A 144,179-nucleotide genomic window follows, 5' to 3' on the forward strand; every position below is an offset into this window, starting at 1 on the left:
AGCTTCTTTATGGAGGTTCAGTTTGCAAAGTTTATAAAGTTTCATGTCTTGGAAACTATCTAGTTTATAAGACCAATACTTGCAGTTCCAAGATGCTTCAATAATGCTGTTTTACAGTTATAGGCAGGTTTGGTTTTTGTGGATGCCAGAGCCTGGTTCTGTCTCCTTGATTTCTGTTGAAGTTGCTTTTCTTATCCTGTGGGTCTGGTTCCAGTGGTGCTCTAAAATTCATTTTAAATCAGCCTGGCTAGCAAAAACTAATAGCAAACTCTAGTCCTCAGGACTCTTTATAACAGTGATGGTGAACCTATGGCATGCGTGCCAGAGGTGGCACTCAGAGCCCTCTCTGTTGGCACGTGCACCGCCACCACCACCAGCAGGTCCATCAGGCCTCCACCGCTGCCCGGAGCAGGAGCCCCGCCCAGCACAAAGGAGTCGTCGAAGTGACCGACTAGCAAGCTTGAGTAGAGATGGTAGAGCAGAGGTCAGCAACCATTGTTGATTGGTGGACTGGAAGAAAAGGGAGGGGGAAGCATTTTACATGCGTGTGCACGCGCACAAGGCCGTGAGCATGCACACGCTGCAAATGGGGCGGGGCTAGTGCCTGCGTGATACTCACTAGCCCTGCCCCGTTCTTGTGTGGTGCAGCGCCTTGCAGCACAGTGGCCCATTTTTGCGCCCCTGGTTTTTGCGTGCCAGAGGTGGCACTGCCATCTGTAGTACAGCTATTATAAATAATGCGTCTTACATACATTGCATTTTATTTTTTTAAAGTTTTATCAATAATTACAGTTTTATGTTTTTTTACTGTTGTGTTCTCTGGCCCAAAGGCCATAACAAAAGTTGGACAGAATCCGGATTCTAGATGGTATGTAGGATAATAATAAAGTTGCCAGTTGACTGGGACTTGGACTATCCCCCTTGATGGTAGGCCTTCCATATACGAGCTGTGCCATCCAGTGAAACTGACACATACTGCAGAAAATCAAAGAAGAAAGTAAGTTGGGAGTAGCAGCGGCAACACTCTACACAAGGCTCCAAGAACTGGATAAAATATACTGATTGCCCAGAGGCCTCGTCTCATGACTGTATTGGTCTCCCATCCAATTGCAGGCCAAAGAGTGGCCTCGGCCTAAATTCCGATCAGCCATACTTCAAGGTGGGCCTCCTACCTGCTTCATTTCTGGGACATGGATGAGACCCTTGATAGAATCTTGATGTCCTGTGTAACTTTGCACTAGTGCTCCAGAGTTTGGGTCATAAATCCTGCAAAAATAAAAAGACAGAGTTACAAACCTATCCAAGGAAAAGCTGTCCTTTTTTGTTTCCGCTTCCCTTACTACCAAATGCCTTACTCTGTGGCTACCTGATAGTATCATGGTCTCCTGCAATGATACATCCATTGATCTGGTCAATGCAAATACAATTGATTCCTCTAGGGGCTTTCATGTCCCGCACACAACATCCGCCATCTTCACTCTAAGTGAACCAGATTAAAAACAAACAACCTTCCACCATCAAGGAAGACACACTGTTCTCCAGCTTCAGCGATATACCTCACTATACAAATATAACTTTTGACTATTCTATTCTGACCTTTGATTCTCTAAGAATCATCATGCAGAACTATTTGTGTTTGGTCAGAAAATCATTATACTGTAGGTCTCTGATGGCTACTCTATTTTCCTATTGTTTACCTATCACTACACTTAACATGAAATAAAGAGTGAAGTTACTTACCCAGAGTTGAATGGTGCCATCTTCAGCACCAGTTACCCATTTGTTTTGTTGTGGGTGCCATGCCAGAGCTAGGACTGTGGTTTTGTGCTCACTGAGTTCAGCCAGGAGCTCCAGATCGGCACAATGAAAGCTGAAAGCGCAGATGAAAACTCCAGTGCTGGTAGAGAAGGCAAATTCTCTCCTTTCAGGAGCAGGGGGGTGTAGGCTGTGAATGGCAGGGATAACAGAACCTTGGCAAACTTAGATTAGTAATAAAGTCTCTCTGGCACGGAGGTGGGCAACGATAGCAACTTTATGGACTTTATGGACTTCCTCCCAGAATTCCTGAGCCAGCCACGCAGCGACTTGTACTGCTTATGTTTGCTACTGTCCATTTTGCCATGAAAGATGCTTTTACAATCCTCTTTTCATGCATCCAAGATGACATTCTTCTCCTTAAGAGCACATTGATGCTGTTTTTTAAAAAAAAATCAAATTAATGCAGAAAGGTTTACCCACCTATCTTGGGAACAGACCACGTCCAGGATAGGCCCGTTATCCCCAGGCAGATTGGAGAAGGTGTTTTGAAAGGAGCGCTTTTGAAGATTCCAGAGGCACAGCCTTCCATCCCATCCCCCACTGAGCTGCAATGAAAACGGGCCAGGTGAGAACTTGCTTCTCAGGGCTCTGCTCCCTTTACTCCTCTCTCTCCCCCCTCCCTCCTTTCATACATTCGTTCCTTGAAGGCTGTCTGTGTTCCCACTCTCTCCCTTCTCACCAAATGAAGAGATTGCTGGAAAGAGTCTTAGAGGGTTATGGGTCCCCCTTTACAGAGAACACAATGCTTGCTTTGTGGGGATTCTTTAAGAAAAGGATAGTGCAGAGCTAGTCTGCCCCCTGTGGTGCACTTTTGGATAGCACGCAAGAGTGAACCGAATAGATTAGCAGTCTTGGGCAGCCAAACAACTACTCTGCATTAACATTCTACTCTCCTGGCTAATGTACCATCACCGTATACTAAATAAATAACGGAAAGGTATTTAGTTCAGGGCCATTTTAAGGTTAAAGAGCCATCAAATGAGAGGAACAATGAAATGTTATAGTTAACACTTGTATCCCAGACACAGTCACCAAAACAGTTTTTCTGATATGGTACACTTAAAGGACGCGGTGGCTCAGTGGGTTAGGCCACTGAGATGGTCGGCAGTTTGGCCGGTCGAATCCCGAGTGCCGCGTAACAGTGAGCGCCTGTTACTCGTCCCAGCTTCTGCCAACCTAGCAGTTCGAAAGCACATAAAAATGCAAGTAGAAAAATAGGGACCACTACGGCGGGAAGGTAACAGCGTTCTGTGCGCCTTTGGCGTCTAGTCAGGCCGGCCACATGACCATGGAGACGTCCTCGGACAAGCGTTGGCTCTTCGACTTTGAAATGGAGATGAGCACCGGCCCCTAGAGTTGGAAATGATTAGCACGCGTGTGCGGGGGAACCTTTACCTTTACCATTACACTTAACAGATACAAAGTATTAATTTCATTTAGTGTGCAAATTGTATATAAGTTTATATAGTATTCTCTTTTCGCGAGTCATATATAAGCACCTACCCTATATAATCTTTCCCCAGCCATTCACTTACCAGATAAGGGACGTGAATGCCGTTCTTCTCATTTGTCACTAGGGTAAGTGCTGTAATCATGCCGGTGTGTCCACACAATACTATTCTGCATGTGAGATCTATTTAAGGTAATGATATGGGAGACAGCAATTGGATGGAAAAAAGAAAGGAGAGATCACCATGATGAAACTGAACTGATATATTATTATAACAGATATTAATTTGATTTATATTCTATTTTTCCACCCACAGGCACTTTTAAAATACAGAAACATTAGCCTGGCAGTGACAACCTGCTAAATTCATTTGCCAAGATAAACATAAGGTAGACACCAAAGGAGAGAAGGGAAGATTTCTCAAAGTTGCAGATAAAAGAAAATTACAGTGCTGTATATTTGTAATATGTTGTACAGTAGTTCTTTTGTCTCATTAGATCCACTGTCATATAATTTAGTCACTAGATCAGTTTTGATCAGTCTAACAAAAAACCCCAACAACAATAAGTTCTTCTAGAGGGGCTGTGTTCTTGGTTTTCTTCATGTCTCCTGGTTTATTCTTCACCCTGTTTCAAAATGGCTCAGAAAATTGATAACAGCCCACTTTTACAAGGCCTCAGTTTCTTCCACTAAAGAAAAATGCCCTTGAACAGCAAATAGATCATTGAGTGCTTCTTTTGGGATGTCTCTGAAATTTCTATCCCATTCTGAATGGGATATTTTTACCTGAGATACAGCTACTTGAAGGTTCGCAGACCATCTCACCTTGGGCACAACCTTTTGCTAGTGTTTTGGACTCTTGATCCAATGCAGACATATTTTGCTATAGCACAGAGAAAAATATGAAATAGTAAAGAAAACGTTTCTGAATCCTGTTTTGCAATAAATCTTCCACCTGGATTTTGTTATTATGCACCCATGAGTTTATTTCAACTTTCACCAACCTTACGATTACTAGATCTGTTGGACTTAAAGTCCTACAGTTCCTTGTTACTATGGCAGCATTTCTATAATAAGTAGGAAGTGTAGGAATTTAAGAATGGAGATTATTAAATTTATCACGTTAGGGAAGGCTTGTCAGTTCCATAAATATTAAACAGCCTGTGGTCCCTGGGAGAGAGTTCAAGGTACTAATTGGGCCACATATTCCTCTGATTGCCGTCCCATTGTTCAGAGTTATTTTTCCCCTAAAGCTATATGTCTTGTCTGTCTAAGAGTAATCTCTATACTTAGACTTCAATTCCTACGCTTCCTAGTTATCATAGAAATGCTGCCATAGTAACTAGCAATTGTAGGACTTTAAATCCAACAGCTTTCCATTGTAGGAAGGTTATTACTCTTTGAAGATGACCTACAAAGTGATTTTGACTGCCTTCCATCCAGTCATAGGAAGAAGAGTTTGCTCTTACCTGGACAGGGGGCTCAGTACCTGGGATGAAGGTCTCAAATTCCCAGAGATAAATATTCCCGTTGGTTGCTGACATCACTAGAATGTCCAGCTGTTCGACAAAGATGACCCTATCAAGGCCCAGGGTTTGGTTATCAAGATTGCTCTAAATCAGCATTCAAGGTCTGATCTGAAAACCCAAGCCCAACATTTCCCTCCTTTTTCTTTTATCCCAGCTAAGAAGGTGTGGATACTTTTTAAAAGTCCTTGGCAAATGTCACCAGGTTTTAAGCTACTTGCTTTTAAGTAGCAAGCAATAACTCTAATGTTCTTAGTTTTGGTATAATGTCCCGGCTACAGTAACATGTATCCAGAGAGACCACATCCTGATATTTACCTAGTGAACTCTATTTTTTCTTTTCCTATGTCTTTGGCTGTGATCAGGGATCTGCTGTAACCACTTCGGCGCCTACTGCAAGTCCTCATTTTTTGTGCAGAATATGGACAGGGTTCCCATTCTTTCTGATGACCTTTCTCTATCTGATCAGCCAAAGGCCCTCGTCGCTCCAAGTGGCCTTTGTCTATATGGAAGGACTCCCTGCTGAATGAAACAGACACACAATCTGTGATTACATCATGTACTTAATCAGATTCTTAAAAATAACCAGCAGATGCGTTTGTAAAACCTGCTAAATTTGATTAGCATTAATGGTAGATGTTTAATGCCTTAGCATGATGTGTGAACCCAGCTATTCAGTTACCTTACATACCAGTCAACAAATTTGCAAACCCACAAAATAGATTAATTCAGTAACAAGTTACTGTGTGAACCCAGCCACAAGAGGAAAAACCAGCTGTGGGGCTGGGTGATAAGTATGAGGCTGAGTTGCTGTATGACTGGAGCAGGTAGGACATGAATAGAGCAGACAGGAAAGAGGATGCATAAGACAAGCAGAGCTAGGTTGTCTGTGAACATATACTTTTTATAAGTACAAATGAATGAGGCAGACTCATCTAAGTGAGAGATGGGAGTGAGATACTTTGCAGATACTTTTCATGAACAAGTGCTCTTGAAGATAATGATCGAATGAAGTAGAATGTTTAGCAATTAAACTACATAAATCTGTAAATCAGCAAAAACACAGATTAATATGCTAAGCATCTAAGCATAAGTATATGTTCATCAGCAAGGACTATGTTTCCTCTTAGCAGCAGCAGCAGCAGCTGCAGGTTTCAGCATATAACTAGTTACATCACTAATTTTCCATTATTGGGCAGTGGAAATCTCTGAACAAATTATATCAGTGCCTGGAGGTATTTCCTACATGTAGCGATAAACCTTTACCTGTAAATGAAGGGAGATATGTAGCTTCTTTCCCATTTTTGCAACATTCCATTGGTGTCCCCACTGAAGAGTAAAATGGGCTCCTTTTTGGCTAATAAAGATAACAATGAGAAGTGGAAACAAAAGTAACTTGGACTTGGTAAACCAGACAAAGAGTTTACTGCTGAACAGATGATATAAAGATGAGCCTAAATACTGACTAGCTAGCTTGACTCATTGGGGAGGTTATTTTGGCTATGAGTGGTTGCATCTGCTAAAGCTTATACTCCCTGATCTATTGCAGGCTGAGGGTGAGCAGAGAGTTATGCGTGCCTACTTACCATAAGCAAGACACTCCAGGGAGTGTTTGCAGGGCAGCAGCGTTAGACATCCCAACTCACTGTAGCGCCATATCACAACTTGCTGTGGTTTTGCTATGCCTCGAAGGAGAAGAGAACAACGTTTTATGTGTTATACCTAAAATAATCTTTTCGGGATTGCTTAAGGTTACTTGGATTGCTCTAAAAGGTCTTACCATCCACCAGGTTATACAATACCTTGAAAAAGAGACAGGATGTGGCTGGAAATGTTCTACTGTACTTAAAAAAAATCAATTGAATTTATATTTCTGCAGAACAGAAACCTCTTATTGAAAAAATATCGAAAGTGGGATTTGTTGATGTGCCAAATGAAACATACAAAACTTTCCTCAATTTTATGCTTTCCACTTTTATTGGGACTACAACTCCCAGAATTATCAGCAAAAGTCCCAGTCAGCTGAAGTGGGTTCATAGGGTGGACAGTGGACAGAGTTTTCCACTCCTGTTCATCCTCCTAGCCATTTTTTATCCCTGCAAAGCAAGTGAATGGAGGGATACTCATTCAGCTGGAACAGAGAAATTAGCCTGGAATTGCAATGCCAACACTTGAATATCATTCCTAAACCGAGACTCAGTTCTTGAATCATGGTTCAACTTAGTTGCCTCGGCTTTTGAGAAAATTCTATCTTCTCCAAGTTAATTTCTGCTAAATTAATTGATGGTGTGACTTTATATTCTGCTTGTCTTTCCTCCATTATAGAAGTATGCATGTTTCTCCTTCATACTATCCTCTCATTAAATCCTATAAAGTAACTATAGAGACTATTAGGCTGAGAAATAGGGACAGATTCAAGATCATCAAACATTATTGCTGAAAGGCTTGAATTAGATCTCCAGCAGTTTTCATACAATACTCTAACAACCTAACTCTGTAACTTGATGCGCACTAGGTCTGATGAGGCTGTAACTCCCAGAGTACCCAGCCAGCTTCTCTGTGTTCACAAGGAACACTGGGCGATGTATTTCTAGCTAGTACATCTGGAGTGTATCAGATTGAGGTGAACTGGTTTTCTCATTGCAAGTCTTCCTTGACTCTTTTACAAATATAATTTTATGTTAAGAACATGAAACAATTGGTTTATAGCAGGGGTCTCCAAACCTGGCAACCTTAAGACTTGTAGACTTCAACTCCCAGAACTGGCTGGCTGAGGAATTCTAGGATTTGAAGTCCACAAGTCTTAAAGTGACTAAATTTGGAGACCCCTGGTTTATAAGATATGAAGATGGAATCCATGGTAAGAGGTTTGGAAGCCCAGATGAGATTTTGACTTGCAAATCTGAGGGAAGAGGTATCAGTGCTTTGCTGGGGTACTCACCAATCACATGCTTTGAGTCTGGCAGGCTGAGGAGCTGCTGGAGAACCAGCTCATCCTTCTGATTGCCCTGGAATGTGGATATGAACTGTGAAACCTGAAAGAGAGATGGCTGTTTAATATGGGTTTTTCCTTCCTTTTACTGTTTATGTGTAGGGCAAACCCTTTTTATTTGTGAGGAAATGAAAAAGATAAATTTGTGGCGCTGCTCTGAAAAGCTCTTGTCAAATGAAGTTGCACAGCTACAGAGAAGAACCCCAGAAAATAAACAATACTCTTGAATGGTAATGGTATTTTAAAAATGTGAGCTTTCAACATGTCTTGGAGCAATTGGAAGATCCCCCAAAACAATGCAAGGAATCCAAGCAGCCTTTGAAACACCAACTCAGTAGAAACAACAAATAAAAAACACTGTCCAAATTAATGGAAAGAAACATAAGCCACAGCTCAGGCAGTTAGAATTTAATTTTAATTATATCTGCTATGTTATTTGAAAGAGCATCATAATGTTTCAGTATAAAATAGTTCTATGCAGTCTTTATGTCTCTTACACGGTACCATTAATCTGGCAATCTGGGTCTAAGCTCTCAAAAGGCAAGGAACACACTTAAAAGAAACATCCTTCACAAGCAGTAAGATGAGGTCATTAATGTGAAGGAATTTGTTGCCTAAGAATGGACAAGGATGAAATTTTGCCCCCTCACAGAAAAATCCTCCCTGGTGAACAACTACTAAGAAAAGAAGAATCTGCTTCATACTGGATCAGAAGTCAAGATTCAGACAGAAGGTCTTTAAAACATCTAATGTTGTTGTTAGCTGCGAAGTCGTGTCCGACCCATCGCGACCCTATGGACAACATTCCTCCAGGCCTTCCTGTCCTCTACCATCTTCTGGAGTCCATTTAAGCTCACGCCTACTGCTTCAGTGACTCCATCCAGCCACCTCATTCTCTGTCGTCCCCTTCTTCTCTCGCCCTCAACCTTTCCCAGCATTAGGCTCTTCTCCAGTGAGTCCTTCCTTCTCATTAGGTGGCCAAAGTATTTGAGTTTTAGCTTCAGGATCTGGCCTTCTAAAGAGCAGTCAGGGTTGATCTCCTCTAGGACTGACCGGTTTGATCGCCTTGCGGTCTAACATCTAATACTCAATATCAATTGGTATGGCCAGAATTTATATTGGGAGTCTCCTGTATGCATACAGGAAATGGCCTCTGCTCTCAGGAGATCCCTTATTGATACTAACCAATAAGTTTAAGAAGGATCTGTAGGTTCCCCCAGCTCAGGATCCTGCAGCCTGACAAATCCAAAGTATTTGTAAATGGGTTCCAGATTGGCAGACAGTTTTTGCCTAATAGATATTTAGATACATCTCATATACTTTCACCCCATGAATTTAAGAAAACATTTGGGAAGCATTTGTACATTCCCCCCAGATTTGGGTGACTATTGTTTGGGGCTATAAATATGAGTTCTGAAAGCAAAACGGCCACTTTTAGTTTACAAAATCTTTCTGTGTGGGAAGATACTGTGGCTGGCCACTTTGACAGTTAGGTTTTGAACTGATTGGAAGGCAGCTCAAGAGTGGTGGGGGTGAGCCCTACTAATTCGTTTCCTGTTTGGTTGCAGCGTAGCTACTAGAATGGCCATTTCTACACAGCAGAGAAGTCTTGCCTCATCTCTCTTACCCGCTCTACAGATTCAAGTCCTCTAAGGAAATGTAAGCTTAAAGGGCTTGGCAATTCTTCTCAAGGGGGCAAGACATGACAAGCAGGGTTGAAATCTCACCAAGAGATTTGTCATTTCCTCTTTTCTTTGCCTGGGAAGGAGCCAGCACGCACACAGCTGGGTGATGGAGGTCCTGTTTTGATTTATAAAGAATCAGGATTTTTGTTGCTCTACTTCAAGCGGGGCAGAGATATTTGCCCTTTGTTCTCACCCCTTCATCTATTGTACATGGCAGCAACTAGCGACTCAAAAAACAGCCACCCTAAAGTGAAATGGTGTGGGAGGTGCCCACAGTTGCCCTTCATTCTTCCCCCCCCCTGCTATCAACTGTAATATCAAGCATTGCCAGTAGAGGGCCCCTTATAATCACAAATCCATTCAACAGAGTCTGCGGATAGGCAAAAAAATTGCATCGAATACTCGTTGTCACTCACTATTTCTCCGGACTGCGGCTCATAAAGGGTGGGCTGGGAAGTGCCATTAGTAATCCAAATGACGCCAATAGGTGCCACATAGCACAGTCCAGTTATGTTACTGATGAAAGGGCCGAGGCGTTGGATCAACTTGCCATCCTGGGACCAGATGCCAACGGTCTGGTCAAAGGAGCCTGAAAGCAGCCTGCAAATGAATCCCCAGGTCAGTGCTTCAAGAAAGCAGGAGATTACAGTGAATGGCAGGTCAGTGGACTTTTCCAGCGGCCACTTAATAGCCCACACTCAACAAATGCTGTCTTTCCAATACGTTGGAAGGAGGGGAGAATCTTTTTCCATCAGCAGTTCTCCGTTTGTATCTTTCAGTTGTTTTCTCCCTGCCAGCAGTTTTATTTAAACCCTGAATTGTCCACTTCCTCTTTGTGGTAAATAACTTCCTTCCCCAAACCTCTACCTCTCTCATTTGTTATATAGTCCAACCATTATGACAACACAATTCAGAGGAAAAGGCACCTCTTTCTGCCTGCACCTTCACAATAAAACAGGGGGAAAGTTCCTATTAAAAGCATGTACACATGTAGAAGGATGGGGGAAAAAAGGCCATATGCAAAACACCAAGTCCTTCGTCTAGCTCAGGGGTGTCAAACTCAATTTCATTGAGGGCTGCATCAGCATCGCGGTTGCCCTCAGGGGGCCGGGTGGGTATGGGCCGGGTGGGCGTGGCCTACTGGGTGGGCGTGGCTAGAGTGCGTATGGCCTACTGGGTGGGCGTGGCCAGCTCTACATCGTTCGCATCAAGGGTGCCTATGGGGGCCTGGGCAGGAGTGGGACTGATCTGAGGGTCTCTGGCAGGAGGAGGGTCTCTGGGCCAGGGCCAAGGCAGTGGGGGTCGTTCCCTCACTGTTTCCAGGATGGCTTCGCGGGCCGCATGAAACCACTTCGCGGGCCGGATCTGCCCCCGGGCCTTATGTTTGACATGTCTGGTCTAGCTTGTACCTTGTGGTTTCTTGCTGGCGCACCAGAATCAAATGGGTGATGGCTGCATTATGGGCACGTGAGATGCACTGCTTCTTCGTCAGGCCTTTTCTGCCTGGGGTCTGGTAAGTGTCAAAGATCAGTAGTTTTTTGTCATACCTGGAATTGGTAGGGAGGAATGATCAACTGAAGATGAACTTGATTTCAGTTGGCTTTGTTTCGATTTTTCAGCAGAGCGCCTCAAATCATACCAGAGAGCCTTATCGGTAAAGGCCAAATAAGGTTTCTGTTTTCAGAAAAGTGTTGTAATTCACATAATTGTCCTTCAGAGCAATCCAGTAGGCACAGGACTGCTCCCCCCCCAGAGCTATTCTGGGCTCCTTTTGATAAGTCTCTTTCTTGTAACATCAGCAATGGGCACAGAATTTCAAATTACAAAGCAGCTACACTGACCTTCTCCAACACATATGGTCCTATGACACACACACACACACCGCCCCCGATTTCCAGCCAATATGATTGTTGAAATGGTCACAGGAGTTTGGGAAGAGTCCTATCTTATAAATGTGGGGTTTTCCAAAATGTAGAAAACAGGTATACCGATGACAGTAAATATTATTGGCATCACCAGATATTTAGGTTCTGAACCTGCCTACGGGGGAAAACTATCCCCGCTTCCAAACTCACCCAGCGGTATAAATATGGTTATCAAGGCAGGTGATGCAGGACACAATGTCTTTGTGGGTCCATTCAGAAAAGCTCTGGGTTACGTTGACTATGTGCCCAGATTCTTTTTTTTCGTCCAAGGGGAAAACCATCAGGCGTCCTTTGCTCCCACAAAGAAGGAGATGCCGAGTCAGGCTGATTGCCAAGGTGAAGATGGGATAGCCCAACTGAAAAGAAAGAAGGGGGAGGTTTACCTAAAGGGCATGAAGAGTAAGAAAGGCATCCCTGCCATAGCACAATCTAAACACAATTAATCTCAGTGGAAGGACCTGGGAGTTTTCAAAAACTGACCAATAGAAAACTTGAGTCCTACAGGCAGACAAGACACGTTTACTCTGTTGAAGGAATAGCTCAGAGACAAAAAAAAAGTTTTTCTAATCCTAATGGTTTCTAAATGCTTCCAAGGCAGATTTCTAAGACAATTTTAGTGCCTCAGAATCCCGAGGGCATCATTCTCAAGGCTGAGATACCCTTGAATGGCAAGTGCCTGACATAATCATTCTATAACCTTATGATGTCATGTTTGCCATCAGCCGAGGATTATGGGAGTTGCAGTGCATGGTGAATGTAAGGTGACTGAATCACTGGTGAGCACGAGGTTGGGGAAAGTTCTTGAACTCATGCAATCAATTCTGTGCAATAGCTTGTAATTTCAGAAAACATATTACTGATCTTACTATGATTGGATTCCTAGTCCTAGGGTCTCATGAGTTGCCACTCTTACCAGAATACGGTCAAGCACTGTACCACCCGGAGCCCAAACCAGCACGGAGCTGTCATTGGAGGCAGAGAAGAGGAGCCGTGCCTGTATCCAGGAAAGGAAGTGGGTGACCCAGCCAGCATGTTCTTTGGCGCACAAGGTCATGTGCCCACTTTCCATGTCCCACCATTTGATCACTCCATCTATAAGAGTAATAAAAGTGACATGCCACTTATGTGGACAGGAGTTCAATTCAGGAAGAACCTGGAATTTTTATTTATATATACATATAAATATATAGTCCATCTATATGCATAGATGGAACAGAAAAGCAGTTTCTTGGTACATACAGAAAGTTAAATTTTCTTCTCTTTGGTGGATAGTAACATCTAATTTCTCTTAGGAAAAGTTAAGACCTACTATACTGATGTTATTATCCACCATTCATATATAATTGGCCAGGGCATGACAAATGCAGGAAGTTGGCACAGGAGTGGAGTTAGATACAAACATTTAAAGTTAGCACCCGAGAAAAAATGTTCCTTCCCAGCATAGACTCACCTTCAAATCCAGTGAGACATTCCCGTCGAGCTGAATGGTAGCCAAGAGCTGTTATTGAACAGCGGTGACGTTCCTTTATTCGCAGGTGCTCTTGCATAGCCATATCTATAGGTGGAATGAAGGATGGTATAAAGAACAGGGATTAGAATGAGGTCACACATGCACATTCACCCTGGGATATTGTTTAATGTATCAGTCTCATGTTTTTCAAATCAACAACCATGCTCCTTCCAAAGGCAGAGTTGAGTTTAATATTGGTAGAGTGAGGGTTGAAAGAGGACTTTATTTTAGAAGGCCTATGAAGGCTGCATGAGGACAACAGTGAGATGAGATTGTGTGTGTGTGTGTGTGTGAGAGAGAGAGATATTTTGCAGTGTTAACAAATGTGAAATAATTTGAAACAACTTTAGGTTGAATGTTGATATGTGCCGTCATACTGCTTTCCTACTGCATTGTATCTAAATCAGTGGGAAAGTGCATATAAATCAGTCTGATACGAAGAGAGGGGAGATAAAGCAAAACAGAGTGCTTCTGGCTGAGCCTTGAATGGCAGAAAAAACAGCAGGTGACAAAAAGATAGATGCAACTGTGCAGTGCAGTCCAAGCAAGGCTAAGATGCCACCCAATCCCTTAAAACCACAGTATATGCAATCATTTATGGAAGGATGGCTCTGCTAATCTGTAGCAGCCAGCAGAGGGAAAGTGGCATCTCTTAAAACTTCAACCCATCTCAATAAATGACCAGGTAATGATTATCCATGTCTTGGAAAAAGGAAGTTCTCTTATCCTCCCAGCCTTTTTTCAACATTCTCTCAACACTGCAACTAACTACTCTATCATGAATGGCAATAAATTCCCCAGGTTTTTTTTTTTTGGAAACATCCAGACATTCAACAATGAACAACGCTGCTGGCACAGGTTTAGCAAAACACAAAAAACCTTCAGCAAACATCTTAACCACTCTTTAGAAAGGGAATGCCAGGAAGCAAAATTTGTCCTCCTGAAAAAAAAGTTGCATTGCCATTTTAAATGTAAATATTAAACTATAAATGTCATTTTTGGTGTACAGCAATGCTTCTCAAGCTTTTTTCTTTCATTCCCCCAAACCGCTGATCAGAAAACCCTCATTTAAATGTCTCTGTTGTGACAGAGTAATGGGTTCGTGTGTCGTTACCCAAAAGGAAACCATTTCTGCCCAAGTTGGGGTAATTTACCCAAGCGTGGGAAGCACTAGTTTATTTACCACACAATTTCCCAGCTTCGCCTAAGATTGCTTGCAGTATGTCCTCCCATCTCGGTTCCCTGAGAATGACAGACGACCGTGATTCAATCGCCCTCCTGTAAGCCCCGCTCCTTTCTCCGAGACTTGCCCAGATATGCCTGGAGGATTTATCGCAGAGTTCCTGGCGTCTCAATCGGTGGCGGCGCCTGGGAACTCGGAGTTAGCTTCAAGTCTCGTTTACTTCCTCCGCCTGTCGCTATGGGAATAAAGTGAAGCGAGGGCGGGAGAAAGCTCATCCCAACACTGGAGTCGTGAGGATGAGATGTGCCTCAACCAGTAGCCGTGGCTTGTCAGAACCGACCCGAATTTCCGCTCATTCTCTACTTTGTTCGAGTGGTGGATGGAAAGAGTTGCATTTGCAGCCCTGTGGCTTGCGAAAGCACGCGTGTTTTTAAAAATTGTATAAGGCCTTTTTTTTCAAGAAGTATAGGTGACTTTCCACGGTTCTCCGATTTTTGTTTCTCACACCAATCCTTGCAAGTTAGGGGAGCTTGTGAGACAGTGATTAGAGAAACTAGGGAAGCTTGTGAGACAGTGATTAGACTGCATTCACCCAGCACTTTTGGGGGATTAGTGGGGATTAACCAATTTGGGTCTCCATATTTTCTCTTCCCAATCTGGGTCATATATGTTGAATTATAATTAAAAATTTTGTCCAGATGTCATAAATTTCTATTGTTTAAAAATCTTGAAAGTTGTGATTCAACATCTATGGGAAATGCAAGGTTGAGGAAGTCACTCCAGTTAGCTCCACTCTTTTCCATTGAATCCTAGAGTTGGAAAGGGCCACTTAGATCACTGAGCCCAAATCACAGCTCAACACAGGGATCCAAAATTAAATCATACTGATGATTTCCTAATATTCAGTTCAGTTGCTAATATTTCCTAATATTCAGTTCTGCCTTCTAGTAATGTAAAACTGTTACGTCAAGTTCTGCTCTCAGGCAAATAAGCTGTAATATTTATTTAATTATTACAATTTTTGGATCCTACCCAGATATGAATGACATCCTTCCAGTGTTGTAGTAGTTCCTTCAGTCCTCCTCTGAGAGCTAAACATCCCCAGTTCCTCCAACTTTCTTTGTAGGACATAATTTCCAGTTCTCTGATCATCTTTGTTATTTTTCTCTGAATGTACGTAGCCTTGAATGTCTTGAAAGATGTGATCAGAACTGGATTTCTGGAAGTTAAGGGATAGTCTGGCTAATGCAGAATATTGTGTAACCATTACTTGCTGTGATTGGGAAACTAACCTTCTAATGATGCAGTTGAAAATTTTGTTTGTCTTTTTAGTGGCGATGACAAACCGCTGACTCCTATTCAGAACAGCATTCACACTTAACTATTATGAAGTCTGATAACTGCATTTATTTTTTTTCTAAATCAACTTTGATTTTATGTGTGTTATTTCAGTTTGTTATTTTTAGCCTGTGCTTTACCCAAAGTATATTTATCTTTTGTTTTTTTGCCAAAAAAGCCAACACAGTGCTAGGCTGCATTAACAGAGGGATAGAATCAAGATCACGTGAAGTACTAATACCACTTTACAATGCCTTGGTAAGGCCACACCTGGAATACTGCATCCAGTTTTGGTCACCATGATGTAAAAAAGATGTTGAGACTCTAGAAAGAGTACAGAGAAGAGCAACAAAGATGATTGGGGGACTGGAGGCTAAAACATATAGGGAACGGTTGCTGGAATTGGGTATGTGTGGTTTAATGAAGAGAAGGACGAGAGGTGACATGATAGCAGTGTTCCAATATCTCAGGGGCTGCCACAAAGAAGAGGGAGCCAAGCTATTCTCCAAAGCACTTGAAAGCAGGACAAGAAGCAATGGATGGAAACTAGTCAAGAGTGAAGCAACCTAGAACTAAGGAGAAACTTCCTGACAAAACAATTAACCAGTGGAACAACCTGCGTCCAGAAGCTGTGAATGCTCCAACACAGGAAGTTTTTAAGAAGAGACTGGACAGCCATTTGTCTGAAATGGTATAGGGTTTCCTGCCTTAGCAGGGGGTTGGACTAGATGACCTCCAAGGTCCCTTCCAACTTCTTCTTCTTCTTCTTCTTCTTCTTCTTCTTCTTCTTCTTCTTCTTCTTCTTCTTCTTCTTCTTCTTCTTATTATTATTATTATTATTATTATTATTATTATTATTATTATTATTATTATCTTCTAGTATTGTTGAAGGAAAAGTCTTTATCAGGGTCCAGTTCAAGCCAGGAATAAACAACATGGTGACTGCTTTAGAAAGAAGGTTGTGGTTTATTGAAGAGGAGAGCCAGACAGAAAGATGGCTCTGGAAGAAAAGAGTGAGCACACGTAGTAAGGAGTGGGTTTTTATACTCTCTTGGGCTTTTGTTTGGAGTTGTTTCCTGTTCCTGTTTGAGGCTTTGTATTTCCTGTGTCATATACAGTACTTTGACCTGAGTCTGAGTGTGCCCCTTTGGCATCTGTGGGTTAATCTTATTATGTCCTGTCTTAGAATTTGGGTGGGGTATGTAGATTTTAGGTGTCTTTGTCTTCCTAAGCTTCTAGCTGGAAGGCTCCAACCTTCCTGAATGGATTATTACATCTGCATTTCTACAGAGCTGGTTTCTGCTTGGTGGCTATTAAGAAAAACTGGGCATGCTTTTCTGCCTCTTTAAGATCCTTTGAGGAAATATAATTGCCCTTTTAATATTTCCTTCTGGGGGGGGACTGACTTCCCACAGTATTATTTTTTCCTATCTCTATATGTGTTGGAAATTTACCTCAAATAGATATGTCATCAGCCCATTTATAATTAAATTGCTAATTGGACGATTATGAACAAATATCAAATATTTAGCTTAGGTCAAATATATATTATGTTCATAGTATTCTGACAAACTACTAAAGAAGACATCCAATTAAAAAATGAGAAGTAAATCTGTTCTTCACAAATCTATGTAGAGTGCTAGTAATCACTGCATTGTTTTCAAAGTACTGACAGTTTATTGTGTTACGAGTTTGCTGCAGAAATTTCTTAAATATGGGTTGCTCAGTAGTTCTTGCGTCCTCTCTTTGACTATGTTTGAAGATACAGGCAACCTTTCCTCTTCTCTATGCATGTGGCAAGGCAACCATTCTCCAGGGTTTTCAAAGATGGTACAGATTTGACCAAATCACCAGTGCATTCAGTATTTTAGGATACAATTTACCAGACTTTGGTGATTTGAATTCATAGATGACCAAGAGGTATTTCCTGACTATGTTTCACTATATTTCAATCAACTTCTGAGTTAAGTAATCTTTGCTTGGTGCGTCATGCATATGGTTTTGTCTCCTTTGTTTTAAAGCTATGTTTTATAATGCCTTAGTAATTTCTAAGAGTAAGAGACTTTTTCTACGGGACATTATGGATGAACTTAGTGTTTTAATATCCATAACTGGAATCTAGACTGTTTTCCTCAGCCTGGGATCTAGGCACAGTGAGGTTATAGAGCAGAGACAGCTCTAGGAATGGAAGCAGCTGTGGGAATGGAAAGAACAACTCAGGCCTCCTAAAACTTCTGTAGGAATGATGATGATGATGATGATGATAATGATAATGATAATGATGATAATAATAATAATAATAATAATAATAATAATAATAGTAGTAGTAGTAGTAGTAGTAGTAGTAGAAAGTAAAATGGGTGTCCTGCTTTACCTTTGTAATTCAATATCCCCTACCCCCACCCCTGTACAAGAAGCTTTTTCCTGGGCAGCATTTTACCGTTTCTTACCCAATAAAGAAAAACAATCAGAAATGAATGGCTGAAGGAAGTGGTGACAACAGCTGTATCTTTACAAAGGTACACATTGAGAAACAAGCAGCATATGGACAGGAAGTTCAATTAGGCTCTCAAGATACCCTCCGCTTGTACGGAGGGGCGGCAGCGATGGTCTCATCGATTTTATCGGCTGGAAACTCTATCGGGAGCTGGGTCTGTTGTCAGCTGGCAGGCGCTGTTTTTAGCGGCACGGAGCCCTCCCTCTCCTTCCGGATGGCGGCGGTGGCTGTTAGGCCCGGACATCGGCCTCAGTTTCTGCCCCGCCGCGGTGAACTTATTGAGGAATGCCTGGATTCTAAATTACTGCAGGGAATGCCTTTTGCTTGCCGCTGGAATATCATCTGGACCAGCGGGCGGTCGCTTGTGAGAGAGGTTGTTTCTGCCCCCTCCTCCAGAATGGTGGCAGTGGCCGGCGGCCTGAAGATCGGCCGCGGCCTGGCTTACTTCCTGTGCTGGCAGGCAGGTACTATGGCCGTTTTAATGCCTGGCTGGAATCAAGACCTCCCCATTGACAGTCCGGTTTGGCCCTGGGACTTGACCGTGGTGGGAGGACGGTCTTGGATTGGTTATCAACCACCCCACTGGTGTGAGAGACCAGTTGGGGTAGGCTTGTCCCGGGACTCTTTGCTCTCTCCACCCCAGGTTGGACTCCTCAGCTGGAGTGAGAGAATGGCTGGGGCTTCCTTTCTGATTGCCAGCTCAGGTGAGAGCTGAGCTGGACTAGTGGACTGAGAGACATACCTACCGGACTCAGTATTATTCCATCTTAATGCCATCATCCCATCAAACCACCCATTGTAATATTTGTAACATCTGCCCTTTGTGGACATTTTATCACTGCATGGTTTGTTTTCCATTACTCTGGAGCTGATCTGTATGCCCTCAGGGGGGTTCCTCCCTCCTGGGCACGACCAGCCGCCTGTTTCCACACTCCCCTTAATGACGAGCCCAATTGTTGGGACTCCGAGAGGTGGCTGGGCTTAGACAGGGGCCTCGAGTTGAGACATGTTAAGAGACCCCTGATACATTTTTTAGCCGGTTATTTTAAAAGGTTAGGGAGGGGGAGGGATAGTAGGGTGGGGAGGGAATTATTAACCGGCACTCAGTCTGGGCCTGTTAGGGGTCCTGACAGGACGAAGTTGGGGGTGGAGGCTGCTGGATGATCTGGGAGGGGGTTCTCCAACCATTGTTCCCCTGTCATGGTCAGATCATCATCTCCTGTGGCTGGTCTTCCGTTACGCCACTCCCCACCGCTGGGCGGCGGAACCGACCAGGTGGTTCCGCCCCAGGCGCCTAATGGACCCGGAACGGTTCCAGATGGCGCTTGGGTCTATACCCATCGCCGTCACCCACAGCCCAGTCGGTGCCTTGGTGGATGCCTGGGAAAGGGCGGCCACCAGGGCACTTGACTGTGTTGTACCCTTGTGACCTCTGACCCGGTGCAGATCCCGTTGGGCTCCATGGTTCTCTGCGGAGCTCCGGGAGATGAAGCGTTGGAGACGGGGTCTAGAGAGTGGTTGGAGGTCCAGCCGATCCGAATCTGACCGATTGCAGTTAAGAACCTTTATAAGGTCTTATCTTGCGGTGATGAGGACAGCGAGGTCTAATTACTTCGCTGCCCTTATCGCGTCCGCAGATAATCGCCCGGCTGCCCTGTTTAGGGTGACTCGCTCCCTCCTTAACTAGGAGGTGAGGGAGGATCCCTTGCAGGGACGAGCCGAGGAGTTTAGTCATCATCTGGTGGACAAAATTGCTCAGATCCGGGCCGGTCTGGTCTCTGACTGGGCAGAGTCTGACATGGAGGAATCGGACGGTCTTGAGCATGTTATCTGGACTGAGTTCGATCCTGTTTCCCCTGATGATGTGGACAGGATCATGGGGAGGCTGAGCACCACCACCTGTTTGTTGGATCCGTGCCCCTCCTGGCTGGTTTATGCGGCCCGGGAGGAGACACAAGGCTGGTTCCAGGCAGTAATAACTGCTTCTTTGAAGGAGGGTGTCTTCCCTGCCACCTTGAAGGAGGCAGTGGTGAGACCCCTCCTCAAAAAGCCTGCCCTGGCTGTTTTAAATAATTATCGTCCAGTCTCCAACCTTCGCTTTTTGGCGAAGGTTGTTGAGAGTGTGGTGGCGCATCAGCTTCCTCTCTTCCTGGAGGAAACTGATTATCTGGACCTGTACCAATCGGGTTTCAGGCCTGGACACAGCACGGAGACGGCATTGGTCGCGCTGGTGAATGATCTCTGGCGGGCTCGGGACAGGGGTTGCTCCTCTGTCCTAGTCCTATTAGATCTCTCAGCGGCTTTTGATACCATCGACCATGGTATCCTACTGCGGCGTCTCAGGGGGTTGGGAGTGAGAGGCACCGTTTTACGGTGGTTCTCCTCCTATCTCCTGGGCCGCTCGCAGTCGGTGTTGACGGGAGGGCAGAGATCCACCCCGAGGCCTTTCATTTGTGGAGTTCCTCAGGGGTCGGTTCTCTCACCTCTCCTGTTCAACATCTATATGAAGCCGCTGGGTGAGATCATTCGCGGTTTCGGGATGGGGTATCATCAGTACACTGATGATACCCAACTTTTCCTTTCCACCCCAAACCAACCCAGCGATGCCCTCGCCGTGATGTCCCGTTGTCTGGAGGTGGTCCAGGTCTGGATGGGGAGAAACAGGCTTCATCTCAACCCTGCCAAGACTGAGTGGCTGTGCATATCGGCATCTCGGGTTAACCAGACCATTCCATCTTTAACGATGGGGGGTGAGGTGTTACCCCCCATTGATAGGGCTCGCAACTTGGGCATCCTCCTTGACTCCCGGCTCAAGTTTGAAGACCATATAGGAGCCGTGACCAGGGGGGCTTTTGCCCAGGTTCACCTGGTGCGCCAGTTGCGACCCTACCTGGACCGAGATGCCCTACGCACAGTCACTCATGCGCTCGTGACCTCCTGTTTAGACTACTGCAATGCTCTCTTCATGGGGCTGCCCTTGAGGACCACTCGGAGGCTTCAGCTGGTGCAGAATGCAGCCGCACGAGTTGTGATGGGGGTTTCCCGATACTCCCATGTAACACCTCTTCTCCGCGAGCTGCATTGGCTTCCGGTTGCCCTCTGGGTGAGATTCAAGGTGCTGGTAATGACCTATAAAGCCCTAAATGGCTTGGGTCCGGGATATCTGAGGGAACACCTGCTGCCAGCATCAAGCTCCCTTCGTCCAGTGCGCTCCCACAGGGAGGGTCTTCTCAGGGTGCCACCGGTAAGAGATTGCCGGCGGATAACACCCAGGGGGAGGGCCTTCTCAGTGGGTGCACCTGCCCTCTGGAACCAGCTGCCCGTGGAGCTGAGGACTGCCCCTGACCTCCGTTCATTCCGCTGGGACCTGAAGACCTGGCTCTTCGAGCTCTCTCACCCAGGCTGAGAATTTTAATTTTAATTTTAATTGGGGGCTTTTACTTTTTCAGGGACTGTTGTAATTTTTTTAATCCTTTTTAACTTTTCTATTTCTTGTTTTAATTACCCTGTAAACCGCCCTGAGTCCTTCGGGAAAGGGCGGTATACAAATCTAATAAAATAAAATAAATAAATAAAATAAATAAGAAGCACTTGTCTCCGGAAGAACAAGAATCTGCTTCCAGCTTCTCTTCTTTCTCTCTCTTTTACTATTAACTGAGAGCAGGAAGGAAGGAAGGAAGGAACGAAGGAAGGGAGGAAGGAAGGAAGGAATTTCCCATTCAGAAAGGTCTAAACTAGCGCTAGCAATGACAGTGCAATTTTCAATCCAGATTCCAATACACTGTTTAGCTAACACTTTTTTTACTTTATAATAATTAAGTAAGCTTTTAAAATTTTTATAGCTACATTAAGAGTAGAGAAAGAAAAACTGATGGATTACCAAACACAGCTTAAATTTCTGATGATTAATTGGGAAGTGTCATGACTCTTTATGGTGACAAAGTTATAATGGTCTGATTTTTGATATTTTTCTGATAAAAATACTGTTTTGCATTAGACATAGAGCAGAATGATAAGAAATACAAATTGAAATTGCAGATCGTACTCTCTTGACTGCATAAAAATCTAGAAAGATGGCTTTCTTTTTCCATTGATGTGACAGAACAATATATGAACAATGGTTAATTGTGCTGTTAACTTTCTGTGAGTAGGAAATGACCCTAGTGTTCCTCATTCTGAAGAAATTGGTCAGGACCTTCAGACTGACAAAAAGAATTATGATGGATTGGAACTGACTTTTAAGGTTTCTGTTAAATAGTAGGTTCTTTGGCGCAGGAATGAAGACGAGGTAGCTGAGTACAGGGAAACTCATATTTTATTTTGTGCAGAATCTGTACTGAGCAAATGGCTGCAGCTAGCCACAATATATAGTCTAGCCTCTAGGCAGCAGCCAATAGGTTTGAAACAACCATTGCTGCCTAGGGATAGCCAATTGTAGCGCTGGAGACTTGTAGTCTGGGTTGCTGGAGAGCCGTTAGCTGCTCCAGCAATCCACGTGATATTACTAATGAGCCCAGTACATAACAGTTTCCATACGTATTTTTGGTTAACTATTCTTGTTCTTGATGCAGATTAATGATTTTATTTATAAAAGGAGATTATTGGAAAATATTATTTTCCCCCCATCTGAAAGGGGGAAGGTGAGGTTGTTATATGTACTGCACACAGAAGATTGCAAGAATTGAATGTGATGGAGAAGAGGATCCCAGGGAAGTGAGCTTTCAGGGATTTCTTTGTTTGAAAATAGAATAAGAGTATGAGAATTGAGATTCAAAACACTGGGATAGCACTGGTTTGGGTAAGACTCTTCCATGGTATGTACTTATGTTTCTACCAACTGTATTTAAAATAGAAAATAATGCTTGCAGTGTATTCAGAGTAATTGCTCTCTATTTAAAAAAATTCCACAAAGTAGCTTTCCATGTTTATAAACCTTGGGGGTGGGGGAGCTCCATGCTAACAGTAACTACCAGGACCGTCTGGTTCTCAGTCAGCCACTAGCATAAACTTTCAATCAGAAAAGACAAACCCTGCCTGAAATTAGAACAACTGTTCTCTTTCTCAGATATGCGTTTTACAGTGTAAAGAAAATAAATATTTGTTGCCCTAAAGAAACGAGAAGGGCTGCCATTTCTTACAAAAGAGCTATTACTTGTAGGCATGATTAAAATAGTAATACAATTTAATGCCCATTAGGTAGGTAAAATGAGGACCCAGATTGTTGGGGGCAATAAGCTGACTTTGTAATAATGCCGCTTGGGGGGGGGGGAAAGCCCTAATAAGCAGGCATATACATAGAATGAAGGCTATTGCTAAGCACATTGGTTTGTGCTTAAATTGTAAGCCGCCCTGAGTCTTCGGAGAAGGGCGGGATATAAATGGGATTAAAATAAATAAAATAAATAAATTTTCAAACAATAGCCATGTTGTCTAATGGCAATGATTCTAAGTAAACCAGTAACTCATGGGTAATCACTGTTAAATCTTCACAAGAAAGGCCGTTTTCCATGCAAAAGACTAATATATCTACAGTAGCTTACTGGAATTTGCAGGCCTTGTATCACATTGCAGGTAATTCACTGTGCACAACAATCACTCCACAAGTCTTCATTCATTTGTCAAGACTTTAACTGGCACACTCTGAAATGTATTGAGAAGGTCACAACCATACAGGCAAACAGACAAATAGGATCTGAAATTCTATGGAAGCCAAGTTAATAGTATCAGAAAGTATAAAGCAACTAAAATATGGGAAACTGAAAAAAGTCCCCTGATTGCTTCAGTTCTAAAAATGAATTCAGTACATAATCTAAACATTTGCTGGAATATCAAGCCTGAATGCTAAGTGCTTGCTGAAGGGCTATATATAGATACAAAACATAGCCAAGTGAGAGAGAACCACCCACAATCATTGTCCAAACCTTTAACAATTCAGACAAATGTGTTAGTGAATTAATTCCTGCTGTTGTTTCTTTCTCTGATTGCTTGGGAATGATTTAGTGTATCCATTTGGGGTCAAGTGGATTCTGTTTGCAGCAGATGTCACAAGAATAGAGGGAAATAAATAAGCTAAGAGCATGAAGAAGAGGGACTCAAGCTATTCTCCAAAGCACCTGAAGGCAGGACAAGAAGCAATGGATGGAAACTAACCAAAGAGAGAGGCAACCTAGAACTAAGGAGAAACTTCCTGACAGTTTAGACCAATTAACCAGTGGAACAACCTGCCTCCAGAAGCTGTGAATGCTCCAACACTGGAAGTTTTTAAGAAGAGACTGGACAGTCATTTGTCTGAAATCTTATAGGGTTTCCTGCCTGAGCAGCGGGTTGGACTAGATGACCTCCAAGGTCCCTTCCAACTTTATTATTATTATTATTATTATTATTATTATTATTATTATTATTATTGTTGTTGTTGTTGTTGTTGTTATTGTTGTTGTTGTTGTTGTTGTTCCACAGATAGGTGGAACCCATCTGTGATGGCAGATATATAAACAGCAACTTCTTGTTTCCTGTTGGATAGTACCTCTTAAAAATGGCCATAAGGAACTAATATGACACTAGTGGATTCTGTTCTATGTTTAAATAGCAGCTACTCACGATCAGTATCATTTTAGAAATTTAATAGCAATAGGAATAGCACTTAGACATATATATTGCTTCACAGTGCTTTACAGCCCTCTCTAAGCGGTTTATAGAGTCAGCTTATTGCCCCCAACAATCTGAGTCCTCATTTTACCGACCTCAGAAGGATGGAAGGCTGAGTCAACCTTGAGCCCAGTGAGACTCAAACTGCTGAACTGCTGTCAGCCGGCAGTCAGCAGAAGTAGCCTGTAGTACTGCATTCTAACCACTAAGCCACCAGGGCTCTTTAACCATTGTAAGCAATGTTTTTCTTTTTAATACACTGCAGTCCATCTAGAATTGTTTACAGTATTTCCTTTGCATGTTCTGTAATGCATTATGACCTGCAGTACAATTTGCATGGGTGTGTACACAGAAGCTCCAAGGAAGACATGGTGTTATGTGCAATGAATGTTGCACAAATACTGTATGTACTTGCACTAGGTATCATGTTATCACTCTATAATTATACCATTTGTGCAACAATGACATGGCATGTGTGTCATCACTCAGATGTGATTGTAACTTTTTAGAGACACCATTTTGAATTACTCCAAATAGGTGAAATGGTGATCAATCTTTGCTGCGCCTGAAGAGTTTGGAGCATATTCAGATATTCTCATTCATTTTACAATCTTGCATTGGATTATGGATGTCCATAAAAGTTGGGAAACAGTTATATGAAGTACCACAAGTAAAACTAAGCAAAGCTTGTTTTCTTTATTTGTTTTCTTAATTAGAATCCTTAATTTTAGGCAGGGAAAATCAGAAAAAGACAGGTAAATTTGTGACTGGTTTCAAACTGGTTTAAAGATTGCCATTTTTTCCAATGAGACCCACTATGGCATGTGATTAGAACATTGGACTAGGACTTTGGGGATCTTGATGCCAATCTTTATTCAACCAGATAAACGTGGTTACTTTTTTGTTTATGTATTTGTATCTCGGCTTTATTATTTTTACAAATAACTCAATGCGACAAACATATCCAACACACCTTCTTTCTTCTATTTTCTTCACAACAACAACCCTGTGAAGTGGGTTGGGCTGAGAGAGAGTTACTGACCCAAAGTCACCCAGCTGACTTTCATGGCTAAGGTGGGACTTGAACTTTCTACCCTGTTGCCTTAACCACTAGACCAGGGGTAGGCAACTTTGGCTCTTTTATGACTCGTGGACTTCAACTCCCAGAATTCCTGAGCCAGCCATGCTGAGGAGAAAGAGTGTTTCTAAGCTGAGCCATTCTGGCTCAGGAATTCTGGGAGTTGAAGTCCATGAGTCATAAAAGAGCCAAGGTTGCCTACTCCTGCACTAGACCAAACTGGCTCTCTCTCTTTTTTCTTTAGTCTAATTAACTTACCAGGTTGTTATAAGGGCAAATTATGCCACTTAAGCCACCCTAAACTTTTTAGAGGAAGAAAAAAAAAGAAAGAAAATGTAATACGTAAAACAACAAAATTCAGCCACTCCTAGGGCCTTAATTTGCTACAGCAGGGTTGTCCTTGCTCTTGATATGATAGCAGTGTTCCAATATTTGTGGGGCTGCCATAAAGAAGAGGGGATGAACCTATTTTCCCAAGCACCAGAAGGCAAGACAAGAAACAATGGCAGAAACTAATCAAGGAGAGAAGCAACCTAGAACTAAGGAGAATTTTCCTGACAGTTAGAGCCATTCATCAGTGGAACGAGTTGCCTCCAGAAGTTGTGGGTGTCCCATCAGTGGAGGCTTTTAAGAAGACTCAGGACAGCCACTTGTCTGGAATAGTATAGGGTCTCCTGCTTGAGCAGGGGGTTGGACTAGACCTCCAAGGTCCTTTCCAACTCTGCTATTTTGTTTTTCTGTCTTGTGTGCATAATAGCCGCAGCTATTGAAGAATGGGAGGAAACGCTCATCTTTAGCTGGATGGCAGTGTGTTGACTTTGGAGAGTGCCACAGTCCCTGTCAGCCGATTGCGTTTGTGCTCATCTGCTGCCTTCGATGTATCTGCTGGAGCTTGCCTTTGTTCGTTGCATCCCCCGAGGGCTGTGTCTGAGGGTGCTAGAAAAATTCTTGGCTCCAGCCACAGATGCTCCGGGTCCCTTATCAGGGCGTGGGTTCCTTTAAGGAGACTTTGGCTGCAGCCTTGGACCATTTTCAAAGCTTTGGGCTGGAGGTGTCAGTGGGGCTGTGCTCATAAGGAAGGAGACTCTCCCTTCCAAACCCCATTTTGAGCTGTGGTTTTGGTTTCCATGGTGACACTTCCTGTGGTAGAGAAAAGAGGTAGTGAATGCTGCACTGTGAGCGTGGCAGGCAGCTCCACTCCTTCTTTCTCTCCCAGCCGGGGATGCTCTGAAGGCCGGCTGCAGCCTCAGGGAGGGGCTGCTCCCAGCCTGATGGTCCTGGGTTTTAAAGTCTACCTGTGACAACCGCACGAGAGGCATGCTGGGAAAACCCAAACATCTGGCTGTCCAAAATGGCCGAATGGTGAGTGAACATACTTCAGCTGCTACCGGGGAAAGGCAAGGCCAGCAGCTGCAACTTGAATTGGAAGGAGCAGCTTGTCTTCCTGATGAAAAGGGCTCCTTCCTAAAATCTGATCTTGGCATCTGGGGGCTCTTTCCTTCAGGGAGAAGCGTAGGCCAGTTGAAAACCTTTCCTGGTTTTCGTACCTCCCCAAGCTGTAGGTAGAATGGTGAGAGGGATTCAGCTCGGCTCTACTACTGCAGTAGTACTGCAGTAGTAGACGGGTAGGGACGGGACAGTAGGGACGGTGGGATGTTCTTTTGTGTGCTGCCTCGTGGTCTTGCCCTCTTCTTTGTAAACCATCTGAGAGAAAAAGGGCTCTTTTCAAGGTGAAAAACAACAGCAGCTGTTGTTTTGCTCTAGCTGGGGCATGTTTTTGCACATTGAAGAGTGGCTGTGAAATCACAGTGCCTTTCAGACTCGCCAGGTTACACTGCACAATCTACTGTGGAAACAGAACGGGCAGGCACGAGTCTGTTATCAGATTGCACAACTGAACATGACTGGCAGACACAGAAAGAAAGGAAAGAATATAATGAGATGATTAGATGGATCGACCTCATGGAATGCAGGAGCCTCTCGCTGTCAGCAAAAGCTGCTGCAGGCTATGGTGACTTGTCTGGGGACCTTTTGCAACAATGCCTCTTTTTACATGGACATTACTGTAAATGAATCTCATGCAATCAGGTTGCTGTTTGGGAAAGGGTATGGTATTGCCTCCGGCTGGGCTAAATAGGAAGAAGCATGAACAATAATGTTTTCATAGTGTTATCTCTACAGAAATCCCTCTGGCATGGCCCGTGCACAGATTTAGTGGACTGAGGTCAAAATAAGAAGTTCCCTCATATAGTTTGCCCATGATCATTTGGTGTTCAGATAGACTCAGACCAGTTTCAGCAAGGACAGCTTTGGGCTTCAATGGAAGTATAACAGTGTTCTAGTTTGGATTCCTTGGCACTGAGAAGGTAACCACTAGGCCTATCTACTGCAGCCTATTTGGGCTGCAGAAATCCAGAAGACCATTAGATGTCAACACAGAGTTAGTATTTTATCAATTTCTTCACTATTATCTAGTGGTAATTCAAACCTTTGCAATCTAGATACTAGTCTTGTCCCATCTATGTAACTTTCATCAATCATTTTTAGAATGATTAATGTGAGCAGAAATGCCTCAACAGAAATCAGACTATTAGGAGTCTTGTGATAACTTTGCAAATTCTGTCAGCAACACTGGAAACAAACCAGAATGTTTTTACCATGGGTCAGGGGTAGGGGAAACCTATGTCTCTAGTCTAGGTTTTGGTAATCCTCTGTGTAATATGGATTCTGTATTCCTTCTATTACTGTTTGCTCATGTGAATACATAGACAGTGACCAGTAAAACAGGATGGCCCAAAAACAAAATAAAAAAACCTGATTGAAATAGTTACATGTTATTGTAAAATACAATAATAATAATAATAATAATAATAATAATAATAATAATAATAATAATAATAATAATAATAATAATAATATGTTATACCAAGAATGATTGAAGCATAACAGTTCACCTTAAAGCAGGAGTTTTAAACTGCAGTAAGCCTTTTCCTACACTGATGCTAACCTTTCTAGTGAGTCAAAAATGAAGATGTAGTATCATGTATGTTATTAAAAATAAACATATTATTTATAAAACGACTTTAACATGAAAGCAATCTGCATGAGAAACAGCCGTACCATAGCACTATTTCCTTTTATCTCTTAACTAGTAGTATTTTTTGTTAATGAGAACGTCTGTATTTGGTTTTAGTGTTCGGGTGATGTACAATCTTTTGTTCAAGATGAGATTACACAGTCTAAGAAAGCCATCCTGGAGCTGCCTCAATCCTGCTCCCCCCCCCGCGCGCCTCAGTCTTTTTCAGCTTGTCTTTTCTTGTCTGGCAGAGCCCTTTGTTCTTCCTTTGCCCGAATGGAGGGATCTTTGTTCATTGTCTTTGTCTGGCAAAGACCCTTAAGGCAGGGCAGTCAGAGACAACACTCCTTCTTAGCTGCCTCTTCTTAGCTGAAGGAGGCGGTGGTGAGGCCCCTCCTCAAGAAGCCTGCCCTGGACCGGGCTATTTTGAACAACTATCGTCCGGTCTCCAACCTTCGCTTTCTTGTGAAGGTGGTTGAGAGTGTGGTGGCACTTCAGCTCCCTCTGTTCCTGGAGGAAACTGATTATCTGGACCCATACCAATCGGGCTTCAAGACCGGGTACAGCACGGAGATGGCATTGGTTGCGCTGGTGAATGATCTCTGCCGGGCTCGGGACAGGGGTTGTTCCTCTGTCCTAGTCCTATTAGACCTCTCAGCGGCTTTTGATACCATCGACCATGGTATCCTACTGCGGCGTCTCAGGGGGTTGGGAGTGGGGGGCACTGTTTTACAGTGGTTCTCCTCCTACCTCCTGGGCCGCTCGCAGTTGGTGTTGATGGGAGGGCAGAGGTCTGCCCCGAGGCCTCTCGTTTGTGGAGTTCCTCAGGGGTCGGTCCTCTCTCCCCTCTTGTTCAACATCTATATGAAGCCGCTGGGTGAGCTCATTTGTGGTTTCAGGGTGGGGTATCATCAGTATGCTGATGATACCCAGCTTTTTCTTTCCACCCCGAACCAACCCAGTGATGCCCTCGACATGATGTCCCGTTGCCTGGAGGCGGTCCGGGTTTGGATGGGGAGAAACAGGCTTCGTCTCAATCCCGCCAAAACTGAGTGGCTGTGGATACCGGCATCTCAGACTAACCAATCTTTTCCATCGTTAACTATGGGGGGGTGAGGTGTTACCCCCCGTTGATAGGGCCCACAACTTGGGCGTCCTCCTGGATTCACGGCTCAGTTTGGAAGATCATATAGGAGCCATGGCCAGGGGGGCTTTTGCCCAGGTTCGCCTGGTGCGCCAGTTACAGCCCTATCTGGACCGAGATGCCCTACGCACAGTCACCCATGCGCTTGTAACCTCCCGGCTAGACTACTGCAATGCTCTCTACATGGGACTGCCCCTGAGGACCACTCGGAGGCTTCAGCTGGTGCAGAATGCAGCCGCGCGAGTTGTGATGGGAGTCTCCCGATACTCCCATGTAACACCTCTTCTCCGTGAGCTGCATTGGCTTCCAGTTGCCCTCCGGGTGAGATTCAAGGTGCTGGTGATGACCTATAAAGCCCTAAATGGCATGGGCCCAGATTATCTAAGGGAGCACCTGCTGCCAGCGTCAATTTCCCATCGTCCTGTGCGCTCCCACAGGGAGGGCCTCCTCAGGGTACCACCGGTCAAGGATTGCCGACGAGCGATCCCCAGGGGGAGGACGTTCTCTGTGGGCGCGCCTGCCCTATGGAATCAACTGCCAACGGAACTCCAGACTGCCCCCGAGCTTCGTTCATTTCGCCGGGACCTAAAAACCTGGCTCTTTGAGCTATCTGGTCTGGACTGAGGGGTTTAATGTTTTTAAATTGTGATTTTAATTTTTGCGGCTAGACTTAATTTAATTTATTTTAATTTTAATTTTATATTGTATTGTTTTTAAATTTTGCCTTGTAAACCACCCTGAGTCCTTTGGGAGTAGGGCGGTATATAAACCGAATAAATAATAAATAAATAAATAAATAAATAAATAAATAAATAAATAAATAAATAATTTAAAGGTAAAGGTAAAGGTTCCCCCACACATACGTGCTAGTCGTTTCCGACTCTAGGGGCCGGTGCTCATCTCCGTTTCATAGCCGAAGAGCCAGCGCTTGTCCGAGGACGTCTCCGTGGTCATGTGGCCGGCATGACTAGACGCCAAAGGCGCACGGAACGCTGTTACCTTCCCACCGTAGTGGTCCCTATTTTTCTACTTGCATTTTTACGTGCTTTCGAACTGCTAGGTGGGCAGAAGCTGGGACGAGTAACAGGCGCTCACTCTGCTACGCGGCACTCGGGATTCGACCCGCCAAACTGCCGACCTTCCGATCGACATGTTCAGCGTCCTAACCCACTGAGCCACCGCGTCCCTTCCAAAATAATTTACAATGAGGCAAATTATAGGGAGAATGCTTACTCATCATCAAAAATAAAACTCACTTTCAAATAGATATTTAAAATCATACTATCAATTTCCCATCAAAGAAAAACTTTCTATGGCAATTTTTCAAGCTCAGAGGAATAAAGGAACACATTTTTCTGCTTTTTTAGTTTCATCTCAATTGTTAAAAACCTGTTCTTCCTCAATTGAATTCGTTTTTAAAATTAAAATTATATTTTAATTTTAATTAAGTGCTACAACATCTTCCCCACCCCCCACCCCCCAAATCCCAGTCTTTATAGATTCGGCAGCTCTTGATGGTATTTTCCTTCAGCTGTCATCTATCTTCCACGAAATATATGCAACTGGGGAAAAAGATGTTCATTAAGATAAATCAGAGTTTCATTTTTGCTTTAATAGGATCTGTTAATCATTCATAATCCACCAGCTCCAAGAAAATGCACCCGGTTTAGTAATCTGTAATATATTCCTTCAGCCTTTGTCAAAACTGATATGTTCTTTCGCTAGCTTCATGCTGAGAAGAAAGCAGAACATTTTGAAAGAAATACATAAAGAAAAATGTAGCGCTGTCTCCCTTCACTTATACACGTATACTTTGTTCCCAAAGGAATACAGTACAGCCATCGACACACAGGGTTTTTTTTATCCTTGGATTAAGCTACGGAATTGTAATCCTGGCCATAGCCTGTCAAATTCTCATGGATTCTCTTTCAAATCTCTAATATAAAAGAAAAAAAATACTGCTTGTAGGAAACTTTTCAAACCATAGATTTCCATATTAGAAATGTGTACCTAGGAGATGGAATGAGGCATATTTAGACTGTTCTTTCAAAGGCCGTCCTATATTTGCATCAGAACAGAACAGAACAGAACAGAACAGAATAGAAGCTGGAAGGCACTTTGGAGGTCTTCTAGCCCAGCCCCCTGTTCAAGCAGGAGAACCTATACCATCACAGACAGGTGAACGTCTAGTCACTTCTTAAAAATCTCCAGTGATGGAGCGCCCACGATTCCTGGAGGCAAGCTGTTCCACTGGTTAATTGTCCTCACTGTTAGGAAGTTTCTCCTTAATTCCAGGTTGCTTCTCAGTTTCCAACCATTGTTTCTTGTCCTGCCCTCAGTTGCTTTGGAGAACAATTTCACCCCCTCTTCTTGGTGGCATCCCCTCAAATACTGGAATACTGTTATCATGTCACCCCCTGTTTCTTCTTTTCTTTAGACTTGTCAAACCCAGGTCCTACACCCGTTCTTCATATATTTTTAGTCTCCAGGCCTTTGATCTTCTTAGTTGCTCTTCTCTGAACTTATTCCCAAGTCTCTGTATCTAGCTAACTAATATGAAAGATATCTGATACTGGAAAAGAAACTATGCATTTTGGATACCACCGTTGGTGCAAAATGTGGCATCCAGACTGTTAATTGAGTTCCTTCAGGAATTGGGCCAGGATTCTGTGAGAGTCAGCATAATATGCTAATATGTGTGAGATTGATATTGACCCCAGCGCTATAGGCCTTTATATGTGTTATTTCTCCCCCCCACCCCCCGTTTTCTGGATTTTTACATTAGCTACTTGGAGTTGCTTAGCAAATAGGCAATCACATAAATGGAATACAATAAATAATAAAGTAATAAAGTAAGAAGGGCAGGATATGATGATGACATAATGCTTACATTGATGGTTCTGCAGCAGGTGCCAATGACCTTCTGGGCAAGTTTAAGATGTTTATTTTCAGTCTTAGATAATTTGGAATCTGATTTAGTGATGGGCCACATCTCTTGCTATGATCCTGTCCATTGACTTAAATCAGCAGGAATGGCCTTTTTGAAGTATCCTTTCTGTGGGATACCTTGACTATCTGGTAGGCAGAAAAGGGCCTTCTCCTTTGAAAGTTGTTTCTGAGGGAGGAGAATAATTTAACCTCTACTGGTTTATTATTTTGGGAAATTTCAAGTTTTAAATTGATTTTGATTGTCTTGATTTTGATTGTGATTTTAATTATATTGTTTTTTGTTCTAATTTATCTTTTGTTGGCATGCTTGTTTAAGCAGAAAGCCTGGGTGTAAATATCATAATAACAATGAGGATAAAGATGATGCCTCTTTTGAGTTAATCTCTCTGTCACTGACAAAGTACTCTGACTGCTCTCATCCTTCTTTTGCAGGGCCTGGCAGTATCCGATGGAGGTACGTGGAGTATGTGACTGGGTAATTTTAAGGGAGTAACATCGAGTACCTAGAATTAAGGAGAAATTTCCTGACAGGGAGAACAATTAATCAGTGGAAAAACTTGCCTCTAGAAGTCATAGGTGTTTCATCACCGGAGATTCTCAAGAAAAGATTGGATAATCATTTGTCTGGGATGGTATAAGGTCTCCTGCCTTGAGCAGGGGGTTGGACTAGAAGACCTCTCAGGTCCCTTCCAGCCCAAAGATTCTATTTCTATTTCTAATGCTATTCGACTTATGAAGACAGGGTGTAATAATGGCCACAGGATTTTGCTGGTTACTTGGAGATATGTTTGATATTGAGGTTGATAAACACAGTAACAGGGAATTGCCAGTTATACTCCCTCATTATAGTTGAATGTTGGCTCTTTGAAAACTACATAAAACAACTTTCAGGGATTAGATGCTAAAACAAATGTTCAGCCAAACTAGGATCCTTGACTGGGGAATAGATCCTTGGTTTTATACTACCATTAGTATATCAAGCTAGAAATTTGTTCTTCACTAATGAGCTGATGAGAATGAACAAATCACCAGTGATAAGAATAAACCAGATCTTTGCACAGTGTCACTGGGAGGGACAGGAATAAGGTTTCCCTTCTCTCTGTTCTGTTCAAAATCCCTGGTTTACCGGTAGAAAATCAGCTATCTTCAAACAGTTTCTGGGAGAAATGGAGCACTTTGTCATGTTTTTCCCCCTTTTCCCTGTGGTTCCTTGAAGATGCTAATTCCTTGCTGATATTAGCAGGAGAAACTGGTGGTTTTTGAGCAGATCCCTGGTAGATGGGAAAGAAGGCACTTTGCCTCTCAGAGATTCTGCTTAAAATCTCTGATTTCCAACCATGGGAAATTAACTATGGGCCTACACAGCACGTCTAGCAAGAGAAATTGCTCATGTTCAAAGATCCCACTCAGGGTCACTAACCCATAACCAATATTGAATTAAGAGCCAGCTAGTAATCTGGTAGGCTTTGTACATGAAGTAGCTGGTGCCATCTTGTTGGTCATTTCAGACAGAAAAATGTTTTGGCTTAGCCTGGTACTTCAATAATTGCCAGTTTAGGCAGGTTCAGATTCATAGCACCATTTCAGATATGAGGCCTCCGAAAGACTTGAAACCTTTCTCTGCTTCACAGAGTTAAACAGCTCTGGCAGCCGGGGTAGTAATAACAGTGTGAACAGTCTGCCGTGCACTCAGAGTGTCCCTCCCTCCCTGGGGCATCCCGTGGCCCGCTGGGCTGAGTCCTTTGAGACACTGCTACAGGACCAGCTTGGTGTTGCATACTTCACTGTGAGTTCCATATCACCTTCCCGTTTCCTTTGATTTCTCACTGCAGATTCTTCCGTTTTTACTGTTGTTTATTTTTATTTCCCTTCTAAGATGGTGTGTATTTGGAGCTACATGATTTCTAGCCGTCTGAAATTGTGCAGCCATATATATATATATCTCCTCTCCAGTCCTTTTAACCTTGAAACAGCTCTTCTCTCTTCTGTGCTGTTTTGCTAGAGAGTAGAGCTGTTTACTGATGGCGATTTTGCTACCCAATACGTATATAGTGATCTTGCACTTTGGGCAAAGATAATAACGATGTTTCACCTGAATTCTTTGATTTCCCCACCTGGCTGTTCTAGAGTTCTGGATTATGATAATGTTGCAATAGATAGAAAATTATCCTTTTCTTTCCAGGAGTTTCTGAAAAAGGAATTTAGTGCTGAGAATGTATATTTCTGGCAAGCCTGTGAACAATTTCAGCAGATACCAGCTAATAGCACCCAAAAGGTAAGAATTCTTCTTCTATAAGAAGACCAAATTTTGCATTATAAGTGGACTTATTCTGTGCTAAGAAAATATATGTAATTTGAATAAGTGTATGAGATATGTTTGACCCTAATTTGAATTCTATAGATGGAATATTCAACCTTTATCTTATTATGAGATTTGGAATATAATTTATAAAATTAAGACTTTGATCCTCATAAAACCAAATTCTGTGTATGATTTATAATTCTCTGATTTCTCAAGAGACAGCAGTGTCAAGGAATAATATAATGCCCCATACCCTCAAACTGTATAGAACAGAATTTTGTATAAACAGCAAGCATAATGAGAAGGAGGAAGACAAGACAAAAGAGGGATGATTATTTAATATGTTATTTAGGGAAGTCATATTCTTTACCCAGGAAAAAAATAATAATTCTGTAAGATATATTCATTATTGAACTCTGTTTGTTTTAGCCACATTTTTCCCTTTTCCTTATCATTGGGGGGATGCAATGCAGAGTATTAATTTTCTGCCATTTGTTATTGGAAATCCTACTTAACCGGTCTTGGATTTAGATATATTATTATTTCCCCCCCCCCCCCTTTCAAATTTATTGACGTATCCACACTGGCACAAATTTTGCTTTTTTTCCTAAAGCATGGGAGAGATGTATGGAGGCAAGAAAGGAAAGAACTCTTGTTGAATTTTTCACCCAAATGAATAGCATTCATATTTCTTTATTTTTGTGTGTGTGTGTTTAGAACCATTGAAAGCACACTAACCTGTGAGATGAATAGAGCACCCAGATGGTTCTCTCTATATATCATGTTTTTAGGGAGAAAATACAAGCAATGTTGATTACTGCAGCTGGCCTGGATATTTCTGTTCTTTGCTATTGTGGTATTGTGATTCTCCCTCCATGTACTTTCTTTCTAGCTGGCTCAGGAAGCTAGGAAGATCTATGATGAGTTTCTGTCAAGTCATTCAGTAAACCCAGTGAACATTGACAAACAGGCCTGGATTGGTGAAGAGGTGTTGTCCACTCCCACTCCTGACATGTTTCATGTCCAGCAACTGCAGGTGAGAACAGTCCACGTCTGCTAGCTGATATCCAACGTAAGAGACACGTTTATAAAAAATAATAAAAGAGGGATATAAATAAATAATAGGTATGAGTAGTAGAGCAGCTATGAATTTGCTCCCCAATTAGTAATTACGTATACTTCTTATTCAGAATATAATGGAATATAAGTCACCTAAGTGCCAAGGGGGTTCTGCTTGAGAGACGCTAATGATACTCAACTTTGCTTCTTTCAGATTTTCAACCTGATGAAATTTGACAGCTACGCACGTTTTGTCAAGTCTGCATTGTACCAAGCATGTGCAAAGGCGGAAAGCCGAGGGCAGGCCTTGCCAGAACTGAGATCCAACTCTCAGACTGGCAGCCCACCCACCGAACATAGTAAGGTGGGAAGCTTTTACTTCCCGCCTAGAAGATGGTGTGATTTGGAGGGATTTGGGAATGCCTCTTAAGCAAGTGCAATAGATCTAAGAGCTCTTAAACTCTCTGGTTTTCTTTTAGAAAACAAAACTAAAGGCAGGGAAATCACTACCTCTAGGAGTGGAGCTAGCTGGCAACCTGGCTGGGAGGAGTCCTCGGAGATCCTTTCGGAAAGGAGACCGGAGGGACCGTCCCTGGGGAGGTGAGTTCAAAGCTGAAAGTAGGGATACTGCTGAAGGAGGTGACAGAACAGGAATGCTTAATAATTGGCCAAGTATTCTCCAAAGTCCTAACTCCTGGCTAACTATCTGTCCTAGAGGAGAGAAATGGTGGTGAGGGACCAACCCCCTGGCGTGAATCCCAAGGCTCTTTGAATTCCTCAGCTAGTCTGGACCTGGGCTTTCTATCTTATGCAACCAGTGGCTTGCAGGCAGAGGTGAGTAGCGTTTAGCTCGATTTTGAGCTGCAGCTTGTGAAAATATTCTCTGCTCTGTTTGTTGCAATGTGGGCGCTTGGCTCTTGCTTAACAGTATACCATGCCTGTTACATCATAGGTTCTACCCAGCCTCCACACTCTGTCTATAATAGGCTATAACTGTGCTGTGTGGAGGAGTTCTCTACAAAGTAGAGATCTCTGCAATTGCTGCTGAGAGCATGCTGGCGTTTTCATGGCTGCAGCCTCTCTCTAAGCCTCGCTCAAGGCTGCCCTATCTTGAAACTGTTGGAAAGTTGTTACTTAGAATGCCAGAGGGTTCTCAGTTGGTGGAAAAACAGCCCTTCTCCTGGACATTATGGCCAATAAAATAAAAGCGGAGAATGAAATTATCCAGAGGAGAATACTGCAGAATTCTAAAAAGCTGGATGATGTATTGGAAACCACTTTGTGCTCTTTGACACAGCAGCTTCCCGCCCTGTTTCCAAACAAATCTATCCACATCATCGGGAAGATGGCCATTAATCGCTAAGCTTGAAATGCTGAGGCAGGCATTGAGATCGCCATAAATCAGCCAGTGTTCCTTCCAGTTGACTATTAGGAGATTGCAGACTGTATGTCATCATTCAGTCAATACTCTGCCCTGAGCTATTGTTGCTTTTCCCATAATCAAATTCCTTTTTTGCACGTACACCCAGACACACCTACAGTACAGCCTCCCATGTTTCTAGAACATGTTTTGTGTATTCTGGTCAGCTGCCCCAAATTCTGTGTTCCAATTATGAGGGGAAACGTTCCTGGCTTCCCTGCCTCCCAAATGAAATGATAGGCTCCCCATTTTTTACGGTCAAGGCCGCAATGAATGAAGGGGGATGGGACCAGTGCTAGGAATTGGGTCAACCTGGGCCGGAATGCTTCTACAGTTATCATGGCCATGCAGCCATCTACAAAGCCATGCTCCAGGCAGGCAAGGAAGAAGACTGAAGCAGTGGTAGAGCTGTCACAATTATGGATGGCAAAAGGTATGAGACCGGGCAGGAAAATATTTGTAAGGTGCAACCTGTATTCCTGCCCCAGGTCCCATTCCATCATTGTTAGCAAAATAATAATAATAATAATTAATAATAATAATATTAATAATACTAATACTAATAATATTATAAGAAGAAGAAGAAGTTGGAAGGGACCTTGGAGGTCATCTAGTCCAACCCCCTGCTCAGACAAATGGCTGTCCAGTCTCTTCTTAAAAACTTCCAGTGTTGGAGCATTCACCACCTCTGGAGGCAGGTTGTTCCACTGGTTAGTTGTTCTAACTGTCAGGAAGTTTCTCCTTAGTTCTAGGTTGCTTCTCTCCTTGACTAGTTTCCATCTGTTGCTTTTTGTCCTGCCTTTGGGCACTCTGGAGAATAGCCTGACTCCCTCTTCTTTGTGGCAGCCCCTGAGATATTGGAACACTGCTATCATGTCACCCCTCACCCTTCTCTATTCTGTCACCCATTCACACTGCTTGTTTCCTCCGACCGCCCCCAAGGGGCAAGTTAAAGAGGCAATTCTATGGTTGCAACTCCTGCTTTTGGCAGTGATTTCTTTGCTACTTGCTCACTCTGTTTCTTCCCCGAGCCCCAGAAGGAATGGCAGGGGGGAAAAAGGCTTTCCATGTACTGTAATTTGAGAAGGAAAAAGAGTGTCAAGTTCTAGCTTTGTTCCACTTTCAAAAAAACAAAAAAGCACAAGCACGTTTTGGTGCAAGAAAGATGCTAATTTTGTTTTCCAAGCATATTAATTTTACGTAGTGAGACAAGTTCAACACTGTCTCTGGAATGGCCAGAGATGCCAGGTAGAGCCTTATACAGTATTGTCAAAGTCTTTTCCAAATAAATTATCCTTGAGAGCAAAAAACAAATACAAAAAAAACCTTGCTTCTTGGTTGTAGGTGGTTATTTCTTCGAGGTATGCCTACCGTGCAAATAAAGAATCAAACATTCTGTTCACATCCCCATCTACCATGGTAAAGGTAAAGGTTCCCCCGCACATGCGTGCTAGTCGTTTCCGACTCTAGGGGCCGGTTCTCATCTCCCTTTCAAAGCCGAAGGGCCAGCGCTTGTCTGAGGATGTCTCCATGGTCATGTGGCCGGCATGACTAGATGCCAAAGGCGCACGGAACGCTGTTACCTTCCCACCGTAGTGGTCCCTATTTTCCTACTTGCATTTTTACGTGCTTTCGAACTGCTAGGTTGGCAGAAGCTGGGACGAGTAATAGGCGCTCACTCTGTTACGCGGCACTCAGGATTCGACCCACCAAAGTGCCGACCATCTGATCGACAAGCTCAGCGTCCTAACCCACTGAGCCACCGCGTCCCTTTCTACCATGGTAGCTGATAGTAATAAGTTTTCCCTCAGAGAGGTAGAGCTCCTAAAGCTGAAAGCAAATGCTTCCCACTGTCTAATAAACAGATTAGCAGACAGTTCTATGGTTTTACAGCAAGTGAGGCAGTAGATTGAGTTGGCAGAATTCTGGCTGAATTACTTCAAACTGTCGGTGGTGGAAAGAAAGGAGCATTTCAATTATGTTCTCAAAATGGGAAAATGTACATATTTGCGTAAAGTGTAATTACCACGAGAATCACTGCCTCACGATTCAGTGCCAGCTGCTGGCTTCCATGGTTTTATAAAGGAATATATATACTGGCTGGTACAAGTGCTCTCAATATTGTTTTCAGCGGTTAGCATTGATGAGGAATAATAGGAAATAGTTTGTGCTTATTGAGTTCCTTCAAGCAATGTTATTGGTCACTATGTACAGTGGGAATATCTGGACTTTTTTTTTGATACGTCAGGCTTTCTATAATACTAGATTTTCTTCTTGATATACAGGTTTTCTTCACTGTGTTGCTTCAAATCACCAAAAATCCATAAGGAATTTTCTTTAAAACTTGTATCTTAATTGTGGCCCGAAGTCCTACTATCATCTCATTCTCTCTCTAAAGAGAGAGCAATTGAGAGAAGAGTTTTGATTCATTACTGTATGTGCCATCAAATCACTGTCAACTCTTAGCAACCATAGAGATAGATTTTTTTTCCTCCACAATGATCTGTCCCTAACTTGGTCTTTCAGGTCTTCCAGGTGAACAGGAAGGGGAAAAAAGCATATGTATTTTTTTTTAATTGCAGGTTTGGATAAAAACCTCACCAAGCTCACACCTACCATAAGTGCATGCATTGATAGATATACAATATTACTGATCTTTGATCTCAAGTAATTGTCGGTTGTGGACACTGAACTTTCAGGTTGAGATTGTCGTAGGTTAGTAAAGGAAATTGAATGTGATAAGTTCTCTTCTCTACAGAACCACAGGAAGAGTCTGACTGGCTCAGAATCTGACAGTCAGAACCATCCCATTAAATATTGTTGCATTTATCTGCCTGATGGGACTGCATCTCTGGCCCCAGTACGTTCTGGCCTCTCTATCCAGGAGATGCTGGCTGGAGTTTGTCAACGTCGTGGCCTCAATTTACCGGATGTAAAGATCTACCTTATGGGAAGTGAAAAGGTAGGTCCAATTTGTTTTAAGCAAAAAGGAAGCATTAAGGGAAGAATAGCACTTTAGAAAACTAAGAGAAAGGGATTTTTCTAGGTAAAATTTAGATTGGAGCATTTGTAATCTCTCTCATTATATACCGAGGTAGCATCATAACTAAAGTTGCGAATTCAGAAATTATAAACAAAAAATATACCGTGGTCTCAAATTCACTTTAAGCCAATTTACTTCTAATCTCCAAATGCAATATTTATTTACTTTATCTAATTTAATTGAGCAGAAATTGGGCTTTGGGTGTAAATTGGGGTAATTCCCTGTTGGATTGAGAGTTCACTGTTATTGGCTGAGCTTTCCCTGAAATTCTATTTCTTAGTCCTATGCAGATAGCCGGGTGTGAGTCCCTCCTCCTGAGATGTGGCCACAGAGCTCAGTTGGGCTTGCTGCTGGTGTACGTTTCACCTAGACACGTGGCAGCAGCCCTGCCTGAGCTTCTCGATATCCTCTCAGGGTTGGTGGTTGAGTTCCCCAAACTTATTGTTTTGGGTGACTTCAACCTACCATCCCTGGGGGGATCATCTGAGTTAGCTCGGGAGTTCATGGCTTCCATGACGGCCATGGACCTGAAGCAGGTTATTCTGGGCCCAACTCACGGGGGGGGGGGGTCACACGCTCGATCTGGTTTTTCTATCCGGACGGTGGTTAGATGATCTTGGGGGGGGGGTTCCCCAATTAATTCACCCCTGTCATGGACCGATCATCATCTCCTGCGGATGGTCTTCCGTTTTGCCACTCCCTGTCGTGGGGTTGCTGAGCCAACAAGATGGTTCCGCCCTAGGTTCCTTATGGACCCTGAGCGGTTCCAAACGGCACTTGGGCCCCCACCTGCCTCCTTTGCTCACAGCTTGGTCTATGCCTTAGTGGAAGCCTGGGAAAGGGCAGCCACAGAGTCACTCGACCAAGTTGTACCCATGCAGCCCTTGACCCGACGCAGATCCCAACGGGCCCCATGGTTCTCCATGGAGCTCCGTGAGATGAAGCGTCGGAGACGGGGCCTAGAGAGCTGTTGGAGGTCCAGCCGATCCGAATCCGACCGGTTACGACTAAGGTCGTTTACGAGAACTTATCTCGCAGCGTTGAGGGTGGCTAGGTCTAACCACTTTGCCACCCTCATCGCGTCCGCAGATAATTGCCCGGCCGCCCTGTTTAGGGTAACTCGCTCTCTTCTTAATCAGAAGGTGAGGGAGGAACCCTTGCAAGGTCGAGCCGAGGAATTTAGCCGATTTCTGTCGGACAAAATCGCTCGGATCCGGACCGGTTTGGACTCCGACTGGGCAGAGTCTGACGAAGAGGATACGGGCGGCCTTGTCGATTTAATCTGGGAAGAGTTCGATCCTGTGACTCCTGAAGAAGTGGACAAGATCATGGGGAAGCTGAGCTCCACCACGTGTTTGTTGGACCCGTGCCCATCCTGGCTGACTTATGCAGCTCGGGATGGGACACGAGGCTGGCTCCAAGCAGTGATTACTGCCTCTTTGAGTCAGGGTAGTTTTCCCTCCGCCTTGAAGGAGGCGGTGGTGAGACCCCTCCTCAAGAAGCCTGCCTTGGACCCAGCAATTTTAAACAACTATCGTCCAGTCTCCAACCTTCGCTTTTTGGCGAAGGTTGTTGAGAGCGTGGTGGCGCAGCAGCTCCCTTTGTTCTTGGATGAAGCTGACTACCTAGACCCGTACCAATCGGGTTTCAGGCTCGGGTACAGCACGGAAACGGCATTGGTCGCGCTGGTGAATGATCTCTGGCGGGCTCGGGACAGGGGTTGCTCCTCTGTCCTAGTCCTTTTAGACCTCTCAGCGGCTTTTGATACCATCGACCATGGTATCCTGCTGCGGCGTCTCAGAGGGTTAGGAGTGGGAGGCACAGTTCTCCAGTGGTTCTCCTCTTACCTTCTGGGACGTTCGCAGTCGGTGTTGGCAGGGGGGCAGAGATCGACCTTGAGACCTCTCATTTGTGGAGTTCCTCAGGGATCGGTTCTCTCGCCTCTCCTGTTCAACCTCTATATGAAGCCGCTGGGTGAGATCATTCGTGGTTTTGGAGTTGGGTATCACCAATATGCTGATGATACCCAACTTTTTATTTCTACTCCAAACCACCCCAGCGATGCCCTCGACGTGATGTCCCGTTGCCTGGAGGCAGTTCGGGTCTGGATGGGGAGGAACAGGCTTCGACTCAACCCTGACAAGACTGAGTGGCTGTTCGTGCCGGCATCCCGGGAAATTCCGATTATCCCATCATTGGCCATGGGGGGTGAGTTATTACCCCCCGTAGATAGGGCCCGCAACTTGGGGGTCCTTCTAGATTCACAGCTCTCTTTGGAAGAGCATATTGGAGCTGTGACTAGGGGGGCCTTTGCCCAGGTTCGCCTGGTGCGCCAGTTGCGGCCCTATCTAGACCGGGATGCCTTGCGCACAGTCACTCATGCGCTCGTGACCTCTCGTCTAGACTACTGTAATGCTCTCTACATGGGGCTGCCCTTGAGGTCCACCCGGAGACTCCAGCTGGTGCAGAATGCGGCCGCGCGAGTTGTCTTGGGAGTTTCCCGATACTCCCATGTTACACATGTTGCTCTCCGGGTGAGGTTCAAGGTGTTAGTGATGACTTACAAAGCCCTTCATGGCATGGGTCCGGATTACCTACAGCAACACCTGCGGCCGGCGTCAACTTCCCTCCGTCCAGTGCGCTCCCACAGAGAGGGCCTCCTCAGGGTGCCACCGATCAAAGAATGCCGATTAGTGACCCCCAGGGGGAGTGCGTTCTCTGTGGGCGCGCCAAACCTTTGGAGCAGCTTACCGGTTGAGCTCCGGATGGCCCCCGACCTTCGCTCCTTCCGGCGTGATCTCAAAACTTTCTTTTTCGAACAAGCTGGCCTGGTCTGATGGGATGGGGTTGGGCTTTTATAAATAGTTTTAATTGTAATATGTATTAATTTTAAGGGCATAATGTTTAATGACTTTTTAATTTTTGTATAATATTTTTATTGTGTATTGCCCTGTTCACCGCCCTGAGTCCTTCGGGAGAAGGGCGGTATAGAAATCAAATTATTAAATTAAATTAAACAGGGCTAAGGAATGTTGGCCCTCAGAGATTGTTCATCACAATTTCCAGTATGCTTCTGTTCTGTACCAGCCTGCTACCGGCCCTGCAGAAAAGGCAGGGACAACCCCTTTTACAAGAAGGCAAGAGGCTGGAATTACGCCTGCCAAATTTATTGCTACAAAAACAAACGGAACAAGACAAACCAAGAAACAGGAGCTTTAAGAAACAGGAACTATCCAAGCAGTTGCCTTCAGCAAACCAGCCCTCCCACACATTCCCCTTATATAGAGTTCAGGGCGTGGCTTCTCTCTGCCTCCTTCCGAGGAGCCCCATTGCCTTCCTCTGTTTACTCCTAATTGACTGCCTCCTGCGTCGGGCGTCCTTGAACAGGGCCAGCTGTGGGTCATCTTCATCCACGCTGTCAGGCTCACACAGCTGGGTCTCCGTGGTGACCAAGTGGGAGGGGCCTGGCTGAGGGCTCTCATCAGCAAGATCTTCAACCCCCTCAGCAAGGTCTTCAACACCCCCCTCCTCCTCTGAGTCGTCTGACCCAACTGCCGAACCCACAGGCTGACCCTGAATCACAACAGCTTCACCATTGGCCATGCCAGTTGGGAGTACTAGGGTTTTAATCAATATATTTTATATAACTTCTATTTCTATGTTCTATATAGCTTCTAATTGCCTAGTTGGCTTATGAAGATAGGTCACTGGAGTCCCTTTTAACTAGAGATAGTAGTTATATTCTCTAGCATCTATTCAAGTAACACATATTGTTAGCAAGCCAGACAAATAAATATTGTTCAAATGAAATTGAATTCATTTCAAGAACTATCTTGGTTTTGTCTAGGCTTAAATTGATATATAGTTTCAGTGTCTTTTAAATTCATACAGCTTTATTGTTTTTCCTCTTTGAAAGGGCTGGAGAAAAAAATATATATATCCAGATATCTATAATTCAGATATCCAACGTGATTGTACATTTTTTCCAAAGCATATTTATATTGGGCAAATGATTTTTAGTTCACAGACGATTATATAACATGCATATATTAGGTGAAATTGACAAGTAATTTCAGTTTTCAAAGAATATTAGTATCAAAATATTCCTGATTAATAATATTTTTATCTTTCTTTTAGTTTAGAAACATTTTTAATCCTACTACAATTTTAAAAATCTCTCCCCAGTATGATTTGCAGATTTTTGAAAAGCTATTTTCCTAGAATTGCATCAATGATCTTAATAGTTTCATACAAACAGTCCTTAGACTTACCGTATAACCACAATTGAGACCAGAATGTGCATTGCTAAGAAATGCAGTTATTAAGTGAGTTTCCACGATTTTACAACCTTTTTTTGCCATGGCTGTTAAATGAATCACATGGTCATTGAGTGAATCTAGCTCTCCTCATCGATTTTGTTGGGAAAGTCATAAATGGCAATCTTGAGACCCTGGGTCACTGCAGCCATGATAAATTCATGCTGATCATTGAGTGACCAAATTTTGAGCGTGTGGCTGTAGGGATGCTGTGACAATTGTAAGTGCAAGAACCAGTTGTCACTTTTTTCAGGACAGTTGTAACTTCAGATGGAGGTTAAATGACCCACATCAAGGACCAGCTGTAACGTATTAGTCTGTGGGCAATGTAGAATCATATCATACATTAACAAGCATTTCTATTCTTACACCACTGTTCTTTCTTTGCACTGTATCGATATTTCAGTATTTCTTTGGCCTTTCGCAGAAGCCGCTGGCATTGAACCAGGAGAGTTTAGTACTGATGGACCAGGAGGTGAAGCTGGATATCAGGGTCAACTTTGAGTGAGTGTGATCTCTGAAGACTCCTTCTGTTCTGGGTTGGCTTTGCTTCATCTTTCTTAAGATGAGGCTCAGAATTCCTGCCCCAGAAGAGTGATCCATTTGTTTTTACAACACGGATTAAACCAACTCTTTTGCTGTTTTGGGGGGGGGGGCTACATGGATGCAGCAGTTCAATAGTACTCATTATGGATTGTATGTGGCTGAACTAAAAGTGAGCTTAAGTTGCCTTTCCTTCATTTTGGTACTGATAGTTGAGAAAGTAGACTTAGAGTCTTCTCTCGTTGCTGAATTAAAGCATTATTCGCTTCAATTTGAGTTGGCAAGCAGCAACAACAGCAATAACCCCACCCTGGCACAACATTTTCTATTTCCTTTGCCAGTCTCTATCACACAGCTGTTATTTCTGTTTTGGCTGACCAACAAATAATGGTCTCCTGATTTCGGGTGTGCAACGCAGGTTAAACAAAGTAGTTGCTTAATCACACCGATTATGGTGCCCTCCCACTCACTGAAGTCAGAGGGAATCCATCCATCAGTCACCACAGGGAATGGGAGGCTGGCATTGGGATGGGGTTTCAGGATAAGGAAAATGCCTTGGCCTGGCTCTCTTGTTTACTGTGCCTGGCAGACCAGGAGGTTACAGGTCTGTTCTCCCAAGTCCACCGAACAGCAAACAGACTTGTTGAGGCATATAGGAATAAACCGGTGTTCACAAGTAAGAAAACGCAGTCCTTTTAAAACTTAAAGCTGCCCAGAGTCCACTGCATTAATGAGACGGGTGGCATAGAAATTAAATAAAAAAATAAATAAAACCAGCCACCTCTCAACAATTTCCACAAGGAAGAGCAGGGAGGAGAATAGTGGTACAGAGGAGTGCTTGGGGTCTGGAGGGAAGGGTTGTGCCCTCACCAACTTCATGTGGCCAATAGACATCTCACCTAAAAATAACTTCAGATGTCTCACGCATGGGTTGAAGATCCACACCAAGAAATGTTTGTGTTTTGTAAGAGCCGTGGCAGTGCAGTGGTTAGAATATACCATTTGCAGACTAATTGTGCCTACACACCAGGAGGTCGATCTTGACCAGCTCAAGGCTGACTCAGCCTCCCATCCTTCCGAGGTCGGTAAAATGAGGACCCAGATTGTTGGGGGGGCCCGCAATATGCTGGCTCTGTTAACTGCTTAGACAGGGCTGTAAAGCACTGTGAAGCGGTATTTAAGTCTAAGTGCTATTGCTATTGCAGTATTTCTGGTTGTGCGCAAACTAGAAAAAGCCTTTAGTGGTTGAAGGTTAACAGCCCCGAAATCCACTATCTGTGCTACTCTGTCTATGACATGCTATTTCCCCCCCGGGTATGTGACCATTTTAGCATCAATGTCTATGCCACTATAAATAATTCAGAGCTCATAATTCATTTCAGTAGATCTACGGCATATGACGGTTTTTCTTCCTGCTGTGTTCATATATACACCTGCAGTTGGAGATGCCATTTCTGCCCCTTTCCTAAGCTGCTTTCTCATTTTCCTTTGTATTTACCATGAATTGTAAATAGGCACATAGAAGTCAGGAAGGATTGAGGCGATGCAAAAGATGGCTGCGATTTGGCTATGACGTATGTAATGTGTTATACCCATTTAAAATATTTATAGTGGGGTTTTTTTTCTTCATTTTGTGCTATCAAGTTGATGTTGACTCTTAGCAACCACTAGATAAACCTTTTTTTCTCCAGTCCTATCTCTCCTCAACCTGATCCTTTCTTTTTACAGTCTGCACATTATACCTATCAATAAGACAGTCCGCATTCTGGCAAAATCGACTAAAACCTTGCAAGAAGCATTGCAGCCCATCTTGGACAAATACAGTCTTGATATTAAACAAGTGTCACTCAAACGGGTGAGAACCATCATGAAATAGGTTAAATGTGTAAATATGGGTAGTCCTAGAATTACAACACAGTCGGCCCGCAGATGTCTGTTGCTAAGCAAGACAAGTGAGTTTTACCCAATTTAATGACCTTTCTTGCCACAGTTATTAAGTGAACCACTGCAGTTGTTAAATTAATAACGCAGTTGTTAAGTGAATCTGGCTTCCCCATTGACTTTGCTTGTCAGAAGGTCACAGAAAGTGATCACATAACTCTGGGACACTGCAAATATGAGTCAGTTGCCAAGCATCTGAATTTTGATCCCATGACCATGGGATTGCTACAATGGTCATTGAGTCACTTTCCCCCCCAATACCATTGTAACTTCAAATGGTCACTAAATGAACTGTTGTAAGTCGAGGACTACCTGTAGTGTTTAACTAAGCTGGGATTTGTCAATATGACATGTCTGCTTGCTTCTGGACCTTCAGCTCGCTCCCAGTTGCATTCTGCAATTCTTGAACTGCATTAGAGACACTGCTTCCACTTTATTTATTTATCAAATTTGTCTGCTGCCCATCTCACCACAAGCTGGTTTACCAGGAATAAGAGCTGTGAAGCTAAAAAGACAGCTACCGAGATTGGAGTTCTTGGTAGGCTTCTGTCTTGTTCTGTGGGTTAGAAGAACGCGCCCAAGTTCTCTGGCTCCATGCTTTTTAATGGACTACCATTTCCAGGTGGCTATTTTTGTAGAGCTTATGTTGAAAAGCCGTGCCCACTCTCTCAGGGTATGTGTACACTACTGTTGGGGTCGACCATTTCCGGGAGGGTCTGTGTTCTTCTCCCTGCCCCTGGGCAATCCTGGCTTTTTTTAAATCTGTTAACTTTGTTCTCTCTCTGCAGTCTGGGGAACTCCAAACTTTGAAGTTGGAAGAGAAGGTTTGTGCAGTGGCTGCTCAGAAGCTTGTTCTAGATTCAGATGCAGGTATGTGATGCTCAAAGGAACATGATTATTTATGTAGGATTGTAACTCCCAAGCCAGATTAATTCTACTGTAGACAGCTGGAGGCAAAACTCTTTTCCCCTGAGGAGAATTACTTGATGGTTCCCAAGAAGAGATTACTACATATTCTTTGTAACTTTTTCTTTCCCATCAGTGCTAGTGAATAGATGTTCTTATTTATTCACTCTAAGCAGTGGTTGAAATCTATTTAAGTAATTAATTTATTAAATTTGTTTGCTGCCCATTTCACTCTGAAAAGTGACTTAGGGTGGCAGTTGTGATGCAAAAGTTGTGCATCCTGCCCTATTAACCTGCTCGGTGTTGGATGCAGTGTATTTCTGGAGAAAATTAGGTATAGACCACTTACCCGTAAGCAGGTCAGCTGCTTTAAGCATATGAAGCATCTTTCCCACGTGTGGCATTCATCTGCTTACATGCTGGGATGTTTGCCCTAAAAAACGTGGAAAGGAAAATTCTTGTCATTTATTTATTTAAGAAAATGTATATGGCTGCCCAACTCACTCTCAATGACTCAGGTCAGCATACGTGCATAAATCCCATTACAAAAATCATACAAAAAACAATGGCCCCCAGCCCCTGGCAACAACAATCAAGCCACTTGATGGTCTCCATATCATTCTCGGTTCCCCAGGCCCATTGGCAGAACCATGTCTTCTGGACCTTGTGAAAGATTGTTCAAGGTGAGGCCCAATCTTATTTTTACAGCAATGATGTTCCCCAGGGAGGGAGCCACCACAGAGAAGGCCCTTCTTCTTGGTCCTGCCCAGTGGCGTAGCGTGGGTTGTCAGCACCCGGGGCAAGGCAAGTAATTTGCGCCCCCTAACCCGTGGATTTTAACACTCGAGTCTCTTCCACTAGATTAGTTAAAGAAACCCTTACCCCCTAAGCACATGTATTGTTTGTTATGAAAATACTGATGTAATTAAAGTAAAATGCATCTAATGCGCCCCTCCAAATGTTGCGCCCGGCCCCCCCTGCACCCCCCCACGCTACACCACTGGCTTAAAGGAATGCCAGGGATGACTATTGCTCCCCTTGTCGTGTGTTCATCAAAACCCTAAATAAAAAAAAATTGGCGTGTGATGCACGCCTCCCTGAATAAAGGTGGGTCGGGGCGAATGAATCTCTGCCCCCCCCCGCTTCCGTTTGGATTGGTGCTTTGAGAGGGCTGCCTTCGGGTCAGCGATTTTCAGAGTTCAGCCGCAAATACTCAAGGCTTTTGATGTGCGCAAAGTAGCTTCAGATTCCCTGGGGAAAAAGAAGCGAGCGGGGTGGGGTGGGGTGGGGTGGAGGGAAATAAAAAAAAGGCGAGTAACTCGTCCCTTGAAAACTTAACCCGCCGTTCCTTTTCCCCCGCCATGGCAGCCGCAGGTGCAGCGGGGATTAACCACGGCGCGGAGCCACGTGGACACTGCGGCGTCCCGCTCCGCCCCTCCCGCGAGTGGGTGGCTGATCTTCCGCGAGGCTCGTAAGCCGAGCCTTTGCCGGCTGCCTCCATCGCCAGCTTGGCTTCGCGCGCGATCGCGGAGACGAAGCGGCAGAGCCCACTCGGGCCTTCCGAAGCGCCGCTGAGCGGGCCCTCCTTGGCGCCTTTGTTTTTTTTTTTTTTGGCCCCGGGTGCGAATTCGGCACGGAAAGGGCGGCAGCGGCGCTGCTCTTCTCTTTGCCCCGTCCCAACGTGCCTTGGCCTGATCCCAACGGGGCGTCGGCGGACGGAGAGGTGCCGGTGCCGGCGGCGGGATCGGACGCGTTGCCGGGCTTGACCGGCTGCCGTCCCCCCACTACCACCGACCCTCGGCGAAGCGGAATCGTCCCCCTCCGGTGAGCTTAATGGGCGCCCCCCCAGATGTTGCGCCCGGTGCGGCCGGCCCCCCCTGCACCCCCCACGCTACGCCACTGGTCCTGCCAGATGGACCTTCTTAGGAGAGAGGACCTGTAGCATTCCCTGCCTCCCCGCCCTAGTTGGTTGAGTTCTCCTCTTCCTCCATCCTCTTCCCTCTTCCATGTTTCCTCTAATTACCGTAATAATCCCCAGTCTCACATGGTAGACCCCAGAGAATGTTACTTGCTTATTTGATAGAAAATGAGATAGTTTATAAAAATGTGTGTTTGTAAAAGCTGAATGGAAGGAAGAGAAAATATGATGGAATATAGTAGACCTGCTGAATAGGTTCATTCAAGGGAGCCATGGCAGCATAAAAATGGTAACTCTGCTTTTCTTTCCTTCTCCCTATTGGTACTCTTAATTCACAATACACAGTATTTCCTTCTGCTGACTGCTGCTGTCCTTCAAGTCATAGATCAACATCTCTCACGCAGCTACCTAAAGCAATTATCTTTCCTCCAGAAATTCTAACAGCCATCTCTTTTATTGCAGAAATAAAACCTGTTGTGGCAGCAGATGCTTCTCGCGAGCAGGTTGAGGTGAGCACTGATCATGAAAGCAATAAAACTTTTAATAAATAATAAATATGACTCTTCCATAACTTTTAAAATGCATCACTGCATATAAGCAATCTATTCCTACTCTAGCATTCTTCCTGATAATGATAATGATGAATGTGCAGATAACTGCTTTATTTTTTCCCCCCATAATGTGGATGCCATACATTTACTGGGAATGGTCACAGGCCAGGAATGATGTTTCTAATCCCTTGTTGACACACTATGCCGAGGTTGTAGTTGTGACCTACGTACAAATGGATCGTTTTCTGAGGCTGGCTTTCTCCCACTATGGTTCTAGGATGACAGTACTGTGGAGACAGAATCTGAAAGTGACCCGGCGATGTCCTATCCTTTTACCAAACCCATCAAGAGTAACCAGAACCAACACACATATGACATGGAAGGTAAAGCAACTTGGTTTCTGCTTGCAACCTAATAAAGTTGAGGAGGTCAGGGGGATGCTTATAAATTAGTGTGTGTGTGTGTGTGTGTGTCTGTGTCTACATACCTTTTGAGTCAGTGTTAACTCTTGGGGGTGGCCTTGACTAGTCTCTGCAGTTTTCTTGGTAAGGTTTTCAGAGGTGGCTTGCCATTGCTTGTTTCCCAAGGCTGAGGGAGAATGACTGGCCTAAGGTCACCCAGCTGGCTTCAAGTCTACGGCAGGACTAGAACTCAGAGTCTGCCATTTTCTAGCCTGGTGTCTTAACCACTACAGCAGACTGGCTCTCTAGAAAGTTAGTAACTCTCAGAAATTAAGCAGAACCAAGTCATGCTAATTTGGGTATATTTTTTTATAAATTACACTTTCTAGCAGCGAATAACCAAGTGTAGAGCTGTGGAGCACTTGGTTTGGAAAGCAAGAAGAGAGGGACCTGTTTATAGAAGCTTGGGAATTTAAATTGGAATTTAAACCTGCATCTCCCTGATTTAAGTTCAACACTAACCACTATATCACATTGCCTACTGAGATATAGATGGGCAGAAAGGCAGGGAAGAAATGGAAAGAAAACTGGAGGTGTCATAGGGATTAAATTGCATTGAAACCAAGTTTGTCATTTCCTGTCCCAAAGGTACTGTTGGCATACAGGTTAGCACTCCCCCATTTTTTAATATTCAACATTTATTAAAAATGATTAATTATGTGCCATAAACTCAGTGTCAACTCTTAACAACTATATAGATAGCTTTTGTCTGTGACAACCTGGTTCTTCAGGCCTTCCAATGGTGGACATCACCAGTATATATTTATATTTATTAAATTTTTATACCGCCCTTCTCCTGAAGGACTCAGGGCGGTGTACAGGGCAATAAATATTAAAATGCGAAATACAAAAGTTAAAAAACATTAAATAATTATGCCCGATATAATACATTAGTTAAAATCCATGTAAAAACCCCAAACCCCAAACCCATCAGACCAGGCCGGCTTGTTCAAATAAATAAGTTTTTAGATCACGTCGGAAGGAGCGCAGGTCGGGGGTCATCCGGAGCTCAACTGGCAAGCGGTTCCAGAGGTCTGCCGCGCCCACAGAGAACGCCCTCCCCCTGGGGGCCACCAGTCGGCATTCTCTGACCGGTGGCACCCTGAGGAGGCCCTCTCTGTGGGAGCACACTGGACGGAGGCAGGTTGACGCCGGCCGCAGGTGCTCCCTTAGGTACTCCGGACCCATGCCATGTAGTATAACTGAGTCTATCCACTGTGCTGTTGGTTGTGCTCTTCTCTTTCTCTTTCCCAGCATTAGAGTCTTCTCCAGAGAGTTGGGTCTTTGCACAATGTGTCCAAAATAAGATAATTTAAGCCTGGTTATTGTACTTCAAGTGAAAACTCTGGATTGATTTTATTTTTGATAGTCCATTTATTTGTTTTCTTGGCTGCCCGTGGTACAGTATTCTCAGGAGTTTTCTCCAGCATCAAATTTCGGAACAATATTCTTTCTATCCTGTATTTTTCAAAGTCCAACTTTTCTTGCCATAAAGTACCATGGGGAATACCATAACCATTGTAGCAATCCAAACAGTTAACAATTGAAAAAGAACAAAGATGTAGTCTATTTGATTTCCATATTGTCCATCTGGTGATGTTTGTGTGTAGACGTGTCATTTTGGTCGTTTGAGGGCAGGGTAGCCAATGAGGAAATCATGGAAGTGGCAGCAATTGATAGGTTACTCCCGTTTCTTTTCAGTTTGCTAAGCCATGCACTCGAACATTTTCCTCCATAATTATTTCCAGATTTGGCGTTCCGCTTTCCAATCCCAAGCAGCACATCTTCCTTGCATGTTCTATTGTTCTCAGACTGACCTTGATCATAAAATTCATCAATCTCATCTTCATCTGCGTCAGTGGTTGGAAAGTAAACATGAATAATCGTCCCACTAAAGGGCTGCTTAGAAAGTCTAACTGATATTATTCAGTTGTTGATTGCATAACAGACAAGTACAGGTCATCTTGGCTAACAATCACTCATTCAACAACAATCTGAACTTGTCATTCAGCACAGAATGAGTGGTATTTAACAACCGATCTTTGGAGTTCCAGCTATCACAGCATCCCACAGACATGAGGTTGCCATTTGAAACTTTCTTTGTTGGCTTCTACAAGCAAAATCAGTGGGGAGGCTGGCAGGAGGTCTCAAATGGTGACCACATGACATCCTGGGCGCGCCAGACCTTTGGAACCGTTTACCAGTGGAGCTCCAGATGGCTCCCGACCTTCGCTCCTTCCGACGTGACCTAAAAACATATTTATTTTAACAAGCCGGCCTGGTCTGATGGGTTTAGGGGTATTTTAATGTTATTGTATTAACGTATTGAATTGGGCTGTAATATTTAATATTTTTTAACTTTTATATGTTATATTTTATTGTATTGCCCTGTACACCGCCCTGAGTCCTTCGGGAGAAGGGTGGTATAGAAATTAAATTATTATTATTATTATTATTATTATTATTATCCTTGCTGGACAACTTGTGGTGATTCACTTAACAAGGAATCAACTGCCAACGGAACTCCAGACTGCCCCCGACCTTCATTCATTTCACCGGGACCTAAAAACCTGGGTCTTTGAGCTATCTGGTCTGGACTGAGGGGTTTAATGTTTTTAAATTGTGATTTAATTTTTGTGGCTAGACTTAATTTAATTTATTTTAATTTTATATTGGATTGTTTTTAAATTTTGCCTTGTAAACCGCCCTGAGTCCTTTGGGAATAGGGTGGTATATAAACCGAATAAATAAATAAATAAATAAAATAAGGGCAACTGGGAGTGCCGGAATTACCATTGCTAAGCAAAGCAGTTAGATGATGTCATATTTTATGTTCATGTCATTAAGCAACAGCAAATTCTGATTCCAACTGCCATCCGTAATGGAAGACTACCTGTACTATTCTTGCTGTATCTTTACTAGCTATAAAAAATGTGGTTCCTTCTTCGTTTTTTCATTCTGTATAGTAAGCTGTATAATCTTCTGACTGAAAGTATCCATCGCCACATATGAATTTGCTGATTCCATATATATCAATTTGTAGTTGTTTCATCTTTCACTGTGTTGAGCTTTCACAGGTTCATGCTTCTTATGTGCCATGTTCCCACTAATTCTGCCTTTGCAGCTTTGGATTTTCATACCTATATGGCAAAGCCAACAACAAGATGTCCCAAAGGGTTTTAGTCTAGCCACATCATAAACACAATTAGTCTTCTGAAAGATTAGCAGCTTTTCCACAGTAAAATGTTCAGTTCCAGCTGACCTGAGGGGCCATCATCCAGCACTTTATCTTCAATTTTATATGTTCTACCAATGGGTTCTTGGTAAAATACAGTAATGATTTACTATTGTATTCTCTGACATAATATGAATGGATGTCTACTAAAGTGATCATCAGCATCTTTCTATATTGCCACCCCCCCAAATATAGGTGCCTGCTAGTTTTACCTGGGATGACCTTCATGCCATGGGTGGCCCTGCTGGGAGTTTATACTCCATACGCTCCCAGTAGTCTTTGCTCATCCTTCCCAGGAATGCTTCCTTGCCATAGTGAGGCAGTACAGCAGGACGTGGGTGGATTAAATATAATTACATAACAAAAATTATGCAAGGGCCTGCTGGATCATGAATATAGTCTCTATTACTGGTCTCAGTGGCTGGGCACACACGCGTGAAGTTGCAAGCCTCTGTTCTTGGCATTGCATCTCCTGCGTCTCTTTCCTGATGCCCCTTTTCATGTGGAGCGCTTGCCAGGTGCACAATTTGCAAACTAAATTGCAATAGCTATGCCAAGGGATCTGGGGTTTGTAGTATCTTCTTTAGGAATCTAAGAACTCTGTGAGAGTTTTAGCATCCTCTTCAAGATTCCTTTAGGATTCCTAGGGAAACCAAGACGATTAAAGGCATATATAATTAATATAAGCAAGTTGAAAGAGTTAAATACTGCTGTTTGTAGAGTGACAGTATGAAGAATGGCTGGGTCTCACGTGGCTCTCCAGATGTTGTTCAATTCCAGGTCCCCTCAGCCTGGTTCATGAGGAATGATTTAAGTTGCAGACCAACACATCCTGACTCAGCCCCCAACCATGGTATTATGATTTTAGATACACAGTGAAGTACTTCTTCTCCCCTAGGACTAATGGAACTACTGAATCGTGCACAGAACTCCAGGGCCAATGACCAGCGTGGGCTGCTGTCCAAGGAGCATCTAATACTGCCTGATTTCCTTCAGGTGCCTGAACAAGTTGGTGTCACCTGCACAAGCCATTCCCCATCCAGCTCTGCCACTGAGAATTGCACCCTCAAGGCAGCCGATGCTAACACCTCTCAGCGTCAATCCCGGGGGCAGTCGCAACCCCAGGTTTCTCCCTCTTTACCGTTGCAAATACCAACTTCATCATCGTCGGCTGCTGCTGGGAAATCTGACCTGTGATCTACTCCATGAGAACCCCAACCCACCCTAGGCCCTCAATTGTATGCTTTTTTTTTTGCCGTGAAGCCAGGCCTTTCCTGTTTGATATCTGTTCTAGTATCATGATCTGCCTCTCACAGACTTGTCCCCCTGGTCTAGGTGGAGGCCTGGCTAGACCCCATCTAGCTCTTGGGACTCTCAGGCTGTCTTCAGGAATGGACATGTGTACTCCTAATGTTCTGGCTGACGTCCACTAACTGCCCATGCTGGCTGGGCAGCAGGGTGCCAGTATTACTTACTTGCTGTACCAAACTATTGTACGGTGTTGCTCTATGTCGTAAAACAACTGCCAATGGCTGTTCCAGTGGCAACTCCAACCCTGTGGCTAGTGGTGATGCTGCCTGTATATAGTTTGTAATTTTCGGTTTCTGTAAAATGTAAGATACACTACTGATTAAGTCCTCAGTTTTTGTTTTGGGGTACATGGGTTTCAGTTGGTGGTGTAGGGTGTGGCATGGTTTGGCATGAACATACAAGCCCACAAGGCAGACACACATTTCTTGTTCAGATGTGAGGACAAAGGCTTTGAGGAATCCATGCTTCCTCTTGAAGCAATAGAGTGAGCCCCAATTAGCATTAGCATTTGCTTCCAAATTCATATATGTTAACACATATGAGTAGGGATCCACATCTACCAAGTTTAAGATGGCCTAGGCAAGCTTTGCTTTGTAGAACTTGCAAATTATTCTTCCTGAGACATATACAAGGACCTCTGTTAAATCTTGTTTTGGGGTATGGAAAGAACTATGACTAATAATTTAAAAATTGTTTTCAATATTGTGAGCTCTTGGCACAACGTTTGTGGTTGGCTGCACTCCCCCACACTGGATCCTTTACGCTATCCCTAAACCAGGGGATGGATGTTCTTTATGCCCTGCATTGCCATGTTGAACTTGAAATACTGTACAGGTAGTGCTCGATTTACAACAGTTCATTTAGTGACTGTTCGAAATTACAATGGCACTGCAAAAAGTGACTTATAGCCATTTTTCAAACTTATGACCGTTGCAGCATCCGCACGGTCACGCGATCAAAATCCAGATGTTTGGCAACTGATTCATACTTCGGACAATTGCACTGTCCTGGGTTCACATGATCCCCTTTTGAGATCTGACAAGCAAAGTCTAGGGGGGGGGGGAGAAAGCCAGATTCACTTAACAGTTGTGTTGCCAAGTAACAACCGCAGTGATTCATTGTGGCAAGAAAGATTGTAAAATGGGGCACAATTCACTTAACAAATATCTCACCTAGCAACATAAATTTGGGGCTCAATTGTGGTCGTAAGCCGAGGACTACCAGTACAGGAAAAAAGGAGCGGGATCCGATCAGAAAGAGCCTTCTTCCCCTTTGCCCCTTAAAGACGGAACTGCTGGTGGAGACGCCGATTCTCAGGCTAAGAACGGCGGCGGAAGCCGTTGTTTCCCCATTGACTGCCCCTAACCCAGCGTTTCCCAACCTTAGGAACTTGAAGATGCGTGGACTTCAACTCCCAGAATTCCCCAGCCAGCATAGCTGGCTGGGGAATTCTGGGAGTTGAAGTCCACGCATCTTCAAGTTCCTAAGGTTGGGAAACGCTGCCCTAACCGCATATGTCGGCTCCTCAACATCTGAATGAGAGGAGTTGGGGAGGAGGCAGCGAAGGAAGGAAGGAAGGAAGGAAGGAAGGAAGGAAGGAAGGAAGGAAGGAAGGAAGGAAGGAAGGAAGGAAGGAAGGAAGGAAGGAAGGAAGGAAGGAAGGAAGGGTGAAAGAAATCACTGCAGATTCCGTCCTGGGCGGTGGGATCTGTTGAAAGCCGCCGCAGGCATTCAAGGCAGGTAAGCGAAGATAAGCTGATTCGGAGTTGGGGTGACTGCCGCGGGCTTCACGTATGCTTGTTAAGGGGGAGAGCCGTTCATTCGTGCCACGGACGTCTGGCGGTTAACATTGCGCTGATCCTCGCAGGCCAAGCGCAACGAGATATAAGAGGGCGCTGGGTTTGGCATTTACAATCGCTCCAGCGCGCTGACGTTTCCGCAGTTCAGCGCCAGGGGGCGCCGTGGCACCAAACGGCGGAGAATTCCGCTTGGGGACTGGTGATGAGTCCACGAAGGGGTTTTGTTACCCAGAGGGTCGCCGCCTGCTGCTGGGCTGGTTGACTGGATCTCTGTTCTGTTTCCTGGAGTCCTGTGCTCTGCTGTCGTTAGCCCGACGCCTTAATTCAGGGGTCTTCAAACTTGGCCCTTTTATGACTTGTGGACTTCAACTCCCAGAATTCCTCAGCCAGCGTGTCTGGCTGAGGAATTCTGGGAGTTGAAGTCCACAAGTCATAAAAGGGCCATGTTTGAAGACCCCTGCCTTAATTACTGGATTGTTTTTGCACCGGGCTACTTGACAGTCTCGGGACAGCCCCAGATTATCGGTAGGATTTTGCTTTCCGACTAAGGCAGGGGTCGGCAACCTCGGCTCTTTTATGACTCGTGGACTTCAACTCCCAGAATTCCTGAGCCAGCTATGCTGGCTCAGGAATTCTGGGAGTTGAAGTCCACGAGTCATAAAAGAGCCGAGGTTGCCGACCCCTGGACTAAGGTCTTCCTGCCCGGTCACGTTCGATCGCGATTATTCCTCGTTCTGACGAGAAAAGGAAGAAACGTCAAACGTTTCCTTCAGTTGCAGCTTTGCCAAGTGGGGGTTCTTCAGATATTGGGGTACAATTACTGTACCACCATCCCCAGCACAAACAGCACTGACCGAAGGAAGCTGCTGCAGGAGAGATTTGCATATAGGAAGAAAACAAATAGGGAAGAGGAAGAAAAGAGCAGCAAGCAAGCTTCTGGGTGGGGCCCCCGACAGATGCATTGGGGCCAGGGGTAGGCAACCTCGGCTCTTTTATGACTTATGGACTTCAACTCCATGAGCTGACTCAGGAATTCTGGGAGTTGAAGTCCACAAGTCATAAAAGAGCCGAGGTTGCCTACCCCTGCATGGGGGGCTTTGATGTCATTGTGACGTCCCTCCGAAAGACAACATTTTTGAACGACTTGGTACCTGAGTTGAAAACATATTCCCAGACAAGGAATTTAATGAGTGGCTAAGTAACCTGTTTGATTTCCTGCTCACCTCTGAATAGCTAAAGATAGGAAAGACAGGTTCTCCCTCTCTTTATTTTTTATTTAATTCCATTTATATATCCCGCCCTTCTCCGAAGACTCAGGGCGGCTTACAAGCTTAGCAGTAGCCTTCATTCTATGTATATGCCTGCTTATTAGGGCTTTCATACACCCCCCAAGCGGCATTATTACAAAGTCAGCTTAATTGCCCCCAGCAATCTGGGTCCTCATTTTACCTACCTCGGAAGGATGGAAGGCTGAGTCAACCTTGAGCCTGGTGGGATGCGAACCTGCACTAATTGCAGGCAGCTGGTGTTACTTAAGGAGGCATTAGCCCACTGCTCCACCAAGGCATTCCCTCCACCCGACATTTTCCTGTTGAGGACTTCATTTCAATACGTTTTCCTCCCTCCCATTCTGTCAGTCAGAATTTAAAACTTCCTTTTTTAAATTAAAAGACTCATGGATAGAGAAGGCTGCAGCTTTGCCCACAGAATTTACAGCGGTAGAAATTTTAACCAAAATTATGCCACCATCTTCCAATGAATGCACAGGGAGCTAACTCTGTGTTTAGCGTTTCCATGAAAATTAATGTGGCACGTATGTTTAAATTACAAGTCAGTGGGACATAGATGACTTATTCCAGGCTGGGTTACATACAGCATTCGGCTTTTTAAAGCTCAACCTTATTACTTGGCAAGCAATCAGTTCATTCTTCAAAAAATGAAAATATATGTTCAGATGAATGATTCATACAGATATACGGTAAAGGTCTCCTCTTATGTCTTCCTCATCACCCAGTTCTGAATGTAAGGCAAATCTCACTCTTCAAGAGGTGACAGATAAGATGTCTTAGTCACAGCACATCTAATTTGTGACGTGTTAAACTCTGCATTGAGGTGTTATGAGTGAGCTTACTTAAAAATGGCACTTCTGTTATAAGGAATTGGCATTCTCCAGACTCACGATGCATAGAAGCTGGCTGAGAAAATAGGCAGTTTAATTTACATTTTTTTCTTTTCTTTTCTTTCTATTCTACAAAATTCCTTTCCCCTCCTAGGTGCATTATGCTTCTCCCCAAAAGCAAAATGGATCGTGGAAAATGATGCTTTCTCCAATGGTTTGTCTCTTCTTTACAGATTTTTTTTTGTCTGATCAGAGAAAGTTCTTAAAATATCCACCAGGGAAGAGCCATGGAACCGAACTCAAAGGTATTTCAGGAAACATATAATACTTGGGAGGTCCAAAATTATGTTTCAGGATAAATCTTCCCAGAAAGGCTATTCCTCACACACTGCTCCTAAACTGCCACTGTTGTAGATACTCATCAGGTCTCATTGATGTCACAAGCCATATGTAAAAAGATAGATCCCTAGTTGTCTATTCCAAAGATGGTGTACTATCATTAGGTGTGTAAATTCTTCTACTCAGTGTAATCTACTAGGAAGCTAATGTGTTCTTCAAAAATTGTTATAATTGGATCAGTTCCATGTTTCAGTGTATTTAGGAAGCAATTGAACTCAGAGAAAAAATAAATATGATTAGCACGCCAAGGTTCTTAGATTAAATCTTAGATATCTATAATAAATTGTGATCTCAAACACGGGGATTGGCATAGATCATTTGCTTGTGGTCTAAAGATCCACTGTGAACCTGTGTAAAATTAGACCTACAACATTTTTATGTTAATGGAATTGCGCACATTTCTATCTACCATTGCAGCTGACCCAACAACCAAAGTAGAGGCTTAGGCTTTTAACTAGTTTTCTGCTCCCAACCCCCATTTCATAAGAAGGAAATGTTGAATTTGGCCAAGTAACTTGGCCAAAGAAATGGAGTATAAGGCTGAGGCGGCCAAATCACACAATTGATTCACAGAAAGCAAACTGGTGATTCTAAGGAAAACCACACACCCATAAAATAAACCAGCTGATATAAAAATGTAACAAGCAAATCAATTAAACAAATAAGACAGAACACAAATACACATTTCACCAAAGGTAACACACAAAAACCACTTCTTTGCTTTCCATCTCTTTTCCAGAATGCTGTTTGCTGTCCCCAGTGTTTTTTGAGTATGCTTCTAAATGTCATAGAAGGCAACAGCCATATCTAAATGCAGCCACCTCCAAAATTACAGTAATTCAGTGGTGGTTTTTTTGGAAATAAAAGTGCTCTGCACCACAGGATACTAATATTTACATTTATGTAATTAATAAATTATAATAATTAAAAAATAAAGAGGGTGGGGAGCCTCTTTCATGTTGGAGCTACTTGAGCTCCATATCAAACAGAAATGAGGTTAATTTATTGGGGCTACAGGAAACTAGGAAACTGCAGGTGGATGTCACAGGAAGCTCACATTACTAAATTTTGATCAGCTAAGTAAAGGAGCAAGGATGTTGACAAGGACTAATGGGGTGTTTAGTTCTACTTGTTGGACTTTCTGTCAAGCCATCCACAGTTCTTCAGCCTTCACTTCCTATCTACTAGATGATACAATTGTTTCCATCCAGAGGCTCCCTCAGATACCTCCAAAACATGAATTATTGGTCATATCCAAATTTGTTTATATAATGATCAGGGTTGCTAGGATTCAGTTTACAGTTTGGATATAATGTCCATCAGTTAACTATTGTGCAAGCTGAGAGTTGTGCTCCAGTGTTCTCTGTAATGTTGTATTTGTCCAGGTCATCTTAGATATTACATGCACCTAACTGCTGCTGTCATTCACACTGTGCTAAAGACCTGCTTGTCAGGAGCTACATTGCAGCACATTATTGTTTTATATAGCAGTTCATGAGAGAACATGCCAACCCAAGCTTTTATGAAAAATGCTAATGCAGGAAAGCCAACGCTGTCATTCCTAGCCACTTCTGCTGTGTGTGGCTTAGGAGATGACTCCATGTGGTAGGATTTTATGTTACTATGGTATTCATCTGAACCCTGGAATTACGTGGGCACAGTGTGAATCTCTCTCATTAATTAAAGAGGGTAGACCTGTAAACACAGCCCTTCCTAATACGATTCCTATGCAGTGATGCAGAGACAGGCTGTATAGAAGTGGCTTCACGAAAGAGATTCCATGATGATATCCTCAACCTTTTCAGAAGTGCTGTATCAAATCAGGCATTATGCAGGTTTCAATGCAGGAGAATAACATAATAATACAGTACATTTCCCCCCTTGGGTGTGCCCTAGGAGCAGCCCAGCTCCCCTCAGAAGGAAGGATTGAAAGCTCGGTCCAAATCCACAGAGGAGATGAAGACTGCCAAGAAGGTAACTGTACCAGTCAAAGTCCACTTAGATCAAGATCCCACCATGCCTGGTGAGATTCACAGGTAGTCTGTTGGCTGTCTGGAAGCAGGCAGGGGGAGCTAGTAAATCAAGTAGAAGCAAAACATCAGGTGAGGTTTTCTGAATTCAAGGGATGTGCAGAGTCCACTGATTCAGTTGCAAGGATGATACTCATTAACAAGCCCAGCAACTGGATTAACTGAGGCTGTTAGATTGGTGGTCTTGCACACTATATTTAAGGTCTGCCATCAGCCATTTTGCTTTCCGTCAGTGATCCTGAATTCACTATCCCTTGATCCTGGGTGACTAGGCCCAGTTTTCCAGGTCAATGGGTTGGTCAGCCCCTTTGGACTACCCCTTTGTTTTTGCAGTACTGTTCTATGAGGTGATTGGGGAACTTCAGGGCCAAAAGGGAGTCAGAAATCTCTGTGGCCACTGACATCAGAGGCTGAAGTCTTTGTTACTTGAAGTCCCAAACCTTTCTTCTTTGGAGAGGAGAATGGAAAGGATCCAAAGCTTTGAATTTAATTTAATACCTTAAGCCTTTTGTGCCAGTGGGATCCTTTGGAAATTTTAGAGCCATTTTCAAAAGCAGATGCCATGGGAAAATTTTTCTCATTTATAAAATGGCTGCCAAAGTGGGCTGGGCCAGTGAAAACAACCCATCCATTTAGCAAAAAGCCAACTATTCAGGCTTCTTTCCACAAATCCAATTTACAATTGTGGTCTTTCCACGCAGGTAGAATCACAGTTTCAAGCCTCAGAATGAGCTTCAATTGCTCACCATTTGCTTGTGGGTCAGGAGACACACACAGAAATAAATATGGCGCTTGAAAATAAGGCTTTGCTTTGCAGCATGGTTGCCTTCTTTTGCTTCCTTCTCCAGTTAAAAGTCATTTTAAAAATTAAGTCAGGTAGGATAGATAGCTGCTGCTAAGGGAGATGCCTGTGAGCACATTGATGTCCACAAGCACCTGCTTTGCCCACCCAAATTCAGAGTATTTTAAGATCAGTAGCAGATGATGAATCTGCTTGTGCTTGCTTGTTTATTAATTTGTTCATTTCAAACAGGGGTCTCCAAAGCTGGCAACTTTAAGGCTTATGGACTTCAACTCCCAGAATTCCTTAACCAGCCATGCTGAGTCTTAAAGATGCCAAGTTTGAAGACCCCTAATTTAATACATGCCTCTTTCCATACAATCGCATCTCATATAGATTTACAAAATCTGGCCATGTCATACAATGCAGCTGAAAGCAATTGGATGTTCAAAAATGCAGTCCAGAACATATTTTTAGAACAAAAGTTCAATAGAAACTTCTCCAACTTCTCCCTCAATAGCATCCAGAAACCTTAAACCTTCGAGAGTTGCAATCCCAGCCCATTTGGAGAACACCAGGTCGGGGCTGGCAGGCAAAAGAACCCCCCCCCCATCCCAATTAGCCTGTATGGTTGGATGGGAAGGTCTTACACTTATTCAAATAGTCTCTGTCAAGGTTACTTGATTCAACTCAGAGTTGACTCTCTTTACAGGCCTTCCACACTCCACAGAAGTCATTACCCAATCAGATGGATGAAGATGAGTCCATGGTATGTTAGTCATCAAATAATTAGAATCTGCTCATCTCCACCCTGATACAAGTCCATGTACCAAGGTTAATTTCTTTGCCTCTTCTAGAATTCTCACACATCGATTCTATAATTTGGCATGATTCTGACAAAAATGCACATGTTTCAGCTTGGTTTTCAGCAGCTAGATGAGCAACATATTCAGCATTTGGGATAGTCCTTAAGAAGGAAGAATGTAGGAGGAGGAATCTAATAGGTGGTAGGAGAGTTATTTTTCAGGTTTCCATGCTAGTAGACATTTGTGAAACCTACATAACAAAAAGCAGTACAAACAGTTAAAAATAACGAATCAATTATTCATTAATGTTTAAATTTTTTAAAATAAAAATACATATAAATTAAATAAACAAACAAGCAGACTTCTAGGATCCTTTCCATAGGAAGGTGGGAATAATACTCTTATGGGGAGGATGGAAGAATCTAGATCGGGGTGTCAAACTCACGCCAACACGTGACGTGTCACGACGTATTGCAACTTTTTTTCCATTGCCGGCAATGGGGTGGGCGCGGTTTTGGCATGATGCATCCAGCCTGTGGGCCGACAGTTTGACACCCCTGATCTAGATGAACAACCTTCTGAGATGGTCTCAGGGGACCTGCCTCCTTCCCTTTCCCTTCAGAGATCCTTCCCACTCAATACACTTCTGGGCGGTAATGCCCAGGGAAGGAGTTGGGTAGAACAATCCACCTAAACAAGTTTATAGATGGTCTTCACTCTCCTTCCTATGATATGCAAATTCTCATATCAAGAAAAAATGTCCGAGATGATCATAAATGAAGGTACCTTAGCAATTGACATGTTTTGCTGTCACTTAAGATTTTATTCAAAATATTCACATTGTCAGGTGCTATGAGAGAGTGATGGTGGAGATTTCTGAATTGTTTTTCCTGCCTCTGAACCTGTCCCATTCTGCTGTGCTCCTCAGGGCTCCTGTTCTGTCCCACCACCCAATGCCTCTCAGCAGAAGCAGACCTGAGGAGCAGGAACTGTTTGAGTGCCTGTAAAAAAATACGTAGTTGTGCTGCTCTTAGGCTTTGCATTATTGCTCCAACTTCATGTGGATGTCATTGTGGGTCTATCCAGCTATCAATGTTTAATTGTTCTATCAGTGGACTGAGATCTAGGTAAATAAAGTGTGAACTTCTCTATTTTCAGCTGTTGCAGATATGCAGGTGCTGCTTGCATGATGACAGCCTCTTGAGGTGTAAGAGCAGAAATAGAGTCTAAATTTGGTCAAGGACTTTGCCTTTCATATATTATATGCTGATGGACATCAAGAGCGTCTCTGCAAAGATGGCTGCAGAATGACCAAATAGTGATTACAAGTGTATCTGAGGTTCATTTGGAGAGAAGGACCTTTCTGTTCCTTATAGTTAATGAATAATGTCTCATGACTTATTATTTCTAAGTTAGTTTCATTGAGAGAGATTCGATACCTGGAGACTGCATGATCCCGTCGTTTCCTTTTCCTTCTCTCAGCCTTGTCAAGTATAGTTGTTTTTCTACTCCGCCCTTGCTCTCATTTCAAGCTCATATTATGTGAATTGCTTCTCATTAATCATCACATCAAGGGATCTTTATTACATTCAGGACCCATTGATTGGTTCTTCTTAGCATCCACATTAACATCTACAAATCTCTCATTTGGAGGCGTCTCTCTTCCTTCTCTTAGTTGCATCCACAGAGCTGCTTTGATAGGTTCCTCTCCTGTCTAAGCCAGAATAAAAAGACGTTGCCCTTGCTGTGTACACAACACCCTTAGTGTTGGGTTGTCTCCTTATACCTTTAACACGCATCTCTCTTCTTTCTCTTGGGTCATATCTATATTTTTAAATTTTCTTTTTGGTTATTCTCTCAACCAAGTAAACTTTTAAAAAAATCTTTGAAACCATGAATTAGCCGTTCAATTAGATGGCAGCAAAGAGATAATATCTTGGCTTGCCATCAAGTGGTCCTTTGTGCAGTTGCTCAGTATGTGCTACTGAAGAATTAGACTTTTAAAAAACAGAGCTAGCCATGGGGATAGAGACAGAGACAGTGGCTTTTGGACAAGATAAGTGGGCAAGAAGGCTGTGTCGATTTACCCTTTCTCAGTGCACAGATCTTTTCTTACTCTCATTGTACTGAAATACCATTAACACTTTTGGTATTATTGCTTTATTTCCTAGCATGAATTCTGTCTTTACTTTTACAGTACCCTGTCCATCTTAATGGATTCTTGAACCTAAAAAGCAAAATTAATCTATTGCCATGACTTCTTCATTTAATCTGTAAATTCCCTAAGCCTCCAGTCTTTAATTTTTTTAATATTTAATTTAACCCATGCTTACTTTTATGATGCGCCTTTCCGAATCTTATTTACTTTCAGGCTAACTAAGTGGCATTGGCAGAATATCTCAAGTTATTTCTGGTTTGCCCTCCATGTTGATTCCAGCTGTCATCTTTGTCAATTCTGGTCTTCTTTCAAGATATGCATTTTACAAGTTAAATAGATATTACCTACCAACCACCAGGGGGCATTGGTACATCATATTTAATTGGCCCAAAAATGGCCCTAAAATGACCAGGATATCATCCGTTTTTGATTTCAACCATGAAGGAGACAAAATGGCATCTTAAGGAAAGTCCACAACAAACTCTGCAAGCTCACCAAATGATTGGACACTTCATGGTATCTTGGGAGTCCCAGGCCTAATTTGGAGACTATAAACCACACCAGACTGCACTGCCCATCATTGGTAAAGGCCAGAAATCCATCATGTTGCTGTTGCCATTTCCTGTGTCACCCCTTGTGCTGCCAAAGCTACAAATGCCAACATATATCCACCAAACAATCTCTTCTTTAGGGAAGAAATGTAAATCAAGTTGTCTTTAGATCAGACTTGTTCTGTTTGTTGACACACAGCTGTTAGCACTTCAATTGTCTCTTTTCTTGTAGATTTAAGCAGTTCAGTGAGCATTTTATCTAAACCTGGTGTTTTTCTCTTTAACAGTTGTTCTGCTGTCTCTCATACTGCCCTTTCTAGAAGAGAATATATTCTCGTTCTTCATTTTTAAAAGTTGTATCATTCTGTTTGTAAAGGGCTTCAGTGTAGACTTTCCATCCTTTTTGGCTAAATTTTATTTACTTTTCTGTTTGCTTTATTAACCTTTCTGTTTGCTTAATACAAATATTCCTCTAATTAAAGTTCCTCCTTTTCTTCCTCATTCCAATGACCTATTAATAGATGTATTTTTTTAGATGTTGCATTTAAATGTTGCATTTAGAATCTCTTTCGGTTTGCCAGAGGATTTCTTGACTTCTTCTATAAATAGACACTTAGAGTTATTTAACATGAATGTTCATTAATTCTAATAAATATCCTGTTGTTTATCAGATTATAGCTGAACATATATTGTGAAATCTTTTGATTTAAAAGTGTCCATTTATGGTGCATCAGTGTGCTTTTGCAGTATTTAAAACATCCAATTTAGCGCACTAATCTTCTCCTTAAGAACTTCCAAGTGTTTCTTGATTCGTGCTTAACAAATTCCATGCCCCAGTTACATGTGTGCCTGAGAAATGAGAAATTCCTCCTTAAATATTGGAACCATCAGGGACCCAGCTGCCTTGTGGCTTTGATCTGGTCACTTCACCTCGAGCTTTACTCAGGAAAGTTCACTCACTGTTCTTCTCCAATAACTAGAAGAATGCCTTACAATATGGGCGGTCTGAAGAGTGAGTATCCAAACTTACCTAAACCATTTAGTCATATCTATACAGTTTTCTTGGCAAGAGTGCAGGAGTGAGTTGCCATTACTTTCTTTTTCTCTTGGGTAGAATTCCTTCTCTATCCTCACCACTTTGTGGATTAACCTTAGTTTCACTCATCCCTCGGCAGTGTTTGCTTGTGAAAACTGATAGAAAATCCTGAACCCTGAGACCCTTGCATCAACCCCTTCCAGAACTAAGTGCAGACACAGACGGACACTTCATGAATATGCGCCAGCTCCAGATACATGTAAAGCATCACCCCTCAAAGCCTGGAAGCCTTTCTTCTTGGAGAAACCAGAGCTGTGCAACTTCCTACCTGCATTTGGAAGTGATAATGTCTTACATAAGGGCTACCACATCACTATGCAGGTAGTCCTCGGCTTACAACCGTTCGTTTAGTGACTGTTCAAATAATGGCACTGAAAAAAGTGACACGACCATTTTTCATACTTAACGACCATTGCAGTATCCCTGTGGTCACGTGATCAACATTCAGCCGCTTGGCAACTGGCATGTATTTAGGATGGTTGCAATTACCTGGTGGTCTTGTGACCACCTTCTGCAACCTTCTGACAAGCGAAGTCCATGGGGAAGCCAAATTCATTTAACAACTGTGTTACTAACTTAAAAACTGCAGTGATTCACTTAATAACAGTGGCAAGAAAGGTGGTAAAATGGGGCAAGGCTCACTTACCAACTGTCTTGTTTAGTAATCGAAATGTTCAACCCAATTGTGGTCGTAAGCCAAGGATCATCTGTATACGTACCTTAGTTTTCAAGCACCCATATTTGTGCCAAGACCAATGCAAACAAAGTATTTGGTAGTTGAATGCCATATATAGCCTAAAAGACACGGAGCCTTTATGCAGCAAAGCTGGCATGGTTGTCCCCTCAGAGCCCCTTGACTCAGCATGCTGGGGGGCAGGTCTGTGCAACCTTCCCTTCCAGGAGAGGACTTTAGTCTGGCCCAGTCAATGAGTGATGGGCTCAAGTGAGGTTGATTAATTAATGATTGTGACATGTTGCTGGCAGAGAAGCATCACATATAGCTCTTTGCCCAGACTCTCTCCTAGTTTATAAAGTGCTTCAAATACCACCACATGCCAGTGTCTTGAAACCTCTACAGAAATAAATGACTATACTCTATAATTATTGAGCCTTGGTGGAGCAGTGGGCTAATGCCTCCTTAAGTAACACCAGCTGCCTGCAATTAGTGCAGGTTCGCATCCCACCAGGCTCAAGGTTGACTCAGCCTTCCATCCTTCCGAGGTAGGTAAAATGAGGACCCAGATTGTTGGGGGCAATAAGCTGACTTTGTAATAATGCCGCTTGGGGGCTGTATGAAAGCCCTAATAAGCAGGCATATACATAGAATGAAGGCTACTGCTAAGCTTGTAAGCCGCCCTGAGTCTTCGGAGAAGGGCGGGATATAAATGGAATTAAAATAAAAATAAAATAAAATTCTTGTGATGGTCACAGCAATTTGAAGAATCTCACCTATGTATCGATATGGAATCTAAAACTTTGATTCATAGCTCTGTAGTGGGTAGTGCATTTATACTCATTGTTCAAAACCTCTACATGGGATAAGCCTGAATATTTCTAAGCACTACTGTACTTCCCTAGAGATTGAGTCAGTATTTGTCAAAATAATAAAAGCAGCATTGCACTCCTTTTTAGTGTACATCAGAATCACAATGTGTGGACCAAAGAAGTGGGGCTTCCACTGAGAAAGTGTGACATCACTTTTGTCAGACTGATTGGATTGAACACACACACACATACACACACCCTGTGCCATTGGATCCAGTCTTTCTTATTAGCCATAGTAGCGATCACCAATGGCTAGAATAATTTAGGTAAGAAAAGATAGGTTTATGTACCCCATGGGGTGGACTGTATCCACTGAATAGATATAAAAGTGCTTCTTTCCTCTCTGAGTTCAAATATCACATTAAGCCATAGCTGATTTTGAACATGGTTTTGTTGAATAAAGCATAATGATTCAATTCACACATTCTGTCTTTATGCCTACATATTTACCAGATGCTTTTTCCTGAAATCTTGTTTATTTTTAATTTTGCACACAGCCACTTATTTCACACTCAGCATATCATTTGAAGACAGTTTTTGTATATTTTTTTCAGATGCTGCTGATTCCTGCAAAGAAAGCTGTGAATTAAATAGACATGTGTCTGGTTAGGTAACTGCATCTGAGAACAAATCAAAGCCTAAAATTGCCTCAAAAATCTAACGAACAATCCAACTATGGAATAATAAAGCATATGTAATATAAACCAGATAAAGAACAAGATATATCCAAAATCATACAAACAAATTACATAAGCCATGGAATAATGTAATAAAAAGGAGTTTTAACATATGTGCAGATGCACATGTATATCTAATTTAGTGTGTTTTAGCTGTATTTTTAGCCACTGCTCACCAAGTCAAGGCTGCTAAATCTAAACTGCATATATTCTAATGACCAATAGATGGCAGCAAAGAAAGTAATAGTAACAACAACAATAATAATAATGTTGGAAGGGACCTTGAAGGTCATCTAGTCCAGGGTGTCAAACTCAATTTCATTGAGGGCCGCATCAGCATTGCGGTTGCCCTCAGGGGGCCAGGTGGGTATGGCCAGGGTGGGCGTGGCCTACTGGGTGGGCGTGGCTAGAGTGCGTATGGCCTACTGGGTGGGCGTGGCCAGCTCTACATCCTTTGCATCAAGGGTGCCTATGGGGGCCTGGGCAGGAGTGGGACAGATCTGAGGGTCTCTGGCAGGAGGAGGGTCTCTGGGCCAGGGCCAAGGCAGTGGGGTCGTTCCCTCCCTGTTTCCAGGATGGCTTCGCGGGCCACATGAAACCACTTCGCGGGCCGGATCTGCCCCCCGGGCCTTGTGTTTAACATGTCTGATCTAGTCCAACCCCCTGCTCAGGCAGGAAAACCTAAACCATTTCAGACAAATGGCTCTCCAGTCTCTTCTTAAAAACTTCCAGTGTTGGAGCATTCACAGCTTCTGGAGGCAGGTTGTTCCACTGATTAATTGTTCTAACTTTCAGGAAATTTCTCCTTAGTTCTAGGTTGCTTCTCTCTTTGATTAGTTTCCATCCATTGCTTCTTGTCCTGCCTTCAGGTGCTTTGGAGAATAGCTTGACTCCCTCTTCTTTGTGGCAGCCCCTGAGATATTGGAACACTGCTATCATATCACCCCTGATCCTTCCCTTCATTAAACTAGACATTCCTAATTCTAGCAACCGTTCCTTATAAGTTTTAGCCTCCAGTCCCTTGATGTTGTGACTCTAGAAAGAGTACAGAGAAGAGCAACATCTTTGTTGCTCTTCTCTGTAATCTTTCTAGAGTCTCAACATCTTTTTTATTTATTTATTTATTTATTTATTTTATTACATTTATATACCACCCTTTCCCGAAGGACTCAGGGCGGTTTACAGGGTGATTAAAAAACCAAAATACAAAAGTCAAAAACAATTTTTTTAAAAAATATATGTGTCCCTGCCTAAATAAAACCCCAGTTAAAATAAGATTAATCCTCAGCCTGGGCCAGAGAGCTCGAAGAGCCAGGTCTTCAGGCCCCGGCGGAATGAATGGAGGTCGGGGGCAGTCCTCAGCTCCACTGGCAGCTGGTTCCAAAGGGCAGGCGCCCCCACTGAGAAGGCCCTATCCCTGGCTGTTACCCGCCGGCAATCTCTTACCGGTTGCACCCTGAGAAGACCCTCCCTGTGGGAGCGCACTGGACGAAGGGAACTTGATGCCGGCAGCAGGTGTTCCCTCAGATATCCCGGACCCAAGCCATTTAGGACTTTATAGGTCATCACCAGCACCTTTTACATCGTGGTGACCAAAACTGGATGCAGTATTCCAAGTGTGGCCTTACCAAGGCATTGTAAAGTGGTAATAACACTTCGTGTGATCTTTATTCTATCGAAATCCTAGCACTATGTTGGTTTTTTTGGCAGCTGCAGCACACTGCTGACTCATATTTAAGTGATTGTCCACTAGGACTTCAAGATCCCTCTCACAGTTGATACTATCGAGCAAGGTAACACCTATACTATACCTGTGCATTTGGTTTTTCTTGCCTAAATGTTGAACCTTACTTTTTTCACCATTGAATTTCATTTTATTAGATAGCGCCCAATGTTGAAGTCTGTCAAGATCCTTCTGTATCTTAAGCCTATCTTCTGGAGTGTTGGCTATTCCTGCCACCTTAGTGTCATCTGCAAATTTGAGGAGTTCCCCATCTATCCCCTCGTCGAAATCATTGATGAAGATATTGAAGAACACTGGGCCTAGCCCTGGGGCACCCCACTACACACTTCCCTCCATGTAGATGCAGTTCCATTGAGGACCACACACTGAGCATGGCCGGTCAGCCTGCTTATGAATCCATCTGGTGGTGATGCTGTCTAATCCACGTTTTTCTATCTTATCAAGTAGTAGGTTGTGGTCTCCTTTATCAAATGCCTTACTGAAGTCCAAGTAAGTTATATCCACAGCATTCCTCTGGTCTGCTAATTTTGCCACCTGTTCAAAGAATGCAATAAGATTTGTCTGGCATGATCTGTTTTTGACAAACCCATGTTGGCTTGTAGTAATGACTTTGTTTGCCTCTAGGTGCTCGCTGATTTGTTTCTTGATTATCTTTTCCAGAATCTTCCCAGGTATTGAGGTCAGCCTGATAGGTCTGTAATTTCCTGGATCCATTTTTTTTCCTTTTTTGAAGTTGGGAACTACATCAGCTCTTTTCCAGTCCTCTGATAGTTCCCCAGTGCTCCAGGATCTTTGAAAAATATAGTTCAGTAGTTCCGAGATCACATCTGCCAGTTCCTTCAGAACCTTGGGGTATAGCCCATCTGGTCCTGGTGATTTGAACTCATCTAGGGTGGACAGGTGCTCACTTACCATTTTCTTGCCTTTTTGTTTCTAATTTGTTTTTTACAGTACTGTTTTTGATAGGTTGGACTGTTTTTCCCCTTTGTGTAAATACTAATGCAAAAAACTAGTTGAGTAGTTCTGCTTTCTCCCTGTTGCTTGTCACTTTCTCCCACTAGTGGACCAATCGTTTCCTTAACTTTTTTCTTGTTTTTTACATGATGAAAGAAGCTTTTATTATTATTATTATTATTATTATTGACTTTTCTTGAAAGCCTTAGTATACTTTCTTTCTTTGATACTAGTGGTCATGTAGGTTTATGAATCCCAGATCTAGCAGCCCTAACTAAAAGATCTTTAAAAAGGAAGAAGACCAGTTTGGTGTAGTGTTTAATGCATTAGGACATGGGTGTTCAAACTATCAATGTCACGTGATGTGTTGCAACCTATCGCGACTTTTTTCCATTGCGGGCAATGGGGTGGGCGTGGTTTCAGCATGACGCATTTGGCTCGCGGGCCAGCAGTTTGACACCCCTGCATTGGGATGAAAACCTGAGGATTGTGAGTTCTATTTCTTTCACTATAATTTTTACTATAAACAAGAAGGTAAAAGCTAATACAAACTACCATAGTAGACAGTAAGAAAGGAAAAAGCATAAAGAGAAAGGAAAAAGTGCAAGAGAAGAAAAAAATGAAAGTAAAATAGAAAAGAAAAAAGTATAAAGTTTTCTGATTTCTGAAAAAAAAAGTATAAAGGTTTCTGATATTCACAGCAGTTATAAGTACAGATATATTTTGACATCTCTCTCTAAAGTTACTTCATATTACTCTTCTTTCTATAATCTAGAGACTGGCCAGCCACTGGTCTGAAATGGTATAGGGTTTCCTGCCTGAGCAGGGGGTTGGACTAGATGACCTCCAAGGTCCCTTCCAACTTTTATTATTATTATTATTATTATTATTATTATTATTATTATTATTATTATTATTATTATTATTATTATTATTATTATTATCCTGTCTAATCTTCAACACTGAGATTGTTAGTTCTAATGCAGCTTTAGACATGACTATGCAGATTCTCAGTCATCCAGATCGTGGTTGTCCCAAAGATGCTTTTTCAAAAGCAACTGGACTTTCTTTGTTTTTCCTTGAAGACATTTTGCTTCTCATCCAAGAAGCTTCTTCAATTCAGAACTTTAGACATGACTTTCTCAGCCTTAGGAAGGAGGCAAAAGCAAACTACTTCTGAAAAGCCTTGCCAAGAAAACTTCAAGGACTCATCTGGGAAGTCGCCAGGAGTCAAGACAAATTCTATGGTGCAAAAACAAAACAACCAAAAAAGAAGAAAATTTTTGAAAAATAATAACATATAATGAAATATTTACGGTATCTAAAGACTTGGCTAACTTAGGAATTTTGTCATGTGTTCCAAATGCTAGCTTTCCTTGTTTTATGTGCTCCCTCACCCAAATATTTTTAATTTAGCTGAAGCTTTTAGCACAATTTGACCCAAATCTCCTTTTAGAAATATTTTCATGTATACAAAAATATGGGGTATGTGCCTTTTTTGTGGCAAAAGAGATTGTTTGAAAGCATTCAAACACATACAATATGACTGCATAGAACATCTATGTCATTGGCTGTCAGCTTTGGCAGTCAGTGGTCGGTTTCAGAGTTTCTTGTGTGGATGAGAAATCTGTGTCAGAATACCCATGTTTCCCCAAAAATAAGACCTGGTCTTATATTTTTTTGCCTCCAAAAGAGGCACCAGGTCTTATTTTCGGGGGATGTCTTACATGCTCACCTTAGGAATGTCTCAGCCAGGCCTCCCGTGCCCCGACATCTGTTGCACCACTGCCCGAGTTCGTCTGCAGCTGCTTGTAGCCGCCAATCACACCGCTGCTGCCACTCGCAACAGGAAGCCATGTGGCTTGTGCCAATTGGATTGCTGCTGCCACTTGTGGTAGGAAGCCATGAGGCTCATCGTGCCAATCACGCTGTTGCCGCTGCTCATGGCAGGAGGCCTCAAGGCTCATCATGCCGCTGCCATCACTTGTGGCAGGAAGCCGTGACGCTCATCGCACTGATTGTGCTACTGTTGCGAGTGGCAGCAGCGGCGCGAGCAGCCCAGTGAGCCTCATGGCCTTGTGCTGTGAGCGGCGGCAGCGGATCGATGCGCCACAGTGTGCCGCTGCAAGCAGCCGCATAAGAACTCGGGGAACAGCACAACAGGGGTTGGGATGTGGGAGGCCTGGCTGCAGTGGTCCTAAGGTAAGCAGGTGTGGGGCACATGGGGCAGCTACTCCCCATCCCTGCTCTAGTTTGATTTTTACACGTGCGCTTCACCCCAAAACTAGGGCTTATTTTTGGGGTAGGGCTTATATTGGATGCACGTGTAAAAATCAAGCTAGGGCTTATTTTTGGGATAAGACTTATTTTTGGGGAAACACAGTAGAGATTGAAGATAATGATAAATTAAAGAGAGGTGTTTTCAAAGCCCAGGCTTGGTGGAAGTTTGGGTGGTTTAACATTTTCACCACTGAAGACATTCTCCAGATGGGTTACCATTGTGAGCTAAGTAATAGGAGGGTGAGGAGTCCAGTGCACAAAAGCCTGACGGTTTGTTTCTATATATACCTTTGTTTCTGATTTTTGCTTTAAGATTATTTGTTAAAAAAAGTGGCACTTTCATTTCCCCCTCCCTCCTCTTTTTAGAGGGCTAACAGATCTTAACTGCAAAAATATGGACATTTGTTTTATAGTTTTCTGTGTCCTTCTCTGCCTATTTAATGTTCTAGATTTTTGCATTGCCCTGTGTTGGCTTCTGTTTCTGAATCTTCCAAAAACCACTGGATTAAGCCAGAGAAAGGAAATCCTCCAGAAAACATATTTGGGATTTATCTTTATTTTTAGTTGACATAAACAAGATTATTAGCTGATTTTTATGAGACAATATCTTCTGGAGAATCCTCTCACTTTATATCTGCTGGAATTTGCTTTTTGATCAAATAAAATTGATTATATTCTACCCGTATACCTGTAAAATGATGGGTTGATGGGCTCCTTCTCTATAGACAAATCACCCTGCTTTTAGTACACAAGAATGGAGATTGTGATAAAGATGAAAACTACAAAATCTCCACTGAATCAGGTCAAGAATCAAAGTTAGTTTTCCTCAGCTGGGCCTGTGCATCAGTCCTAGTCAGCATGACCAGACTGTGACTGGATAATCTAGATCAGTAGTTCCCAACCAGGGGTGCTCGCACCCCCTGGAGGTGCAAGACGATATTCCAGGGGGTGCAAAAACTTAGGTTCTCAAAATTATAGTGTATATGCATAATTCGTTGCCGTTATTTTGAACTTTTGTAAGGGGTGTGAGAATATATCAGAAGTGTTTTAGGGGTGTGGGGTATAGAAAAGGTTGGGGACCACTGATCTAGATGTAATGATTGCTATTCATCGGGAAGGCACCAGGTTGGGGATATCTGTTTTCTGCTCCTGCAGGAACCAAAACACTGATCTCCAAACCTTTTCAGCACTTGAAGGCCAACACCCCCATGCTTGATATTCATATATAGAGTATCTTTGAATGTGGATGTTCTGTTTGCTTTGCAAGCCTGTGCTTGTTTAGCATTCTTTAAATAAATCTTGCTGAAGTCACTCTCTACACCAGGGGTGTCAAACTCAATTTCATTGAGGGCCACATTAGCATTGCGGTTGCCCTTAAGGGGCCGGATGGGTGTGGCCTGGGTCGGTGTGGCCTACTGGGTCGGTGTGGCTAGAGTGCGTATGGCCTACTGGGTGGGTGTGGCCAGTTCTACATCATTCGCATCAAGGGTGCCTATGGGAGCCTGGGCAGGAGTGGGACAGATCTGGGGGTCTCTGGCAGAAGGAGGGTCTCTGGGCCGGGGCCAAGGCAGTGGGGGCCGTTCCCTCCCTGTTTCCAGGATGGCTTCGCAGGCCACATGAAACCACTTCGCGGGCTGGATCCGGCCCTCGGGCCTTGTGTTTGACATGTCTGCTCTACACCATGTTTTGCAGTAGGGAATTTCATAATTGTGAACTCTTTGAAATACTTTCTTTTGCCTGTCCTAAATCCAAGGAAGGAAGAAAAGGGCAGGCACTGATCACAAAAAATAATGGCAACATCTACTCCCAGTTACTCAATAAATAATTATACATTCTAGTTCTTGTATGGAAAAGGGGAAAATATCCCATGGTTCATTTTTAAAATAAAATGATACATCTCTAATACGCCTAACACTTTTTTTTTGTTTTCTGACATTAAGCGGCACCAAACTCTTTAATCTTCCTTGATAAGAAAATCATTCTTCATCATTCTAGCTCACGGGTGTCTAACCTGATCACGTCACGTGACGTATTTGACATCCCTGTTCTAGCTAACTTACTCTGCGTTCTTTATAGCTCTGCTATATATATTTCCAGGGATTAGGACATGGGTTAGGATGCTGAGCTTGTTGATCAGATGGTCGGCAGTTTGGCGGGTCGAATCCCGAGTGCCACGTAACAGAGTGAGTGCCTTTTACTCGTCCCAGCTTCTGCCAACCTAGCATTTCGACAGCACATAAAAATGCAAGTAGAAAAATAGGGACCACTACGGTGGGAAGGTAGTCATGCCGGCCACATGACCACGGAGACATCCTCGGACAAACGCTGGCTCTTCGGCTTTGAAATGGAGATGAGCACCGGCCCCTAGAGTTGGAAACGACTAGCACGCATATGCGGGGGATCCTTTACCTTTATCTATATATATTTCCAGGTACTATAAGCTGGTCAGAAACAAATGCACTACTCCAACTGTGACCCCACCAATCAACCTATACATAGCATTATAATTAGTATAATCTGCCATAATTTACTTTTTAGACCCATGCAGAGCAACAGCATAGAATGTGCACTCCCACCTAGTGAATATGACTGACAGACAGTTTGCTACCTGGGCCAGCCAAGTTACCCCTGTGCACTAGCCATGCATAACCAAAGTTGTTTGGCCATACAGCAGCCCTTTCTGAACTTCTTTTGGGTGCTGCAAGGGAAGCTGGGAGACGGTCATGTGAGGGGAAGCATGCTATATATTGTAGGACTGCTTATAAGCCTTACAAAGGTCTTCCATGTAGGGGCCATGATGGCACAGTGGTTAAATGCAGTAGTGCAGGCTAACTCTGCATTCCACTGCCAGGAATTCGATCCTGACCGGCTCAAGATTGACTCAGCCTTCCATCCCTCTGAAGTCTGTAAAATGAGGACCCAGATTGTTGGGGGCAATATACTGACTCTGTAAAACCACTTAGGAAGGGCTGTAAAGCACTGTGAAGCTGTATATAAGTGCTATTGCTATTGCTAGATTCTTTAGACTAGACATGTCAAACTCATGACGTCATGTGATGTCGCGCGATGTATCGGAGCTTTTTCTCCATTGCCGGCAATGGGTTGTGCACAGTTTTGTCATGATGCATATGGCCTGCGGGCCGGCAGTTTGATACCCCTGCTTTAGACTATACTTGGAGGTGCTACTTTACTTTCTGGTAAATTGATGTTTTATCACTGGCCATGCCTTCTATACCACAATTTTGTGAACCCACCACAGATGCTATCACATCATTTCAAATGAGCCAGTGGCCAAGAAAGGTTCCCTGCAACTGCTTTATCTTACTGAAAATTAATTGGAAACTGTTAGGTCTCCAAAGCCCACCAGCGAGTTCTCTGAGTAGCAAAATCTAGGCTCATTTCTGAGGCTTAAGCACTCCCATGTTTAGAAAGGTAGCTTGAGTGACCTGCAATTGGCTGTTTGGACTTGTACCTTACCAACATGGCAAGCAGGTCATTTTTTCCATAACTGTGAATGATGTAGAAGTTAGCAATTAACTAAAGGAATTTCTGAGAAGGGGGTGGATGTGGGGGGGGCGGCGGACTGTGCAACTGAAGTAAGAAGCAACACACAGCTCTTTAGACTTTGCTCCTGTCTGGTGTATAAAGGACATAGTGTTTCTCCACTCATTTTGTCTGCAAGGGGACTGTGGACCTAGCCTGTGACCTTGTGATGTTTCCCCTGAGTATCTGCAGCAGGTAAGGGAGTGATAAATGTGACACTTGTCCTGACATCTTGGGACACTTAGGGACAAGAGCCTGGAGTAGCAACAACAGATGTGGATTGGGCAGCTGAATCCAGGCCATTTCAGGGCAGGTTCTTACCTCTTAACCCTAGTAGTGAATCAACCCAGAGTAAAAAAATACCTGTATCAAGGCAGGCATAGATCCAGCCCAGCTAAATCTTTTGGCTAACATAACACCTGTCTAATCTCTCTTCCAAACAACCAAGTACCAAATACAGAATCTCCCCTGCAGTTTAGTTATGGCCACAATGGCAATAAGAACATAGGTGGAAGCAATAGATATGCATCTATCTGCAATAATAATCCATTACCTTGGATAAATGATTAAGATATATGGTTTCTTGGCTGCTGAATATAGGGGAAGCCTCTGGAATTTCCTTGAAACCAAGATGTCAGGACAAGTGTCACATTTATTGTTGGCAATGTCTGTTTCAGCCGGCAGGTTATGATGCTACCTTAGGGGAGAGATAATCCAGTGCAATGCTGTCAATCCACAGGAGGAGGAAGACTCTTGCAGGCACCACCACCCTTTTCTGTCAGCCGTCGCGTCCCAGGTACTCAGCCCAAGAGTCTTGTTTAACCTCTAAGCTCTGCAGCTGAAGTTCTGTCCTTTCCTTCACTTCACTTTCTTCATGCCTTTCCATGTCTTCTTGGACCAGCTGGGTATTTTTTCTGTTCAATGAAACTCCCATGTTTTTTTTGGGGGGGGGGGAGAGGTTGTCCTTAAAAAAGTGAAGTGCTTTCTCTATAGACAGAAGATCCTATTTACAGAGTACTGTAGAAGTTCTTGGGGTCTTCTGTACAACTACTTCGTAACCCACACAGCTAAAGCTATCTGCTTCAGAGGTTCAGTTACTGCAAAAGTTCCAGCAGGAGCTGGTACCGGCTCTTCATGGGATGGCAGAGTAGGCTAATTTTGCCTCTTTTTCTTTTCTTTTCTCTTTTCTCTTTTCTTTTCTCTTTTCTTTTCTCTTCTCTTTTCTTTTCTTTTTTTTGAAGAGTGCCCTAGGCCTAGATAATCTCACAAATGACACAGGAAGCAGAAGATCCTATCATTTGTGAGATGCAGTTTCTTTAATAAACATTTCTTTCTCCATAGTTTCACAGATGAATCCGAAAACTAGAGAATATTTGTTCCCCACTGTCAGTTCTAACCTTGAGCACTTCCCCCCTGGCTCCTCCGGGAGGCTGGCAGAAAGCATGGAGAGCCACGAAACCAACATTGATTTTTCCAGGATGTGGAACCCCTACTCCTGTTGGGATGAAGTAGAGAAACCAGGTAAGGGAAATGAAGCTAGGGGTATAGCTGTAAACAAGCAAGTGTGCCAGACCTCTCGTTTCTTTGTAACATCATGTCACTTTCAAGTCAGGTTTGGCTCCGGTGACTTCAAGGACATGTATATGCAGAACTATTGGCAAGTTGTATTTTCATTTCTTTCTTCTGGCATTACTTTCCAGTATCTTTACAAGCTAAGTATTTCTTGCTGATACTAGCCAGGACCAGTCCTACTTAGGCTTTCAAGAACAGCCAAAATGACCTGGGTCCTGCCATTCTATATGGCCCTTCTTCAAAATATTTCTTTTCATCCTTTGCATTCAATCACATCTATTCCTCTCCTCTCCTCTCCTCTCCTCAATTTAAAAAACGATTAAAAAACTTCAGATTAAAATCAAACTGAAGAAATCCAAATTGCAGCACTTTTAAAGCCAGACAAGGCGGCAAGATAAGGTTAAATATCAAACAGGATCATTCTGAATTTCAGAACTAAGATGGCTTCTGATGCTTGTCAGAATGTTAATAATTCTGTGGAAGGATTTTACAGAATCTGTGTGTGTGCTCTTTCTTTTAACAACTAGAAGGATGCACCATTTCATTATTTTTCCTATCACTTGAGGTAGAGCAATTTCATACCACCTACCAAACAGATCAAATGGATGGTGATCTGTGGTCATAAAATGGCAACCTGGCACTGCAAATATGGATTAAATCTCCAATGCTTAGGGCTATCAGCTCTGCACTGTAAATAGATGATCACTGGACAGCAGCAAGTAGATACCAAAAATGTTAACTCTTTTCTTCACTTGCTGGCTGGCTAGAATTTGCATGATGTGAACAGCCAGCCCCAACATAAATTTGCTTTTCATCTCTAGATCTTTGTCATGAAACAAACTTAAGAAATTTTGGCAAGAAAAAGTTGTAAAATGGTTCTCTTCTCTAGAGTGGCAACTATTGTAAAAGCATGGAGTCATTTTATTCAAGACAAATCACAATGGGAAATCAGATCTGTAACTTTCACAGGCTTTCCCAGAGAATAGCTAGATCAAAAATTATTTCATTTCACACCATAATCACAGAAAGTGGGAGTGTGGTGTGTGGCGAAGTGTCAGGGAAGAAGTCTAAATTCAGGGATTTTCCCAATATTTTAAGATCCAAATTTTTAAGTAAAGTTTACTGATATTGCACTGTTGTTCATGCATTGGCTTGGATCCAAATTACTTTTCATTAAGCTAACATTTTTACAGTATGAGGAATGTTCTGCATGTCAGGACTCCAACAGAAATGATTTGGTGCTTGAATCATTTATGTCTAATGGTCGAGAATGTTGTATGCAGTATACTTGTGATTGTTAACATCAAGTGTTCCTGTTAAATACTGGTCTATGACATGGTTAGTGATTAGAAACGAATTAGTCTCCCTTATGACATTGTTATTTTAAAAAAATACTTAGAAGCTATTTGTGTAAGTCGAGGACAAGTGTACATATATAGACAAATGTTAACAGGTCCCTTAAGAGGAAGGAAGGAAGGGAGGGAGGGAGGGAAGAAGGAAGGAAGGAAGGAAGGAAGGAAGGAAGGAGGGAAGGAAGGACCATTTCTGAAAGACAAGACAAAATATTCACTGACTTTGGGCAATGAGAAGAAACTATTTAAGGAATACACTTGTGTTAATCAGGAAGAAATAAAATAGGATTAACTGGAAATGAGAAAATCTTTTAACAATCGTGGAAATCTTTTGCATAACAGGATCTGTACACACACACACACACAGAGAGAGAGAGAGAGAGAGAGAGAGAGAGAGAGAGAGAGAGAGAGAGAGAGAGAGAGAGACTTATTAAGAGGACCATGGCCATAAAAACAATTATTGCTCATTAATAGAGAGATTTTATGTGCATGGAAGATACTTCCATATTAATCTTCTGTCCAGCAAATGGCAGAAAAGCTGATCTCAGCAATGTGAAAAAACTCTAATATGGAATCAGTTTTTATGGACAAAGATTCAAGCAACAGACAAAAATACTTTTTAAAAAAGATCAGATACTATTTACCAATGTTTCCAAGATAGATTGTGCCTTGCGATGGTGTTTGCTACAAATCAGCTTTCTATTTGTGGTAGAATTACTTTAGCTATTTTGGTACTGTTGCTTGGTAACAATAAAAAACATGCCAATCAAATCTTTTTTCCTCCATGGAGCTGCCATTTGACAGCTTCCTCCTGCCCCTGTCACTGTGTTTTTAATGATCCACAGTTGCAGCAGAAGAAAATGCTTACCACCCTGTTATCCACAGCTCTCCCTACTGATTCCTTTGGATCACACCAGCTCTCCTTAAGTTGACACAGTGGTTTTAAACCAACAGCACTTTGCAAGCTCAGCATCATGGCTTTATTTGTCATTGAAAAGCACAAGAACAAGCAGCCAAGGCAAAGACATTTGCAGCCAAGGGCAGAAACCTCATCTTCCCTGTATATATTACAGTCAATTGTGCCCCAAAGTATGACCATATCAGTTTGTTTCCTTCCCAAAAGAAATATGCCAATTAAAACATTTTAAATCAGTGCCAAATGGTTAGAAAAGACAGAGCTGTAAAATGTCAGAGGCTGAATGGCTAAGTATCCATCTCTTGGAAGCTGTGAAGAAGCTGTCCCAAGCTGTCCAAGGTTTTTGTGCCAACAAGAGACTAAACCAAGATGAAAGTTTTGACTGGCTGGTGGGAACAGTGGAAGCAGTCTGATACTATTGGTCCACCAGGCCAATATTGATGGTTTGACTTCTGAGCAGGAGATTTTTTCAGCCCAGCCCTATCTGGAATTGCAGGCTGAGGTGAACTTCTAAATTCAAAGCATGTGTTTTACTTCATATACCTGACGGAATGTCCCACAGAAGATGCTGTTATTTTTTTTTGTTCCATACTATGGCAAATAATGGTTTTAAACAACATGAAAGCAAGATTTTGATTGAAAGTGAGAAAAAAAATCCTACCAGTAAGATCAGTGGAACCAATGGCCCAGCGGAGAGATGGCTTCTCCTTCATCGGATGCCTTGTCTTGTCTTGTCTTTTAGCAGAAACTGGACTATCTGGAATTCTTTCATTTAGGTTCTTGCACTGAGTGGCCTTTGGACTCCATGAGCTAAATGGGGATTTTCAACACTATTGTTCCATCATGTACTCTATGATTCTAATTGTGTCCCATGGCCCTCATGTTGCAAGGGAATGTAATGCATCTTCTTAACAACAGAAGGCACAGATGTCTGAACAGAGGAGGCAAGCAGGAACCTCTAGACTGGGAGGCAGGGAAAATGTCATTTGTTGCTTAATAAGCAGTAGGGGTTGGACACTAATGTATCCTGAGTTGAGTTCATCACTAGGAGAACAGATACAGCTGTGAAAAAGGTCCAATAAACTGTAGGAGATGTCAAGAAGCTAGCCCATGTGGAGATGATCTAACTCTGCAAAATACCAAACCAAGTTACCAAACCAAGTAACTAAATTGATCCAGGTTGCATATAAGAATCAAACATAGCAATCTGATTCCCTGAAAATAGGTTGGATGGTAATTCTTATTAATACTATCTATATTAAATTGATATTTCTCCCAGAGTAGCTTTGCATAGTGAGATGGGTGACATATAGATATAATAAATAAATAGGTAAAATCCTGGACCTAGACCATGGGTAGGCAACCTCGGCTCTTTTATGACTCATGGACTTCAACTCCCAGAATTCCTGAGTCAGCATAGCTGGCTCAGGAATTCTGGGAGTTGAAGTCCATGAGTCATAAAAGAGCCGAGGTTGCCTACCCCGACCTAGACAGTATGGAGTGAAAAATGTTTGAAAGAAAGCAAGCTTTATGTATATTAGTTAAGAATGCCTAAATTGAGTACTTTTGATGACCATGGATTACAGACTGTCTTCCTCAGAACACAGAATAAGTTAAACCAAACATGTCAAACACAAGGCCTGGGGCCCGGATCCGGCCCGCAAAGTGGTTTCATGTGGCCCGCAAAGCCATCCTGGAAACAGTGAGGGAACGGCCCCCACTGCCTTGCCCAGAGACCCTCCTTCTGCCAGAGACCCTCAGATCTGTCCCACTCCTGCCTAGGCCCCCATAGGCACCCTTGATGCGAACGTTGTAGAGCTGGCCATGCCCACCCAGTAGGCCATATGCACTCTAGCCACACCCACCCAGTAGGCCACACCCACCCTGGCCATACCCACCCGGCCCCTTGAGGGCAACCGCAATGCTGATGCGGCCCTCAATGAAATTGAGTTTGACACCCCTGAGTTAAACATACTTCCTTTTGTCATGTCATCCTGCCATCTCTCACAGAAAATCAAAATGAGCGTAGCTCCCAGTGAGGCGAGGCTTCTTTTCCTTTCTCATGTATAGGAAAATTGGACATCCCTAAAAGGGACCAGCTGGTTCTCAAACTAAGGAGATATTTACTGGAGAGGAAGAGAAAGATCATACTATGAATCAATTTTAAGCATCAAACTGAAGCCCAGAGGCCCACAAACCAAGAATGAAAAATGCACTATGTTGCATGTGGTAGCTAGTTTCAGCCCACTTCAAGATGCTGGCAATTACCAGTTTATTTGGAGACCTGTCCAGCCTTCTAGGTCAGCTTCAGACTCAAAAGCTCTGCTTGGGGTGTTATGGACACACCCACACGTCTCCTAACTTCAGATCAAAGGGGCTCCTTTAATCGTCATATAAGATCACATCCTCCTGCTGCCGCTTTCTTCTCATCTTCGGTAGCCAAGGCCACCTAATGTTGGATTTTACTGATCTAGTGTGAAGGTGGCGGTTTGCATCTTCTTCCAGCACAATCTTCCTATTAGGTGATGATTGGGGTCTGCCTAGTAGGATCTGCCCAGTTGCTCTGCAGGCTGTGTGTGCTGCAGATAGCCTCGACTGCCCCACTGAGTGATTTGCCTGTCCATCGCGACTTATTTCCACATGGATCATCACATATATAAAAAGAAACCTTTGACTGACAGGCAGATTGCTAAGCAGTAAAAGTACTTTTCTCCTCCTTGCACAGGTCACCTCCAATGCCTGATTCATGGGTGGCAGAAGGTAACTAGTGAAGCAGGATTTACAAAACTCTGTCAGTCACCTGACCCCTGTAGGAGATCCACGGAATGGGCAGGAGTTTCTAGGTGCAGCAGGAGCAGAACACCCCTCCCTATCTAATGAATTAACTTTTGAGAGGTGGATAAACTACTAGTCATTTCTTAATACTAGTCATACCTACCCCTGCCCCGCCCTGTATTAGGGAGAGCAAATGGTAAATGTTTCTCTGCTAGCAAGGAATCCATCAATTTCTCTATCTTAACTTCATCTCCTACCCTGAATATTGATCCATCATACATCCTATTACTCATGGTCAAACTCAGAATCTGAAATACTGCAAAAGCAATGGTCAGAGTACTTGAGTAATTTTTGTGCAATAAAAAATCCCTGCAACTTGGTCATGAATTGGTAATGACTCTGTATGTGTCAGAACTAAATCATTAAGGTTGTATAACCACCATCACCACCACAGTACATACTATGTGTTTCCAAGTGATAATTCACAGTGTACAAAGAGAACATTGGAAGGGTCCTTCCACCTTTGTTCAAAAACTCTGGCGTGCAAAATTTGTATGTTGGTCTTCAACAGTGTCATTGTTTAAGTGTAGCTCTGCAGCTTCCTTCTCAATCACCTCTTCTGACTGTGGGAGTGCTGTTCCCACTTCAGGCTCCTTCTACGTTGCAAAGTCTTTGCCATTTATAGAAAAAGGACTGGCACGTTCTTTTCTGTTACTAAGCAACTCAAGCAAGAGTCACAATTGTTAGGTTTGTTTAGGGATTGAAATGCCAGGCGGTTGGACGGATGGATGGATGGATACCTCTTTTCCACATCCCCAAAAAGTTTCTTTTTACCCTGAGTGCAAGCAGAGTCAGGGGCCATTTTGAGACCGAAAGCAAAGTCTCCAAAGCAATTCCATGTTTCCTCTCAGGGTTTGGAATTTGGGGATGTGGAAATCAGGGGCCTTTCAGATTCAGCTCCTAGTAGCACGACCACATGGCCAGTTGTGAAAGTTGAACTGTACTTCCCGTGTCTCAGGAACATAAGTTTCCTAATCCTTTTGTAAATTGTTGTATTTAAAATAATCATATAGTCTTTCCAAGCAATCACACTTCAAAGCACAAAAAACAGTGGAAGTAATAAAAAATGAAACCTGTACACATTAAAACAATATTTAAATAATCCGCTTTCAGTAAAAAGGGAGTTGGAGGCGAGGGCAAGAAAACAAAATCAAACCATTCATCCTACATTATGATTTACCAGCTCTGTAACAGCAAAGGGGGTTTCTTCCATATCCTGATCCAAAATTGCTAGGGTCTGATCACTGAAAGCAAAATCTTGAGGCTGGCTTGGTAGCTAATTAGCAGCTGCTTTAGGCGTGGTTTAATGTGTGCACCACAACCAGGTTGTCATATCCTTGTTGTGATTCAGGGTCAGCCTGTGGGTTCGGCAGTTGGGTCGGACGACTCAGAGGAGGAGGAGGGGGGGTGTTGAAGAGCTTGCTGAGGGGGTTGGACAGCTTGAGGCCCCTCTCACCTGGTCACGACGCAGACCCAGCTGTGTTAGCCTGACAGCGTGGATGAAGATGACGCGCAGCTGGCCCTGTTCAAGGACGCCCGACGCAGGAGGCAGTCAATCAGGAGTAAACAGAGGAAGGCAATGGGGCTCCTCGGAAGGAGGCAGAGAGAAGCCACGCCCTGAACTGTATTTAAGGGGGAATGCGTGGGAGGGCTGGTTTGCTGAAGGCAACCGCTTGAAAAGCTCCTGTTTCTTGGTTCGTGTCTTGTTCTATTTGTTTTTGTAACAATAAATTTGGCAGGCGTAATTCCAGCCTCTTGCCTTCTTGTAAAAGGGGTTGTCCCTGCCTTTTCTGCAGGGCCGGTAGCAGGCTGGTACAGAACAATCCTCTACAATTAAGGGTGGATCACAGACACCACTTGAAGAAATTAAATATGGAGTTATCAATGTGTTGGTAATACTGGGACTCAAGAAAGACTTTAAGTTTAGGTAAATGTAGAGAAACCTCTTCTCCCGAAATTCAGGAATAGATTCACGATATACTGTATGTTCATTGTCAATTTTTGAAATGTCAGCATGTTCTAAAAATGTGATGACTGGGCAATACGTTTCTATGTGGCCTAGATTTAGTTATAAAATGTAGCTGACTATACTAATACTACACAGATCTTTTTTCCCCCTTAGTTTCTTTTTCTTCTTTTATCTAGTCCCTGTGATTTATCTAAGTTCTTTTCCTGTTTTTGAGGTACAATCACTTTTATATCTTTTTGTAGTTGTTATGTATTTGTTATGATGAAACTTAATTGTAACTGATTTAAAAAGCTTGGCCCCTTCTGGAGCTCTTGCATAAACTTTCCCGGTGAGCAACAACTACATGGAAAACTTAGCGTTGTGGGGGAAAAACCAAAATGGAGCACCAGCAGGTTACAGCTGGATAGTCTGTGGGCGACGAGAGTTGAAATGAATCTACTGCGTGACTGGATTTAATCTCTGTTCTTCCTTTGCAGCCCTTGGTAAATGTGCAAGAACCAGATCCATCCTCATTTCCTTTCTCAAGGTCCCCTTGATGTTTGCCTTTTTATACCTGTTTGTCTGCTCTCTTGACGTGCTGAGCTCTGCTTTCCAGCTGGCAGGAGGTGAGGTCACCCTGATACTTGCCTGCCTCCTCTTCACCCACCCTCCAGCCCTTCCTCCCTAATGATGAAAGGGCTACATGTCCTTCTGTGAGGGGTTCCACCTCCTGTCTGTCTCTCTGCTGCTGGCGTGGGTGGGGTTGGAGTTGGGCTCTGAGGAAAGAGGCTAAGAACAACACTGGAACATCCCTGGACAACTTTGTTGTATTAGGGGGAAAAATGCATGGAGTGAGAAAGACAGAAGTTAGGAGGAGTGTAACTGTTGTAAGGAAGTGTCCTTGGGTAAAAGAAGATAAAGACAAGATTTATTTAGGGAACAACAAGGTGATAGGAAAGCCTTTGTTATTTAAGTCCATCTACAGTCTAGAACCTTAGCATAGTGCCCTCCATTCTGGAAACCAGCCAGTCAGGGAAGGTGCTGTTGTAGTTCAGATCCGGGTCAGAAGAGGAACAGGGCTGAACTGAGAGTAGAAGGAATGGTGGAAAGCCCTGGGAGTGTGAGTAGGACACATGTTATCATGCAAAATAAGTCTTTTGGACAAAAGAAGAAGAAGATCAAAGTGCAGAAGATACCTTAGTTAATTATTTCCACATCAATTGTCCCAGGGGTCAGTAAGTTTATTAGGGCAGAAAGCTGGTGTGCGTAAAGTTGAATTTCCATAATTTTAGTAGAGATTCTCGAGACTGCCCCACTTCCCTTCCCTCCAGATGTTTTTCCATACCTAATGAGAAGTCCATAATCTCTTTTCCAAAAGGGTAAATTTTGTTCACCAAAGGAAAATGTCACTTCTGATTAGCAAGCACTTTGAGGCAATCCTCATTGGTTTAGCTCTATCACATGTCAACTACAGTATATTGCAATAATTCTACCATATTTTACTGATGTGTCTTCTCTTTCTCTTCTCCTCTCGTCAAACTTTCAGAATCTCTTTTTTAACCAGAATTTCAATTAAACACAATAGAACTAATACAAATAAGAATCTGGGTTTGCTTATGGTATAGGGTTTCCTGCCTGAGCAGGGGGTTGGACTAGATGACCTCCAAGGTCCCTTCCAACTTTATATTATTATTATTATTATTATTATTATTATTATTATTATTATTATTATTATTATTATTATTATTACTCACAATTCTTATACAGAAAAGCTGACTTCATGTTTTCTTCATTTTAGCATCCAGACTAAGAGAATGATTTTATGTGTAGACTTTATTTATTATTGGGACTTAATGATTGCCCATAGAGCAGTGCCTTAGGTGGAACTAACACATACTATTGTTGGGACTTAAATACTTCCTGTATTTCCCCCCCATCCCATTTCCAGAAAGAGCTCGTTCTAAACTGGAATCTTTTAACTGGGGAAATAATGCTTAAGCTATATGTTCAGCGACTAATTAACAGATTCTAACTAAAACTTGCGTTAGGAGCAAGCTGGACTAGAAACTTGATGCCCTATGTTCAGATCTGCTTTGCTACTCTCTGGGTGTTGTTTTTTTTTCAGGTAAAGTAGCTGGAGATATTTTCAAGGACAATGCTATCCTCTCCAACCCAGTGGCAGGGCTCGTGGTAGGAGTCCTTGTTACTGTCCTTGTACAGAGTTCCAGCACCTCCACCTCCATCATTGTGAGCATGGTTTCCTCAGGATGTGAGTAACATTGATGAACTAAAATCAGACTAAAGAGAAGATATGTGTGTGTGTGTGTGAGAGAGAGAGACTTCCAGATGTCATTGAACTAAAACTCCCAATACTCCCGATCAGACAGTCCTCGAATTGTACCTGGTTGTCAGAGGTTCCATGTTTTCTATTCCAGTAATATTTCCTGTTTGGTTCGAATTGACGAGGACTCAGAGTGGTTAACACTGAACGAGTTTATTGAATACACAAAGTCAACTGTCAAATGTCAAATGTTGCAACCCTTTTATAGAGAAAGCGTTTGAACTGTAACCAATACAAACTGTCTGTTTTCCCGCTCCTTGGTTGTGGCGTCCAATGATTGCACCTTATTTTCCCGCTTTAAACCTTGCAAAGCTGCACAGTGTTTGCAATATCTTCTATGGCTTATTGCTAACTATTTACATACACAACACCCCTTACCCCCCAGTTGGTGTCATTTCTTTACAAAGTCCTTTAGGTATTTTGGTGGCCTATGTATTCTAGAAGGGTATCTGTTACTTTGGCTGCTAGGGGCCCCTTTTCCTGGTTGACTGCTTGGCTGCTGGTTACTATGCTGGTTACTACTGGACCTGGGCTCAGGGTTACTGGCTTCAGATGTACTGCCTTGTGTATTAGGTTGTGTTTGGGATTCAGTTGTCACTGGCCTACTTCGCAGGGGTATTTCCCAATCAATTGGACTGAATTGTTGTTGATGGGCATCTGGAAATATGTCATCTTGCCCCGCCACTACACCACTTTCAGGCCTAATGTTATCTGTACTGTTTGCCCTAACTGAGCTTTGGTCCCCCTCAGCTGGCACACACCCACTAGATCTTTTCCTCAGCTGGTCTATGTGTCTTTTACAGACCCTATTCCCTTCCCCCTCAATGATGTATGATAAGGGACCTAAGATTTCAGTTACCACCCCAGGAATCCACTTATCCCCTTGGGCGTAGTTCCTGGCCCAAATCAAGTCCCCCACTTCAAATGTTCTGTTAGGAATGTCAAATTCAATGTTTGGTTGGAGTCGGTCGGGGTGTAGTCTGTCCAACTTGGTCAAGATTTTTCTTCCCCACCTCATTTCAGCTGGACTTTTCCCTGTAGCCGAACAAGGGGTTGTGTGTTGGGCCAACAAGAACTCAGCTAGTCTCTGATGCCAGTCACCTCGAATAATTCTTTTAAGCGCGTCCTTCGTGGTCCTCACGTTCCTTTCAGCCAATCCGTTGGTGGAGGGGTGGAAGGGTGCAGAAGTCTTATGCTTAATCGAGTTGGCCTTGAGGAAATCCTGAAATTCAATAGATGTGAATTGTGGCCCGTTATCAGACACTATTAAATCCGGCAACCCATGAGTGGCAAAGAGGCCCCTTAATGCCTGTATTGTTCTGCCTGCCGTTACTGAACTGACCGGTACTACTTCTAGCCATCTAGAGTAGCTGTCGACCACTACAAGGAACGTTAACCCCTGGAAAGGTCCAGCGAAGTCAATATGAATCCTGGACCAAGGATTCCTAGCTAACTCCCATTTATGTGTGCGGATGTGTTGTTGTTCAGGCCTGGAACGTTGGCACAGATGGCAATTGGCAACGCATTCCTCAATGTCTTGGTCCAATCCTGGCCACCACAAGTGACTCCTAGCTAAGGCCTTCATCCTTACTATTCCAGGGTGTCCTTCATGCAATTCAAATAGAATAGCTGATTTGTGGATTCCTGGGATTACTACACGAGTTCCCCAAAGTAAGCAACCCATATGAACTGATAGTTCATCCTTCCTTCGGAAAAATGGACTGTATTTTACGTCTGGGTTGGCGTTGGGCCAACCGCTCATGACCCAGGCCATTACTCTCCTTAAGATGGGGTCCTTATTGGTTGCCTCCGCTATGTCTTTAGCAGTTAGGGGCAGATCAGGAATATCTTGTAGGGACATTACTTGTCCCACTGGGGCAGGGTCCTCCTCTGTTGTGCTAAGGGGCAATCTGCTAAGAGCGTCTGCATGACCCATGTCTTTACCTGGTCGGTATTGGAGGGAAAATGAATATGCTGAGAGGAAAATGGACCATCTCAGCATCCTGGGAGACATAATTTGGGGAGTCTGTTTATCTGTGGTAAACAGTCCCAGCAGGGGTTTGTGGTCTGTCAGGATTGTAAAGTTCCTGCCATACAGGTAGTCGTGGAACTTTTTAACTCCTGCCACTATGGCTAAAGCTTCCCGGTCAATTTGAGCATAGTTCCGCTCTGCCTTGGTTAGTGTGCGGGAGTAGTAAGCAATGGGTCTTTGCATTCCCTGGGTGTCTAAATGGCTGATTACTGCCCCGACGCCATAAGGCGAAGCATCGCACGCCAGGTAGATTGGTCTATTTTCTATAAAGTGGGTTACAGTTGAGCTACTGGAAAGGATATCTTTTAAGGTCTGGAAACTCACTTTGTGCTTGTCTTGCCAATGCCAAGGGGTCTTCTTATCTAAAAGCCTGTGCAGTGGTTCTGCAATGGCAGCCTTATGTGGCACAAAAGTGTGATAAAAATTTACCAAGCCTAGGAAGGCCTGTAGCTCAGCCTTGTTCCTTGGTTCAGGAGCCCCTTTTATTGCTTTAATTTTTTCAGGGGTAGGGTGGACCCCGCTTTTGTCAATCCTGAACCCCAAAAAATCAGTGGATTTAACCCCTATGCTACATTTTTCCTTTTTTAATTTTAATCCAGCCTTTCTAAATCTACCCAGTACCTGTTCCAGCCGCTCTACTAACATTCCTTCATCTTTTCCAGCTATTAGGACATCATCAAAGTAAGGGCATACTCCAGGTATGCCCTTTAAGGTCCTCTCCATCACTTCTTGGAAGATGCCTGGAGCAGCTGCAATCCCAAATTGCAGTCTGTGGACTCGGAACGCCCCCTTGTGGGTAACAATTGTTTGCGCCTCTGCAGCCTCTTTGGAAACAGTCAACTGTAAGTACGCATGCGCCAAGTCGAGCTTGGCGAAGATGGCGGCGTCCTGGATCGTGGCGAGGACCTGCTTCACCGTCGGGACCGGGTAAGCATGCTTTTTCATTCCAATGTTGAGGGTCGCTTTATAGTCGGCGCAGATCCTCACATCCCCATTGGGTTTGAGGGGTGTGACGATCGGCGTCTCCCATAAACCGCCCTCAACGGGTTCTAAAACTCCGAGGCCTACAAGCCGGTCGAGCTCGGCCTCGATTTTTTCTTTTAAGGCAAAAGGTACCCTCCGGGCCTTTAGCCTGATTGGATTTACTGAGGGGTCTAGGTTAAAATTAATGGGGGGCCCTTTGTACTTGCCTAGAGATCCATCGAATACGTCTGCAAATTCTTTGCAGACGGATTCGAGGGTCTTATTTTTAATCACAGAATTTATTCCCCCTATCCAAATTCCCAGGGCAGGAAACCAATTAAGCCCTATTAAGCTAGTCCTATTCCCCTCCGTAACTACCACATCTAAGACCCCCTTAAATCCCTTAAAATTAACTCTAAGGCTGGTCTTTCCCTTTACGATTATTGGACTTTTTTGGAAGTCCGTTAATTGAATATTTGTTGGGCTAAGTGGAATTCTTTTTCCACTTAGTTGTTCAATTTTTTTCAGGGTTTCAGTGGAAATTATCGACACTGAAGCCCCAGAGTCGATTTCCATTCTGCAAGGAACCCCTTGCAGAAGGACTGTGATTTTTAATTTTCCGTCCGGAAAATTGTGCCCCCTTCCCTGCCTTTTCCGATTGACTCGGGCCACCTCCCCTGGGTTTGAAAATTTCGCCCGGGATCTAGGGGTCTCCTTGCCACTAGCATTGGGGGTTACCTTACCCTCTGGCCACACATCGACTTCATTCAGACGGGAGTCCCGGACGCGGTTTCTGCAGATGGCCTGGATGTGGCCGGTCTTGCCACAAGCCCTGCACTTGGCGGTGCGGAATCGGCAGGAAGCGCGGGGATGGTTGCCGCCACAGCTGCCGCATCGGTTCTGGGTGTCGTTGTCGCGCGGTCTGGTTGCGGTGTCCCGCCACGGTCGTTGTGCCCCGGTCGGTGGTCTCTGCGGTGTTGCGGGTTGTTGCCGGCGGCCGGGTTCGGGCCCTTCGCTTCTAAGTTGTCTGGGTGCCATCTTCCCAAATCGCCTGGAGACTTCGGCGATCTCTTCCTCCCACTGCTGATCCACCTCCCCGCAGTCCACATAGCCCTCTTGGTTAATTTCAGGTGCTGTCGCCATGCTACTGCGGGGGGGGTCGCGATACCCGGTAGACTCATACGTTAGGAGTTCGTCGAGCACTTCCTGTAAATCGCCAGTAGGTTTGGCGATTATTCTGTTTTGTAATTGTTCATCGCGTAAGCCTAGCACAACTCTGTCCCGAATCCTAATTTCTAAATTATCGTATTTGCAACGAACTGCGGCTTCCCTAACGGCAGCGACGAATTTCTGTATGGATTCCCCCGGTCTCTGATTTCTCTTCTCGAAGATGCGCCGCCAAAAAAGTTCGGACCTTCGGGGAGTAAAGTGCACCTTTAGTTTTGCAAGGAGGTCGGCATAGGGCACGCTGGAGACTGGTTGTGGCTGGCACAGCCCGACAGCGACTCTGTAGACCGGTGTGCCGCAAATTGTCAAAAGTGCCGCCGCTTTTTTTCGGTCGTCGGTGATTCCGTTCACTAACAGGAATCCTTCGACCTGACCAATATATTCTTCCCAATCTTCGGGGAAGTTAGGGTCAAATTCCTTCAATGACCCGATTTGCGCCATTCGGAGAATTTTTTTCCTATTCTGCCGCGGCCGCTCGGTTGACTGTGACTCGCTCAGACTTTGCCGCCTTCACGACAATTCTTCCTAATCTCTGGTCTTCTGTCGATCCCACCCTCGTCGCCAGTTGTTTGGTTCGAATTGACGAGGACTCAGAGTGGTTAACACTGAACGAGTTTATTGAATACACAAAGTCAACTGTCAAATGTCAAATGTTGCAACCCTTTTATAGAGAAAGCGTTTGAACTGTAACCAATACAAACTGTCTGTTTTCCCGCTCCTTGGTTGTGGCGTCCAATGATTGCACCTTATTTTCCCGCTTTAAACCTTGCAAAGCTGCACAGTGTTTGCAATATCTTCTATGGCTTATTGCTAACTATTTACATACACAACATTTCCATTGATAATGAGATGCAAGGCCTGATAATTATGAAAAGGCTTTGAATGTAATTGCAATTGTGGGGGATCAATATATCAGCATGTCTGCTGGAGATATACATAGGACCGGAAAGGAAGAGTCTGCCCAGGAGGAAACGTGCGCCCAAACTCTCATTCTGTTTAGGATACCATCTATGGCATCTTCAAGCCAGAGTTCTCACCAGGTGCTCTTTGCCCTTTGCTCTCTAGTGCTGGAGGTAGGTTCAGCCATCCCCATCATCATGGGCTCCAATATAGGGACCTCAGTCACCAACACCATTGTGGCACTTATGCAAGCTGGCGACAGAAATGAATTTAAGAGGCAAGTATTAGTGTGTGTGTGGGGTGGGTGGGTGGGTGGGGGGAAGATGGAGACCAAGAATGTAGCCAGTTTCTGCCCTGGAAAGAAGGCCAGTTATGTGGCTGGCAGAATTGGATGAAGACAGGAGCAAATTGGCAGAAGAAGAAAGTGTTCATCAACTACAGGAGGATGCCAGTAGGTTGTGGGGGTGCTGGGGCTACAAACCTAAGACAGGAGTAATGAAGAACAGGTATGTGTTAAGCCAGGAATAATTGGTAATTCAGGTAAACACAACAAATAGGCAGAAGTGGGTCTCAGAGACACTTCTGCAATACAGGTGATTTGGATGGATGCTCGGGTAGGACCCATCCATATACTCCATGCCACAACTCTGATATTTCACAACAGCAAAAGCTTCTCTTCATTGTCTAACAGGGCGTTTGCAGGGGCCACCGTGCATGACTGCTTCAACTGGTTGTCCGTATTGATTCTGCTGCCTCTGGAAGTGGCCAGTGGCTATCTGCACCACATCACCAAAGTTTCCGTGGCAACTCTCAACCTGCATAGTGGACGGGATGCTCCAGAGCTCCTGAAAGTAATCACGGAGCCCTTCACTGGCCTTATTGTCCAGGTGTGTGTGTGTTTGTGCTATGCCAGCTACAGGATTATGACACTGAAGATCTGGAGGTACCAGGTTGGGAAAGGCTAATCTAAACACAACTGCGCCTTCTTGGTCTTTCTCCTGGGAGCTCCTTCTGTTTTCTGTTCAAGCGGTCCTCAATTTGTAACCATTTCTTTAATGACAGTTCGAAGTTACAACAACACTGAAAAAAGCGACTTACAACCAGTCCTCGCACAGAATCCCCCTGATCACATGATCAAAATTCAAGCACTTGGCAACCAACACGTGTATTTACAACGACTGCAGGATCCTGGGGCCAAAGGATGGCCATTTGCAACCTTCCCAGCTAGCTTCCAACAAGGGGAAGCTGGTTTCATTTAATATTGCATGATTCACATAACAATTGCAGTGATTCACTTCACAACAGTGGCAAAAAGGTCACAAAAAGGTCACAAAATCAGGCGTGACTCATTTAACTACCACCTTGCTTGGCAAATGGGAATTATGGTTCCCAGCTGTGGTCCTAAGTTGAAGACCACCTGTACAGTAGCCTTGGGAGGCAGGGATGAGAGACAGGTATCTTCTACTCTTGCCACACTTTAAGGATTTTTCTTGTTCCCTTCAGCTGGATAAGTCAGTGATCACAGGGATTGCCACAGGCAATGAAAGCTTGCACAACAAAAGTCTGATTCGGATGTGGTGTGAAGCGCCGGCTCCACAGGTGAGAATTGTGCCAAAGGAGAGAGAGAATAGAAGGGGGAGGGATGTAAGACAGATATCAGCAGATATCATTCAGAAGATGTTCCAGATCCCTGTTCTATAAGGATGCCACCACTGAGAAGGTTTTTCTCTGATTGACCCATTCCATATACCTCATTTGGTGGAACCTCTAAAGGTAACCTTGTCGTAATCCTACTCTTAGTTCTAGCCCTAATCTGGGACCTAGTACTTGTATAGCCAATATGGTGTTATAGGTAATCTCTCATGTGTCCTAGGTATGGAGGAATGACAATTGCTTTGGGCACTTTCAGTTCATTGTCTTTAAAATCGTGCCTCTCTATAGATACGCACAAATGGAAAACATTTTGAAATGTGGTTCAGCCACCAAAGAATTCAGTTTGCTTTTTCTCCTAATAGAGTATGTTAATTTTCATTTATGCTACTTCAGATATTTTTTCCATTTAATCCAGAAACTAAGTGGGTGGTCATGCCGTGATGAAAGGATATAGATTTAAAAAGAAAGACGTTCGTAGTTATTTATAGTTATGCACTTCTATTATGGGGGGAACAAAGCTTAGAGCACTTCTGGATGAGGATTGTGTACAAATTTCAAAGCACCATCGCATCATCTGAGCCAATCTATTTTCAGCTCAGCTGTGTTGTAACCTAAAACTGTAAGAACGTTTTTTTTTTCATTTTACAATGGTGAAGTTTTTTGGAGAACGTCGATGGTCTTCTTTCCCCACGGGGAGGGAGGGGGACCCTTGCCAGCTTCCTCTGGCTCCAAAGCATCACCCCCCCACCCCCGCAGTCCTTCCTGATCCTGCCCAGATCTCAAGCTCAAATTGCTATGGCAAATGGCTCGCCAGGAGTAGGTCCTTGGACAAAGGGCTGCTGTGCTGAAACGTTTATATACAGTGATCCCAAAATCTCTAATGAGTCAAACACAAATATTTATTTATTTTTATTTTAATTCCATTTATATCCCGCCCTTCTCCGAAGACTCAGGGCAGCTTACAAGCGTAGCAGTAGCCTTCATTCTATGTATATGCCTGCTTATTAGGGCTTTCACACACACCCCAAGCGGCATTATTACAAAGTCAGCTTATTGCCCCCAACAATCTGGGTCCTCATTTTACCTACCTGGGAAGGATTGGAAGGCTGAGTGAACCTTGAGCCTGGTGGGATGCGAACCTGCACTAATTGCAGGCAGCTGGTGTTACTTAAGGAGGCATTAGCCCACTGCTCCACCAAGGCTCTTATCATGAGTATCGTGGCATGTTATTAACATGTATGTGTGTGTGTATACTCACAGAGAGAGAGAGAGTGAGTGAAACAGAGAGCAGTGAAATTAGTTACAATACTCTAATGTCCTTTTGGTTACATAGGTGCCAGTAATTTTCATTAAACAGTATACCAATATTTGGTGTTATTTCTGGGTTGATATGTTTTTCCCCCTCCTCTCCAAGAATGTATCTGGGACCAGAGAATCCTAGAAACCCATCCCAGAGCTGCCCAAATACCCCTATGGGTTTTCTGCTGCCTCCTTGCTGAACAGAGAGATCATTGACCCTATTTCTTGTTCATGTTTCTCCTCTCCTCTATGCTTCCTGTCTGGTAGAGTCCTGCTGCCTTTCTAGCAGAGAAATCTTCCTTGTATCCTTGCTTGCTTATTCACTCCTGGTCTTTCTTGGGAATGAGCCAGTCTTGGCAGAAAGTCCTTCATTGTGGGAGGATCAAGCTTAGTACTCATCCTTCCTCTCCTTAGACAGTCCCAGGAGCTTGGCTAGTCCTTGTCTTCCTCCTGCTCTGCCCAGAAAGCCCAGTGCCATCTAGTACCCAGTTCCCAGAGACTCTTGCTGATTGTGGTGAGAGTCCTTGGGCACTAATTGTGGTAAACCAGCTGCCCAGGCTCCCCTCTTGTCAGGAGGTTATCAGAGTGAACCAAAGTGAACTGTGAGGCTTTGCTATAAGTTTGTATGGGGAACTCAGTGCTTCTCTTTTGCCAGCAGCATCAGAGCTCACAGAGTATCATTGTAGACTGCCTAACATGGCTTGGGTAAGATTGAGGCCCCTGTATTAAGTGGGATTCAGACTTGATTCAGCACAAATAAAATTCAGCAAGGCCATGCAAAGGGCCAGGCTGCTTGGAGGATTCTTTCTTTCTTTCTTTCTTTCTTTCTTTCTTTCTTTCTTTCTTTCTTTCTTTCTTTCTTTCTTTCTTTCTTTCTTTCTTTCTTTCTTCTCTTCCTTCCTTCCTTCCTTCCTTCCTTCCTTCCTTCCTTCCTTCCTTCCTTTTTCTTTCTTTCAAGGGGACAGAAGTGTCCTTCCAATGGGTTCTAGTTCCTCCCGCCCAAAAACGATTCATTTTACTTAGATCACTGTCACTTGCTTCAAAATGTTGGAAAAACCACCTGATTGTAGAATAGAAAGTGACTATCTCTGATCACAGTCCAGTGTGGTTGGAGATTGATAAGGAAAGAGGAGATAGACGCTCATGGCGCGTAAATGAGAATTTGTTTAGAAATCAGAGAAATGTGGAAGAATGCAAACAGCGGATGAAGGATTTTTTTGAGATGAATATGAATAAGGGTACCTCTATGGATATGGTTTGGGATGCTAGCAAGGCCTATATGAGAGGGGTGTTGATATATATGAATAATAGACATAGACGTGCAGTGGAAACTAGAAGGAAAGAACTGGAGAATGAAATAAAGGAAAAAGAAAAGGCTTTGATTTTGAACCCAGAGGAGGTGAAGATCAAGGAGGCTATTAGACTGTTAAGAGGACAATTTGATAAATTAATGGCTGATCAAGTGGCGACCAATCTGCGGTTTGCTAGGCATAATACTTTTTGCAATGCTAATAAACCAGGCAGATGGTTAGCTTATAGACTGAGGAAAAAACAAAGGGCATCTAATATAGATAAGATTGAGTATAAAGGAAGGGTTGTGTATCAACAGAATCTTATTAAGGATGCCTTTGTGGATTTTTACTCGAAATTATATACTAAAGAGGACATTAATGCAAAAGATATTGATACGTATCTGGAGAAGGCTAGCATCCCGGTTCTTACGCAAGTACAAAAAGAGGGGATTAATCAACTGATTAGAATAGAAAGTGACTTCACGTCACTTTCATAGCTCTTGTGGGATTTTTAATACAGAATGGTGGTGTTGTAGCCAGTTACTTTCTACTTAAGTTACAAATGCTCAGAATATTTGGGAAATGACCAAATACTATATATAGTATGGCATATTCTGATGTTTGTGAATTTTTTTTTAATCTCTTTTTTGTCTGGAGTGAGGCAGGGTTATTTTCTGTTGCTGTTCCAGATGGAACAATAGCTGAGGAGTGGAAGGGACTGAATTATGTCTTCATTATATTTCTATTAGTCGACTGGAAGGACAGTATAGATTGGTGTATTGTGTTTTCTGCATTTGGAGGCCTACAGGAAAGGAAAGGATCTGCTCCACTCTGCTTTGGGATTGATTTGGAGAGGAGGAATGGTACCTTTGGGAAGCGCCCATGAAACCTCATCCTCCAAACAGAAGTATAGCCTTGCTGCCTGCAAATTTCTTCACGGTCAAAAGTGGCCTAGGGCAGTTGTTGCCAAACAGGTGCTTAGTTTTAAACTGCATGCACAATACACAGCAGAGCGCTGCTTGCTCGGAGCGTGTGTAACTTTGGGAGTGCAGGCACTGAAAAGGTATTTTGGGAAAAATGAAACTCAAGGAAGGAAGGAAGCAGCAGAACAAGAGTATTTTTTTCCTAAGGGAATTAAACTGATGTCACTGCCCTGAAACTGATGCTAAATAAGTGCTGATGGATGAAATATGAAGAGTGTTGTGGAGGTTAATGGTGTTAGAATTAACATTTTAGCAATATTTTGCCTGCAGGGAACACTTTTGAATGAACAAAAGGAATGAGATGGAAAAATTGACTAGCATGGAGTAACGGCATTATAATAAGACTGTTTTTGACTAGGAATGGAAGGGGGGTTCTCACTCATCTCCCTAGAGTTCCTACCACATGTTAGGATGACTCTCTTTTTTTATAGATTTCTTCAGCAGGCAGAAGAGGAAGATCCCTAAACTTCAGCTCCCTTATACCAAACAGTCTGGAAAGTGCTGGAAACTTCAGCAGTGCCATGACACAGAAATGTAAGCACCAGCAACTTCATACAACAAAACTCTGAAAGAAATGGCTACAGCCGCAGATGCCCCATTCTTCCTGTCAGGTCACAAAAGTAGAAGAGAGGGGGAACAAGGCAGGGCTCTTGCACTGACCACTGCTCCTTTGTCCAGGCAATCACCTGTTTGTGGACTCCTCTCTGCCAGACTTGGCTGTAGGACTCATGTTGCTGGCTGGATCTCTGACTGTACTGTGCACCTGTCTTATGATGTTGGTCAAACTGCTGAACTCTGTGCTCAAAGGCCAGGTGGCCAGCACTATCCAGAAGGTCATTAACACAGGTAGGCTCATAGACTGGTTCTTTCTCACTAGACTGGAGATTTTTTGGGTCAAAAAGTTTAGATGTCAGGCCTCTGAAGGGCACCAAGTTCTTGTAGTAGAGTCCACCTGTGTGAATCCTCATCTCTCCTTGCTGTTTCTGACATTACACTGGTTTGGGCAGATCTTCCATCACCATTTGGATGGGCCACCGGTTACTTTGCCATGCTTGTTGGTGCTGGGATGACGTTTGTAATGCAAAGTAGCTCTGTCTTCACTTCAGCAATTACCCCTCTCATAGGTAAGTCCCTTATATCTTCCCTTCCCCCCACAATCCCAGGAGCAAGTTCAAGGTGGAGAGACTGTTTTGTACAAAAGAAACTCAGGATAAGATTTACTGTAAATTTTTAGCCCCATGCAAGAGGAGAAGAGAAGCACCAATCTGCTAACAATGTTTCTTAGCTGCATCTGTCTCATTCCCCACGGCAGGAGAAAGTCAACCTGGGGTTTAAGGGTGTAGCTCAGATATGTCAAACACAAGGCCCGGGGGCCGGATCCGGCCCACAAAGTGGTTTCATGTGGCCCGCGAAGCCATCCTGGAAACAGTGACGGAATGGCCCCCACTGCCTTGGCCCCGGGCCCGGCCAGCCGGGAGCCAATGTACAATTTCATGGTGGTCATCTATGCTGAAATACATTCAGTCTTAGCTCCACAAGGCTGTCTGGAAACAGCGAGGGACTGGTCCATGCCGTGTCGGCACTGCCCCCTGGGCGCAGGCTGGGGAGGTATCACCCTTTGTGCCATATGCACTCCAACCACACCCACCCAGTAGGCCATGCCCACCCTGGCCACTCACCCCCCACACACATATACACCCGAGGGCAACCGCAATGCTGATGCGGCCCTCAATGAAATTGAGTTTGACACCCCTGCTGCTCCGGAATATATGGAATAAATAAGCAAGATGTTACTATCACACTTAAATGGGACATAATGCTGTGATGATGGTTTGAAGCACCCTGTAGCTATCTCAGAAATTACTGAGATACAAGATGCTGTGTCTATATTCACATAACATATTTAGCCAGATGAGTTAAAGTTCTAGCAGCAACAACCTTGATAAGTGATCAGTTTGGTGATTTTTCAAAATGGCTTAACACGAGTGCAAGTCCATCTTCCTTGGACTGTGGCTCAGAATATACCTCATAGAAACATGGAAGGAATAGCCCATGTTAGTCTAATCTTCTCCTTCGTACGGGATGCAAAGCCAGGTAGTTTATTCAGTAACCTGGTTAAATGAGTTAACTGAACAGGGACAGTGAGTAATTGGACTCATCTTCAGGAAATCTGCTTTTGTGGAATAAGGACGGCTCCCTTAGTGTGTATTGTGTGTGCCTTTAGTGTGTATTGTGGGGAAGGAAGTTGTTTTCTGACCAGCTGCTCTTTTCTTTTGTGGGACAGGTCTTGGGGTGATTAGCTTAGAACGTGCGTATCCCCTCACCCTTGGTTCTAACATCGGAACTACAACCACGGCTATCCTAGCAGCCCTGGCCAGTCCGGGGGATAAATTGGCCAGTGCCTTGCAGGTGAGGAGATGCCCTCTTTCTATTCTGTTGAACTAGAGATGATGGCTTAGGACAATATATTTCCCAGCCTAAGGATTTCTTTACGTGCCCCTAAGCACTGCTGTTCCCACCCTTTATCAAAGAAAAGCCAGGAAGGAAACAGAAATGGTAAAGCAGAGAGGCACAAGCAAGAATCAGAAGTGAAAGGGATACTAGGTTCCTTTCCCTGCTCTCCCCCCAAACCCAGTGCACGGTGTGCATTTCTTCCCAATGTTGCACCCAAGAGAATTGCTGTGCTTCTGGTTTCCCTTCTCAGATTGCTCTCTGCCACTTCTTCTTCAACATCTCTGGGATTTTGCTGTGGTATCCCCTGCCTTGTACTCGCCTCCCAATCCGCATGGCTGAAGCATTAGGTGAGCGGACAGCCAAGTATCGCTGGTTTGCTGTCTTCTACCTGATTATCTGCTTCCTCTTGTTGCCGTCGCTGGTTTTTGGACTCTCGGTGGCAGGATGGCAGGCGCTGGTAGGAGTGGGAGCTCCGTTCCTGATTCTTCTAGCTTGTGTGGCCATTATCAACATCATGCAGTCCCAAAGCCCTGATCGTCTGCCCAGGTGGCTTCAGAATTGGGACTTCTTGCCATACTGGCTTCATTCTTTGGAGCCCTTGGATGGGCTAATGACCAGAGCCGCAGCGTGTTGTGCTGTTCATTGCTCGGGTACCCGAGAGGAATATAAAAAGAAATCACCAGGAGTTAAGGTCAGAAGAGGCTTGCCGAAGCCTTCTGTTGTCTTTTTAGAGAAATGGTCCCCACCACCAAGACTCTCACCCCAGCTGAATATCCTGCCAGTGCAACATGCTAGCCGCCTGTGATTTGTGCTAGAACACAGCTCTGTTGTGGCCTGCAGGCAGTGGGGCTCAGTAGACAAGCAATAATATAAAGAAAAAGCACAACAAGAAACGGCATCAGTGCAAATACTGGAGTTTGTGCTGATGGCTGCCCTCATCACTGGAGCTCTGTCACTGCCACGTGTGTATGCCAGCCAATTTAGGTTCATGTCTCATTGGGCAGAGCTTTTCATAGGAAATGTGCCTATAACTAGCATTTGATAATCACTGTGCATATCATTTTGTTATGAACATCAACGAATGAGTGCAAAGTAATCAGTGTACTTACATACAATGCAGGAGAGTTTATAGTGCTTATAGTCCAGCAGAACCCTCAGTGTTGGGATTTAGCCGGTTGGCACCACTTCGGCAGAACCGGTAGCTACTTTTTTGTTGCCCAGAACCAGAACGGACTTCCAGAAGCAGCATCCACACAGAGAACCGGTTGTTCACATATTTGAATTCCACCACTGAGAACCCCTATTCTCGATTGCCCGTAGCATCCATGTAACAGGAGTTCCATATATTCAGAAGTTATTTTTTAGCAGAATTGTAGGTCTCCCTGAGTAGTGTTGTCTCAGTGTACAACACATTTGCAGAATTACACATAATGGTGCTTAGAAGATTTTTCCCTTTTAACTTGACAAACAGATCCTTCAGATATTTGATGACAACTCACATCATCCCAAATTCATATATGTGCTAATTGAAACTGGTGAGAATTGAAAGTAAAAACCATCTAAAGGTTGTTTGAACCTGTAAGAGCATTAACTCCATTTTATAGTATTGTCTTAATAGATGGTGACCATCAGATTCTTTATGAGCAAGAAAGTAATAGATAGAAATAGTCCCTATAGTAATAATTTTGGAATCACTAAGAAACAGATGCTACATTTGCACTGCTTATATTTCTGCTAGGTAGTTATAGATCACTTCAGTTTGGGTTCCAGAAAAATTATAGAAATAGAACTGGGGAGACATTTGTTTCTGTACCTTTCACTGTATAATTATTCTCATAATTTTCATTATTTCAGTGAAAATCCAGATTGTGAAGGATTTGATGTGTATTATTTATAAAATGTGACACTATATTCTTTTGGCTGCTGCTGAATCTCAGCTGAGTTGAACCAATGCTATTATGCAGATCAGCAACCAGCAGTCTAAGATAGGAGCCATTTCCTTTGATTTTTAAGTTTTTAGGAATAGAAAATCCTATGTTAACAGAGAATCTGATCACATAAGAAAATGCTTTGGAGGGGAGGGAGTGAATGTACCCCATTAGCAGAATCTGAATTCTGTAGTTTGGTGCAGATCCTGAACATGGTTTGAATTAGGAGTGCAGCCACCACTTTGGATGTTTTGTTTGCTTTTTTTAAAAAAAAATTGCAAGCAGCAGCAAACTTTCTAATCTTCCCTGGATCTCCTCCATATCTCATGTTCACATATATTTTACAATTATGTCACCAGAATGTGCACTGTGTCACTTCTACCTTTGCATTAGCACACAATCCCAGGACACCTTGTGTTTCTGCTTCTGTCAAGTTTGAATGTGCAGAGTTTCTTTCAGATGTGTGTCCCCTGTTGCATAATTTGAGCATCGAGGTGTGTTTCTAAGTCACTACTTCAAAAATAAAATTCACTGATAAATCTGTTCTTTAAGTGAACTAGAATATTACAGTATATAATTTTCTACTTCTTGAATGATGAGGAATAGCATTACTTTTTGGAGAAGGAAGTACACTGGACTTTTTTGGGCCAATTCAGGCATAAATAGAAATCATTGTTACTCAGTATATTTATACACTGCAGCAGTGCTTTTTTTGTAAAAGAAAAAGGTGCCGGAACTCACACATGTCATACAACCTGCCTTGCCTACCCTACAAGGTTCCATCCAAAAAAGGTGCCAGAACTCCGTTCTGAGCATTCTATGACAAAAAAAGCCCTGCACTGCAGTGTTCGATTTCCAAACTTCTCTTTCTTTTTTACCTAATGAGAAGATCAAGCTTTTCTTTCTTGTTAACCACAATTCTTAGACGTCCCAACTCAAGGAACTGACATTTGTTTTTATATCATGGGTTTTGAATGCAATGCTTGTGGCTGGTATTGTGCTTATCCAGCCATATTGTGAAACCCATTCCATAATTTACAGGGAGTTCTCAACTTAAGACCACAATTGAGTCCAAAATTTCTGGTAATAAGCAAGACAGTTGTTAAGTAGATTTTGCCCCATTTTATGACTTTTCTTGCCACGGTCGTTAAGTGACTCTGGTTTCCCCATTGACTTTGCTTGTCAGAAGGGCGCAAAAAGTGATCACATGACCCTGGGATGCTGCAGCCATCATAAATACATGCTGGTTGCCAAGCATCTAAATTTTGATCACATGACCATGGGGATGCTCCAACGGTTGCAAGTGTGAAAAATGATCATAAGTCACTTTTTTTCAGTACTTCAAATGGTAACACTAAACAAATTGTTGCAAGTCGAGGACTACCTGTATTGTTGTACGAGTGGCTGGAACAATATCATTTTGAAAAAAATGCCCCAAAAGGCAAAATCCTACCCCATGTAATTGGGCAGCAAAATCTTCGATAGTGTCTTTTCATTTATTCCCACCAGTATTCAAACATACGAAGGTGTGTTATTCCAATAAGTGAACTTAAGGGAGAAATACATTTCCCTGCCCAAAAGCAACAGTGGGAAGAAACCTTCAGTGAAGATTTTTGAACAAACCAATCCCTTGGCATAATTGGACAATTATCTGTCTTCTTCTCCTTTCCAGGGAAAGGGAAAACAGGGTCCTTGAAAATTGGGGATATAAAGCAGACATGCCTGGGGCTGTCTTGTATCATATGTGCACAGATTCTGCAGCAGATTCCAGCTTTCTGCATGCCCCATAAAACCTCTGGACATGCTCTGGACAGGCCTGAGCATGAAAAATACAAATGTGCAGATCCTTTCATGACGATGATCAATCATGCCTCCAAATTTTACAAGGGCAATAAATTAACAATGTATTGAAGTAATAAAAAACCAGAAATGGGCTGTTGAAGATACTCCTTTTCTAGAAACACAGTGTCCAAATTAAGATAAAAATCTGTATAACTTTAACTATCTCTAAAGATATTTTACCCACCAGGTAAAACAAATACATCTTTTAAAAACAAGGAACCTCTAAATAACTGATAGTTATGTGTGGTCCTTCCTAAACATCTGAAATCAGCTCAAGGTTCCTAAACTTTATGGTGTGGTGAACTCATAAAACAATACGCATGTGCGAACGCACAAATTAAACAAATGATTTTATTGGGTTAGAGTTGGGCAATAAATAACAGTACCACTTACTCTTAATAATTACATGTATACATAGCAAAGGTTTCCAAACTTTGCGGCACCATAACTCTGTATTTTGGGTTTCTGCAGACAAATCAGGCAAAACTCAGAGCAAAATCTTGACAGTAACTTCCACTGTGCCTGAGCAAGCCTAGTCAGGTTTCAGAAAATTGTGATTTCCTCTACATGGCTTGCAACTGTCTCTTCTACACCTTGTAGTCCTGACCCACATTTGGGAACCCCTGAGTTGGTCCATATTTATCATCACAGTGATCTAGAAATAATCCCAAAGAATGTTTTTTTCGTGAAAAACCACCATCGTTAGTGAAACGTGTCTCAAAGATTCTTCTGAGAAACAAAGAAGATGGCAGTATTCTGTGATCATTACACCATCATTTTTTGTGGGTTTATGCACAAAAGTAGGATTCTTCCAAATCCACACCTTAGACAGTCTTGTGAATTGCTTGTAGGTCTTTTCTGGGCAAATCCGGTATTTAATATAGCATGGGAATAATTCCCTGAGATTATTTATTTATTTATTTATTTATTTATTTATTTATTTATTTATTTATTTATTTATTTATTTATTTATTTATTTATTTATTTATGGGATTTATATCCCGCCCTATCTCCCGAAGGACTCAGGGCGGCTAACAACAAAACATATATTAAGTACAGAAATTAAGATAAAAATAAAATTAAAATCATCTGTGCAATAAATTAAAATTAAAAATTAAAAATAAATTAAAAATTGTAAATATAATTAAAATGCCTGTCAGTCCAGGTCAGCCAGGTGGAAAAGGAGTGTTTTGAGGCCGCGGCGAAAGGACTGGAGATTTTGGGTCATTCGAAGCTCAGGGAGGAGCTGATTCCATAGGACTGGCGCTCCCACAGAGAAGGCCCTCCCCCTGGGGGTCGCCAGCCGACATTGCCTAGCTGATGGTACCCCGAGGAGGCCTTCTCTGTGTGAGCGTACTGGGCGATGGGAATTCGTTCCCGGCAGCAGATGGTCCTGCAAGTATCCCGGGCCTAAGCCATGTAGGGCTTTAAAGGTAAGTACCAGCACCTTAAATCCCACCCGCAGGTCAACCGGTAGCCAATGCAGCTCACGCAGGAGGGGTGTAATATGGGAGTATCGGGGTGCTCCCATCACTACCCGTGCAGCTGCACTCTGCACCAGCTGAAGCCTCCAGGTGGTCTTCAAGGGCAGCCCCATGTAGAGGGCATTACAGTAGTCTATACGGGAGGTAACGAGTGCGTGGGTGACTGTACGTAGGGTATCTCGGTCCAGAAAGGGGCGCAATTGGTATATTAGGCGAATCTGGGCAATTTGCATTGCTAATGCCCAGCCTGGATATGAGAAAGAAACTGCATTGCTATAAATGGTTCCTGTTATGTACTGGGCTCTCGTGATACACCACGTGGGTTGCTGGAGCAGCTAACGGCTCTCCAGCAACCCAGACTGCCAGTCTCCTGTGCTGCAATTGGCTATCCCCAGGTGGCAATAGTTGATTCAAACCTATTGGCTGCTGCCTAGGGGCTAGACTATATATTGCGGCTGGTTGCAGCTTTTGCCTCAGTACAGTTCCAGCAAGAATAAAAGTATGAGTTATCCTGTGCTCAGCTTCGTGTCTTCATTCCTGCACCAAAGAACCCACTATTTAACAGTGGCGACGAGGGTGGGATCCTGATTCACTGACTAAGAGCTGAAGTCCATGAGGGAAAGGCAGCACACGCCGGAGGGAAGAGGCATTTCCCCCCCTCTCTCAAGGCCGGCTAGCAGCTACACTAGTGGCCTCATGCGCAGTGGATGCATTCCCTGAGCCTAGAAGCAGGATCCGAAGATCGCAGGAACCAGAAGGAAGAATGTCAAAGGTTGGCAAATTAAGAGAATTCGACGTGAAACACCCGGAGGAATGGCCATCTTATCTCTTGCAAGTAGAAAACTACTTCAGAGCCAATCAGATCACAGAAGAAGGACTGAAGGCTGCTACGCTACTTTGCGTGTGCGGCCCAGCAACCTTTGATTTGGCTGAGAATCTTTTCGCGCCGACACCAATCGAAGCGGTCTCCTACGCAGATCTAAAAAAGAAGCTAACAGGGCACTTCCAGCCCAAGACATCTGAGATGGCTTGGCGGTTCAAGTTCGACCAGAGAGTGCAGCTACCCAGGAGGACAGCTTCGGAGTTCATTGTGGGCCTAAGACAGGCCGCACGCCTATGCAAGTTCTCAAATTTAGAAGAACGACGAAGAGACCGGCTCGTTTGTGGCCTTCGGGACAGAACACTTCAGCAGAGACTATTTGCTAGACCCAATTTAATGTTTTCTGAAACACAGGACGAGGTGATGGCCACCAAAGCCGCCGGGGGTGCAGTGCAGACAGTTCAGCCCACCAAACCTTCAAAAGCCAAAGAATCAGTCCATCTTGAGGTTGCCAAATGCACCGGAGAATCATCAGAGGAAGAAGAACCTGAAATCAACCGACTCCAAAAGCAACCCAACGCGCAACACCGCAACAGCCACCAGTGAGAGGACGATTACAGGACAGTTCTCTTACCAAGATGTAAGGGGTGCGGCGGCAGCCATCTTTGCGCCAATTTCAGATTTCGTTTGGCCATGTGTAGAGCTTGTGGAAGGACAGGCCACATCGCGTTGGTTTGCAGAGCCTGTCAGAGAAACCGGCAACCCAAACACCAGTCAGAAGAACCAACTAGGAGAGGTACTAGGGCCCAGGGTCCAGTTAGTGTGGGATTCTTCAGAAGCCGTAGAAGCGTATGCCACACCAGGGCTTGACACCCCTTCAAACCCAAACTTAAGCTCTTGGTAGAGCTACAAGGAGTTCCATGTAAGATAGAATTAGACTCCGGCTCTGCAGTCTCAATTATTTCTCAAGACACTTTTAACTTCGTGTGTAGGCGCAGTAACAATTGGGCTAAACTAAGACCCTCAGATATAATTTTAACAGATTTTCAAAATGCTTATGTTAAAGTGAAGGGAGAAGCCACCTTGTTGGTAAAGTTTAAAGGGTTTTTGAGGCACCTGGATGTAATAGTAGTTGGGGGCCAGAGAACGTGTCTCATTGGACTTGATTGGTTTGATGCCTTAGGTATTCAGATTACTGGTATAAACTGAACACAAACTGCAGACCTCATGTCAGTGTGTGAGGAATACGCGGATGTTTTTGACTCAACCCTAGGTACATACATAGGCCCGCCTATCTCATTTAAGTTAGATCCCAGCGTAGTCCCAATCAGGGTTAAGCCTCGCAGGGTCCCCTTTGCCTTAAAACATAAAATTGATTCCGAAATCGATAAGCTTGTAGAACAGGGCATGTTACAGCCTGTTGATGGTGGGGAGTGGGAAACTCCTATAGTCACTCCACTTAAAGCCAATGGGTAAATTCGCATTTGTGCTGACTATAAATGCACGTTAAATAAGGCCCTCAAGCAACACGCTTACCTGGTCCCAGTGGTCAACCATATTTTAGCCTCCTTGCAAGGAGGTACTATTTTTGCTAAACTTGATTTAGCACAGGACTATCAGCAATTGCCAGTTGATGAGGCCACAGCCCCGGCTCAAACGATCATGACTCACAGAGGGGCATTCAAGATTAAACGCTTACAGTTTGGAGTCAGTGTTGCACCGGGTATTTTCCAGGGGATCATGGAGCGTATTCTCAAGGGTATTCATGGTGTCTGCCTTTATTTTGATGATGTTCTTATTGCAGGGGAATCCCCAGAAGTGTTGGCCAGAAGGCTCAGGGCTGTTTTGCAGAGGCTTCGTGAAGCAGGCCTCAAAACAAAACAAAACAAAACAAAAAGAACAAGTGTAGTATTGGGGTTTCTTCAATAGAATTCCTGGGTTTCCGCATTGATGCCAACGGCATTCACCCTGCTGATTCTAAAGTGAAGGCCATTAAAATGGCTCCTAGACCCAAATCAAAAGGAGAGCTACAAGCATTCTTGGGTCTCCTAAATTTCTACCACACATTTCTACCTCATAAGGCAGCAATAGCAGAGCCCCTCCACAGGCTTCTAGACAAGAAAGCTCCATGGAAATGGACTAAGTTACATGAAAAAAGTTTTTAGGACTTAAAAGCACTATTGTCAGAAAAGTCCACTGTAACTCATTACATAGAGTCTAAACCTGTATGACTTGCATGTGATGCATCTCCCTATGGGGTGGGGGCAGTTTTAAGCCACATAGAGAAAAATGGGAAACAGGTCCCTATAGCATTTTACACAAGGACTTTGTCCTCTGCTGAGCGCAACTATGCTCAGATTGACAAAGAAGCCCCGGCCATCGTTGCTGGAATAAAAAATTTTTCATGATTATTTATATGGCAGGAATTTCACAGTCTACACTGACCACAAACCTCTGTTGAGACTGTTCACAACAGACAAACAAATGCCCCACATACTATCTCCAAGAATGTTGAGATGGACTATTTTCCTATCTCACGGGTCGGCAACCCACAGCTCTGGAGCCGCATGCGGCTCTTTGAGCCGTCTCCTGCGGCTCCCAGCCGCCCGGTGTGCGCACACCTCTTCGAACGGGCAGTGGTGCACGCACACCTCTCCGAATGGGCGGAGGTGCGCGTGCACCTCTCCAAACCTTTGGAGAGGTGCGCACGCGCCTCTTGGAACGGGCAGTGGCGCCGCCCATCCGGAAAGCTGCTCTCAGCCCATCCGGAAGAGTAACGAAGAAACGCAGCCGGAACATGAGCTGAGTTTCCAGGAAAAAAGTTTATTGCGAATACTAACAGCAAACAATGATCCGAAAGAAAGCGAAGTCAGCGTTGGCTGCTACCTGCAACCAATGCTGCTATATACCCTGCCACCGCCACCGCCCACCCCACCCAACCACACCCAACCATGCCCACCCCCTTTTACCACCCCACCCTTCCGTGGCAATGTCTCCTGCCCCACCCCTGCCTCCCAATGCCGTCCGGCTGTCGGGTAAGCTCCCTTGTGCTTCGGGACCACCCCCACGTGGCCCGTCACTCCCCCTTCCCACGCCCATCACCCAACGTGTATAGCCCCCTCCCACCACTGGTTCACGGCCCCTTCTTCTTCCTCCATGGTTGCTGCCGCCGCCGCGTCTCCAACCAGGCTAGTAGGTAGAAGGGGTGGGGCCCCCAGTACTGCATTGTCAAGTCGTCACCTGTCCAGCCTGTTGCCACCATCCGAAGCTGCGTCCAGGCGTGTTCCGGCCCGGGCGGCCCCGGCCCCGGGCATGGACGTCGCGGGGCCTGCTTGCATCGGCCGGGTCCCGGCGGAGGCGTCCTGTGCATGCACGCGCTGGCCAGCTGCTGGGCAGTCTCCCTGGCGGCGTCGGTCGATCGGAGGATGCAGCCGGCGTGCGAAGGGCAGGCCCCCAAGATGAGGTGGGCCTGCGCTACTGGTGTGCGAGGATGGCAGGGGTGGCTCCCGTGGCGAGGAGGGCGTGTCCGTGGGAGGTGAGGGCCTCATGCCGTGCTGCGAAGAGGGGCCCTGCCGAATGTCGCACCTGTAGGCCGCAACAGCTGCCGCGGCCCGCCTGCAGAGCTGCCTGCAAACGTGCCGCGGCAGCTCCCCCAAAGAGCGTCGCTGCCGCCCGTTTGCGCGGAGGTGCACGCGCACCTCTCGGAACGGGCAGTGGTGCCGCTCGTTAGGAAAGCCGCTGCGGCCCTCCTCTCTTTGGGAGTGCTGCCGCGGCACGTTTGCAGGCTGCCGAAGGCGGCGGTGCTGCTGCCACTGGGAACCGGTTCCATCACACACACAGGAAAGTGGCAACCGCGGGCGTCCGCGCATGCGCAAGAAAAAAACGTTTTGCGCATGCGCAAGTCATTTTTTGCGCATGCGTGTGCATGGACGCACGCACACGGCTCCCACTTTTTTTGTGTGTTATGGAACCGGTTCCCAGTGGCTCTTTTCCTTTTTCAGGTTGCCAACCCCTGTCCTATCTGCATACAATTTTAAATTAGTTCACAAACCAGGCAAGGAAATGGGCCATGCTGATGGCCTCAGCAGACTACTACTGCCACTAATGGATCCAGATCCAGCTCCTGCTGTTAGAATATTGTCCATATAGGACATACCTGAGTTTCCCCTCCATGCAGGGGAAATTGCTGCTGAAACTGCCACAGATAAAATACTTAGTAGAGTGTTGTCATGGGTATACATGGGCTGGTTGGATAAAAGTCCAGGCTCAGAATTTCAGAGCTATTTTATCAGGTGGCATGAGTTATCTGCCCATAAAGCGTTCATGTTATGGGGAAACAGAGTCATAATTCCCACTTTCCTAAGAGACAGGGTTTTACAATCATTACATGAAGGCCATCCAGGCATTGTCAGAATGAAAGCTTTAGCTAGAAGGTAGCTCTGGTGGCCTGGCCTTGATAAGGCCATTAAGGCTCAAGTCCATGGTTGTTATACATGCCAGCAATTTAGGTCTGAAATGCCACAGGCTCCAGTTCACAGGTGGAAGGAAACACACACTCCCTGGTCTAGAGTTCACATAGACCTGCCTCCAGAAGTGGTGAATGCTCCAACACTGGAAGTTTTTAAGAAGAGAATGGACAGCCATTTGCCTGAAATGGTATAGGGCAGGGGTCAGCAGCCTGAAACAGTGAAAGAGCCACTCAGAACCGGTTCCCTCACAAAAGGAAAAACTGGGAGCCGCAAAAAAATGTGTGTGCATGCGCGTACATGCGCGCATGTGCAGAACAGGGTTTGACTGAAGAGTAGAGCCAAGGCGAGATATGCACCTACCCTGCATATTTGAATTGATTGGTTGAACTTTTTTAGTCCCCCTTTTTTTTTCTTTGGACTGCACATGGCAGAGGACTGGGAGCCGCAGGAGATGGCTGAAAGGGCCGCATGCGGCTCCGGAGCCGCGGGTTGCAGACCTGTGGTATAGGGTTTCCTGCCTGAGCAGAGGGTTGGACTAGATGACCTCCAAGGTCCCTTCCAACTTATTATTATTATTACTACTATGTGGGGCCTTTTCAAGGACAGCTCTTTCTTATAGTAGAGGATAGCCACTCCAAATGGCTGTAAGTAATTCCAGTTCCTAACATGACTACTGCTAGGACCATCCAGGTGCTGAGAAAACTCTTTGCCACACATGGGTTGCCAGATGTCTTAGTTTCAGACAATGGGGCCCAATTCACTGCTGCTGAATTTCAGGCCTTCCTTAGAACTAATCTCATCAGACATGCAACGTCTGTGCCTTTTCATCCATCTTCTAATGGTCAAGCTGAACGCATGGTGAGGACAATGAAGGAAGCACTCAAGCACATTGTTACAGGTGACTGGCATCACAGATTGGCAGATTTTTTACTCTGCCAGCATTCTATGCCCTGCACTGCTACAGAACTATGTTTCAGAACTATGTTGGGGGAGGCGTTTGATCACTAAACTGGACAGGTTGCATCCAGACAGAGTGGCAGCAGAAGCCTCTCAACCAAAACCCCCGAGGGGGCTGCACATGGGCGATTGGGTTTGGGCCAGGAACTATGGTCAAGGGAATATGTGGGTTCCTGGTCAAATCACCAAGGCATCTGGACCCCTATCTTATGAAGTGGGGTTGGAGGGTGGGCGAGTTGTCAGAAGACACATTGATCAGCTCAGGAAAAGGTTTCCAGAATGGCCACTAAGCGAGGACTGCATCATAAGTCCCTCCCAAGGTCCTCAAACTTGTGGCCAAGCCAGCCCTCACATGGACTACCAGGACTTTTCCTTCTTAACTGAGATGGAACCTGAGGGAGAACCAGGGAGCTCGGGAGTGCAACATGGACCCCCTGACGAAGCGAGCCAACCAAACTTCAGCAACCGCTGTGCCTACTCTGCCGAACAGACTGACTCTGGGGTGGGCCAACCTGGTGAGGCCAGCCAGAGTGCATCGAATCCCCTTGACTCAGGAGCACAAAGGGACACAAATCTACCCAGCCCACTGGGTAAGCTGGTAGACCACAAAGTGATGGGAACTCTGAGATGTTCCTCTAGGGCACACAAGCCTCCTTCATACCTTGCAGATTATGTTTTAAAATAAAGAGCTATATATTGTTGTAAAACCTGTTGCCACTAGACTACAGAAACTAGTGCTTTGTGTAACTGCCTATTACTGCAAATGGAAGCCTGATCATTGAGACGTTGTTTAATCTCATTGTAATCTACACTGTTTTTATTATTTTTATTATTACTTTAGTTTGTGTGTGTTTAAATAACGAGTCTTGACAGCTGTTGAGACTAGTTGTTGTTGTCATAGTCTGATCTAAGAGGGGAGGGGTAGTATGTACTGGGCTCTCGTGATACACCACTGCCAGTCTCCTGTGCTGCAATTGGCTATCCCCAGGCGGCAATGGTTGATTCAAAAGTATTGGCTGCCGCCTAGGGGCTAGACTATATATTGCGGCTGGTTGCAGCTTTTGCCTCAGTACAGTTCCAGCAAGAATAAAAGTATGAGTTATCCTGTGCTCAGCTTCGTGTCTTCATTCCTGCACCAAAGAACCCACTATTTAACAGTTCCTATAGACCCTTGGCAAACAATTCCTTTAAAAAGATTCAGCCACCCACTCCTAGGCGAACTATATTTTAAAATTCAACCTACTCCTTTATTTGGCAGTTAACACTATTTCTGTAACACTTTAGCCAGCCTCTTTTGGAAGTGAGGCTGTTGCACAAGCAACTCTGGCCACTGGGTGGCAATGTGGGATAACGGGAATCTGAATTACAGTCCTGGAAGAGCCAGCCAAGGGGCGGAAGCTGAGGGCCAGGGGGATCTGCCAAAAGAATTCAGATGATGGGCCTCTAAACTTGCCAGTGAGGAAGCAAAGAACCCTGCTGAAGAAAAGCAAGATGAAAAGAACCAATGGAATAATCGATCTATTTCAGATCTTGCTAATTTGAGGTTGTGGTTGCCCCCAAAGCCTTTAAAATACAGCCTTTAGTTGAGGAACTTGATGGATTGATGAAGATGATTCCTCTAAGCATGGGCAGAAATACTTGTTTCAAGTCTAGGCAATCACAGCTACAGAATCCAGGAGGGTTTCTTCCTCACAAAATCTACCATCTTTTTCCTCCTTTATCCCCCCCTTACCACTAGAAGCATAATAAAGTTTCCTTCAAGTTGATGCCAGGTGACAGTATGCAGCCAGTGTGCATGCTTTGGGAGGGCAACAGCATGGTTGCGGCTTGCCATTACTATCTTCCTGGAAGCCTTTATTTACTTCTCAAAGGAGCCTCTCTGGAGGGCTCCCCTCCAAGTCCTAACTGGGCCTAGCTGTGCTTAGCTTCTGACCCCAAAGTTGGCCGGCACTGCCAACTTGCAGAGACAACACCCTCTCTAGGACTACAACTCTTACGATCCTCAACTGATGTGTATACTTTATGGCTTTCCTTCCAGATGGATGTGGGCTTCTAACAGATTGAAAGAGAAAGACAAAGAGAAAGACTCAGAAGTTAATGCTTGTTTCTGTAATTAAGCCAATAACATATTCTGTTCCAGCAGAAAGTTTTATTGGTAGGGAGAAACATTAGAAAATAAAGATCTCAATTTGTTTTTCCCCTCCCTGACTGGACAAACAAGGATTGCAAATCCCAGTACATTTTCTTAGAAGGGCTTTATGCTGAGATCAATGATCTGCACAGTGATAATTTCAAAACTAGTTTGAAATGGGCCACTGAGACAGGCGGGCACAGTCCTTCCCCCTTTTGCTGCCAGTTGGCACTTACCAGGTGGGGCAATAGTAAGCAACCCAGGGAGACTCTCCGAAGCTCATTAACATTGGTAGCAAACAGCCTTTCCCACCACCAGCCAAATCTGGCTGGGTGCCTGCAGGCCGAACTCTGTCAGCCCCTCCCTTCCCTCCTCTACGGGGAGTGCAAAGACCAGACTCAGAGAGACTCAAGCTGGAACAGCCCAGCTGAACTTCACATCATTTCAGCAAAAAAGAAGTATCCAAGAAGACTAGAGTTTTCTGTCTGCCCACCAATATTGTCTTGGATATTCTCAATAACTCAATCTGGAAAGGTTGCAGCAACAGGAAGAGCTGGTGACAATAGCTGGAAACTACCAGATCTGCCGCCTGTCCTCAAATATTCTGGAATCCAGATGGCCTCTTCAGGATTTATCTTACTGTTCAAGATCCATCATGCCTCCTTGAAGACCCTGATTCTGCTTTAACATCCAACGTGATAGCCTGGATTCTGCAGTGCCACTGCAGGTTTGTGCTGTTGCCTCCTAGCTTAGAATGGTGCCTATCGAGAGGTTGGTAGCAGGGCCATCGTTTTCCGACTATACAACTTGCCCTGCCTGAGCAAGACTTGGGAGCCGGTGAAACTTGCACAGGCGGTCAGGGTATGGCCTGGTCTGGGGATGAATGGGATGGAGTCACAGCAAAATGGATCTAGCAATCAGAGTGAGCAGGGACCCACCATCTTTCCACACTCGCCTTTGGCCACAACTCTCATCCTTGTGGCAGGACTGACTGTGGTTCTTCTGACGTTCACAGGGAATGTGCTGGTTGTATTAGCTGTGTACACTAGCCGTGCCCTTCGGGCCCCACAGAATCTCTTCCTGGTGTCTATGGCTACAGCCGATATCCTTGTAGCCACCCTCATTATCCCATTTTCCTTGGCCAATGAGATCATGGGCTACTGGTGCTTTGGGGGTCTTTGGTGCAGTTTCTACTTGTCGCTGGATGTTCTGTTCTGTACCTCCTCCATCATGCATCTGTGTGCCATCAGCTTAGATCGCTACTGGGCAGTCACCCGAGCTGCCCGATATAATCTGAAAAGGAGCCCCCAGAGGGTCAAAGGTATGATTGGGGCCGTCTGGGCCATTGCTGCTGTTGTATCTCTGCCACCACTATTTAAATCTAGGCAGCAGGACCAGGTCTGCCTCCTGCATGATGACACCTGGTATGTTCTGGCCTCTTGCACTGCCTCCTTCTATGCCCCTTGCCTCATCATGGTTGCAGTCTATTGCCGGATTTATCATGTGGCCAAACACAGGAACTCCGTGGTCACTGCAGCACGGCGGATGTCCTATCCCAATTTCATCCCTGTGGCCAAGTACAATCCCTGCAGAGGAAGCACCCAGCCTCCTGGGGAAACACAGAAGATGGGAATGGAGTCCGGCCAGCTTCCACGTCCCCAGCCTAGCTTGCCCCGGCTCTCTCGGCAATGGAGAGTAGATGATGGTGGCAACAGTGGTGCTCGGCCACCAAGGACTCCAAGGCTTTCTTGGTCACTTCCCTCCAGTGTCCATCAGCGCAGAAGCAGGGACATGTCTCTTTCCACCAATCGGCTGATGCAGGCCCGGGAGCGCAGATTCACCTTTGTCCTTTCTTTTATCATTGGAGCTTTTGTCCTCTGTTGGTTCCCATTCTTCTTTACCTACAGCCTGGAATCTGTGCTTGGAGAAGGCTGCTGCATCTCCGAGCCTCTCTTCAAATTCTTCTTCTGGATTGGGTACTGCAACAGCAGCTTCAACCCCATCATCTACACAGTCTTTAACCGGGACTTTCGCAGGGCTTTCCAGCAACTCCTGTCTCCTGCCTACTCGTTCATGTGCCGAAAATGAGGACTCTGCTAGAGGGTTGTTGGAACCTGAGAGAGGCGTGATGGACAGGGGGATGGCTACAGAACATCCCCTGGGGTCACAGAGAAGGTAACCAGTGGAAGTTGGGGAGCTGAATATTTCTGCAGCTGCATTTTAATGAAGACTTCCCCGCCCCAGACATGCATGTAGCTTGAAGGGCAGAAGTACCACAAGAAGCAAGATTTCTGTGACTTGTTGGCAGGTAGTTAGTTGCCAAGAGTCACTCTCACACTCCTGCCTGTTTCTCTAGCTTGTGGTTGCCTGATCTGTTGTTCAGCAAGCTAATTAACTGAGGCAGAGGGAGGGAGCAGAGGGTGGCTGAGGTAAAATTATTGATGTACTGTAAGGACTACTATGGCAGCTTTGACTCCCCGTGGAGACTTGCTCCAAATTTTGGCCATTGCTGTAATAAACCAGCAAGTTTATGTTCTTGGTTTAGGGGTACAAGGTTTAGGGGTACAAGTCCTTGGTTTAGGGGTACAAGTTATATTGAACCACCTCAGCAGTTGGGCTCCATCCTTAATCCTAAAAGGAAAGGTCTGCTCCAGAACCAGTTCTAACTCAGAGAAGCTCTGGAAGGAATGTTCCAGATGCTCTGTGGGAAGGGGAAACAGAAACAGATTCTATTAAAGGGGATTTAGCAGGCTGACTATTTTGGTACTGGAACTAAAAATGTACAGCTGAGTGTTTCTGTCTCACGTATATTGTCCCTTGTCAAAGCAAGGGTGGTGGCATTTGGAGGAATTGGGGGCCTATTCAAATCATAAGACGATCCATCTAGGGGTCTTGAAGGAAAAACTCGCAAATAGAATGTGATGTAATCACAATGATAATCTCATTGCCTAATTGTAGCAAGAAACATTCTTCCTCTGAACATTATTTCCTTGTTACTTTGGGTCTGAGCAGCTTGAGGTTTGACTGATGTCCTCCACATAAAGAACGAACAGGGGAGGAGCAAAATCAGGGACATCCTAAGATAACTTTTCCCAATCCCCAGAGTCTTCTCTACCACAGCTCCCATATACTCAGCCATTGGCCTCATCAGCCATTTTGAGGGCTGATGAGGTATCAAGATGGGAAGAACTTTCCCAAGGACAGTAGAAGACTTGAGCAAGGAACCAACTTATCTGAGGGATGCCCTGGGATTGCAGAAAGATGGATGGACCAAGAAGGAGAGGGAGAATATTTCCTGCAGAATCGGTGGATGATGGTGTGTTACTTTGGTGGTGTGAAGCTGCCGGTTACAAGCGTCCTCTGCCTAGCCTGCCTGCTAGTTCAGGGGAAGCTGAGCTAAACAAGGGACATAACTGCAAAGCTTACTCAACCATCTGGCTTGAGGAAACATTACCCTGATCCTGCTTCTGGGCGGATGCCAGGTGTAGGTTTTGGCAAAGAGGCTCCTGTCTTCCATATTGCCTCCAGCAGTTAAGTTTTTCCTGTTGTTCCAGTTTGCTGAGATTAGTTTCTCAGGCTGAAGCTGGTGCCACAGCCAAGCACCTGCCATCTCTTAGGCATTTTCTTCCCAACAATCAACTCCTTTTTATGACCCATATGCTTAGCAGGGGAAGTCATGCCATTGCCTTGAATCTCAACTGAGGTGTTTTGCCTCATATTCCAACCTTAACTTTGTTGTCTTTAACAGGCATTCAGCAGATGATTTTCTTCCTGGTACTGTTAAGGGAGTGGGGTGGGGAGGGAAGCAAGGCAAGTTCTGTTTGACAGGAACTTAAATTAATGTTTTAGAATTTAGAGACTCTTTAAGGACAGAAAAAGAGGCAACTGTTGTAACCCAGGGCCGATTCACAGAATATACTTTTTAGTCACAGGTCTGCTGCTCCTTTAATATGCTTCCCTGTGTGTAAAACGGCTTTTCTATTCATCTGTCCCCTGTGACTGGATAATAATCTGCGGACATGGCTTTAAGTCCCCAATAGGACTAAATTAAGATTACTGCCTTGTCCTATTGTGATAATAGTTATCAATGAGGGTTATTTTATGTGAAGTCTCTCTTCCTGTAAGCATTACTGATTATGTTGCTAAGGAGACCAATCAAACAATAAAACTACAAACAAGGCAAACATTTTTACTAGCTAATAGAGTGACATCTGGTAGCTCATTCTTCCCAGAAAACAGAGCAAACCAAGGATGGCGTAAATTAGGCAGGTATCCACGGAGATAGGCCCGTTTTTAGTACCATATTACTCACCCCAGTACCAGACACCTAGAAGGGCAGCTGTTTCTATTATCTCTCTGAGAGTTTGGGTAAACTATGTTCTCATGTACAGATTGACCACTGAGATAAACTGGAAGAAAAAAAAACCTGAAGGAAGGTTTCTTCTAATATGTCAGTGAACCTGACCGAGTTACTTTTTCATTATAAAGCATATTACCTGTCATGCTTCAAATGCACTCCAGCATCCAGCCTGGAAATCTGCACTGCTTGCTTTTTTTATCCAGAAGTAGATTAAATTGTTTCCACCTCACACATTTCACTTTCATCTTGCACTCTTCCATGACGGTTTGTTTAGTCCTAATAAAGGTTTGATCTAATTTTGGAATTTTTGTTCTGTATTTTGTTTTTCTTTTTTTAATGGAGCAACTTTGGCATTTGATAAACATGATGGATAATCCTTTCAGGGCAGCCTGGACAGGTCCAGAAAGCATCTTTGACAGAGTATTGCCCTGCACTATGCTGGAATCAATGCACTCTTCCATGACGGTTTGTTTAGTCCTAATAAAGGGTTGATCTAATTTTGGAATTTTTGTTCTGTATTTTGTTTTTCTTTTTTTAATGGAGCAACTTTGGCATTTGATAAACATGATGGACAATCCTTTCAGGGCAGCCTGGACAGGTCCAGAAAGCATCTTTGACAGAGTATTGCCCTGCACTATGCTGGAATCAATGCAAGGAAGTAGAGGGGTGAACTTGGAATCATTAAAGGGTACAGATTTGCATCCAGAACCACTATGTGGTTGGTCAGTTTAGCAAATTTGTTTTTTTTTTTTTACAGAATGGCCTTTGCAACACTGAGGAGCGGGAAACAGCAATGCTCCCGATAAACTCAACTGATTATCTCCTGCTACCACATCTTCTGTGAGATTGTGGATTCCTGGATTGTTTGTACTCTATTTTCAACGGGATGGGGGTTGTTAATTTTTTTAAATAGGCAAATTATACCTGCCTACATTCCATCATTTAAGCATAAATTAAGTGAAAAGTTTGCATTTCACATGATTTCCATATGATCCTTGGCAGTGCTTTTTTTGTAAAAAAAAAAAAAAGGGGCCGAAACTCACACATGTCACACAACCCGCCTTGCCTACCCTACAAGGTTCCATCCAAAAAAGGTGCTGGAACTCCGTTCTGAGCGTTCTATGAGAAAAAAAGCCCTGATCCTTGGGATTGTCCAGGATTTAGCCAAATATTAAATACCTGGATCATGCAGATTGGAGTAAAATAATTTGTATCCTAGGTAGTACGATGGAGCTTGATTGGGTTGCAATAAAACATTTGTGGCAAAGTTGATTCCTCCCTATTCTTCAATTTCCCTATGGAAGTATATCAACTTGGGACAGAGAGTCCTGAGTTTGATAATTGGATCAAGATGGGAGATTGGGATCCAGCTTTTTGCAGTTTTAACTTTGGCTCCTAAGACTGATCATGCAGGTCATTTAATCATTTAAAAGATGAAATTTGGATGGCTGTATGTCGGGGAAGGTTCATTTCCTCTCTTATCTGTTGATGGGCTATTATCGCTGTAACCCTTTTTGTTTTATTTTCCACCAAATGGAAGATTTAAGAAGTTAGAGGAAGTGTTGTGATTCAGGGTCAGCCTTTGGGTCCGGCAGTTGGGTCGGACGATTCAGAGGAAGAGGAGGGGGTTGTTGGAGAGCTTGCAGAGGATAGCCCTGAGGCTTCGCAAAGCCCTCAGGCAGGCCCCTCCCATCTGGTTATGACGCAGACCCAGCTGTGTGAGCCTGACGTGGATGAAGATGACCCACAGCTGGCCCTGTTCAAGGACGCCCGAGGCAGGAGGCAGTCAATCAGGAGTAAACAGAGGAAGGCAATGGGGCACCTCGGAAGAAGGCAGAGAGAAGCCACGCCTTGAACTGTTTAAAAGGGGAATATGTGGGAGGGCTGGTTTGCTGAAGGCAACTGTTTGAGTAGCTCCTGTTTCATGGTTCGTGTTTGGTTTTGCTCTGTTTTATGTCAATAAATTTGGCAGGCTTAGTTCCAGCCTCTTGCCTTTTTGTAAAGGGGTTGTCCCTGCCTTTTCTGCAGGGCCGGTAGTAGGCTGGTACAGAACAGGAAGATGGACTATACGTAGCTACTTTGTGCTGTTGGTATTGGTGCCGTTGGTGCTGTGTTTCGAGCAAAGCCCCATTGCAGGAAGTTGCTGGTAAGGGCAGAAGGTGAGAGATGGTGGGGTGGCACACAAATGGCGAGACGCAGCCCAGAATTCCTATGAGGGAAGACCTTGCAGCAAGGGTCCAATGACATGGGACTTCTCACTCAACATTTCCACGAGGGCAATGTAGCTGAGGTTGATGTGGCTGTGAAATACGTGTGGAAAAATGGCAATGCAAAGGGCCATGAGAAGATTAAGTGACAAAGCAGGCAAAGTCCTCAAGAGGCAGGGTGGAATGCGGTTTGGATCTGAAAGGACCAAACCGGCCAGCCCTCTTGGCTCAGACATGCAGAGGCCAGAGGCTGAGTAATTTCCCCAGCTTTGGGGCTCAAAATAGAAAAACTTGAAACACTGACCCTCAACCTATCTAAAAACAGCTGTTGGCGCCAAGGGAGCTGGATTCCACAAGCCAGAGGTCCCAGCTCCAAACTCCAGCCCTCCCTTTAGTTTCCAAGGTTTGTGAAGTTGTATGTCTGAGCCGCTGGTCCTCAGAAGGAGATTGTGTGAACAACCATCAGAGTGCAAGTTGGATTGAGGCTGGGCTGGGTGATGGACTCCACTGTCTTTCAGTTGCATATATCACAGAGGAGCTCAGCCAGCAAACCTTAGTAACATTTCTTATACTTTAGAACATTCATACATATACATATCCTCAGGCTGCATTCATTCCACACTCTTAATGTGATCACTGAAATAACCAAATTTCCAGATTTATGTGAACTTACCCAAGGTGACCATTAACTAATCTGAGTATATTTAGCAATGTTAAATGATTTCACCTGGGAAAGCATATGTGAAGGCACTTGTGATTTTTAAGGATGACTGGTAAAAAGGCAGTTGCATTCCTTTTTACCCTCCATGTGACTGAAAAGGGAATGAAAAGAAAACAGGAATAAAGATGGATTTGGTATAGCAGTTCCTTTTTTTTTGCAGAGTTGTTCTATGACTCTCCCTATCTGCCAGCAGCAGGAAGAGAAAGTTAATTTTCTGTTAACCCTTTCTTTCCTATTTCTATAATATGGCTAAGACTGAACAGATTAAACAATCCCAGGGATGTTTTGGTAAAATAAATTGCCTCTAAACCCAGCACCAAGTGGAGTTGGCTATTTACACAGTAAACCAGCCCTTACTTGACCCAATTAAAATTGTTGCACAATAGGGTTGTGGTATCAGTTCACATGATATATAAAGTTGAGGTTACATTTATCAGGGTAACAGTTGGATTCATGGGTTTGTTTTACAAAGGGGCTGCCTGAAAATCCTATCTGTTAAGGGTCCAGCGATTTTTGATACTATTACATACAAAAACTTGGATCTGACATTGTTGGCACCATGTGATGCAAACATGTGAATCTGAGGCACAGATCATGTTGAAGTTCCATAATCTGTATGTGGCATTTATAGGTAACCACAAACAAAGATCACAGCCATCTGCATACAACAACCTCATACAATTGTAGTTCCAAATGTTTTGGGCACAACTCAGAACAAACATAAATCTTCACATTATTTTACATGAGATCTCTGTTGAATCAGCAGCAAATCATAAATCACGTGCATCTACACGCATTGAGCTAATACAGTTGTAGATGTGCCACTTTCTGCTACATCTATAGTGTACAGTACAGATCTAAGATATGGCTTTTCTTAATCAATGAATGCTGATAGATTTCATTTATTATTTGCTTATCATTTCAGGAGAATCCAATGTAAAAATCTTATAAAATCAGGAGAATCCCTGTTTGCTGTCCTGGGTACAACTTTCCATTTTTTTCTCTTATATTCTTCCCACCAATCATAAACAGGTACCTCATTTAATAATAATAATACTGTAGGAGATGTCCAGGCTGAGCCCAGGGGAAGGGTCAAATACGTCATCAGCCATGAGTCCACACCCACAAGAGATCTAAGTCCAGCCCACCTTAAATTTTATTGACTCTTATCTACAGCCAATTTGCTTGGACTGTTAGTAGTTCAGATTAATGTTGAGTGCTTAAGCTTGCAATGAATCTTTATACGCATTTGAACTGCCTGGATCTTATGATTTCCCTGCCATTTGACAGTACAAATAATTCTCACTTACCATCTGCCTTGTTCAGGGACCATTGGAAATTAGATAGTACTGAAAATATAACTTTGCAGCATCCCTTTGCAGCATCCCTCAGTCAAGTGATTGTTATTACAAACAATATGTATTATACTGTGTTTGTTCTTCTTCCCCTCATTACAGAGTGAAGAGATTGGAAAAGAAGGGATTATAAGAGAATAAGCAGGCACATAATGTAGAATAAACAGAGCTGTTTGCACAGTAAGCTTGAGGCTCCCAGCCCAAAGCACACTCAGGGCTGACAGTGCCACTACATTGCTTTCAATATGTATTTCCCACTGTGTGCTTGCTTACTCTCTTGCAATCCCTTCCTCTCCCATGGATGTAAATATAAACAGAAATACCCTCCTTGATAATTATTCCAGCATTGAGGTGAGCATTCCAAAAGGTAGAGGAGTGAGGAAAAGGAAAAAAGTCACATGATTTCCCACCTAGCAGTTGCTTCACTTAGTGATGGAAAACACCTGTAGAAATGGATTGATCTTGAAGATCATATAATCCAAACATCTCCTAGTAACGTATCTAGTTATCTTGCCCAGGCATTTGACTGCCAGGCTATAAGATTCTAAGCTTATTGACGGATCACACCCAGTGATGATTAATGGATATCATTATACTAAATCTGTTAAGATCTTTCTAAGACACTGGAGCATAGGGTGTCAGGGAGTGGAATTTGTCTGTATCCCCAGTTTCCCTACTAGTTCAGTTTTTTCCAGACAAATTCTTGCATTCTTGACCCTCCAGTCTTGCTCTAAATATCTCCAAACAAGGAGAGACTAGTGCCATTCAAGCCTGCCTGTTCCCCTTTCCAAAAGTCATACAGTAGGAAGTTTCTTCTAGTGTTTGGCTAGATTGTTGTCTTGCCCACAGACTATGCTCCTGCACCTCCAAAAATATTTATTTTTTGAACATAGCTTTCCGAGTTTTTGAGAATTGTGCTCCCCACTAATCCTTAATAGATCTAGGTTGCCTCCAGATCAATGGTATTTAGATTTTTTTCCCTTTAAAAATAAGCATTCCGAAATTACTTATATATTTGCTAAATTCTTTGTCCAAGCCATAAGGTCTGGCTGGGTCGATCCTTAATAACAGAACTAAGTAATTTACTTAATTTATCAGATTTTGCTGCATTCTCGTATTGTATTTGGTTGCTTTAACTTTTACGACTGTAATAAAATGTATGTTCATTCCTTCATTTTCTTGCCATTTATGTCCTTTTCCTGCTCTCTGGACAGAGAACCATCCATGTTCTGGGTGACAGCGTTCAGTTACTTGAAAAGAACTAGCTCATAAACCCTACATAGTCTTCTCCAAGCATAAGACTTAGTTTTATGTTATGAAATAAGCAACAAAGCCTGCCTTTCAGGAGATTCTCATCTGGACCAGAGCAAATTTGCCCTCCATGCTTTTGATTTTCCTTACAGAATTAGTGTGGACCTGGGGTGCCCTCTGCTGTTCAGAGTCTATGGAAATTAATAACCTCTGTTGAAAAAAAAAGACATTTCTTCCCTCTCCCCCCCTCCCGAGCACATTTCGTGGTTCTATCCATTGGAGTAAAAACTCACCTTTTCAGTGTCTCTTGAAGAATGATACTGTTGGAAGTCAACACCCACCCACCCACCCACCCACCCACCCTGCTAGAGAAGGAAATATTTTGGGAGAATATTAAAAAAGGCAGAATATTATATTTTCCCCAAAGGAATAATGGAGGGGGGAAAATATTAGAAGGCTTTTCTGCCCAAGTTTCACCAGGCAGAAACTGAGCAGACTATCTCTGTAGAAATGCAAACCTATTCAGAAAGACTGGGCCACCTATTCATAGGCAAAATGCCTTCAGCCAAAATGCCTTCAGAGAAGCAGGACATGACCTTTAGGACATAATAGGACTAACCCACCACTATTAGGGGACACGGTGGCTCAGTGGGTTAGAGGACACTGAGCTTGTCAATCAGAAGGTCAGCAGTTTGGCGGGTCAAATCCCAAGAGCCGCGTAACAGAGTGAGCGCCTGTTAGTCGTCCCAGCTTCTGTCAACCTAGCAGTTTGAAAGCACGTAAAATTGCAAGTAGAAAAATAGGGACCACTGCAGTGGGAAGGTAACAGCGTTCCGTGTGCCTTTGGCGTCTAGTCATGCCGGCCACATGACCATGGAAACGTCCTCGGACAAGCGCTGGCTCTTCAACTTTGAAACGGAGATGAGCACCGGCCCCTAGAGTTGGAAACGACTAGCACGCATGTGCAGGGAACCTTTACCTTTACCACTATTAGAATGATGATTTTTCTTTCAACACCACCAAAGAGATGCCTGTTGCTGAGATGTATTGGGCATGGAGAACAAATGGGAGACAGTGCAGGCAGTTACCCATCTGGCATTTATACCTTCCTAGCAGAGATGGGGAGCAGTATGTCTCAAGCAGTAGCCCCCCCCCATTTTCTCCGTAAAGATCTTTTCAGCCTACAATATGGAGTCTGAACATTTGGTGCAGGATGGTTTATTATCCCCAAAAAATAACCCACACAACTGGTATCCTCTGATTCTGTAATGTTCAGCCTCTAGCCTAGGGAACTGCGCATAAAATAAGAGAGAAAAAGATGTTCAAACCCCTGGGGAGAGCTGCTGCATGGCCCTGGATTTCAATTTCACTGGCTTTCCACTCTCTGCCTTGCTAACGCATGTTACTCTGAATCCAGCTGAGGTAGTGAGCAACATTGGTGTAAACCCCAGGTTTGTTCTTCTGGGCACAGCCTGTGCTCCAGCTGACAATGCCATGGATGGTAGCCTTGCCTTGCTTTTCACATGCCAGGGGCCCACCAGAATCTCCCTGAAACACAGAAGGGGAGAAAGATAGATCAGCAAAGGATGGCATTAAATGTGTTGCCTTTTCAACTTTTCTTAATGAAATTGGTAGACTGCTGAAGACTGTTCCAGTCCCTTTACTTCCTGAGACCCAGTGAATAAACTACCATTTTGTGGCTCCTGGCTGTGGGGATTCTGGTTGCAGCCATTTTGTTTTGAAAGCAGACTCCCTACAGGGCTGGCCTGAACCCTGCCTCTGCCCTCTCCACGGAATTGCTGCAGTGCTTGTTCTGAAGGGGGACCTTTTCTTACATCCTCAGAAAGCCATAAAAGGGTGCCTGATTTCACTGAAGCAAAAGTCTCAGAACAGCAGATATGCAATAATCCTGTACCTCTTCATTTCTACTTAAGATAAATCAAATACGTTTGTTAACAGTAGGGACAAATAATTGATAAAACAGGATAATCTGAAGGAACACTGATGCATATGCTTCAGCAAAATGAAATATTAGGTCCATATTTGCCATTCCTGCTTACTCTTAGTTTAAGGATGTAGTGTGTTGTTTTCTAATGTGAACAATCCATGAAGCTAGAGTGGGATACAATAATCTTCTGCTCCTCAAACTTTTGAGACCAACTTTTAGAGTACACACACATTCTTCCAAGAATATAAGATCATCCTTTCTGCTACAGAGTGTGCAAAGCTCTTCATTTGTAACACAGAAGTTACAAATATGGAAATATAATTTAATAATACACGTCTTTAGTATTGGCAACTTGGTTAATAATAATATTAAGCCAAAAAAGTACTAATAAGGATGAACATAACCAAAGTATATAGTCCAATGTTCCTTTATATTTCACATCTTTAGAATGGGAAAGACAATATCTTTTTAAAGTGTTAGTTGAACCCCCTAAACCTAGAAAGTATGTTTTTTATTGTTGTTGTTAATGTGGCACTATCCTACTTTTTAAATGGTTCTTAAAACTGAGACCATAAATTTGTCTCCACATTTTACATTTAATACAATGGAAGGGGGAAAAATTAAATACATGGGGACTAATCATATGAACTTATTTAATTATATATCAATTTTAAATCTATTTAATTTTAAAATTTATTTATTTGTTCAATTTTTATGGTCACCCATTTTGTTCTGTCCTTACTTTTGGAAATATTTGAATTTGGTAATGAAGGACAATACCGACAATCACTGGCAAATTGAACACCTTGCCAAATCACATTTTGGAGAGAAACAAAATATATGTGTTCAGCATAATCAGATGTAAAGTTTTGAATGTTAAGAGCAGGGTTTTTCCAAACTTTTTCAGGTCATGGAACCTGTTAGTTTTTGTTTTTTTTTAAAAAAATGGAATTCTTGATCAAGAAGTAAAGCTCTAGTATATAAAATGAGCAATAAAATGTAAAATAAATTATTGCAAATGCAAAATTAGCATATCCAATGTACAAAAAATAAATCTTGACTTTCACAATTATTTGGGAGGTTAATGTTTTAACCAAATACATCAATGCTTTGGGCATTTTTCTTGTTATTACACAAAAATTCTATTCTCATGGCATTCAGGATATTTATTAGGACTAATAAAAAATAAAATAATCTTGACGGAGTTTGATTGCCTTCACACTTGAACCCTCTTCCCTTGATTGCTTTGGTCTAGGCTCCTCAGTCAACCAAGCTCTATATGAGTTAGGGGCATCAGACATTTCACAATTACACATGGCTTCACCAGGAGCACCAATCATATCTACCAGAAAACCGCAAAACTTTCAGAACTCATTTTGATTCTTGAAGTCAGATTATCCTAACTGGTATAGAGAGGAGTAGCAATCCATCCAAACTATACCATGAAATGATACAACCACAACAATGAATTATGCATATCCTTCCAACCACTGGTTTCCTATACAATCACTCAGAAGCAACAACTAGATGGATCATCAGGCCCACTCGGTCTCTTAGCTTTCTGATTTACTAAGAATCCTTATCAGAGCAGACATGAATCACTGAAGACTCAAAAAAAAAAAGCCCCAAAGCTGGAAATTTCCAGAGATCATGGACAACATGGGTGACATATATCAACAGGTTCCCCATTCTGTCTGAGCCAGCACAATACTGAAACCACTATCAAACAAATCAGTTTACTGGGGGAATAATCCAGTAAAGCACTCATGACCCCACAGGTCAGTTGTTAGGTGTACTTGGAGAGACCCCTGGTTTTAACCAATGGTAAACTCACAGGTCTTCTCATCTGATAAATAAAGACAATGCTTCCTACCAGGTGATGACATTTAGAAAGGGAAATTACCACAAAGCTAGAGGGATAAGCTGTTGGCTTATTATTATTATTATTATTATTATTATTATTATTATTATTATTAATTATTATTATTATTATTATTATTATTATTATTATTATTATTATTATTATTATTATTATTATTATTAATCCCATTTATATCCCGCCCTTCTCCAAAGACTCAGGGCGGCTTACAATTTAAGCACAAACCAATGTGCTTAGCAATAGCCTTCATTCTATGTATATGCCTGCTTATTAGGGCTTTGCCCCCCCCCCAAGTGGCATTATTACAAAGTCAGCTTATTGCCCCCAACAATCTGGGTCCTCATTTTACCTACCTCAGAAGGATGGAAGGCTGAGTCAACCTTGAGCCTGGTGGGACTCGAACCTGCACTAATTGCAGGCAGCTGGTGTTACTTAAGGAGGCATTAGCCCACTGCTCCACCAAGGCTCCTATCCCACCCTGCAATCCTGAAAGTGTAAAAAATCAGAATGCTACTACCCAGTAAGAAAGCAGAGCAGTACATCCTGGATAGGATTCAACAATGAGGAGAGAAGATTTCACATGTTGAGAGTTTTCTGACAGTTCAGAGATAGTTGAATAGCACATCAATTGACTATGGGAAAAGACCCATCTTTCACTTCTCTGTATTATGTAGGTTTTGTCTGAAGCAGCTATTAAGAACCTGAACTGGGATAAGCATTTCTTGATATCCCCACAAAGTTGTAATTTTGTTGATATGGTGGGATTTAGCTGAGAACTTCAGAAGGAAGAATGACATTGAAGAGAGAAGGGCAAGGAGGCCTATTGGTCCTACAGAGTGCTACAGAAAGACTAGCTTTGAAATCTAGCTTACAATATGGAACTTCTTCTTCTTCAAATCTATATTATTCTATTCTCACCACCTCAATTTGTGAGAAAGGCAGCATATAAATTTAACAAATAAGTAAAAATAATAATTACATACAGTATATTCTGAGTTGAGATGCAAAGTTTGAACAAGGGGCACCAAATGTGTGGCTCTATGGGAAGTTCACACAAAAACCCCTCCTTCCTAGTCCACTTGACAGGTTCTGCCCCAAAGGCTAAACTTCCAAGAAGGCTCCTCTGGAAGCTGCCTTTGCTTCAAATAGGTTTCCCCAGTGCTTTTTTTGTAAAAGAAAAAGGTGCCGGAACTCACACATGTCATACAACCCGCCTTGCCTACCCTACAAGGTTCCATCCAAAAAAGGTGCCGGAACTCCGTTCTGAACGTTCTATGAGAAAAAAAGCCATGGGTTTACCTGACATGCATCGATTCTTCCATCCAGGTATCCTGCACATAGCATGTGTTGGGTAATCCTGGACCCATGTACCTCTGGGGAATGACACTGCTCATGGGGAATGATGGGCACATCTGCTTCCTGCAGATATACAGAGAGTTTGTCAGCTCCTAAAGGGGAATAATAGAGAGAAGTCAAAGGAAGAAGCACATTGACACACATGAGATCTTGCTCCGATTTTTGTCAGATGTCAGGATCTCTGAGGATTTATTCAGTTTTGGTACTGGAGCCACATACTTGTGTTCCACAAAGTTGTCCCCTTTGATCACCCCCTTTTCTTCTAGCCTGGCTGCAATGCAGCTCAAAGGGCAAATCTTCTGCTTTCCTATTTGCAGCACTCTAGGAGTTGAGCTGTTTTGCCATTCACCAGACGTCTTGCCTGGTGGCCTGAATTCAGAGCTCTCTGATAGGATTCATATGCAATGTTTTAGCAAATTTGGTCTTAGTTCTCTAGTCAGGTTTTTCCTTCACACTTTCTGTAAAATAGCCCTGCCTGACATTCCTTGTATCTTTAAATAGGATGCACCAAGGTCTTGTCTCATCATGCCTTCCAGCTTCTGGGCTCCAATGAACCATTATTCTCTCCCAATCACACACATACACATATACAGAGGCTCTTCAGTGAAACGTACATTTGTGGATGAAGCTGTTAAGGAAAACACCTGGATGCAAAATTGCAGTATGCCATCAACACACTTTTCAATTTAAATCTATCTAGAAGAGAAGGAAGGAGGACACCTGGGTGTCCAATCTGCTTTTTCTTCATACCCATAGGTCAGGTTTGCAAATTGCTCAGACAGCAATTTGGGAAGAGATGGGTGCTATCCTTTTTCCTTTTTACAGAGAACACAGACAAGGGGAGTTTTTGTTACTCCAAGAACTGCTTTAATTCAGAGAAGGTGGGACATTCACTGATGCTTTTTGCTTTTTTTCTATTTGTTGATAAGAAAGAGAACTGGTCGGCTCCTCATAATCTCTGCCTGTTCTCAGAATTCTGAAGTCTCCAGGAGTGAAAGCAATCAAAACAAAACGTGTGAAAACACTCGGAGGAGACTGAAAAATGGAAACTGCACTACATGGAAGCTCTCCTAGAGAGTGTTCAGCATCAGGATCTATCACTGGGGGAAAAAAATGATCCCCTTTCAGTCAGCTCGGCCCTGTCAACTTCATTTACCATATGGCCATTGCAAAAACATATGATTGCTGACAGCCTCAAACCACGACTCTTGTAAGCAAGAATTTAGTTTGGTTCTTCAGGAAATGTTTTTACTAACCAGACAGCAAGTGAAATTACTGCTGCTTTTTAAGGCAACTTTCTTCAACATTGTGTTCTCTAGATGTGTCAATCTAGTATTCCTACACTTGTTAACTAGCAAAACTGGACTTGTTTTCTAGGAAATGTCAGAGTGGAAAACTGTTTCGAGGACATTGTGTGCTAGACCTGAAAGCAGAAGACCAGCAGTTTTCACTGAGTCATTGTACCGGTATAGTTTAAGATTGGAAAAACCATTCTGTAAATTGCAATCTGTAAGCCCTACCTTGTTCTGCTTCCATCAAAGTAATGGCTACATGCCTTGTCTAATATTAAATCAAAAGCAAGTTGCATCTGGATGCCAATTACTGGAAAACACAAGCATGAGAAGGCTATGGCCCTTGTGTTCTCCTGTACACACTGTATCTGGCTCTGCATCTGCAAACACAATATTGGGTTACATAGGCTCATCAGGAACATTATAAGAGGCAGGAGACAAAATGAGAAAACATACTATTCCCCTAATAAAGTTCTGGACGATGCTTGAAGTAGAATGATGGTCAGCCAATCTGTTCGCCCTCTAAGTCTAGCTTCTGTTTATCTGTTATCTGTTTACCAGTCTTTCCTTACCTTCATACATATGTCCCCATCCTGCAATCTGGCAGCGTTCACTGCTATCAGCTGCCTCCAAGGAACCAGGCAGACATATAGGTGAAATAGAGTTTGAAAATTCAATACAACGTCCTGGGGACTTTTCCTTCAGTTGCACCAGAGCTGAGGATAACAGGCCAAAACTGAATTAGGGCTCAAATATGAGGATTTCAAGAAGCAGGCAGACTGAATGAAAGAAAAAAAAGGCTGGTATTGCTCCTGGTGGAGTATGGCTGAAGACGTGGATGCTTAGACTGAAATAAGATTCCTCCCTCAAGAAGCATATGACGAGTTCTGCCAAAATCCAGCATTATTTTTTACTGCAGCATGCTAGAGCTACATTGCATGGATTAGGGTCCAACAATAAAACTGTGCCACTCTACTCAGACCCGGCTATCATGGGCAATCTAATTCCACCGATTCCTCGCCCATCCATCAGGAGGTTGAATTGCTTCTGCCCTTGATGGAAACTGAGATATGCAATGAACACCTGGTGGAAAATCTAAGATGAACTAGGCATAGTTTTTACTGAATCTGGTGACATTGGAAGCTGAGAGATATTCATTTACAAAGCTGGGGAGAATGGATGGAATAGATATTTGTAACCCTTGAGGGCTGGATTTAAAAGAAGAGTTCCTCACCAATGTCATGCTCCTTAGTTATTTGTGAATAATTCGCATGCACCTGATACTTCTGTACCTGGAACTTCACAGTGCCTTCAGTGCTGGTGTTGTAGAAGATCTGGCCAAGCGCCACTGAAATTCTAGACACATCTGGCCTAGAGTACAAAATGTATGATCAGCAGAATTTTTCGAGGTGAGGACTAGATTCTCTAAAGGAGCCTTTAACAATGCACCTTTAGATGTGTTAATTAGAAACCCCATGATTCCAACATTTTTTTAAAAAAAATCCCATTTATATCCCGCCCTTCTCCGAAGACTCAGGGCGGCTTACAATCTAAACACAATCAATGTGCTTAGCAGTAGCCTTCATTCTATGTATATGCCTGCTTATTAGGGCTTTCACACACACACACCCCAAGCGGCATTATTACAAAGTCAGCTTGTTACCCCCAACAGTCTGGGTCCTCATTTTACCTACCTCGGAAGGATGGAAGGCTGAGTCAACCTTGAGCCTGGTGGGATGCGAACCTGCACTAATTGCAGGCAGCTGGTGTTACTTAAGGAGGCATTAGCCCACTGCTCCACCAGTGTGTATGAGAGCAGTGTGTATGGAAAACTTCTCTGGAGCAGAAGTAGACAGTCTTTTGAGGCAGGGGACAAAAGGCAGGGCCAAAGCTAGAAGGGGGGCAGTGATTTCTTTTAATCTCTCCACCCAAAGTAGCAAACTATGAAAAAAGGAAAAAATCAGTAATGCCAAAGATGTCCAATGAATGCTTCAAGGGCTTTTGAATTAGACTAATGGCCTCATCTACTTAGGCCAAGGGGCAGGGACAGTCAGCTACTTTTGTTTACACAACAGTAATCCAATGCTTAGATAACTGTCAGATGTTAAATGCCTGGGTTGTCCTTCGAGTTAATCAGGAACTTGTAGCTAAGGTAGAATGTGGTTTTGAATAGGGCATCTGGCTGTGCAGGAGTTACACTACAGCTAAAATAAATTCATGGCTGCCTGTTAGCTATTGAATCAGGCAGATCCTAAACAATTTGTAATTAGGACGGCTTCTGGCAGTCTATCTTGGCTATTACAGCACAGGCCTGGTTAGTCACCAAGATCAGGGGTGTCAGACTTGCAACATCACATGACGTGTTGCCATTGCCGGCAATGGGGCGGGTATGGTTTTGCTATGATGCATCCGGACCACAGGCCGGCAGTTTGACACCCCTGACCAAGATCATCAGTAAGATGCTGCTGAAATTCCAAAATTCCTAACAGGTGAGTAATAGTCATCGCATGGAAAAAAAACCTGAGACTTGCCTGAATTCCAGACAATGTGCAGCAGTCAGGATCCAGCAGGAATCAATGACGCTTCCTCCACAGTACTGCTTTCCAATGTAGAGAGCAGCAAGATAGGGATGGGCACCAGGAAGCGCCACCATACCCCCGACGATACGGCTGCGTGAGGAAATGACTTTTGTATAGCGCTGTCCACAAACTGGTGCTGTCCCAGTGTCAGACCAGGGTTTGCTGTCCATGTGGCTCATGGTCATCTCCTCCAGAGGTCGTGCTCCTGTCGCTTTTGTTATCAGTTCACCTGTGCGAAAAACCGCCTGACTCATTCACATCTGCAGTTCAACCATACTCAGCTATTTCAGAGAGGATGATTTGCCTTACCAGCAGTTTGGGGATGACAGCGGGTAATGTTACAGTATTCCCAGGTGATTCGTCTGTCTTGTAGCAAGAAACACCACGGCTGGGTGTCATTATCTGGATTTCTGCCCAAAGAAAATGTTTAGGATTTTTCAAGTTAGACTAACATTTCATTACAATGCAGTATAGCTTTCCGTCTCTTAACAGTTTCAATGTTCTTTAATCTGTTCCACTGCTTAGGAACATCCCTGGATATTTGCTTTCTCTTATATTTATTTATTTACTTTTTATTATTATTTTTTAAATAAAATTTATTGACTGCCCATCTTACCACAAGGTAACTCTGGGTGGCTTACAATATATTGTCTCCCTCTTTGATTCTCATTAAATGGATCTACTTTCCCCATTTATACCTCTTAACTACTGCATAAACCATGTCCTGCCAGTGTCTTTTTTTTCTTGTGCTCCAGTGAGGTTGCCTTCTATTGATCTTCATTTCATTGATGAGACTGACTTAGGCCATCCTTAGCTAACATACTCTAAAAGGTAAAGGTAAAGGTTCCCCCGCACATGCGTGCTAGTCGTTTCCAACTCTAGGGGCCGGTGCTCATCTCCGTTTCAAAGCCGAAGAGCCAGCACTTGTCCGAGGACGTCTCCGTGGTCATGTGGCTGGCATGACTAGACACCAAAGGCGCACAGAACGCTGTTACCTTCCCACCATAGTGGTCCCTATTTTTCTACTTGCATTTTTACGTGCTTTCGAACTGCTAGGTTGGCAGAAGCTGGGACGACTAACAGGCGCTCACTCTGTTACACGGCAATCGGGATTCGACCCACCAAACTGCCGACCATCTGATCGACAAGCTCAGCGTCCTAACCCACTGAGCCACCGTGTGCCTTGTCAACATACTCTAGATAGAAGAATTATTTACCTCCTTATTCTGACACCTTTCAAGGATGGCCTCAAAGTATGTACACTCTGTTTGGGTTGGTCACCCTTAGAGGGTAGTGAAGTGGCCGCAGCAACTTGAAACAGAACCAAAAGAAGATTGGCAGTGGGGCGATATTGTTTTATGACAGCTCAAGGGTAAGTGGATAGTCCTTCAACTCACCAGTGGGGAAAAGTCCACACTAAAACTTTGTCTCACCTGCAGAAGGCATGCTCCCCTAGGCCCAGGCTTACTGCATTCCTGAGTTTGATGGAATACTCCATAAGCAGGATCGGAGAGTCCCAGGGCAGGCAAGGTGCCCCTGAGGAACTCCTCTGAGCCATGCCTCGGTATAGGTGCCCATTACCACTGTAGCAGGTTTCAGTGTGATCTAGGGCATGAAGAGATCAGAGATGGATTGTAAAATGTTGAAGAAAAATGTTAGGAGTCTGATTCCTTTAAGACTCAGAATGCTCTCAGCCTTTTGGGTGACATAAAGGAGGCAGCTCAAAATGTTTTGAGAGAGGGGCACCCACAGGGAGAGCTCAAAAAAAAAAGTCAAGATGGTGGCCAAGATTGTGATCTTGATTTTCTTAATAACCCCTCCCCACAATGTCCCTGGCTTGAAGTGATGACCCAAATATAGAGACTGGCTAGCAGGTGAATTAGCAAGTAGGTACTATCCGATCAGGAATATGGAACAAATGCCTCTGTTTCCTTACTTGCCAAAATTTTATACTACGAACTGCCAGCCTTTTCCATTTGAGGCAATTATTCTGCTGCCTGCTAATAGTGCTAGGGCTTGATTTTTCTGTTCTTTGAAACAGCTTTACAGCAAGTGGAAGCTAATGCTGGGCCGGAGGAATAAAGTTGTCCCTTTAAAAAGTTTCTATTGCATCGATTGTCCTAATCAGTTCTCTCCCTCTTCTTTTATATTTAATGAACACAACATGCTTGAGTAACTCACAACCCACAACTCGGATTCAAATTTTCTTTGATTTTACCATATTTCCAGCAGCGGGAACCCATCTATCCATAACATCAGCCTAGGAAACTATAATATATAATTGCAACGACTCCAGAATCCAAAACCAAGACAGAAATATAAAAAAGTTGTTTTCTCTCAGTCGGCTCATAATTTCACCTTTGTTATTTTATTTTATGCTGGCATATGACATATCTGCCAATGCTTTGCCTTTTCTCTAGCAGAGCTTTAGTGCTGTGAAGATGGATATATGAAAAATAAGACTGTAAACATACCTATGTCACACAGTGGCCCAGAAAATTTTTCAGGGCAGCTGCAGACCATGTCCTGGCCAAGCTGTACACACTGACCTCCATTCAGACAGAGGTTGCTTCTGCACGCTGTGGGTCCCAAAAGAGAAAGATACAGAAGAAGCTGTCAACTCAAGCAATGGTAGGCTCACATTTGGTTCCTTAGCACCTGGATCTCCAACAAGCCCACTTTCCTTGATGCCTTCCAGGATCCCTGCCACTCCTGATTTGATTTATTTTATTTCATTACTTTTTCTTTTATATTTTCTTTTATATTAAAATAAAATGTTATTTTGAAAACTGGGGGAAACCAGTGTAGGAAGCCAGCAGCTTGGAGCTGATGGGATTAGAAAGACAAAGACCCCTAGAATCTACATCCCCCACTCAAAACCTAAAGACATGACCTTTAGAACATAATAGGATTAACCCACCACCATTAGAATACCGAAAGGGCACACTAATCTCAGGTCAAAGTTCATTGCACAGGAACAGGAACAACCTCAAACAGGAACAACTCCAATCACAAAGCCCAAAGGAGGTATAAAAACCTAGCCACTCCCAGCTCCATTTTGTCAGCCACTGAAGTTTCTGACAACTAAATAAACTGAATCTTCTTTCCTAAGCAGTCTCCATTTTGTTTATTCCCGGCTTGACTGGACCCTGATGAAGATTTTTCTTTCAACACTAATATTATAGAGGAAGGCAACACTCTGTACTTCCAATATGTCTTTGGCCCACTTAGACATTCAGAGGCTTTCTTACAAAATTAATTAATGGGTGCTTGTTCTTATGCTGCCCACTTACCCAGGGAAAAAAAGGACAAAATTAAGCTGAGGTGGTAGAGAACCTCCATGAGAGCATACTTATTTTGAGGCTTAATTTGCTATGTAAACCCAGCTCTATATTTTTTTCTTCCTAGCATTTTTCCTGTGGGTGCAGAGTCCATTTCTTTAGATCAACTAAATGTCTGTTAGTTGCAACAGGAATTGACTGACCAGCTTGTTGCCCAAGCTGACATCATGGCAGAGAGAGAGAGAGAGAGAGAGAGAGAGAGAGAGAGAGAGAGAGAGAGAGAGAGAGAGAGAGAGAGAGAGAGAGAGAGAGAGAGAGAGAGAGAAGGTGAATACACAGGAGCCTTAACCACTAGAGACTAGACCAAACTGGCTCTCACAATTCAATATATTGAATATATTGTATAAACCAAGAAAATCAGTTTATTCAGTAATGTTGTGCAAACATGATCTATAAATAGCATTACTGTAATACTGGGGCCTAAGTACACATTGCACACAGATGCACATAGCAAAATTGCAGCAATCTTTTAAAATGTCCAGCTGTTGTTAAAAAAAAGAGTGCAGATTCCATGCTTGGGGTATTGCGAAGGGATTCAAACATACAGCTGCCAATAGAACTGTGCCCTAAAGGAAATAGATAGTGAGATCACACTTGGAGCGCAGTCCCTGCCCCTTAAAAGTTGTTTCATGGAATTAGAAAAGGTGCAAAACTGGGTAATCCAAACAATTAGGAGGCTGGAGCAGCTCCCCTCTGAGGAAGGATGCAGCATGCATGGCTCTTTACTGTAGCTTGGAAGGAAAGAGAACAAGGAGAGACGTGGTGTGCTAAGTAAACTCATGCCTGGCAGAGATCATAAGGCAAGAGAAAAGGTTATCACCCTCTCTTGTCAAAGTTATTCAGGAACGGCAGAAGGAAATATTTTATATAGCACAGTTAAGCTGTATGGAATTTAGTGCCAGAATTTGCTGCCAACAATGGGATTCAACAGCTTTGTGGAACATCAGCTTCTAAATGGCCACTGTCACGGGTGACTCTTTACTTCCTTCTGAATCATGGGCAGTAGGATGCCTTAAATGCAGGTCCTGGGAAGTAAAAGTGGAAGGGGACTATCACCACCCAATCCAGGCTGGTGAGCATCCCAAATGCATCCAAGTGGCCACTGTGTGTCATAGTATGCTGGATTAGAAGGAACTGTAGCCTGATCCGGCAGGATGACTTTTACATGAATTTCTCATTAGTGAATTTAAAGAAAAAGATTTTTTTTCAAGAAGAGAGACACTTAGGATGGGAAGTGATGGTAGGTATTGAAAGGAGTAAGAACATTCTCACGCAAACATCTCTAGATCAATGAAGCCCAAAATATTTTTTTTCTTCAAAATAGCCTCTGGATTTTTTTGAAAGATACACACACATGATAGAGCAATGACTTCTATTATAATAGCATATACCTGTACTTTTCAATCTTGGCAACTTTAAGGCAGGCAAACTTCAACTCCTATAATTGCTGGTTGAGTGATACTGAGAGTTGAAGTCTACCTGTCTTAAAGTTGCCAGGATTGAGAAATACTGATATATACTATTATAATAGAAGTCATTGCTCTATCACAGGGGTGTCAAACTCTCAACAACATGTGACATGCCATGACATATTGCGACTTTTTTGCCATTGCTGGCAATGGGGTGGGCATGGTTTCACCATGATGCATCCAGCCTGTGGGCCAGCAGTTTGACACCCCTGCTTTATCATGTGTGTGTATATATAGCCCACCTTCCCTTAAACCCTCATAGCAGTCTGATACAAATATTATATTATATGACAGAGGCCCCCAGCCTTTTGAGCATCAAGGACCGGTGCTGTGGAGAAAGTTTTTTCCCTGGACCAGAGGGGACGTGGTTTCACATGCTGCATACCACAGATGGGGCTTTGCTTGTTTGTAAGGACTGGTTGCTGGCATGCTGCAGACCGGTGCCAGTCCATGGACTGGGGGTTGGGGACCCCTATTATGTGATGTCCTCATGTATGAGGATTATATGGCTTCCTGCATGGATCTTTTTGTCATTTACAAAGTATATCCTGAATGGAATTTTCAGTTATATTGCTCACCAGGAAGCACCACATGATCAGTTTCACCCTTTATTGGAACTGATCAGATATGGGTAGAATAACATCTGGCTGCTCGTGTCTGATAAATTCCAGTAATAGACAAAATTGGTCACAGGATGCCTTCTACTGGTCAATGTAATGGTGCCATCTGACTTGATACATTAAAAGGGTAGAGTTCCTCAGATCAAGCTTGATTTCTGGAACTAATTTTAGTTTGAAATTTGATCTTTTTTCAACTTCCCAATCTAGACAATAGCCCTAGGGTTGCTTACTGGTCTTCCATTCAAATAATAACTAGGCCTAATCTTGCTTAACCTTTTGAGATCATCCAAAGTCAGTTAGATGCTGCCAGCTACTGCTAACACTATTCTTTTTGATATTGCCTACTATATGAAAGTAACTCTTACTTCATTAGAATCTTCAAGTGGTCCTACTTCATTAGAAAGTGAAGCTTAGACTTTGGGCAACATGCAATTGAGAAATTTGTCTCCTTTGTTTCAACATAATTGGTTTATATCTTGCATCTGCCACTTCTGACCTTTTCCATGCACCGTCTTGCAGAGAATCTTCTTTCTGCTACAGTAACACTCCGTCAGTCCAGTAGAGGGAAAATATTGCAGCCATGTTTCCTTTTTACCCATATGTAACCATCTTTGTGATCCAAAGCAGCCTTCTGTAAAGTCAAACCAAGGGGTGAGACTGGACTCTGCTCATACTAACCTTCAGCAGTACTGCCTGATTATCAAAGAGGTTTACAAAAACATCCCATCTTTCCCCACCCTACGATTCAGAGGAAGCCTATAGCCTCATTAGAATATGGAAGAGTTTCAAAGTTCTCTGGCTTCTTAAAACCCCATTCCTATATAATAAAACTCTTTCTCTTTTCTTTTGGACTCTCTATGCTGCCAGGAAGAAAAATATGATACTATGAAATCCAGGAGTCCTTCTAAGAGGGAGTTATGGCTATTAGTCAATCAATTTGAAATGCCATAGGCTTCTATGGGTACAGCAAGGAAAAACCATGTTCTTACGTTGACCTTGGTTGTACAAAGACCTCTATACCTGACAGGACTATAGCTTCAGAATCATACCTTTCTCACAGCGTCTCCCATGGAAACCAGCTGTGCAGGTACAATGGAATCCAGTCTTCCTAGCTTCGCAGGCACCGCCATTCTGGCAGGGGTTAGGATCACAGTGCCCTGAAAAGAGATGACTATAGACCATCATCCTTTGATAGATACAGCTGATTTTTCACTGTGTAAAAACCACAGTAAAGCATGGGGCTAAAATTTGACACTGTGGATTGCAGCCAAATCAGAAATATGGTTTCATGTAAGATACATTCATAGGGAATGTCGCCCCTGAAAAAAATCCTTTGTTTGGGCCATAATACGCAGGCTTAAAAAATAAATAAACACCACTGACTCACCTGTTGGCCTTTCCTCTTTCTGACAAAGCTTCCACTGTTGGTCTCGGTCATAGTTTTCTGTGGTGGCGCACCTGATAGGGAAGAATCTCGTCTCATGCAAGGTGTGCAGGGAAGATGGGCCAATGCCACAATTTGCACATTATTTTTTTTCCAGGGTCAGTCAAGCCTCAGTGTCCTCTTCTCTGCTCCCTGCATGCCCCAAGGTTCTCATTATTCCTGCGAGCATTCAATACTTTTCTGGCCAATCAATACTTACCAGTGCTGAGATTTAAGAAAGGCACCAGGGAGACAGGAGTAGTGCATTTTGCGTTGGTAACGGAAAGGGAAATGGCAGGATTCCTCATCGGATGATGTCACTACAAAGCAAAAGGAGATGGGTCTATTTCTAGTGGGAAAATGCTGCCCTGTAGCTCTCCTATTTTAGCTAGTGACCTGGCAGGACTATTTAGCTTCCCTTCATATTTATGTACCCTTTTATTATAACAGAGGACAAAATATTTTATGCAATTATTATTTCATAGAATTCAGACTCCATTGAACATAGTTGTTGAAAGGGCATCATATTTTCTCAGCAACAGATCCCAAAAGGCATCTACAGCAAATTGACTTTAGGGCCAGCAGCAAATATCATGGAGGAATGGATGGCATTGAGCTGCTCTTCCCCCAGGTATCTTCATATATGCTAATTTATTCTCCACCATTGGCTGCCCGTTCTGATACACCCCCAAATAGTACAATCCACGCATAGAATAGAGGCATGGCAAATGGGGGGTAGGGGGTAGGGACCGCAATTCAGTAGAAAGGTAATTTCTACTGAATTGCGGTCCCTACCCCCTACCCCCCATTTGCCATGCCTCTATTCTATGCGTGGATTGTACTATTTGGGGGTGTATCAAAAATTATAGGATAAGAACTAGTTAAGAGCAAAGCCAAGCAGCCAATGAGAAGTGAGTTTGAGAATGACTCCCAGAAAGAGTAGAAAACTGCTGGAGAATATAAAATTGTAGACTGCAGAAAGCAAACATGATTTGGGATCTAGAACCCTCACTCTAATAACCGCATCATTTATTTGTTCTTTTAAAAATATTTTGATCATTTATTATCTCTCCCCTCAATTCCTACCAATTATTTCACAAGTTCGGATGGATGGATGGATGGATGGATGAATACAAATGACAGAGAAACATAGGAAAAAATACCAGCAGGTTATTCTTTTCCCAGCAACAATCTTTTACCTTTTTATACCCCCCACTCCTCCTTTAGCTATAAATAGTGATCCTTCTTCTCCCATTTTCAAAAATGCCCCCACTTGGTCTATGTTTGCAAGAAACCATAAATAGTCAGTGCTTTCAAAAGCACTCAACAATCCTGTAATGAGACTTACACTCCCTTACATCTTTCCCTGGTGAAAGATTATTGCATTTCTTAAGTGCCAATGTGGTGGTGATGATGGGGAGATACTAGAAGCAACCTAGACTTATTCCTGATACTTTGGGCAGCTACTGGTACATCAGCATACCAGCTGGTTCCTGCCCTCCTCGCTCCTGTCTCCTACTCCTATTAAATGTGGCCTAGCCAGAACTCTTTCTTTAGCTGTCCTGATTCACCAGCTATACTCTCAAGCAACTCTAATGGGGAAATGATGGAGGCAAGATCCAATTTCTTGCTGTTGCTCATGGTTTTGTAGTGGTCCAACAGCGAAAGATGTGGTGCAGCCCTCAAGAAAACTTTTTTTGGGAAACTCAGAAGTTCCAAGCTTGAACTTGATAGGATTGCTCCCTTTCTTTGACTGACACAAGAAACTCTCTGAATCTCTCTGAATTTCTCTCTGAATCTCTCTCTCTCTCTCTCTCTCTCTCTCTCTCTCTCTCTCTCTCTCTCTCTCCAATCATGTCCAACTTTCAGAGATTTTATAGACTAGGATAGCCATACTCACCTTCATGTTTCGCCTTGTGGGGCTTACCAGTTACACCCTGCCAAAAGAGCAAAGGGCTGTGTCACAGCAATCTTACAAAACTTGATTTACGTTCCCTGCAAAGCAACATTCTATTCTTTCCAGGATAACAGAACATCTTGAAAGGTGCTAAGAGGCGTACACTGAAATAGGAAAGGGACCAAGAGATCATCTGTGGTTTTAGTAAGGTCTATCTCGAAAAGCTTTCCAGTTTCTTTGTAAGAATAGCAGTATATAGTATTTACATATTTTCTATCCTATCTTTTTTTTTACAAGCTGTCTGCTTTTTACTAAATGTTCCACGTTATTTGACATTTTTGTTTAGTTTTTCTTCTAACTTGCAGGGCGCCCTCATTTATCAACTGCCTCATTCAGCAATCATTCAAAATTATGACAGCACTCAAAAAGTAGGCCTACAATCAGTCCTTCAATTTGCAACTGCTGCAGTGTCCCCATGGTCACTTAATCATAATTAGGGTGTTTCACAACCAACATACATTTATGGCATTCACAGCATCTCACAGTCATGATTGTTATTTGTGACCTTCCCAGATGAGTTTCCAACAAGCAAAGTCAATGGGGAAACCAGAAATTTATATTGCTAAATCTGGACAACATAAGGGTCATTTTATCATGCTTGATGGACTTGTAAAAAAAACATACAAATTTGGGGTTCAGATACACACAGTGATACAAAGTGTTATGTAGCGGGTTCTTCGCACAGGAACAGAGACGAAGCAAGTGAGTTCAGTAAAACT

The 144,179-nt window shown here is 43.6% G+C and overlaps 4 protein-coding genes and 1 long non-coding RNA gene across 7 annotated transcripts in view; 3 read left to right on the top strand and 2 right to left on the bottom strand.

Annotated features, from left to right (window-relative positions):
• Positions 1–1,717: 1,717 nt before the first annotated feature.
• On the bottom strand, positions 1,718–2,489 carry LOC310636561. Its single transcript, XR_014491749.1, has 3 exons — positions 2,451–2,489; positions 2,239–2,363; positions 1,718–1,945 (listed from the first exon to the last, which is right to left on the bottom strand). It is a non-coding gene; the product is annotated as an uncharacterized lncRNA (long non-coding RNA).
• A 24,385-nt stretch (positions 2,490–26,874) lies between these two features.
• RGS14 (regulator of G protein signaling 14) lies at positions 26,875–56,131 on the top strand. 3 transcript variants are annotated; one of them, XM_083352946.1, is made up of 15 exons: positions 26,875–27,009; positions 33,249–33,270; positions 34,448–34,602; positions 34,999–35,091; positions 36,011–36,154; positions 36,392–36,541; positions 36,657–36,777; positions 36,893–37,011; positions 40,356–40,559; positions 45,384–45,460; positions 47,228–47,354; positions 48,229–48,310; positions 50,727–50,773; positions 51,093–51,198; positions 55,410–56,131. In XM_083352946.1, the coding sequence occupies exons 1-15, from the start codon at positions 26,965–26,967 to the stop codon at positions 55,706–55,708; spliced, it is 1,791 nt and encodes a 596-aa protein (XP_083209072.1). In that variant the 5' UTR covers positions 26,875–26,964; the 3' UTR covers positions 55,709–56,131. The 3 variants fall into 3 exon arrangements, with proteins under 3 accessions (XP_083209072.1, XP_083209074.1, XP_083209073.1); XM_083352948.1 differs by lacking the exon at positions 55,410–56,131 and adding an exon at positions 53,781–54,006; XM_083352947.1 differs by lacking the exon at positions 55,410–56,131 and adding an exon at positions 53,025–53,160.
• Positions 56,132–74,449: 18,318 nt separating this feature from the next.
• SLC34A1 (solute carrier family 34 member 1) lies at positions 74,450–102,876 on the top strand (the record flags this gene model as incomplete). The annotated part of the gene is made up of 12 exons (XM_083351097.1): positions 74,450–74,654; positions 79,646–79,825; positions 87,425–87,553; positions 89,053–89,196; positions 94,556–94,679; positions 95,082–95,277; positions 95,894–95,989; positions 100,049–100,151; positions 100,296–100,463; positions 100,625–100,741; positions 101,902–102,026; positions 102,322–102,876. 12 exons carry the CDS (start codon positions 74,450–74,452, stop codon positions 102,874–102,876), a joined length of 2,142 nt encoding a protein of 713 aa, XP_083207223.1.
• Positions 102,877–115,813: 12,937 nt separating this feature from the next.
• LOC310634520 (alpha-2Da adrenergic receptor-like) lies at positions 115,814–123,936 on the top strand. The gene is made up of 2 exons (XM_083352954.1): positions 115,814–117,877; positions 120,820–123,936. Exon 1 carries the CDS (start codon positions 116,582–116,584, stop codon positions 117,788–117,790), a length of 1,209 nt encoding a protein of 402 aa, XP_083209080.1. The 5' UTR covers positions 115,814–116,581; the 3' UTR covers positions 117,791–117,877; positions 120,820–123,936.
• Positions 123,937–126,896: 2,960 nt separating this feature from the next.
• The window catches only part of F12 (coagulation factor XII), a gene marked incomplete at its 5' end in the record, with an annotated part of 21,485 nt that continues 4,202 nt past the window's right edge, over positions 126,897–144,179 (bottom strand). The window contains 13 exons of the mRNA XM_083351098.1: positions 126,897–127,144; positions 130,723–130,871; positions 132,644–132,787; positions 133,306–133,442; positions 134,603–134,879; positions 134,960–135,060; positions 136,084–136,255; positions 137,125–137,229; positions 140,577–140,711; positions 141,130–141,237; positions 141,468–141,538; positions 141,724–141,823; positions 143,404–143,440. Of these exons, the coding sequence (XP_083207224.1) occupies positions 126,989–127,144; positions 130,723–130,871; positions 132,644–132,787; positions 133,306–133,442; positions 134,603–134,879; positions 134,960–135,060; positions 136,084–136,255; positions 137,125–137,229; positions 140,577–140,711; positions 141,130–141,237; positions 141,468–141,538; positions 141,724–141,823; positions 143,404–143,440 (1,692 nt within the window). The 3' untranslated portion in view covers positions 126,897–126,988. The remainder of the gene's footprint in view (positions 127,145–130,722; positions 130,872–132,643; positions 132,788–133,305; positions 133,443–134,602; positions 134,880–134,959; positions 135,061–136,083; positions 136,256–137,124; positions 137,230–140,576; positions 140,712–141,129; positions 141,238–141,467; positions 141,539–141,723; positions 141,824–143,403; positions 143,441–144,179) is intronic.

Source organism: Vipera ursinii, assembly GCF_947247035.1.
Source record: "Vipera ursinii genome assembly, chromosome: 2".
NCBI classification, from domain to species: Eukaryota; Metazoa; Chordata; class Lepidosauria; order Squamata; family Viperidae; genus Vipera; species Vipera ursinii.

Bases quoted from the DNA above. Each gene is read 5' to 3' on its own strand.
- RGS14 (XM_083352946.1), top strand. From the start codon at position 26,965: ATGCTGGGAAAACCCAAACATCTGGCTGTCCAAAATGGCCGAATG. The intron at 27,010-33,248 runs GTGAGTGAACAT...CTTCTTTTGCAG, and splicing joins CTGTCCAAAATGGCCGAATG to GGCCTGGCAGTATCCGATGG. The intron at 34,603-34,998 runs GTGAGTTCCATA...TTTTCTTTCCAG, and splicing joins TTGGTGTTGCATACTTCACT to GAGTTTCTGAAAAAGGAATT.
- LOC310634520 (XM_083352954.1), top strand. From the start codon at position 116,582: ATGAATGGGATGGAGTCACAGCAAAATGGATCTAGCAATCAGAGTGAG.